The 105,452-nt window shown below is 41.3% G+C and overlaps 8 protein-coding genes across 12 annotated transcripts; 3 read left to right on the top strand and 5 right to left on the bottom strand.

Moving 5' to 3' along the window:
- Positions 1-442: 442 nt before the first annotated feature.
- On the bottom strand, positions 443-8,559 carry slc35e1 (solute carrier family 35 member E1). The gene is made up of 6 exons (XM_070961314.1): positions 8,165-8,559; positions 5,982-6,052; positions 2,951-3,088; positions 2,404-2,529; positions 2,043-2,288; positions 443-1,638 (listed from the first exon to the last, which is right to left on the bottom strand). The coding sequence occupies exons 1-6, from the start codon at positions 8,490-8,492 to the stop codon at positions 1,411-1,413; spliced, it is 1,137 nt and encodes a 378-aa protein (XP_070817415.1). The 5' UTR covers positions 8,493-8,559; the 3' UTR covers positions 443-1,410.
- Positions 8,560-9,575: 1,016 nt separating this feature from the next.
- On the bottom strand, positions 9,576-14,357 carry LOC139330677 (mediator of RNA polymerase II transcription subunit 26-like). Of its 2 annotated transcripts, none has more exons than XM_070961722.1 (3): positions 14,017-14,357; positions 12,703-12,777; positions 9,576-12,600 (listed from the first exon to the last, which is right to left on the bottom strand). In XM_070961722.1, the coding sequence occupies exons 1-3, from the start codon at positions 14,086-14,088 to the stop codon at positions 11,020-11,022; spliced, it is 1,728 nt and encodes a 575-aa protein (XP_070817823.1). In that variant the 5' UTR covers positions 14,089-14,357; the 3' UTR covers positions 9,576-11,019. The 2 variants fall into 2 exon arrangements, with proteins under 2 accessions (XP_070817823.1, XP_070817822.1); XM_070961721.1 differs by having other exon boundaries at positions 12,703-12,780; positions 14,017-14,348.
- Positions 14,358-15,686: 1,329 nt separating this feature from the next.
- Positions 15,687-18,187, bottom strand: smim7 (small integral membrane protein 7). The gene is made up of 5 exons (XM_070961147.1): positions 18,097-18,187; positions 17,825-17,866; positions 17,660-17,712; positions 17,458-17,548; positions 15,687-16,413 (listed from the first exon to the last, which is right to left on the bottom strand). Exons 1-5 carry the CDS (start codon positions 18,120-18,122, stop codon positions 16,398-16,400), a joined length of 228 nt encoding a protein of 75 aa, XP_070817248.1. The 5' UTR covers positions 18,123-18,187; the 3' UTR covers positions 15,687-16,397.
- Positions 18,188-19,365: 1,178 nt separating this feature from the next.
- Positions 19,366-28,363, top strand: tmem38a (transmembrane protein 38A). The gene is made up of 6 exons (XM_070961629.1): positions 19,366-20,178; positions 24,526-24,682; positions 25,378-25,562; positions 26,294-26,381; positions 27,264-27,381; positions 27,647-28,363. Exons 1-6 carry the CDS (start codon positions 20,055-20,057, stop codon positions 27,848-27,850), a joined length of 876 nt encoding a protein of 291 aa, XP_070817730.1. The 5' UTR covers positions 19,366-20,054; the 3' UTR covers positions 27,851-28,363.
- Positions 28,364-31,629: 3,266 nt separating this feature from the next.
- On the top strand, positions 31,630-42,525 carry comp (cartilage oligomeric matrix protein). Its single transcript, XM_070960623.1, has 19 exons — positions 31,630-31,696; positions 34,395-34,468; positions 34,561-34,612; positions 34,913-35,061; positions 35,416-35,553; positions 36,116-36,193; positions 36,888-37,040; positions 37,561-37,665; positions 37,943-38,050; positions 38,172-38,331; positions 38,600-38,718; positions 39,244-39,296; positions 39,377-39,570; positions 39,671-39,849; positions 39,953-40,001; positions 40,855-41,051; positions 41,627-41,799; positions 41,977-42,116; positions 42,421-42,525. Exons 1-19 carry the CDS (start codon positions 31,630-31,632, stop codon positions 42,477-42,479), a joined length of 2,247 nt encoding a protein of 748 aa, XP_070816724.1. The 3' UTR covers positions 42,480-42,525.
- A 7,060-nt stretch (positions 42,526-49,585) lies between these two features.
- Positions 49,586-60,622, bottom strand: crtc1b (CREB regulated transcription coactivator 1b). Of its 4 annotated transcripts, none has more exons than XM_070961693.1 (14): positions 60,457-60,622; positions 58,398-58,514; positions 57,724-57,849; positions 56,692-56,753; positions 56,401-56,495; positions 55,789-55,859; positions 55,647-55,690; positions 54,791-55,014; positions 54,548-54,699; positions 54,117-54,356; positions 53,340-53,426; positions 50,475-50,561; positions 50,204-50,378; positions 49,586-50,096 (listed from the first exon to the last, which is right to left on the bottom strand). In XM_070961693.1, exons 1-14 carry the CDS (start codon positions 60,580-60,582, stop codon positions 49,885-49,887), a joined length of 1,818 nt encoding a protein of 605 aa, XP_070817794.1. In that variant the 5' UTR covers positions 60,583-60,622; the 3' UTR covers positions 49,586-49,884. The 4 variants fall into 4 exon arrangements, with proteins under 4 accessions (XP_070817794.1, XP_070817793.1, XP_070817797.1 ...); XM_070961692.1 differs by having other exon boundaries at positions 55,789-55,874; positions 60,457-60,621; XM_070961696.1 differs by lacking the exon at positions 58,398-58,514 and having other exon boundaries at positions 55,789-55,874; positions 60,457-60,592.
- A 2,133-nt stretch (positions 60,623-62,755) lies between these two features.
- On the bottom strand, positions 62,756-68,500 carry klhl26 (kelch-like family member 26). The gene is made up of 3 exons (XM_070961724.1): positions 68,237-68,500; positions 66,234-66,416; positions 62,756-65,829 (listed from the first exon to the last, which is right to left on the bottom strand). The coding sequence occupies exons 1-3, from the start codon at positions 68,284-68,286 to the stop codon at positions 64,248-64,250; spliced, it is 1,815 nt and encodes a 604-aa protein (XP_070817825.1). The 5' UTR covers positions 68,287-68,500; the 3' UTR covers positions 62,756-64,247.
- Positions 68,501-70,505: 2,005 nt separating this feature from the next.
- il12rb1 (interleukin 12 receptor subunit beta 1) lies at positions 70,506-79,010 on the top strand. The gene is made up of 15 exons (XM_070960829.1): positions 70,506-70,593; positions 71,245-71,368; positions 71,729-71,880; positions 71,989-72,128; positions 72,223-72,256; positions 72,724-72,846; positions 73,399-73,475; positions 74,646-74,874; positions 74,989-75,135; positions 75,443-75,541; positions 76,200-76,355; positions 76,436-76,591; positions 76,745-76,814; positions 76,998-77,067; positions 78,279-79,010. The coding sequence occupies exons 1-15, from the start codon at positions 70,506-70,508 to the stop codon at positions 78,606-78,608; spliced, it is 1,995 nt and encodes a 664-aa protein (XP_070816930.1). The 3' UTR covers positions 78,609-79,010.
- The last annotated feature ends 26,442 nt before the right edge of the window (positions 79,011-105,452 follow it).

The following is a 105,452-nucleotide window of genomic DNA, read 5'->3' as shown; positions in this document are numbered from 1 at the left end:
GGGGGAACATGTCACTGGTAGAGGAAAGAATAGATTCAATTAAATACCAGCAAATTCTGCAATCGTGCTTCACGCCATCTGTACAAAAACATGAGGATGGCTTCTACAACGGGATAATGTTCCTAAACACACTCAAAATCCTCAATGGACTGCCTCAAGAGGCACAAGCTGAAGGTTTTCCAGTGGCCTTCGCAGTCCCATGACCTAAACATCAGAGAATCTGTGGGTCGACCTCAAAAGAGCAGCGCTTGAAAGACAGCCCAAGAATGTGACAGAGCTAGAAGCCTTTTGCGAGGAAGAATGGGCGAAAATGCCCAAAACAAGAACCAAAAGACTCTTTGGTGGCTACAAAATGCATTTACAAGCTTTGATACTTGCCAAAGGGGGTGTTACTCAGTACTGACTGTAATGGGGCCCTTTTCTTTCTTTCTTTTTTTTTGTTAATGTGTCTGTAAAAGATGGAAATAAAAAAGTAACATAGCATTGAAAAGACGTGCCATTTTTCACTTTATGCCGTTTTGAATTTGTGTCATCTTTTACTTACTTTGCAATTCAAAGTTAAACTTTGACCAGGTGAGCTCAAACTGTGATACTCAGAATTGTTTGCCTGAAACTATGAACCATGTGTTTGTTACCTTAGAATGAGCTCTTTACATCTACAGAGCAGCGGCCCTCTTCCATGCAGTCTGCCATGTTTCTACAGAAGCCCAGAGTGGACAAACCAAACTCTGGCCTTAGAGAGGCCTTCTGCTTTTTTTTTTTTTTTTATACATAACATGAAGGCCACTGTAAGGGAGGGGTATTCAGGTGGTTGTGATCTGCAACCTCACTGCTAGATGCCACTAAATGCTGCACACTGGACCTTTAAGGTCTTCCACTGAGCTTTCTTTGTGACAAAATATAACATGACAGACTCTTGTTTTGGTGCAAGTCACACTAAATAATTACAGCTGACAGCCCTTCCTCTGAAAGTGTACAAAACAACCCAAAATAAGTTAGGGTTGGTTGTGAAAACAAAACCCAGACGTTTCCAGACAGTAAGGCGCAAATCATTTAGCATAAAACTACTTTTACACAGCCACCTGCTGGGGCACAGAGTGTGGAAAGCTCGCCTGAATCCATCACCAAAATGTCTGAAAACAAGTGATTTAAGTTTTGTTTTCTCTCAACCAATCACATACAGTTGGTACCAAAGTAATAAATACACAACGACATACAGCAAAGCTGTCAGGAAGTGAAGTTTCGACAGGGAGGAGCGTGGGAGACGTCGCGTCACTGGCCCATCATGACCAACTCATCTCAGCACTTGCCTTCAGTCTCGAGTGTGAGGCTGTAAAGACCTACTTCTGGGAGGGCTGCTACACACAGTAACGTCTATGACAGCGACCCAGAGCGAGGACAGACTCCCCCTTACACCACATACTGGTGGTTGCTGTTGTAGTTTGTCGTGTAGGTCTGCCGGCTGTACTGGAAGTGGTCGGTCAGCACGTTGTTCCAGCTGTGCTGCTGCTCTGAGCCGTGGGAGAAAGGCACTGACCCGTTGGTCTGGATCCTCTCCAGCGCCGGGTTGTCAAAGGACATCAGGTCCTCCTTGGTGCTGGGCAGCAGCTTCTTCTCCTTGTTAGCATCGTACTTGGCCTGTTGGCAGAGGACAAGGGCAAATGGATTTTAAATGACTGGGTGTCTTGGTAGTTGGTTCTCTGGCACTGCACTGTGGCTAAACAGTTTGGGTGGGTCAAACTTCTACCCCACAGGATGAGTGTAATAAGTGTAATTTAACATTCCTATTTACAGGATGGAGTGTCACAGAAGCTGCGTTTCGGCAGAGCGCCAAGCAGTTTACTTGTCACATGTACATCGGCGCTGGTGTAGAGTGCATATGTTTTAAACTAAAGGGACAACAGAAAATACATTTTACTTTTCCCCTTAAATTTGTTTCTCTGGTTCCTTCCCACTATCTTAATTCATGCTTTGTTTCCCAGTTTCCTTCCTTTTTCCTTCTTTTGCTCCCCTCCTCCCTCACAGTGGTCGGGGTGACTCACCTTGTTGTAAAGGAAGACACCGACTATGGCCGTCATCATGCCCAGGACGTTTGTGAGGGTGACCGGATTGCGGAGCATTAGCAGTGAGATGCTAATGACCATGATCCTCTTGGTGGCGTTGGCGACGGCGTAGCTGAGCGGACTGACGAGGTTGAGGACACTGAAGGCAATGACATTCTGAGCGAAGTTGCAGAAGCCGCTGATGAGCAGGAGGACAAAGGTACCTGACGATCCTGTGACGTCCGACTGTGAGGAAAGCAGTACGGTCGCTTTACATTCAGGGACATGAAAAATGCAGATGCTGCTGAACCACCTGCCGCAGTGTTTGGTAAACTGCTAAATAGCTGTTAGAGCCACTCACCAAGTCTCCATTAACAAGAAACACAGAGAGGTCCACGAGAACCCAAGTGGGCAGCATGAAGACGACAGCATTAAAGCCCAGGGTGTTGAGCAGCCTCAAGTGGTGGATCCTTGTGTCACGCAACACCTTTCAAAAAATATATCAATTAAACATAAGTACTGTAAATAGTAGAGCCACAACTAGATAGTGATGTAGAGTCTTCAGTCTGTACCTGTTTGGACCATTTCTGTTGTCCACTACACACTTACTGAACATGAAATCAAGTCCAAAAAAGAGCCATTTTAAAGGATATCACAGAATCTGATTCTTTGGCCAGTAAAATTAGACTCTAAAGGACCTTATCAAAGCCCAAGCCCTATTTTCCAATCATCCTCAGAAGCCTATTTTTGTTCTTACACTGGGTGGACAACTCCACAAACCAGCACGTCAGGTTCAGGCATTTCACACCAAAGAACACACCAGAGAAGCAACATTCTTCAATAACCTCTTTCTACCATCCTCTCCATGCAGGGATCGTGTGACACAAACCAGCCAGAGAACAAGTTACCTTTTTGGAGAAGATGTTCTGCAGAGAGAAGCAGAGCGTGGCAGCCAGAGCGCTGATTAGTCCTGAGACATCAAAGGACAGCTCAGTCGCCGTGGCCAGCAGCACTCCACCAATGATGGGGATGAGCGATATGTACACCTACGACAAGGACCACAGAGACGGGAGGCAGAGTAAGCAGAAGACAACGCAGACAGCAGTTTAAATCCAGCACATGGAAGAATCAGAAATATAATCAGCTGCATCCGGAGTGTCTCCTCAGTCTGAAAAAGAAGATAATCTGCATATTAACTGATAATGAAGGTAACTGTAACTTGCATAAATCCCATGAATAAAAGCAAATGAGTGGCCAGTTGCCGCCTATTATTTATTTATTCGTGATATCTCAACAACAATGATTTGAAAACATGCAGTGCTGTAATGTTAACAAATCATTATCACAGTAACTTTGATAGGCTAATAGAATAATAAAGTGTGTAGTGTTATTTCAGGCTGGTATAATTCACTTTTTGCACAGAAAATGGATATTTGCATCATTCCTCTAAGCTTAAAATCCAAAGCACGGCCACATTTTAACCTTCTGAAGAAATGTGAAACCCCAGAAGAAACATTTATACAAAAACTCTGCAGGAACACTCAAATCTATCCAAACACGCGTTAAAAGGGTGAGACAACACCTGCAAACACGACTTTAGAGGCTGCAGCTGGACATACCAACCCCTCTATCCTGGACCACACACACGGGGACATCACCTCATGGGTTGAAACTACCACAACATCTACAACAAGATTTATTTGCATGTTGAAAATATTAGATATGAGATACGATCCGAGACCTGCAATTGTTATGAAACCCACTTGTGCATACACTCACTCACTCACCCAACCACACAGAGTGAGACTGAGAAAACACTGCACTGAGAACCTGTTGGCCAGTTCCACCACTTTAGTCATCAAACAATCCACATACCCACAGTTTTATTGTTTCAAGCGTGCAGATTATTCAAAGAAACATGAGCAAAGCTAATCAACAGGAACTCAGTAGTAAAAGAACAATAGAACAGGCTGTAAAAGAAAAGAAAAAACTGCTTTGGAGCTTGTTTTGGCCAGACATTGGTCCTAAGGCAGAAAACGTGGACTCCACAGACTCTACAACAAAACTGTCAAGCGTGCCTTTAAAACAGCTCTCGTAATTTACTGGTTGATGATTAAACATTCTCAACAGGATGCAATACACGGAAGCAGAGCAGCTCTGGGGAACAACTTGTTCAACACAATCAGGATGAAAAATGAAAAAAATTATCTGTTGCCAACATGCTGAACATGCTGATATATGACAGTAAGTGCCCTGTCTAGCTGTACTTTTAATACAAGTACAGTCTTGTAAAGTGGCTGCTTCAGAGAGGCCTCGTCTATTTTGGCAGAGGCCTAGATTTCTGTCCCATTTTTCAGGTGCCCCAACTTATTTGGAGAATTCATCCCGAAGGCTTTCTGCACTCCAAAGCAAAAGTTGCAGACTACACAGTTGCATTTGAGGAGGGACCAATTATGTTATATGTACTTGAAATATCTACACTCAGTGTCTACTTTGTTAGGTACACCTGTACAGTCTAATGCAATCCAGTACAACTGTTGTGCCGTAAAGTCTACTTTTATGGTGCACTGAAGCCATACTGAGTGGTGGTGTTGTCCTGAGCTGCATTACATTCAGAGGTATTTCGACCTCAGTTATAAACATACTGAATTTACACATTTCTGACGACGTCAACAAAAACTGAACAATATGAGCTAAAGATAGGCGTTAAGGCAGGGCTGTTGTATTGGACTGCATTCCATTGTATACGTGTACCTAATAAAGTGGCCAGCGCCTATTTTGTAGTCTATTTTTGTCATACTGAACAAAGCTGAGTCAAGGAGAAACATTAAACTGACTTACATTATGTTGAGTGCGTATTCAGTCTCACAGCTGTTCAAATGGGTTTCATACAACTCAAGGTCTCTCAGCAGAGGACAGCGAGGCTGCTGCTCCTCCAACAGGATTTCTACACACACAGTAACACGTCATCGACACCTACGCTCCCTGTCTCTGAATGCAGCCTGCCTGAATACTGCCGACTGTAAAGTAAACATGACAAGTTGATGTTAGAGCCAGAAGTCTCCTTCTTCACTTTGAGCAAACATTGGTTGTAAAATGTTCCACCCTCAGGACGGATATTTAAACGGCATTACAGATCGAAAGTTGTGAACTTCAATGCCCCGTAGAGGCAGATATTGAAGTTCTTTTTTTCCCCTTGAGATCTGATTTTAGAGACCTGAATTTGTTTCCATAATACAGCTGTACATTACGGTTAGTAAAGCCAAAATAATTTGACAGTTTGACAGGTGAATGCAGGAGCTGTACATGAAGAATACAGCCAGCTCAGTCATTATTAGCATAGCTGTAGTGTAGTGATATGATGTTTCCACTTGAAAAAACTTCAAATGGTGCTTAACAGAATGACTTACTGAGGTTTCGCTTTATGTGTGAAGAACTTCTGTCTAATTTAATGCTGACATAACACTTGCAATGAGATACACTTGATGATATACTTAATTACATCAAGTCAAGGCCGTCTACCCGTCTGTGCAGTCAAAATAAAACTCTGCCCCCCGGGTCTGGAAATATTCAACCACCTGTCTGAAGCCTTTCCACCACCTGCTACTTTGCAATCCAAAACACCTTGCATGAAAGATTTTCAAAGACACACATAAACACAAACCCAGTTAGCCCATTCAATATGAAAAGTAGTGGGTATATTTGGGGATGTAACAGGTCGATGTGGTCGACTGAGGGAAATAAAAAGTTTGCCTCCATAACTGCCATCCTCTCACAGATTATCTGATCAAGTTCAGCGACAAAAGGCCCCGCAGATGGCCGTAATATGAGAAGCGGTACAGGCGCAGTGCGGTGCCACATCACCACTGCCGAGCGTCAAAGAAACGGGCTGAAACAGAGTGGGCCTTGTGCTTTGTTTGCTGTGTCGAACCGACTCACCTTTGTGGTTTGCTTCTCCCTCATGATAATTCTTGACAACAGCACAACCCATATTGGCATTGTAGCTTTGACTGTGAAAGAAAAAAGACAGAAAGGGGACAATGTCAGCTGGGAAAGTAAAACAATCATTTTGTTTTCCATGACAAACATGCAACGCCATTTAACTACAGCAGACAGGAGCACAAACATGGTTAAGTTTGGGCTATTACATGAGGTGCGACACTTATTCGTAATGCCCATATCAGAGTCAGGCCCAGGCCCACGCCTCGGTCAAACACTGAACTCATGTCACTTGGATATTCACGTCTCTACCGCGCTGCATCACCAACTGACGTACTATTAGGTTTATCCTGGCGTGTCACTAACAATGACACTTTAACTCAAGAGGAGCAGCACCTGATCAGTAATTAAAGTTAATCAAATTATCAACACATATTTTCAGATGATGTTGTTGTTCGCTTTGATTTGATTGACATGGCAGGTGCGACTCGCAAACTGGCTCCAGAGACCATTGAGGATCCTTGAAATAGTTTAGAGGAGGTCAAAACAGCTGAAGAATGGTTTCTTTTGAAGTCTTAGTGTTGAAGTCAGGACAAACTATTCATAGGATTTACTGTGCACTCAGTTGCCTTTTTATGAGGTTCACTGAACTAAAACTACTGCAGTACTATGACAGGTATAATGGTTTTATATCCGAGAGCTGTTGATTCACTTTTAAGATAAGATAAGATAAGATAAGATAAGATAAGATAAGATATATCTTTATTAGTCCCACAGTGTAGAAATTTCAGGTATTACAGCAGCAAAGTGGATCGCAAAAATAGAGGGCATCAGTAAAAAGACATTAAATATCAAACAAGCAATATGAACAATATAAGCAAGGAATATAAAGATATGAACAACAGGTACTGATATTGCACATACACCTGAATGAAAGATTGACATATTGCACCTTAAATTGAGATTAAGTTGAAAGATTGACACATTGCACCTTAAGCTGAGATCCACCTGAGCAAATAAAAATATTTTTACAGTGTAAGTGAACATTTTGAAGGCTGTACAGAGTGTGTGATTCTGTTTAACTCTATTGCATTACACTGAAAAGCCTCTAATGTTTTGTGCAGCCCATTTACATCAATAAATTAAAAGTAAATTAGAAACACCTCTCACTATAATGCAATACAGGTTGACAGCACAACAAACCGCAGCCTCCAAAAACTCCAATGAACACCTCTCTAAAATATTTTAAATAAAAACAGTTTCACTGTGCAAGATAACTAGCTCTATGTGGCTGAACAAGTACTGATGGAATTTGTTCATTTAACATGGAAACTGTCACCCATGAATGGTTAGGGTTTACTGACACGGCAGCAATGACTATCAAACTGGGTGCAAAGGCCACCGGGGGTCTTTAAAGTGAAGTAGAGGAGGTCTAAACGTGAGAAGAATTGTTTCCTTTCAAGTTTACTTCTTGATTTGAGGTTAAACCTATCTAAACATGTTCAACAAAAAACGAACATTATGACCTTTATAATGTATAAAGGCTCTATCAAAAGGGCTGTTCTATCAGGCTGAGTTAGCTTTAGCATGCACTGCCCGCTTTTAGCTAAGTGTACCTACTGAAGTGGCAACTGAGTAGCTTCATATACGACAGGCAGACAGACAGTTGGCGTTACTGAACACCGCTGCAGGAAACCTAATAATATTTCACACTGGGTTCCTGTGGGGAAACTCAAAAACACGAGAAGCAGCGATGTGATCTTCGTCTGACAGTCTGAGATCAAAGTTAGAGAAGCACACTGCAATCGAGAACAGGTTCAGTAATGGACCCTCCCCCCTGACGTAGTCTATCAGCGCTAATTAAGTTGGCTAGCTAGCTAACAGCAGGCAGGTAGTTACTATTAAAGGGGATCTAAAGCTGGGAAATGTGTCGTTAGTAAGCCTACGGTAAGCTAATTCATCTCAAAAAAGCCTGTTTGTTTGCGACCTGTAGGACGTCACACTACACCGGGGCCCACAAGCTGGTTAAATGTCGCTGTCGCCGAGTTGCCGAGCGTTAGCCACGAAGCTAACATCAGCTGACGCTACGGACCATGGCAGACACATCATCAAGTTATCGTGGCTGACACGCGCCAGGTGGCCTCGCACTATTACCCAAATGAAAACAGATCTTCTGTACTCACCAGTGTGTGCATATGAAACGGGCACTTTCCATATGCTGAAATGAGCCGACACTGATGCAAAGTATTTTCCGAAAGCTAAAGGCAGGATGTACCACCGGTAGTACCTGCTAGGCAGTTCTGTTTTGGGGACTCCCCATGCCCGCAACAACGGCGGGAGGAAGACGACGATAGAAACAATATGAAAGAGAGAAACTGTGACCGGGTACGGGAATCCATTGAGGATGATTTTGTTGACGATGTTGCCCCCAGAGCTAACCGTGTACCAGCCAACACACAGTAAAAATATCCGGATCCCTTCCCTGACCGGGGGCCGGCCAGCTGCAGCCATCTTCCAGCACGGAGTGACGAGTCACTTCGCGGTGTGTGTGCGTATGTCTCTGACTGCGTCGGGGGAGAGCAGCGATGATCCACAGTGAGACTAACAGCAATGAGGGAAACGCGTGACTTCCGGCCACAGTTTTCAAAATAAGAGCCATTAAGGGACAAACCCTTAAAAAAGGAACTGGTGTGAGCGGGCAGATTTTGGAGTCTGCATCCCAAACCGTGAAATCTACCATCTTAAACAGTGATTGAAGTAAGTTAATAAAAGCGTGGGTCACCACAGCAAGAAGTGCATAAAAAGAGAAGTTGTTTTTGAGGTGTCCCATTCACGGAACATGACAATCCCTTAATATTTGGCAACCCAGCTAATAAAAACATATTGTGAAATAACTACAGTACTATAGTGAATAATTGGGAAAAGTATATATATATAATAAAGAATATAATAGTACATAAATATATAATCCAATACATTTTCAACCATATGCCTAATTTATTGCAGGTTTATGCAATTTCAGCAGTTCATTTCAAAATGTCATTTTCCCAAAGTCAAGTTTTTATTGCTCAATCAAGGCAAACAGGGCAGAGCCGGTTAAGTGATGGCTGAGTCCTCAGTGGGAATGAGTTAAAATGGACACTGAACACATCTTCATACCCATCCCCTGAGCTTGCAACATGATTCATTAAATTCTCATACTTTAAGTAGGAAAGAGTCCATGTGTTAATATCCTTTATACAATCATGTGTTCACAAAGTGGTGAACCTAGCTCAATCCTTGCTTGTGAATGACTGCGTCTTTCCAGGATGCCCCTTTCATACCCAGTCATGATACTATCACCTGTTACCAATGAACCTGATTACCTGTGGAACGTTTTCCAGTCCCCACTTTCCCAGACTTTGGTTTCCCCATCCCATCTTCTTTGATGATTAAAGTTGGTAATTATTTTCTATTGAATTACTTGATTCATCATATCAGTTCCAACTGCATTGACAGAGGAGCAATTCAGGAGTGTTCAACTTCTCATTAGCATGGGAATGTTGTTCCAAAAACTTCTGAGAGCCAGTAATAAACACTCAAAGAGAAGACAATCACAATTCCTTCAGGTTTTTTTATTAACACATATCAACATGTCCCTTAAAGGACGAAGTAGCAAATATGTTCTCTTCTGCATTCGACTGAACACAAAAGGCCAGTTTCTGTACATTCACTAAGGCTCTGTCTTTAGGGAAAACAGAGGTTTCCATAAGGCAAACAACATCTAAAGGAATGATATTAAGTACTTTATCCAGCATGTCAATTTAAATCTGAGTTCCGTCCGGCAGTACGAAGATGTAAGCTAGTCGCCTAATCTGCTCTGCCAATTCAATTCATATCTTACAACCTAAATACACAATAAAGGGAAAAGGCAAGTATAAAATAAAATTAGTTCACATTTTCAAAATGTGTCATCTTAGAGAGCTTCCTTGTGTAAGGTAGATTGGTGTATCAACAGGAAATGTTTAGAAAGTCTCTGCTGCATCGCTTTTCCAATTCTGAATAAAGAAATTGATGATTTTGTGTAGTCTGAACATGTATATAAATCTTAAAATGAATATGTCAATAAATATCATACATGGCAGCCACATTTCTTGATCAGCATGTATTGTTCCAGCCCAACAGAAGCCTTTCGTTCTCTCACCTCAAACTGCACAGTCACATCTGGCAGTTTCATGTCACTTTATTTAACAGCATTCAAGCCTCACAACACAAGAGGAATATTCAAATGTGTTCAAACTGATCTGTCCGGTGTTCCTTCTGGTAAAAGTTGTGCCGTGGTGGAGCAGCGGTTGAAAGGTGCAATGATAAAGGTTTTTCACAGCACAGTTGATTGTTGTTAATACTGGTAATAAGCTTAGATACTTGAAGACAGCATTCGTTTTAGCTCTAACGGCTATACAGGCTTGTTCAAGACGCATGAGCAAAGTGCCAACAAAAACCTCAATCTGTCGGACGTTTGCTCCACTTATATAGCTTACTACTCTCTACTGAAAAGTGATAAAGTTGATTGAGTCACAGGTCTTTTAAACATAAAATTGGACTAAACTTTAAATGGAAAAATATTACACGATGGACTTAATGTGAGTGGATGCAAGAAAATTCAGTAATGTCACATTCCACTAGGCATGTGGATAACATAAGACAAATAAAATGTAGCTGTGCAGTTTAACGTCACGTCCTCTCGCGTACAGAGAATGGCAGGTATTGGACACTCAGTCTGTAGAGTTACTGAACATCAACAACTAAATGGTCAGATGATGCATAGCCTTTTTCCTTCACGCTGTCCTCACTGTTAAAAACAAAAAACTCATAAAAACACTGATTACACCCCCTGTGCTCTACACACACCCAAACAGACAGCAAACATTGACTCCACTTTTATCAATGGTGCAAAACAGCAGCTTACTCTTAATGAAGTGCCTTCACACATGCGAAGCTGCTCCGCTGTACAATGAAGGCAGTTTACAACGAGTAATTCAGAAACCCGATCTCAGATTCAATCCAGACAGACGTACGGCAATATGTTCAACCTGCTCTCATCTCCATGCAGGTCTAAGGAGATGCACTCCGTCCAGTCAAACCAATTACCCTTTGTGTCGTAGCAACCGTTAACCCCAGACCAGTGTTGTGTGTGTAATCTGTTCAGGTCTTCACTGATGACCTCTCTGCTAATCCCCGGTAAATCTCTGGCTGGGAGTTCTGGTGCCAAAGTGTGTGTATCCTTTGCATCTTTACTATGGTGTTCCTCCTTTTTCAAGAACTCGGTCATGAAAAAGTGTGCACCGGGGGTGTGGGCGCCTGATGATGTCAGCACGTTGCTTTGCTGGCTAAGGTAGGACTGGATGATTTCGCTCCTCGACAGCTCTTTCCAGTCCGTCTGCTGGAAGGGGCTGGGAGGAACGGGTGGACTCTGCTTTGACTGTTCTGACCACTGAGATTCAGGTTTGTGGCCCAGTGTGATGCCCCCCTCCTGGCAAGACTCCTTATGAAAGGAGGATTTGATCTGTCCCGTTACTGGATCAAATACCAGTCTCCTGTCTTTTAACCTGACTGGTTTGGTGCTGTCTTCTACATCCTGTCCTTCTAGCTTGACCACATAGTCCTTCAGCTTGTATTTCTGTCCTTTCCTTTTCCCTGTATTGCTAACAGCACCATCGTCTTCCGTACTTGCCCCATCGCTACAGGTGGAGGCATAGGAGTTGTGAAGCGATGTATTGGGAGGCCTGTTTTTAGAGTCCATATCTGCAGACCATGAACCGTCAGTGTGCAAACCCTGAACACATACATTGAAAGGCTGAGGGGAAGGCCCCAGCCCAGACGTCTCCACAGACCCAGGCCACACAGTGGCGCTAGAAAGACTCTGTGCTTGTGATGCAGTTTGTTTAATACCAGTTTCCTGCTTTGGAGTGCGAGGACTGTGCACGGAACCGCGTGGGCTTCTGGGTCGATACTGCCCCCCAGAGGCAGCTTGCTCCTGTCTGGCTTGCTGCTGCAGAACTGATGCTTTGAGCAAAGAAGAAGTGCTCGGAGGCTTGCTGTATCCCGGGGCACTTGGATGAGGTTTTACAGCATTGACAGGGATTTTATTTAGCCTGTCGCTGTCCAACGGCTCAGAAATGTCCCTGTCTAAAGGCTGATGTGCACGAGTATCTGTAAAAATTTCAGAGCTACCACCAATTCTATTGGTTGGCAGCTGTTTGGAGTTTTGTATTTTATCATTAAGAGTTGTTTTGGATATCTTGGTGGGTAAGAGCTGTCCTTCCTTCTGGTCACCCTTACGTTTCCTGCTGTTCAGTTTTTCCAGCCTTGGGGAGGAGCAGTTGTTGAAGTCATTTCTGTTCTTCAACTCTGGACCTAATTTACCTGATGGTGTGGCGACAGCTGGAGCGGAGATACAGGGATGAGCCCCACCGTTGGAAGACCACGATGCACTGGTGAGCCCTTTGGACAACACCTCTCCCTTCCCTGGCTCAATAAGCTTCTGCCAGTTTCGCAGCAGCTTTTTCGCCCGTCTTGCAAGGTCCTCATTCTTGGTTTTCTTGCGGACATCATTGATGAGCTTGCCAAGACGGGTTTCCTTTAAGGAGATGAGACTGGTGTTACACAGCGGCTACGACGTGACTGGATGTAACTGCATTTTACAATAAATACACATACAGTAGGTCTGAATATAACCCACCTCCAGGGCCTCTTTGGTGATAGGATATTTCTCCAAATGGGAGATCACCTCCATAACAACCACCATGTTGCATATCTGCTGAAAAGACACAGGTTTATATGTATCACAATCCTGACATCACAACGTCAGCATTACAACAGCATGCAAGTAGTTTGTAAGTAGATGTTTGCAGGTAGACATGCCAATGTGTGATTCAGAACCTTGCAGACCCAATATACTTACATTCCACAGAGAGGGAGACAGAGAAATAAAGCCTGTTCAAGGGTCAAGGCATAATTTGAATAGACTTTCACATGTGCACCTGTAAGCCAAGACAAAATGTTCTCGTACTGGTTTCAGGCTCAATATGACAAACTGAGACTGCATGCAAATGAGCCATTTTCTCCCACAAGAAGACCAAATCAAGCCTGCATGTAAGTTTCTCCACCATTGGACATTTTAGCTACCGCTTATATTATGGTAGAAACCTCTGGTTGTGATTGTATTGCAATAAAGAGGACTGCTTTAGGACAACACTGATTTTTCTTTATCTCTCTCTACACTGATCTAATGAGGTACCCAAATTTGTGAAGACATTCTTGTGTGCTTAGTGATACATATCATGATAAAGGATAACATATCCACCATCCACAACACCAGCTGAGAGAGGTGTCTGCATGATCAAAGCTGTACAGAACAAATACATTAACTCATTAAGTTACATGCTTAAACCTTTGAACATGGCAGTCCAGTATACAGCATACTGTAATGGCCATACTTAGGTCTCAAGCTGACATCAATTAATCAAGCATATGAGACTGCCATGGTATTTTAACAATACGTTTCAATGACCAGTAATACCAGCAGGGTTTGGTATAATAATTTAATGTAGTGTCAAACTATGTGGCTATACCATGGATCATGTCAATGTTTGAATAGTGCTGCACCATACTATGCTAATCTCCCCATCTGTACAAGGGTAAAGATGTTATTTTAAACTACAATCAACCCAAGTCTGTTACTTCCTACCTTGCAGCTCAGTTAAGCAGATCTTCAGTCCTCAAGCTCTGTGCACTTCAGTCTACACACATTAGCTAACTTGGCTACATCAGCATTAGCCAGCGGCAGTCAGTTAGCCTCGATCTGGAATGCCTGCCAACACTTACTTTCTCTAACTAGTGATGTTAGCCAGTTAATTAGCAAGCAAATAACAAGTCGCCATACTTTGACTGGCCCCACTTTGTCAACCCTCTGTGAGCAGCCGGGGTCGGCTCGGCCTTGTTGTCAGCCTTTCTGCGCCCAGTCTGTCCTTTGGAAACCAGCGGATGTACTCACATTGCTCTGGCCGTCGATGGCCTGTAGCAGCCGGTCTCTCATCACCTGCGGAGTGGCTGTAGCCGCTGTCATCGCGGGTCAGGACGGACTCAGACGGCAGAATCCCCCGATGAGGCGGCGGTTAGGAGCCTGCCGACACTCACAGGCCCGACGGAAGCTCCTCTGCGGGCCGCGGCATCATGTTTTATGATGCTTTTATCTTTGTTTTCATTCGTCGCCGTCACGGTTTGATCATTCGGGACGACGAGAACGGAAAATCCTCTCCGGGAATCGGCTACCCCCCTCGGCTGGTAGCCTCCTCCTCCTCGGTCTTCTCATCAGGCTTTTTGTGAAGTACTAACGCAGGGCATGATGGGAGATTTTACGTAACCGATTGTTCACGTCCGCGAGGCTGTTCTATGAGAGATGGAGCGTGCAGTTGGACAATGGTGCGCTCTGTCACGGCAAAGGTGTTTCATATTCTTACCTATATATTCATATCCATTCTTGTGATTTGATTAGTACCGTTTAAAGCGTGAAATGCTTTCCTTCAGAGATTAAAAAAAATATTTCTGAAATGAAACTATGTTTTTTTATTTTGGACGGGCAGATAGGCTTTACTCATCGACTTTGGAAATTTATGAAGGTAATGAATTAATATTCATAGTTGGAAATATGATGCAAAGCCTTTCCTTCAAATGTTTCTATTTATATAGCTATAAATATAATCAAACCCCTTATAAATTTTATTTTTATTATAACGGAATTTCAGATTTAGAAATAAAAATTGCAAATAATAATAATAATAATAATAAACATTGAAGGAATCTGAGCACTTGCAACTATCTCACCCTCATTCAATAAAGATCTGTCAAAATCTTGTTTGTAATGTCACATCTTTACTTCGGATGACAGTACTCCCCACGTTTTTTTCCTATGTATGACCAAACGTGTCTATTCTATTTCTTAGGTGTATCTTTTCTCACATTGTCACTTGATGGCACTGTTGCCTTGTTGCTATGATGTTGGAAGAAAAACATAGACGGTACAGAGTTTAGATCAATAGAAAGCTGAGACCCTTAAAGAGTGAGAGGACACAGAAATCATCTCCAACGACCTCTGGAGCAGTGGTTCGCAGCAGGTCTTACCTTATGATCCAAGACATGATCCAGTCCACATATAGAAACTTAAGTCATACTCAGTTCATTTCCATCCGTACATGACATTTCACCTGCAGTGGATTCAAACCCATGACCTTTTTGCAGTGAAGCGACAATAACCACAAAAGCCTTCAATTTTAGGTGGCAAAATTAAAACTACAATAACAAAAGTGCAACTGGGGCTTAAAACTCAATGCAATAAGAGGCACTGCGGCAACAGCGTGCCACCAACATTTAAAGAATACTTTTAATAGCAGCTACAACCAATTCATGTCTTTTTCAGGCTACAGAAAGTTTAGAGGATAGCATGAAAAGGCTTGAACAAGAACAGGACAATAAAATAACAGCAGTGCTAAAAATGTCACAGAGGACAAAGTAATTTTGATGCCAGGCCAGCACTTTTGTATGCTGTGTTATCATTAGGAGTAAATATCATACCATCATCTCATCATGGATAATGACATTGACAAAGGATCTGTATTTCTGTTGTGCCAACAGTCACAACCATTCAAATCAATTACCAGACAGTGAATTAGAAAACTGTATTTTTATTAAGAATAAGGACACATTTACATTATAGTGCATATACATTTACTTACAGCACATGTGCCCCATAGTAAAGGAAAATTGATTTTTTATTTGTTATTTGAGAGGGGCATTAAATCTTCCAACAGTGATGTAGTGTCCTTCAGTGACAGTGATCATTTTAACTCCTGTGTTGAATTCAGCTCTGACAGCTGTGTTAGTAAAATGGATAACAGGATGTTTAAGCAAGATGGGATGTGAGGTTTTAGGTCTGACCAGAACCCTTAAATGATGAGACACAGGTAACAGGCCACAGAAAGACATTTTCTACCCTATTAGTGAGGGCTGTCTGTCATTTTTAACCCTGGTGTTTCTTTAACGAGCAAACTGACATGCTTGGGAAAAAAAGCTCATGTTCTATAAAGAAGCAAAAGGGGACAAGACAACAAATATCCAGCAAAGTCAGGGGTGTTGATGCAGTTACAGCTTAAACAAAAGGGTAAAAATGTAACAACTTCTGTAAGACAAAATAAATACAGCGATTCATGAATTCCTGTACAGCCAAAAGCAGGTTTATGGTTTGGGGTTGTAGAGAAAATGTAGCATAATTACAGTTAAAAGCACCCAGAGAACAGCAAAGTCCTATTAAGGAGAAGTTTGCAGCATCCGTCTGGTAAAATCAGCATCCTGGTGGAAGTCCAGTCTCCCAACTGTTGATCATGATCCAAACAATCTGCGAGGATTGAAGATATTCAGCCAGTTAGAAAAACAAGTTCACAGCTCATCTCTAGGACTTTTTAAAAGGTGTGGAGGCAAATGCAAGAAATCACAAACTAAAGCAGAGTTGAAGCACAAGGGTCAGGATGAGCTGAAGAAAATGGTCTTACAAACCATTAATAGATAAATAACAAAACAATGAGTAAAACTGGAACGTATTTTCACAGTTGGACTTGAAACATTTTCCTAAAAATGTTAATCATTCTGTGTGTTTCCTAACAGATTTTAAGTGTAAACAAGGGCTTGTTTTATTCCTGTGACAGAAACAGTATTTCATAAGTAAAATATATTTGTACCACAACACATTATTGCCAACAGTAAAGTAGTCAGATCAGCTTTTTGTTTACATTTGGTTTATGGCTTTTCATTTCATGTGTTGCAGTGATTTGAAAATGTGTCACCTGAAATTGTGAACACTGTGAATTATGGTTTTAAAGGGTTACATTTCTGCATTACCACAGAGTATGTTTTGGTTTAACAGTGTCAGAGAGTCAACACAGAGATTATTCTTTAAAGGATCAGGCCGGTGTTATCATGTTTTTTCCATTCTGTCAAGAAAATTCCACAAAATAACCAAAAGCATTAGTATTCCCTTCCCTACCCTGTTTGTAGCACTCAACCCCAAGCCCAGCAGTTCCCACTGAAGATGCAAAGCTTCAAAAATGATGTCAGCTAGTGTGGCTCATCAACGTGTTTTTAATAGTTTATGTACAACGATGAAAAGTGGATAAAATATATCAATCTTCAGCTTCACAAACACTACTGATTAGTAGGATAGTTCATCGTTGGCTATGTTCCTTTCATGGCATTTGTCGACAGTAAAACGTATAAAAATATTGTCAGATTTATCCTAGTAATATGTTGGGACAGAAACTGGCATAACCACATTAGCACAAAAGTATAAGTGTTTCTCCAGATGTTACAGCTTGTTCAACATCACATTCAACTTTTACTTGTCTAAAGCTACATGACCAGCATCAGCTAAAAGATAGTGACTCACAGAATCATGCAGAACATGATGAAGATGTTCCACAAAGCGATGAAGATCCGAAAATATCGCAGGCTGAGCAGAAACTCTCTAATGTTGTCACCTGAAAGACAGGCTGATTATTTATCTTTACTGAACTAGCACACACACACACACACACACACACACACACACACACACACACACACACACACACACACACACACACACACACCTGTTGTCGGTCCTCGGGACTCATCTCCAAATCCTTGGGACTCCTTCCTTTTCCTGAAAAACATCCACAATTAGCCAACTAAACGTTCATTTTGTCTTGTCGTAGCTCTGATGGGTGCTTTTACCAGTGGTGATTCATGACTTTTATCGTAACGTTAATACTCACAGCTTGAAATTCAGCACAGCCCCTGCATTCACCAGCAAGGTCCTAGAGGGGACAGACACAACTGTTTGTTGACAGGTAGCTCACAGTGTTATCTACCTGCTGAGCTAACGTTAGCTGGTGAGCTGGCACTAGCGTGGAGCTAGCTTGTTATTTAGCTTGATACACCGCTATCTAACTGACAATACAATGCACATTAATACACACAGGGAGAACATTTCGATTACATATAACTGTACCAGTAAGTGAAATGTGTCAAAAAACGAACAAGTTACCCGAATATCAACAAATCTCCGATCATTTTGGACAGATCACATCACAGAGACGCCTCACTTCCGTGTTCAGCAACGCAATCGAGAATGTGACCAATAACGCATCGGTACCGTGAGGAGTACTTGGGAATAATTCTTCCTGCCGTAGACTGTCAGGCTTTCACAGGCTGCGTAACCCCGACGTTTCCGGCAAATCAAAAGGCCACATTTGGTTTCAGCTACAGCAGAAATAGATGGTAGAGGTCGAGGTTAGAGGCACTGTTGGTGAATGAGACGGAAGATGTAAAGAAGCCAGGAAATTCTGTCTGAAAGTCTAAACTTAGGTAAAATAGATACCAGTTTTATATCGCACCTGGGTAACGTGCGCCACCTGCAGACAAGAAATGTAATAGCAGGTTCAGACCTGCAGAACGTCATTTGCTATTTGCTGTTGTTTTTAGCTGGTTTGTTACGTAGGAGTAACCGCCGTAATACTATAATGACTACTTAAAAATACTCAGACACCATTACGCCATCTAACACGAGGTGAATTTTATTTACATGGCTACTTGAACTTTTCTGTGCAAATTATGCATTATTTTAGTTTCCATTTTTGTGTTACCCTTTTTGTCAGAAAAAAGATTTTTACTAAAACAAGCATGAAATAGTTACTTCAATTCTAACTTTCTGTTATATATTAAACCATGTAATTTTGCAGCATACGTTGGCAAATGCACAGAAAGAAAACATAGAAGATACATAATATAACGTATTTACAAAAAAGTTCGAATTTCAATGCACATCCAAGATGGGAGTATTGATAAACTATATAGTCACAGAGAGCACATGGTTGCTGTTGGCATAATTGACAAAAAACATCAATTAGGTCGGACAAGACATCCCCAACCTTTTTGATACTAAAAAAAAAAAAAAAAAAAAAAAAAAAAATCAGCAGAGCTTCATTTTACCGTATTTATTTATTTCAGGCGAACATCAAACTTTAAGTATCTGAAATTCACCTCAAAACATTTTGGATAATGTCAAAAACGAGTCAAAAATGAGCCTAATAAGGACAAGACTTTCACAGATTCAGATGCAGTTAAAAACAAGTATTAATCTTAACTGCATCCTTGAATGGAGAAGCTGAAAATCAGAGTGTAAAGGACGTGAATTCAGATGGTGAAAAGGACATTATTTTCTCAGCTCCTGAAAATCTGACATTTAGGCTACGGACACACGGTTGTCAATGTTGTGGCTTTGGGGCCCCCTGGTGGTGGTGGAGGTCATTGCTCTGATTATTCTCTTCAAGAATTCAACGAAACATAATGAAATACATCAATCAAATCAATTTCAAAATACATAAACTCGGGCTGCTGTGTATTTAAGTAGGTTTGGCGTTACTGCGCCTTTAATCGCAACATCTGTGCGTCATCTGGATGAATGTAAACAGCCGCTGATATCACCACATGCTGCCCGTTGTTTGGGATTAGAGTCGGCCACTGGGCTGTGAGGCAGCCTTGGTGCAGGATCTGATCCGGATTGTGGGATATTACTTACGAAAGGGTGAATGGATCTTTGTCCGTATTAAATGTGGACACTTGTCACAGGTCTCTTGTGTTTCCAGGCTACAATCTAACCTCCGCTAGCGTTTTATGGCCCAGTAGAGCAATAATGATGACATCGATGATGAGCACAGGAGGACAGCAAGTCTTTTGTTTTTAAAATTCAAGCAGCTGACATGCAAAACCTCCTGTCGCCTGAAAAGCGGAGCAGCTGGCACGGAGCGCAGATGATGATGACGATGATGATGCTGAGGCTGTAGAGATGAGTGGTATTAATAGGAGGGCTTGAGTGTCACAGGCTTTCACTGTCGAGACCGGGGGGCTTGGTGGAGAATCGGTGGACCGGGTTGGGGGGGCTTTCTGATCCACACTGCGCAGTTGGACTAAACAAACACAAGGATTCACTGGGTAGCAGGCAACATGGAAGTGCTGGCAGCTCTTAATTTGGGCGATTTTGCCCAAATTTTCTCCAAAATGGGAATGTTTCCTGTGTTTGATGTCGCTTATTACATCGTGTCCATCCTCTACCTCAAGTATGAGCCAGGTGAGTGTGTTTGACACTTTCCGTTTGCCTGAAGTGAGCGGTGTTTTCTCACATTAAATGTGTGCTTCCATACATAATTATCTCTGAGCTGTTGTGCTTGTTATTTTGGCAGCTCCATTCTCACCATAACCTCCGCCTAAACATACGCTTATTGACAGCAACGCAAAGTAGAAATATGTTCACAATGACATGGGAATTCAATATTTAAACCCTTAAAAACCTCCCATTTCTAAGATGAAACAGACTGATAATCATCAGGAAACTGAATGTGCATCTGATCTATTCTAAAGCTGTTTTCTGTGATATAACTGCACATTGCTGTAAAGTCCCTATAGGAACTTTCTGTGGCTGTTATCTGTACAGCACCATATCCTTATAAAGCATGACCTGTTACATAAAGTGTAGCAGGGGCACTTGCAGCTCTGCTTGCGGTGAGGGAATGTCTGTTGCTGCAGCAGTCTGACCTCATTCACACTGAGAAAATCACTGGAGTAGATTAAACCCCTCAGCTTTAGGTAAAGTCTGATATTTTTCCAGGATTTAACTTCTTTGAGCAACAGAGCCTGAGGAGGATGAAACCTGAGAGAAGGTCTGTGCATACCAGCAGCTTAGGCAATAAATAGAAGATCCAGAAATAGACAGTGTCAGTGGGTCTCTGAAGCCCCTCTGCTGCACACTTAGTTATTTACACTGAATGAAATGAATCACATGAAATAAGCTGTTGAACAGTCTAGCATGAGCTTATTGTTCCAGAGGGTGTGCAGCTTTTACAGTAACTCGTTTTCCTCACCCTAAAGACGAAGTTCACTCTGGCATGAGAGTTCAGTCATTGTGATCTTGTCAGCTGAAGCTTCAGTGAAGATGGTTGGAGCCCCAAACACGTCTCAAGACCATAATTTAAAAGTTTACAGCTTTCTTTTAATGCATATCCATCCAAATCCTTCCCAAACAACTTCTTAACCATATTTTATTTCAAACAATTATGATTCTAAAATTTTTATCTTTTATTTCATTATTATCTCTCACATTTTCCCTAGTGCAAGGCACGGTGGAGCAGCAGGTAGTGTGCGTGCCTCACAGGGAGAAGGTTGCCGGTTCGATCTTCCCGTGCATGCGTGGGTTCTCTCCGAGCACTCCGGCTTCCTCCCACATGCTCATTAGGTTAATTGGTGACTCTAAAATTGCCCCTAGGTGTGAGTGTGAGAGTGAATGGTTGTTTGTCTCATGTGTTGCCCTGTGATTGACTGGCGACCGGTCCAGGGTGTACCCTGCCTCTCGCCCGTTGGCAACTGGAATTGGCTCCAAGCCCCCTGCAACCCCGAAAGGGATAGGCGGTATAGAAAATGGATGGATGGGTGGATGGATGGATTTTCCCTAGTGAAGCTCCAGTAAATCCAGGAAAACAGGAGCTACTGGTCAGATGAATAAACTTTTGGGCCCCCACATTTTAATCATTTGGCTTTTGGAAAGTTGTTTAACACTACATGAGCCACCTGGAGAAAGATAAAAGATAAATTTTATCTAGCCTTTTTCTAGCCTTTCTGCAAATCTACATCTTTGTAGCTACATTAGTTTGTTAGTTAAGGTTAGTCGTAGCTATGAGGATGAAGTCAAGATGTTTGGTGTCTTACCAAATGAAATTAAACTGAGTAGAAAACTAAGGAACCACTGATATAATCTAGTCGCCCTCAAGGGGATCAGAGTCTTTTTTACAGATTTTGGGGAGGCACTGTGAGCTGCGCAATGTCTGATAAACTGTCTCGAGTGATGTCACTTGAGTCAGTGGAATCTGAACACTACAAATTTGAAAATGGCAGAAAAAGACCTTGAGGTGTGGAGTGAGTAAGATGGAGCTTACCAGACCTCTGTAGCCTGCTCCATCTCTGCTTGAGGCTAGCAGCTTGTGGCTACGTTAGCCGCTACTATAACAAACTCAAATCATAGAATGAACATTTGGTGGTCAAGTTGCATTGTGGGTGATGTAGGCGCCATGTTTTGACAAGGAGAAAGAGTGTGTGGGAAAAAAAATGAATCAAATTAAAGCAGTAGAGTACTCTTTTTACAGTCCCAGCTGATGTAATTAGCTAACATTAAGCTTAGCTAACCCTATGCTGGCTCTCACATTCCTCAGAGTAGTTGAGGTAAAGGGCTTGCCTTGCTTTCCCTTCTGCACATTTGTTGTGTTTTGTATTAAATGAAAAGAAAAAGAGGTCAAAACACTGTTGCTTGTTTTCAACGTAAATGGTCAGTGTTCATGTGTGTCTTAGAGAAAAATCAAACCTCGGGCTAACTGCAACACGCGGCTCCCGAAGCTGACTTCATGGCTGTAACCGTATACCTTCGTCTTACTTCATGTCTACAGTCCAATGTGTCACCATTCCCTGCATGTGTTTGAGTGGAGGGTCGTAACTCTCAGTACATGTTAGAGGAGTACATGAATGAGTTTTGGGGGTCAACATGGGCGTGCCGGGAGAGACAAGTGTAGGGGGTCAAAGGTTAAGGCACGCCTGACAGTTGCAAGGCAGGAGAAGCAGTTGAGCACATTATATTTATAGGGCGACATTTCTCAGGATCAGATTGCTTTCGAACTGAGCGCCTGTCGCACCGCGACACCCTCACCCACCTGTTGTTGGAGATTTGTACAGTGAAGCAGCCGTGCTCTGTTCACATCTCCATTTACTGAGAAGATTTAATCAAACACATGGCATTCTTGAGGTACCTGCACTTCATGTAAGCATTTCCTTTTTAGGCTAAGAACTTCATACTTCTGTTCCACTTCCAAGGGAAACACTGTGATTTTTCACTGGTTATCACAAATTTTCCTCAAGATGCTTCATAGTCTATACAGTATAAACCTTCTATAGACCTTTGATTCTGATAAGGAAAAATCTGACATCCTCTCCACCATGGAGACCTGGAAAGAGGACACAGTACTCAAACACAAACACACAAAAGGCAATGCTCAAACACACCATGAGGAGAAAAGAAGCATACACACAGGGAGAGAGACAAGGACAACATTCACACAAGGAGAGAGAGAGAGAGAGAGAGAGAGAGAGAGAGAGAGAGAGAGAGAGAGAGAGAGAGAGAGAAGGTGATGCTGAATCCTGCAGGATGAAGGTCCAGATCCAAAGCATCTGGAACGAAGCACCAACAGCCAGGAGAGAGGCCCCAGGAGGGCCGACAGTCCAGTACAGAGAGTCTGAGTGAAAAGAGAGGACAAGCAGGAGAAAACAGGGACAACAGAGGGAGAAAGAGAGCTAGGCACACAGTCTGGACATCATGTGTTTGTGGGACAACAGACAAGGGCTGGAGAGATGCAGTGGTTTTCATTAAGACATGAAATACAAGTTTGAGGCTTAGCAGATTGATTGAGACTGAGACTGACCTGCCAGAAGGATAATTGTAACAGGTACAAGGCCTGAAGTTATCAAAGAACAAGAAGCCTGCGTTTGACTGGTAGAAATGTCATGGTATGATGTATACTGACATGGTGTAAATGTTTGGAATATAATCAAATCTATTGTATGGAATATAATCTAGAAATTCACATAGACACTCCAAATGTTTTCTTTATTATATATATAAAACATGTAAAAAAACCAAAACAATCATATGCAAAGCATACACTCAGTTCATGAACTATAAAGAGCTGTCTGTTCTGCTTCTTTGGTAAACTCAACTCATAAATGACTGCAGAAGTCAATATTAGGTTATGATAAAGAGGCAGATTATCAGGGCGGGAACTCAAAGGCTTAACTGGGCGTGGACAAAGATACAGCACATGGACGCACAAGGAACCCGCTGATAATGACTTTTGAAGGTCAGCACGAACAGTTTTACTCTGTAGGAACTGACAGAAAGTTTGGAAAAAAAAAAAAAAATTATTGGTGATTACCAAAAAAGAACAAAGTTACTGCAGACATTTCTGTGGAAAAGCTTCTAAAACAGGATATGGACCATTAGGATTCAGGAGGTCATTGTTTCACTGGTGAAACACAACTGATTTTTTTTAATTGATACATTTTGAAAACAGATGATTCAAATTCAAATTAAGGATAAATGCATCATTTTAAAATTAATTTGCTGCATGCATTTTTGGATTCTACCACTGGGAGTCACCAAAAGCAGAAAATGTAAAATCAGAATCATTTTCATACCCTGTTTGGTAAATAAATGTGTCTGATGATTGATTCATAAATAAAAAAGCTTTAAATTAATCAGTATCAATCAATACCTTTGCTTCTTAAAGCAGAGAAAATGTGCAAAGATAACTGGATTTTCAGTTTGTCACGTTATCTGTGTGTGCTGGGAACAGTCTCTGACAGCTCCTCCTCTGTGTTGCAGGCTCAGTGGAGGTTTCTCGCAGGAGTCCCGTGGCCTCCTGGCTCTCTGCCATGCTCTACTGCTTTAGTAGTTACATCCTGGCAGACATCATGCTTGGAAGCAGCCCCATCGACTATTTCCAATACAACAGCCACATCCTGCTGGCTTCAGCTGTCTGGTGAGAAAATCCTCAGATGGACTTCACCCTTCACCGGGAGTCTGTTTGAAGGTCATGTGGATGGGACTATTAGATCTGATTTTCTTGAATCAGGCTTTTCATCAAACTTTTACGACTGTGTATACGATCAATTTATCCCCTGCCAGACACTGTTTAGAGGTCATTTCCTTCAGAAAACAGATTTTTTTCCCCTTGCTTTTCACAGGAAAACAAACATTTCTTTAAAGGATCACTTCAACTGAAAAAATATTTTCCCCTACACATCTGCAGATAGCTTTGGTTTCATGGTTTTAAATATCATAATAGGTGCATGGAATTTGGTTTGCAGAGAAAGTGAAAATACAGTGAGAGAGAGAGAGAGAGAGAGAGAGAGAGAGATTTTTAGCACCCTTTAAACACAGAGGCATTTCTAAGTGTTTGCAGTACAGCTACATTTAAAAACACAGTAACAGGAAGAAAAATGAAATAGAATATAATAAAGTGACACTTATAGATTTTGAAAGAGAAAGACGTGTTGGGATGATCTCAGCAGTGGATTTCTCAAAACCTTGTAAAACAGAACTTATCTTTATGGCCAGAAGGCCAGTGGGAAGAGTTGTGTTTCTGTCATGTGGGTGACCATCGAAGCTGAATATTTGATTTTCACCACCTCCTTCCATGACTCTAACATCTTCTCTTTCTCTGTCAAATACAAGGTATCTCCTCTTTTACTGTCCGCTGAACCTCTTCTATAAATGTGTGGCTTTCCTGCCCGTCAAGCTGGTGTTGGTCGCCATGAAGGAAGTCGTCCGCACTCGCAAGATCGCCGCCGGTGTTCATCATGCCCACCACGCCTACCACCACGGCTTCTTCATCATGGTCATCGTTGGATACGTCAAAGGTCGGTATCTTGTGATTTCACAGCGACTTGCTTCCAGTCACCACTGACCTGAACTGATTAACTGACTAATCGTTTCAGCTTTAGAGGAAAGTGTTGGATGCAGCTTGGTGAGCCTGCAGTCTCAGCTCTCTGTGTTTGACAGCTGCATTCAGTGAACGACAGAAACATCTTCAGGGAACTGCAGCTGCTGCATTTGAACATGAATGAACAGCACGTGCATGACAGTGTGCCCACGCGCTGTTCATTCATGTTTGAGCGAGACAGTGTTCACAGTGAACAGGTTAGAGAAACCAGGTTATGTGAGAATGACCAGTCACTAGACTTACATTAGATCCATTTAAAAATGATGAAAATTTTAGGTATGAAGTTAGAGTGGCTTCAGCTTAGATAGACTTCTTGAAATAAAAGAAAAATGTCTTTGTGACCAATGTTTGAATCCAGAAGTCATGAGGTCATGTTTGATCTGTAAGTTGTCTTAAAATCGTGTTGCAGACCTAAGCCTCATAATTCATGTGCTTTGTTACTGTAAAACTGTCCAACAGCAGAGAAATGTCCAAAGAAATAGATATAAAGGATTGTCCTGATCTTGAGCCCCCCCACTGTTTCTGCTTCAGCAGTGATGCCCTGCAGGCGTCCATGCTGAAAATGAAAGAAAAGCTGAAGCCAGAGAAAAGCTGCCTCATAGACTTTTTTGTCCTCATTTTTCCCACTGTCTATTTTTATCTTCGCAGGCTCTGGAGTGGCTCTCATTTCCATTTTTGAGCAGCTGCTGCGTGGTGTGTGGAGGCCCGACAGCAACGAGATCCTCAACATGTCATTGTAAGTCTGTGCTTCCTGCTGCTGATGTGAAAATAAACTCATCTCTGCCTCCTCAAGCATGTGGGTGTTTCCAACCAAACTTCAGAGACAAAAGTAGGACTTAAAGGTCACTGTGACTAAGACTGGACATCGAAAACACAGCCGGCCTGTTTGAGAGGCACTGCAGATTTGCTGAAGTTACTGTGTAGAAAGTGTAGAATTTTGCATTTTCTCACTTTCACGCCCCCTGGTGGTAACATAAAAAACTTACTTTGGCAGACTACTGTGTTTGTCTTAAAGGTCTATTGTGTAGAATTTAGTGGCATCTAGTGGCGGGGTTACAGATCGCAGCCCAGCGTTTTACCCTCTCTCATGTTGGCCATTAAAATCACAAGAGAGAGCCGGTGTCTGGTTTGTCTGTTCTGGGCTACTGTAGAAACATGGCACTGCAACAGGTAACGAAAACACAACTATTCTTATACTCTGGTGATTATACACTAATGAAAATGTACTTATAGCTTGTAGATCCCTCTCCGTCCGACACACTGGACCTTTAAACGGAGTCACTGTCAGATGAAAATCTCTGATTCCATATAAGAAAAGTTTGTATCTTCATCTTCATAAGTGTATTTTAAACTTTCTTGAAGAGTTTTGATAAACAGGGAATTTGTTCACCTGACGGAGGAACGCTCCAGCTTGAATCCACTCATTCAGCTAAACATTCATTTTCAACGAAAATGCAAAAAGAACAATAAAATCATTGTTTCTTACACTTCATAAATCTAAAACAATGAATGCTTTTATCCCCCACTCAGCCTTTGATTCTAATTGTCATCTCGTTGTTATTTTGATCCCTGCGTTAGTCAGATGTTTTCCTGACAGTTTTGTCTTTTGTCTCTGCAGCCCGACCAAAGCCAGTCTGTACGGAGCCATCCTCTTCACCCTGCAGGAGAGCCACTGGCTGCCAGTGTCCAAGAGCACCCTCATCCTCGCCTTCACCCTCTTCATGGCCACAAGCAAGGTAAGATCAGTGCTACTGCGGGAGGTGTAGCTGACAGTGTGGCTGTTCTGTTCTGTTTCAAGCCTGAACTCTTACTTCTGTGCTGTGTTGCGTACGAGAGAATGAGATTCTTACAGAAATTAAACGCTCCACTTTTGTGTCTGGCAAAGTGTAGTTTGTGGCCGCTCCAGTAAAAGCTGTCATATGAGTTGGTAAATCAGACCATTGTTATTTAATCATCAGAAAATCAGGCTGATCTCCCCTGACTGACACCATCTTCCCTCAGGTGGTGATGACTGCCCGACACTCTCACGGCTCCCCCTTCGCCCTCATCGAGTCCTGGGTTTGCCACCTGCTGTTCGGCTCCCCTCTTGGTGGATCTGAGGAGGACCACCATCATCCTCCCACTGCTGCCCCCTCTTCACCTCTCAAAACCAAGGAGGAGCTGAGCGAAGGAGCTCGCAAGAGGAAGGCCAAGAAAGCCGAGTAGGACGCCACGCTGCTCCAGAGAAACATCTGACTCGCCCCCATCGTGGCCTCCACATGATGGGACTTCCCATTCCTTTCCAGGGAAAGGGGTAGTTTGATGTTTTACCAAATGAGACCTTTTCTGCTAGAGCAAAATGGTGCTTTCTGCATTTTACACAGCAGGAGGACTCTGTAAATACCACAGCAAATGTTTCAACCCAACCTGGACATTTTAAACCTATTTATTTGTGTGTTTGTGAGCATCTGCATCTGTGCTCAACACTGTGTGGTGATCCACGCGTAGGAGCTGCATGGGCCTCTGTTCCACATCGGCAGTTGTGTTAACGGGTGTCAGTGGTTTTCCTTAAGTCCATCAATCCTTATTTTAGTTCAGAAAGAAATGGAAAACACAAATTCATCGGACTCTCAATCAAACATTCAAATGTGAAGAAAGCAATATGTGACAGAACATTGCTGCTTTTTGCATTGAGTTCATGACTTTGATGACTTTAAATAAAATCGAGAGAAATGTTAAGTTGTGGTGGTTTTTAATTCCCTTTTCTCATTAACATTTATTTCTATGCTGACATTTCAGTAGTAATAAATGGTCATAATAGAGTTCTAGATTTATCTCCACTTCAGTTTCGGTCCAGTTCTGCATAAAGCACTGTGTATCATGGTGTTACATATTATAACAATGCATCAGCATTTTTCTGAAGTTTGATGAAGGTAAAAAACTTGATGAAGAACATGTTCTTTTTAGGTTTTCAGTGGTTTTTAGTTTTCTGCAAAGGACATTTGTGTCTTTAAGTAGCTTTAGTCTGCTGATGTGAATTGAATGTTTAATAAAATGTACATATGTTTTCTTGTTTCTTGATTTCTGAAACAAAGAACATGCAGGTCAACCTAATGCTGAAATGATTCACTTTGAAAGTTTCCAGTAGAGGTGGACAGAGTATTCAGGTCCTTTACTTCACTTAAAGTACTGCAGTAACTTTTACTTTACTGATGCGTTCAGGTGTGAGCAGCATTTCTCTTTTAGGTGGTCGGGATGGAGTTGATTTTGACTACTTTATAAAGAGCTGGGATGTTTATCTGCAATCTGATAAAGTCACTTCTGGCAGAAATTGAGCTCTATAAACCTTGTGTGGCAGTACATTATGAATATTTAATAATCATTATTTATTTTTCAATTTAAACCAACTTTCTTAGGAAAATTTAGTGAAGAGAGTCTGCATCTTGAAACAGGAATGAATAATACTGCTGCACCAGAATTATGAAAAATGTTGGCTTTAGAAAATTATTATTCTGCATTTCCAAAATATCTTTTTCATGTTGGAAAGTGTGAAGCCGCTTTCTCTGAGCTGTACTGCAGCCATCTGCCAGTGACTCCTAACGGGGTTATAAACCATCACTCTGGAGCTGAGAGCACTTTCTAACTCTTAGCAGTGTTTATGCATTGCACTTATTCTTAACTGTAAAAATTTAGTGGTAAAACTTGAGCATTTAAGAGTCCTCTAGGACTGAAACTGGTCCAGGAATCAGTCTGCAGTCAGGAGTATGTATGTCTTCATCACCCCTCTGTTATGTAACTCTGAGGCTGTTGAGAGGTGACAGGAAAGGTCTGAGGTCAACCTGAGGTCATGTCCTGAGAAACCTGGACGCCCCCACCGAGCTACAAACTGTTGTAGCACAGGCAATAAAGCAGCACTAATGAACTTTGCAGGAGGTTGTTACACTCGACCTTTAACCTTCACATTCCTCACAGCAGCAGAGAAGATCAGGGAGGTAGAAAGTCTGCTGGCTGCGTTTGTTGCTCTGCTGGGGCTCACACACGGAAACCATCCCTGAAGCTTCAGCTCAGCCGGATACAGGACGCTATCCAAATGTTTATTTTATCCTCTTTGGTGACTTTGCTTTCAATTGTCAGTATGACATAAAACTTTATTGATACTTGAGAGAAGACTGGTTAGTTTCTGCAGATGATGCATATGAGGGACAGCTAGGACTGAAATAGCTCATGATAATGAACACAGAACATAAAAACTGGGCACCCCTCATTACCCACTACTTAATCAGTGGGTGTTCGGGTGGAGATTCATGTGTGTTATGTTAGCAGCGGCTGATGTAGCCTAGACCCGCTAACCTGCACGGCACAGATGAGGAGCAGACTAAAGAGGTCTGGTAAACTCCACTCTTTCCAAATCAACAGCACAGTATTTTTTTTTTTTTTTTTCATTTTCAAACTTGTAGTTTTCAGCTCTAATCGATGTTCATCAGATTTCATGCAGCTCCCTCTGGAGCAGCAAAAAGCTCTTTACAGGCCTTTTTCTCATACGCAGTAGCACTCCACAAGACCTGCATCAGTGGAGTTCCCCTTCAACAGGCAGCAGCCTGCCAGGTGGGTCAGTCAGCTCAAACTCACTCTGTGCAGCCAAGCAGCATTCAAACTTCAAGAACTTTATTTCAAATTGTCAAGGACATCCCAAAGTTTCCAAAGATAGCAAATATGTCAGGCTGACTTTGGGGGAAATGGGTCTAGAACTACACAAAAGACAGAGAAAAGCGTGCAACTTAAAGAGCCTTGTCTTTAAATATAAGCATCATATAGTTTTGATGACAAGCTGATATAATGTGTATGCTCCTGTCAGACAGCGAAGAACAGCGTTAAAGCAATTCAAAGGTCAAAGAGGTGTAAAACTCCATGTGAAGAGATTTCAATCAATTAACCTCTCATTCCATCCTTTAATAAAATGCATTAACAATCATTTTCTGCTGCTTAAAAAAGTTCTCAGAGACGTCGTCATTTCTTCCACTTCAGAGTAAAGCATCCAGGTCTCCAGCATGACGACAGAAAGGAGCTGCTTTGTTTGTTTTTCCGGTGGAGACCCGCAGTGAGACTTCCCTGCTCCTTTGGGCAAGGCAGCGAGCAGGCAGGGACGGAGGGACGGAGAAAGAGGAGAGGTGGTGAGAGCTTATCAAGGTGATGTGGACCAAAAACCTTAAAACCTTCACTGCCAGGAATGTAACCAACATCTGTTGATCCCATTACTGACACACACATACACACACACACACACACACACACACACACACACACACACACACACACACACACACACACACACACACACACACACACACACACACACTTTGTAGAATCTAATGTAATCATCAGGGTAAACAAAGGTTTGCAGTAAAATCTGGACTGGATCTGAAGCCTGTTTTCACATTTTACATAAAAAGTAAGTTGTGCTTTTTGTGTATTTCTTCATTCTTCATTTGGATGTTAAAGGACAACTAACAGGAAAAATTGTATTTTTGTAAACCTGCTGTGGAGCTGTTTTCACTGATAATCAGGCAATGTGACTGTGTGGTTATGGGCTGACTTAAAAATAATAATTATAGTGTAATACAGAGTTTAGATATGTCCAAAAATGTTAATATAGACACAATTTTAGTTTTTAAAAGGACCAACTAACTAACATGGCAGACAAAGAAAAAAGGCCGTACACCTTCTAACCTGAACACTAACCAACAGATACATCAGCTGATACATGTATGATATGTGTAAGTTTTATGTGTTGTGCAATCAAACTCTTATTCTGACTTCTTGGACGTCTAGAAAGCGTGTTTTGCGGAGGAGTTTTAGGGGAAAGCTCGGGGATGTAAGCCAGGGAGGGGGCAGTGGAGTGGGGGGTATAAAAACCAAAGAGAAAAGGCGGCTGGAGGAGCGCTGAGTCTAAGCAGAAGGCAGAAGAGCGACAGGAGGCAAAGCTGAACGGCAGAACAGGTTCAACCATGCTGTGGTTTCTGGTGCTGAGCTGTGCGCTCTGCATGGGAGGACATGCTGCAGCAGGACAGAGAGGTGAGAAATAAAAGGTTTTGCGTTGGAGTCATTGTTTTGGGGTTTTTTTGGGCTGTGTAGGTGGAAAAAAATACAATGAAACATGATTGATGTCTCCAGAGAAATTGGATGTTTGCCAAAGAGGCACTGATTAATAAAAGTGCTGCTGGCATTTCAAACTATTAACCTGGATTTATGTGAATTATGAAGAATTCTACGAACGACTGTATATGTACTGTATTTTATGCAGTTTTATACTTCTACTGCACTGCATTTCAGAAGTAAATATTGTACTTACTCCACAACATTTGTCTGACAGCTTCAGCTACTTCTTAAAATAAATAAACTTTCTGAGCTCATGAGAAATGTACTGTTCAGAGATATGTGGTCCTCACAGCACAGCGACACGCCAAGCGTATGATGATCTTATAGAATATGATGCATTGCTGTAGATGAAACTAACCGACAGTAAATAAAGTTGTTAAAATGAGCTCAACATTGAGCATCAGCAGTAAAATCCAACATACGCATTAATGCAACAGTAATATTAATTCATAAACATCATATAAAATAATAAAACACTGACAGGAGCCATTTTACTGCATAATGAGGACTTTTACTTTTCATAATGTAAGTACATTTTGCTGATAATACTTAATTTTTGGATTTATTTTTTTAAGAAAATCTGTTTGCGTTCTGTAATTGTCCTATTTGTTTCATCGGTATCTCATGATGTAAATGAAGAATTTTCCACAAAGGAGTTTTCTGAGCAAAGGTTTCCTGAGTTCACAGCTGCACTTGCACACAATAAGGAAAAACAATCAAAGGTCTCATTTACTTGTCTATTAGCGGTGAGAATGATTTATTTCCACTATCTTTTCTCTCTGCTGTGGAATCCATTCAGTAAACAGAGTTTCTGCTAATGGGAAGACCACATTTCTTGTGCTTTACGCTCAGGAGATTTCTGCCCTTGTACGGCTCCTCTGGGGGAAGGGGTGGCGGTCGGGGGGCTGATGGGGGTCTTTGGGTCAATTAATACAAGAGGCACGGTGCCTCAGGATTTGACCCACCTGAATATCCTACAATATCCAATCCTGAATGAATCTACAGAATCTGTTATTTTATTTTCATCGCAAATGAAGTGGAAAAAATAAATCAGCTGATTTATAGTAAAAAAGCTCTAAAAACTCACTGCACATTACTGGCTCAGCACCAAAAAGCTGACAGATGCGGTTAAATACGAGCTGGTGAACACAGCCGAGCATTTAGCAGCTAAAGAGGCAGACATTTCCCTCCCTGATAAGACAATATCCAATGGCCAAATCAGGCACTGCAGGTTTAAAGTTAACTTAACTGCATTTTTGTCTTATTCTTTGGACAGAGTTTCACTAACCTGCCAACTGCCTTTTTATGCCCACAAATGCTTGTGTTGTTTGCAGTTTCTTCACGTTATCTTATTGTCTCCCACTTAATCACACATTCAAACAGCTTTATTTTCTTCTGAACTGAATTAAAGTCAGCTACTCTACAGTTCAATAAAGCGCTTTTAGTGCAAATGGAGCTTCACCAGCTGAGAATCACTCCCTCATCCCATCCTTTCTAATCATCATCATCACTTTGTGTCATTGCTGGCAGTTGCAGAGGCATTAAATGTAACATACTGCATTGTGGGATTGTTAGCAGAAAGGTGTCCTTACAACGGGTGCTACCCTTTGGTTCCACTGTGGGAATTGCAAAATTGTCTTCTCTAAGAGGAAAATCTTTTATTTGTTAGTTCAAAAGCCACAGTCTCCTTCCAAAGACAGTCTTTTTAGCATTTCTGCATGTCCTGTATTGCAGGGCAGTTATTGCTTGATAGTTGAGAGATGGACAGAGGACAATCTGCATGGTATCCCACTCAATGCTTACTGTATTACACTGTAGAAACATAAAGATGCCTGCAGAGATTAGTTCATGTAAGCTTGAAATATGTATCTCTCAGAAAATCTTGTATCATTCCATTTCTGGAAAATCCATTCTGCAGCCGCAATCAGAGCATCACTGATTCCAGTGAATGCGTGGGCAGTGGATACAGTGAGGCCTGCGGTGGCTGAGGAACGTCTGTGGTATCTGGGGTGGGGGGGTGGGGGGTCATGTTGTGCACAGTGTGTGTGTTCTACCCCCTGACTCTCTGACCCTCCTAAGTGGGCTTCTGGTCCCAGATGGTCGTCCAGCAGGAAACGGATGAGGCTGGAGAAAAGATGTGGAACTAAACTTTACATCAGTTTGTTTGGGTGTCTGCATATGTCTGCTCCATTCAGAGACAAATATTGGGGCCACTCTGATAAATTTGTACTTTTCCATCTTTGCATTTGAGTATTATTGATGCTAACACTTTTGTACTTGTACTTGGTAAAATTTGAATGCCTGACTTTTACTCACTACAGAGTAATTACTGTAAGTACTTCTGCACTGCTACTCCATTAACACATCTGAGTATTTCTGCCACTACGGGTTAATGGTAACATTACTGCCCTGTAATGAGAAACTCCAGAGGAGCTCAAGTATTAGCTTTCCTTCCTTAAGTGCCAAAAAACACAAATGTTCCGCAAATCAATAGCAAAGAAAAATAAAAGAATAACCTTCAGCATCTGAAAAATTCAAATCCAGCTCAGTAGGAAGGTAAATCAGATGCTTGCTCTTCTCTGCCTCTCTTGAAATTAATGTTTTTTCTTTTCAGATGGAGAAATTATAAGTCAGATTAAAATGACAAACCTCGCGCTGGCTGAGATCAAAGAGCTTCTGAAACAACAGGTAAAAAAATGCATGAAACATTTTGACAGGAGGCATGAAGTTAATTTTGTGTAACTAATAACATTCATCATTCGACTGCTTGTACTTTCCAGATAAAAGAGATAGTCTTCCTGAAGAACACAGTCATGGAGTGTGAAGCCTGCGGTGAGTTGACCAGCTGAACAGAAACCCGATCAGTGCTTTATTTACACGATTGTGTACCCCAAACACACAGTTGTTATTTGGTGTTTTCACATCACTTTGATTTTTCAGTTGAATTTGAAGCTTTGGTTGTTGTCCAGATGATTTAATGCTGAACTAAACTTTTGAAGGTTCAACTCACACTTTCAAGACCTGCACAGGAACCTTGATGAGGAAATAATATGGAGAAACAGTGGAACGTTCACATAAAGCATCAGTTTCAATGAGCTGTAATGCAGGATAGTTGATCTTCTCTCTCATCAGGGATGGGAGGAATGCAGCCCCGTCCCTCCTGTGTGCCCAACCCCTGCCACCCAGGAGTGAGGTGTATGGAGACACCTCAGGGTATAAAGTGTGGACCCTGTCCTGATGGCATGGAGGGAAATGGCACTCACTGCACTGACGTGGATGAGGTATGCAGTGATGTGATATGATAGCTTACAACACAAGACAATACATTGACATGATCAGCCTGAATAAGTGAAACACATGTGTGGGTGTACAGGGTCTCCTCTTTACACCTAGAATAATTTCTAAATGAGTTTAGGGAGCCTTCAGTCATGAAATGTGCTTTATGAATAAACTTGACTTTGTATCAGAACTAATTGTCATTCATGAACTCTCACATGTTGACCACGAAAATCAAAACACATGTGATTTAATTAAATGACGCACAGCAATCATCTCAGTAAACTGGTGTAACAGAAGCACATTTGGATTCTTGATGAACACCTTGATGAGTGTTTCTGTGTCTCTGCTGTTGGCAGTGCACTGTGATGCCGTGTCACATGGGTGTGCGCTGTATAAACACCTCCCCGGGTTTCCGCTGTGGTTCCTGTCCTGCTGGATACACGGGCCCCCAGGTGCAGGGTGTTGGACTCGCCTACGCCACCGCCAACAAACAGGTTAGCGTCAGTGAACACACACTGAGTAGATCCTCTTAGCTAATTTATCACAGATAATAAATGAGTGTTCTCACTTAAGTTGTACAGTGGTAGTTATGTTTATTATTAATATTTTATCACACTTTAAAATAACAATAACAACATTATCATATTAATAAAAATGAATCAAGTTCTTTTTGTCATTGATGATTAACTGATTGCCTCTAAATTTTACAACTGACTAATCTAGTCATTTGCAATTGCTTATGAAGCCATGCAATAAAAAGTACAGAGATGTTAAATTACTGAAATATTCAGCACAAAAAAATCTTTCTTTTTTGGTGAAACAGCAACATGTGTGTTTTTGCTTCTCACCTCCTACTTTCTACACCCATCAAAAACACCTCCTCACTCTGTACGCACAGTGTGTCAAACAGCGTGCACTGGTCTGTTTCAGCACCACCTGAATCCTCAGTGCTCAACTGTCTTCACTCTGCTGCACTTCATCATTTACCTCCTCCTGCTCCAGTCTCGCTGCAGAGGCCCACTGAAGTTACTGAATGCTCTTTCTGTCCCTATCAAGGTGTGCAAAGATATCAATGAGTGTGAAGGTTCCAACAATGGAGGCTGTGTGGCAAACTCCGTCTGTATGAACACCCCTGTGAGTATAAACGCTATTTAAGATCAATTCCTGTCACCTTTGTGGGAAAGCTGCTGATAATATAGTTTCCTGTAGCCCATAAAGAATGACTTTGGCACACTTGTTGACTGGGTTGCGCCAACAAAGAAGTCTAAGATTAGTTCTTATCAGAATTGAGCAAAAAAGTAAAAGTAAATCCAGGTTTAAAATTAAGCAGAGCTCTGTTGCACAATAAAAAACAAATCTCTCTTCATTAAATCCAAGTTTAGTGATATCAATTAAAATTATACAGATGTCATGTTTGACAGTCGGTCCAGTCGTCTGTTCAGCTCCATAACAGTTTCCCTGCTGAACTGGCATCTTGACTGAAATTTAGCTGCAACTGGACTGAGTCTGTCCTTTAACTTTATTCGATGGATTATTTTGCTCAATCCATCTCAAAAAAGTAGCCATTTGAAAAGTTAAACCTCATGATTTGAAAATGCAGTTAACAAAAACACAGGCTTTAACCATACAGCCGTTCAACATATATGACATGCTGCAGGGAAATCAGGTCAGTGTAACCCATGTAAAATCCAAAATGGTGCATATTTTCTCCCTCTCGCTGCTAAGTGCAGTCTTTAGAAGTTCTCTTGCAACAATACTAAAATAGGAACATGAACTGATGCTCGCCCTGATCAGTGATATGATCGGTCTGGTTCCTTTGTGTCATCAGGGCTCATTCAGGTGTGGGCCCTGTAAGACGGGCTACGTTGGAGATCAGCGACATGGCTGTAAGCCGGAGAGGGCCTGTGGGAATGGCCAACCCAACCCCTGCCACGCCAGCGCTGAGTGCATCGTCCATCGAGAGGGTGTAATTGAGTGTCAGGTGAATAACATGAACCTCCTATTTCTTGTTCTGAGCCTATATTTCTCAGAGCAAAAGTGGGCAGTTTCACTCTTTTGCAGCCTCAAGTAGGAGTGAAGGATTGACTCGTATGCAGATCTTCATTATCTACTTATTTGTATTTCAGCAGTTTTGTCTGTGTTGAGAAAGTCTCTCAACAGCGACTAATGCCAATGGAGACTGATTTGGGCTAATGGGACGTCAAGATGGTGCAGGTTTTTTACATACTGTCACATAAAATATCAGCATAACAGCTTTAGAAAAGGTTATTCTCTATCACTATCAGTGTAATCACGTTTGTGTAAAGCTTTTTAACGTATTACAAAGCCATTTAAATATTTTTGACCCAATCCTTTGAAATATATTCCTCAGTACTTTTGCCTGATGTTGTGAAATCAAAGGTCTGTTTGAGCACTTTAGGACATCTGGTACTGCATGCAGTACACAACAGGGGCAGTGGAAACAGTCTGTACAGTACATAAAACATTATCCATCCTCACAGTGTGGAGTCGGATGGGCTGGTAATGGCTACATCTGCGGGCCTGACATCGACATTGATGGTTTCCCTGATGAGAAACTGAGCTGTCCTGAGAGAAACTGTAATAAGGTGAGTCTCTTTTATATCCAGGAAGAAGTCTCTGAAAATTACTGGCACAAAAACACAAGCACAAATGATCACATAAACGACTCAGTCGTCTGCAAAAACTCAAATACTCACAGGTCTTATGTAGATATTATGTGTGATAGATACACTGTGAAGCAGTTCTTGAATTAAAGCACATTCTCTACATCATGAGAAAATGATCCATAACACTGTTCACTGTATCTTCATTTCAGTTTTCCCTCTTGCAGTCTTCTTTAATAGTGAGTGTTCTTCATTTCAGGACAATTGTCTCACTGTGCCCAACTCTGGTCAAGAAGACGCTGACGGTGATGGAAGTGGAGACGCCTGTGATGATGATGCAGATGGGGATGGGATCCTCAACACACAGGTTCATGCATAAAAGACAGTGATGGGACATGAAAAGAACTTAAAAGACATAAAATCAATGAAAAGCCTGTGTACATCTATGTTTTTCTGTTCCTCCATGAACTACAAAAATGTCTTTACAGGATAACTGTGTGTTGGTGCCAAACGTGGACCAGAGGAACATTGATGAGGACGACTTTGGAGATGCCTGTGACAACTGCCGCGCCGTCAAAAACAATGACCAAAAAGACACGGATGTGGACAAATTCGGCGATGAATGTGATGAAGACATTGATGGGGATGGTTAGAATTCAGATCGTTTTCTACACACTCACTTCAATATGGATTTCTTAATTCATTAAGCATTGGTGTTTTGAGCTATAAATAGTAAGATAATCAATTTCAAAGTGGATTAAGAGTACGTCTAAACCTGCGAGAGTTGATTAATCATTCCAACATTTGTACACACTAACATAAGAGAAGCCTGTAATGTCAATCATGTTTTTTAAGACGAGGGCAGGGGAGTGCTGCATGTTAGGAGAACATTCACTGATGCCTACATTAATCTCAGGAATCCTCAATCATCTGGATAACTGCAAAAGGGTTCCCAATGCTGACCAGAAAGATCGTGATGGGGACAAAGTGGGAGACGCCTGCGACAGCTGTCCTTACATTCCAAACCCCGACCAGGTCAGAAGGCCCTTTTCCTTCTTGTATTCATAGATAATTAGATTGTACGCTGGTTCTGCAAGTCTCCAAATCAAGAATTATAGTTGAGTTTATAAGTGAATTTATGTCTGAAACAATACACACAGGTTTAACTCTTGAGCCAATATTCATGACTTATTAAACATCAATCAAAGTTCAAGTCTGAGTTTAACAGTCAAAAACTCAACTAATCTGCGGTTTGATCAGATTTGAATGACAGTATCCTATAATACTGGAAAACAACTGATTTGTATTCATGCTTTGAAAAACTGGCATCACCTTTTCCAAATGGGCCCGACCAAAACACAGATATGGAGATTTCTGCTGATAACTTAGTTTTTCAGGACCTTTAAGGGCAAAAAGCAAAGAATTTTCACATGACACAGTTTTCATCACCGCAACCACTGGCCAATGACATCTGCACAAAAAGCCTGAAAAAAAACAACAGCAACAGAAAATGGAGTTTCTTCCTGACCTATAAACTAAAATTAAATCTACCTTTCTCAGACGGATATGGACAACGACCTGATTGGAGACCCCTGTGACACCAACAAGGACAGGTATTGTGTGACCTCACATCACATCAATTTATTCTTAGCCATCTGTGCAATGAGTGTCAGTGAAAGTCTCTCTCTTCCAGTGACGGTGACGGTCACCAAGACTCTCGGGACAACTGTCCAGCTGTCATCAACAGCTCCCAGCTGGACACGGACAAGGACGGCAAGGGAGACGAGTGTGATGATGACGATGATAATGACGGCATCCCAGACCTGCTGCCACCCGGTCCTGATAACTGCCGCCTGATCCCCAACCCTCTGCAGGAGGACTCTAATGGTGGGTAATCGCCCTGACTGACTACAGTAGAAGTGCATTCTTCTTACATCAACAACAAATAAAGAAAATGTTTTGTTCCTCCAACTCTTTATCTACTCAGGCGATGGTGTGGGTAATGTTTGTGAGAAGGATTTTGACAACGACACCATCGTCGACACCATTGACGTTTGTCCAGAAAATGCTGAGGTCACCCTCACCGACTTCAGGGAGTACCAGACTGTCGTTTTAGATCCAGAGGGAGATGCACAGATTGACCCCAACTGGGTGGTGCTGAACCAGGTTAAGTCACTTGTTTGTTTGTTTGTTTGTTTGTGTCCCACACTGCTGAACTTCATATTAGTCTAACTAAACTTCTCTTAAATCCACTGTTTTGTCTGTACAGGGAAGAGAGATTGTCCAGACTATGAACAGTGACCCTGGGCTGGCTGTTGGTAAGAGCATTAAATGTGCTAAAGGAATAGTTAAATATTTTGGGAAATTGGGGACACTTTATATTCAGGTACACATATTCGTACATGATTTCCAAAAATAATTTCACATTTTGACTCGTCAGGCAGACAGTTTTCCACTTTATCTCAGTCCATCTTTAATGAGCTTGGGACCAGAAAAGGTGGTGGAGTGTCTGGATCTGGTTTATATACAGGTTCCTCTTTGCATGGTAGAGCTTCAGCTTGCATTTGTGGCTGCAGCAATGAACTGAGTTCACAGACAGTGGTTTTGAAGGTGTTTCTGAGCCCATGCAATGACGACCACTACAGAATTGTGTCTGTTTTCAATGCAGTGCCGTCTGAGGGCCCAAACATCACGACCATTCTACTGTATACTGGTTTTCAGCCTCATCCCTTTCTTCAGACTCTCTTTTAATGACATTTTTTGTACTGTAGACAATGAAATCCCCAATTTCTTAGCAATTTTTAATGAAGAAAAATTATTCTTAGATTGTTGCACTATTTATTTTTCATTTCAGTCTGTCACAGAGTGGTGAACCCCTCACCACTTCAGAGAGACTCACCTTCTCTGGGAGGCTCTTTTTATACTGAACCACGTGACTCACCTGTTGCCAGTTAACCTAATCAACTGTGAGAGGTTCCACCAGCTGTTTGTTTTCAGCATTTCACAGCTTTTCCAGTCTTTTGTTGCCGCTGTCCCAACTTTTTTTTTAAAATGTTTTGCAAATTGTCATCAGCTCTTTTGCTGAGATGGGAAGGAGGTCCATAAATTCTTCATCATACTTGAAACAGGACTGTTGTTAAAGACACTCAGTAACAGCTGTGTCTTCGCCAGGTTACACTGCCTTCAGCGGTGTGGACTTTGAGGGGACATTTCATGTAAACACGGTAACGGATGACGACTACGCAGGATTTATATTCGGGTACCAGGACAGCTCCAGCTTCTACGTGGTGATGTGGAAGCAGGTGGAACAGATCTACTGGCAGGCAAACCCGTTCAGAGCTGTGGCAGAACCAGGCATCCAGCTGAAGGTAGTCTTCCCTTTTGTCATGGAGGAAAAAAAAATAACACTTAGGTATATTAACATTTTAGATAGTTAGCTGGGCATGTCCTCCTGTGGATAGAGACGTGCTGGTTTACTCAGCGGCACCTTCAACTATAAACATGGCTCTCACTGGATACACATCAGATGCTGTAAGACAAACCAATACCATAAGACATCATTTCTAAAGGGTTATAAGGTATAAATAATGGCTAATAAATCATTTACTAATGCTTTATAGATCAGTTGTAAGCCATTACTGAAAACAACTTTTGGGTTGCCAGGTTATGGAAAATCCTCTTTCAGCAAGACTTTGCTGGTCTTTTGAGCTATCTCTAATTCACTAAAGGTTCTCACAACTATCCATCAAATCTGCAGTTAAAGTAAGTTTAAGTTATTAGTAAGCTGTTTTAAATGGATTTCTGCCCAGAAAGTGGTCGAAAGTCCAGAGGGGTTAATGACTTAAAGAGCTAAAAACAAAAACATGCTGAATGAGTTTTTTTCACAACCTGGTAACACAGACATCAGGGATTCAGACTTCTTGCCCTCTGTGGTTTTGAAAAGGCTGTCAAGTCGAACACGGGTCCAGGTGAAAACCTGAGGAATGCCCTCTGGCACACCGGCGACACCAGTGACCAGGTCAAACTCCTATGGAAAGATGCTCGCAATGTTGGCTGGAAGGACAAGACTTCTTACCGCTGGTTCCTCCAACACCGCCCCGCTGACGGCTACATCAGGTACCAACCAAGTTAAAGGCGCACTCAGTTTGGTCCCTGTCATGTTTAGCTAAGCTTAGTAAGAAAGACCTGAAGGTGGGACAAACTATGCCATCCAGCTGCCTCCAAACAAACCTACAAATCATGGATCCATTTGCTGATGTGTGATGCTGTTACCTGCTTTCTGTTGGTGTGCAGAGTTCGTTTCTACGAGGGTCCTCAGATGGTGGCGGACACAGGCGTCATCATAGACGCCACAATGAGAGGAGGTCGACTCGGGGTCTTCTGCTTCTCCCAGGAGAACATCATCTGGGCCAACCTGCGTTATCGCTGCAACGGTGAGTCACGTTTCTGGTTTGAGAGACAGGACTCTTGCAAAAAGCACATGAACAAGCCAGATTTTAACTACACGTTAATGTGTTTTCAGCAATTTCCAACAAATGAACAATAGAACACCTCAGTTACCACATGCTGTGGTAAAAAAAATGAAAAGAGCATTCTGATCAGTTTGGATGTATAAAGTGGTTTTGTGCTTGCAGGAAATAGTCAAAAGTAAATAGAAACATAGATATGAATGCAGCTGTAAATACCAAACGCTCAAACTGTGAAGCAGGCAGTGATTTCACTTCCTGTCATCTGCAGACACTCTTCCCGAGGACTTTGACACCTACAGAGCCCAGCAGGTCCAGCTGGTGGCCTGATGACAACAACAAACAGGCCCAGGGAATCCTGGGAACATGATCCAATGCACGCCTGGGATCAGAAATCATCACTTCGCAAACATTTATTTTCCACAGAGAAAAGGATCGACTACACTTTAAACTCCTGACAGAAGAAGAAACTCCACAGCAGTAAAACCCATTTATAATAACACCAGTTGTGATTGTGATTTGTTTGATACCAAACAGAAATTTCCATCATAAATATATTTTTCTATACTGTCCACTGTTTATTTACATTTCAGTTTAGGATTTTGAAAGAAATATTGCAAAGATTTATCTGTCACTAATGAATAAATGTGGATTTTGGTAAATTATCTGCACTGACTGGATAAATTGGACTGGCTGCTAAATGTGTTGTGACCATTTACTATGGCTGCACAGTTGATTCTAGTCTTTCATCAATAATAACAGAACATTATCTTATCAGTAATGATGAAATATTTAATTTGAGCAGTAGTTTGAAATTGCAAATGTGTCAGATGAATTAAGTGCAAGGAAATAATCCTGGGACTGGGAAGCATCTTTAAATATATGGAAAAGCATTCAATAAATGAAATGTATTAATGGCGAAATCATATAATAGCTACACTGCAAGAAAGGTGAACCCTTTGATTTTAAGTAACAGACATGACTTTTTTCAAACTCAACAGTTTTTAGTGGAAATCAACATTCTGAACATTTCACAAGCATGCACATATCCAAAATAATCTTTTAGATTTTGCATTTGGAAATACAGATTACAAAATATAAACGATAGCAAAGACAATATACAACAGGATTGAAACACCATGCATGTCCACAGCAACACGCTGCGATGTTGTAAAATGACATCGGACAGTTTTTTTTTAATCAGCATATTCTGCAAATCAAGACTGTGCAGAGAAAAATCTGTCGTCCACATTCAATTTAATTGACAATTTTCTTTCATCTTATAAACAAATGGTCACATAGGGAGAATCACATGGCAACAAATAAATAGCTACAGATCTTTTACTACGACTTACAGGACAACAGTGATATAATGCTATTCTCACTATAAGCTTTAAGTGGAACTTAAACTGTTTTTCCAGAGAGAGCTGTAGAGTCATTTAGAAAATGCCGTGTTATTAAAGGGAGATTTTAGTCGAACCTAAAACACTCTGGGAACAAGCAGTAAAGACCGAGCAACTCTTTGCTTTCATACTGGGACTTACAGGTACACTGTGCAGGATTTTCCTCAAAACAATGTATGGACTCAAGCATCACTCATACCCACTACAAGTGTGTGGCGGTGCATTTATCTGCAGGGACCCTGCCCCCTGCAGTTATTTTCTTATTTTTTCCTTGTTTTGCTTCTGTGCATCAACTTCCATTCAACTGATGTGGAGCTAATAATGGCGCACAGGTGAGGTCAGGACTTTAGCGACCAGGTGCTAAACTCTAAGCAGCACATATTTAAGAAAAAGCTACAAAAATGGCAGAAAGCGCGCAGAAAAAGTGCAAATGTAGCGAGGCAAAGCGACAAAGCTCGTTCAAAAACGAGACGGAATCAGGGTTTGCTTTCATCTGCTGGCGAGCACTGACGGAGAGGATGGGGGCGACAAGGGACATGGAGTTGGCCTGTTTTCTGTTAGACAGGTAGGTGCCGGCGATTAGCTTAGCATGCTCAAGTATCATCTTTTCCATTAAAACGGATGTAACGCTCCTACAGTAGCAGTCTGCAGTGTATGAATAAGCAGCGCGCTTCAGATGGTGAGTTCGCCCAACAAACACATTTCCTGCAGAGTGTACCTTTAAGAGACACCTTTAAACAAAGGACTCCTGTTTGAGCTTCACTCGTCTGCTTTTTCAGTTAGGTACAAGATTGAGCTTCACTGCCTTCTGACACAACATGAACAGCAGCTGTGCGGACAGATAATGTGAGTAACTGGTGTCTGAGACTAAAACAAGTAGATGAAGTAAAACAAAGAGTTTACAAGACGTAGAAAATATACTTTGAGGTGATTTGTTCATCTTGTCCGTTTGGAAAATGGTGTTCGCTTTCCCTGTGTCAGTGTTTAGCATCAGACTCAGCAGATGTTTGTGAAGTTAGCACAAAGTCTACAAATGCAAATTCATGCTTTACGTGTGAGAAATGTTTTCCCACAAAGGACTGGGCACAGGTGAGTAACATCAACTCTGCTGACCAAAGTTGACTTATTTTACCCCAATAATCTTTCTACTACCTCACTTTAATCAAAGGTGTATTAGCTGCCTAAGATGAGCTCAAACCTTATCAGTGTTATTGTTGCTGTTAGGAAATCTGTCACAATTGAAAAAGGCATCGAATTCTATCATCATGTAAGTTGTTACTCGATTAATGCATTTCTAAGTAAAGCACACCAAACCAATGTGAACCACTCTCTAGTATAACAAGCAACATCTACCAAATGCTTTTTTTTTCTAATTGGCCAGCAGGTAGATGCTCTCAGCAGCTGGAAACATTTGGTAAAAGCACATTGTACCGGAGAGGAGTTGTCAGGCATGCTCTGATTTTGATGGACTTGAGAGAGACTTGTGTTGCAGCACCATACAGTACTCTGACAGTGGCAGTACGTGTAGTCAAAGTCAACCTGCAGACTGCTTCACTTAAGTATTATTGAGGTTGCAACTGACGACTAAAACTGTGACTCACTCAAACTTAATCTGAGTTTCATGTGGGGGTAAAATGACCGACAAAGAAATACATTCAGAGCGCCGTTCCTTTCCAACATGAGAGCCCAAGCTGCACTGGAGTAAGCCCTTTCTAGTTTTGCATCCCCTAAAATCTTCACAGATAAAAAAAAACAAGACAAGCCAAAATATAGTTTACAAAGGAAAATAGAGAATTCATCTTTTCTTTGACATGAAAATATCTCCGGAGTTTACATCTGGAGCGAAACAGTCAGCATTCACATCGGGCAGAACAGTCCCTGCTCAAAAGCCAGGAAGTCACAAATAAAGTGCGAAGCAACTAGTGGACTAAACATTGCACAGAAAACAGAAAGAAATAAAAATACAAAAACAAAACAGAGTTGCACTTTACCCAGTCCAAAAACCTGACATAGGCAACAGCATAAAACAATATCTGATGTCACAGCTAGATCAAACTCCTCTATATAACATGGCATAAGGATCAGCTCAACATGTCGATGACGTCATGCAGTTGACTGCGTCCACATATGCAAACAATCACTGCATGAGCCAATCTGCAAGACACAACCTGCTTCAATTTTCTCAAGAAAGCCAAAAGACAAGGGGCCAGATGGACTGCGGGTTTCTTTCTGCGCGAGTTTACTCTCGTACGCGGTGAGATGCTACAGTGGGGAGAGAGAGGGAGGGAGGGAGGGAGAGAGAGCAGAACAAGCAACAGTTTGATTCCTCAGAGGAGAAGAGTGATGACTAAAGAGCAGAGAGTGCGAGAAGCGTCTGGTCCAACTGAGACGGGACCAGAAACTCCAAACGTCACGTCATTTGGCAAAAAAACGAGGACGCTGCCACAGAAAATACATTCTCTCATCATTCGTGAAGTAGCATTATACAGAGATGGAGGTAACTAGAGTCACTTAACAGGAAACCGAGTTAACTGTTTCACAGGAGAAACCCATACATGCATCCCTTTAGACTTTGTGATAGCGTTACGTTACACAAATCAAACCTGCAGAGCTATAGAAGGCCTTCATTTAGAGGTTTTGACTGTCGGTTTGGTCATGCATTTTGTTTCAGCTATAGCGTATATGTACAAGGTCAGTGTGAAGGACTAGTATTCAGCAGGATGACAGGAAGGAAGAGACAGGAAAGCTCAAAGTCACCGGCATTACAACCGTGACGTTTGGCTCAAACACAATTTTTTTTCTTTTTCTTTTTTTGAGGAGTAAATATACATTTGTTTCAGTGACTTAAAGGAAAAATCCAACTTGGGATGAATAAAAACAGCATCTGGTAAAATGTCACTTCTAGGCCATTTTTAGTGGTTTATGTTTCCTCCTCCTATGTGTTACGTGCCCAGGACAAGCGTCCAGATGTTTCAAGCGACCACAATGAAATGTTTCATTGATCTACAACAGGTTTGGCATCAGTTCTGGGAGGATTAGGGAGAATCTTTGTAGACAACAGTCGCACAGGAAGAAAGAGGAGTTCTGGACAGTTTGAAGCAGAAGACATGGCAGGCTTTTTTACAAAAAAAAAAAAAGTTACTTCTTTTCAAAGTAAAGCTGGATTTATGCTTCTCCATTGAGATGTTCCTCTGACGTACAAATAATCTCTATTCCAGCGCACAATTTCACTCGTTGATTGTCATAGCACCACTTCAGCGCTCGACGGACGTCCCGCGCTCATTGTTTACTCAAACAGGTTGAGTTTACGTTTTTCTTCAGTTTGAAATAGAGTGATGACGTGAAGTTTTATCTTAAATGACACATTTGTCCATCTTCTGGGACTTCAGGGGCACTGTTTTACACAGGAAGAATAATGAGACAACTGTGATGTGTACTGTAAATAGTGGGCTGTCTATGCAGCAGAAAGACGCAAAAACTTTTTGAAATACACGACCAGAGAAAAGGGGGCTGTGGTATTCCCTTTTGGTGAAAAGGTAGAAAACCTACAACAGACTGCTAACTGCTCCCTCTGGTGGGTGCCGTGCTGCATGTTGGGTGGTGCTTGGTTTTGACTTGTCTGGTTAACAAGTTAACAAGTAACAGTCCACTAAAACGTGTTTCTGAGGACATCTGAGGTGAGAAATGGACAACGCGGAAACAGAATCTCGCTTCATATTTGATCTGAGTTTCGTGTGGGTAGCTGCCCCTCTCTTGATCCCACAGCTATACTGTGTCCACTGAGCCGGGTGTGCAAAAACAGTCCTATAGCCGGTAAACTGGCGTGGAGCCCAGGCAACATGGAGGGAAGCTAACCATTGGCCATTTCTTTGTTCATCTCAGTAAGTCTGACGTGCAGCTTTTTTCTGCCTTTTTTCAGCCTCCATTACGATAACATTTGAGAAGAATAAATCCAGCTTAACTCCTGCTAAACAATAAAACATCAGAGGTGGATTTTTCCTTTAAGGGTTGTTTTTTGTCTCATTTGCATAGGAATCACAGATTTGTTGAAGGCAAACAAAACATTTGATGGAGGATTACAGCAGACAATAAACACTTCAACTGAAACAAACAGTTCAACTGTAGAGGTGTGCAGTAAACCAAATGTGATTCCTTTTCGGGAGGGGGGTTGGAAAGTCTTCCCAACAGCGCTTTAGGTGAGTAAATGATTAGCATGTCTGTACATGGACATTATAATATACCAAACGTGATCCCACAGACCAACACACACCTCTCAGGGAAACTCTGACAAAAGGCCAACGCAGACTGAAGTGACTTTTAGAACGTCTTCGACACATTTTGGCAAACGAGATCGTGTCATGGGTCCGAGATGATAACATGTACATTTTCAGGCAAAACTCGTGTAAACATTTTTTTTTCAGTTTGAAATGCCGTAAACAGTTTTAGACTCCGCTACATCCCTGATCATTTTTGTTGTCTGTAACACTGAATGGAACGGGGCCGATCTCGCTGTTGCCCAAAAATTGCATACAATATATAAATACATTTTTTTTTTCAACACTTCATTCAGTTTACTAAATGGAGTAAACAGACCTTCTAGAATAAAAATATTCTTATATTCATTAACTCTGAAATTGCAAGTTTGCATCTTATGAAAACAATCATTTGGAGGCTTCAATGCTGCCAAATATCCAACAATCAACCGTGAAAATCTCCATACTTTGGATGGTACTTCTGTTGTCGATGACCTCCGTGGCAAAGGTCATTAGCGTTTTTGTTAGAGCTTCCCTGTCCAGGAGCAAAAAGCCTCCCCATAATTGCGCTCCTTCTCAAATACCTCAAACCCATCCTTCGATTTTTTTTCGTTTTGTTTTTTAGCCCCACTTTAAAAAACATCCACAATTTGGCTATAAACTGTACCGATACAAAATACAGTACATTGATTTGTCAAACCTTACACAACAGAACCACAAATATCACTGACCAAAAGTTAAGTTCCTCTCAAATACAAGAAAATGTTACAATAAGTTACGAAAATACGCGGTCACATTAGACACTTAAGTAGAACAGTAGAATACTCATGTAAGGCAAAATCAGGTGATTTCACAGTGACGACTTAAAAAGATTTAAGATTTTAGTGTTTAAAAACAGACGGCTTCCTTCACTGCAAAGAAGTTCAGTCTGGATATATATATATATATATATATATATATATATATATGTATGTATGTATATATATATATATATATATATATATGTATGTATGTATATGTATATATTGGCTTTTCACTGGCAGAAAGTTAATTTGGATGTGTTTTCTCACTTTCTAGTTTAATAGAAATACCTGATAATTTTCTCAGAAAAAGTTAATTCAAGTGGCGTAAAACCAACCCATTTCTGGAGCACGCAGCAGTGTCTGGAGCTGTGCTAAAAACTAGGATATTCTGATTTGACCGTTGGGCTGCAGCATGGCAACGTCTACCACATCCTACATCAGAGAATGGCACATCGAACACCAAAGAGCAACTATGGGGAGGTTTTGCACTCCTTCATTAACCAAGTAGCTTAACAAACACATATATAAATATGTTAGTAATCAATAAATAGACACAAATTACATCAGTGCAATTTTACACTATGCCTACAGAGAGCATTTTGGCATCAAATTTAAATTATGAAATGGAATATAAAATCTTGAACCAAATAAATAAATACAACGTATAAATACATAAAGCATCAAAACATACAGTACATGATGAAAATAACATTTAGTTGTCAAAAATAAAGCTTTGAGTGTGACATAGAAAGCCGTTACGGCATGATGGGAAAACCGATTCATCTGATTGCAGGGTCGAAGCAAACCGGCTGCGGTGCCTTTCTCCTTTTTTCCTTGTTTTTTAACCCAGCCGTTATAATGGGTACGGTTTAGCCCAATGTCCTAGCAGCTTCCTGCTATGAGAAAATACCACCAAAACAAATATTAGAGTGGATATGAAAAGAAAAAAAAAAAAAAGTCAAATGTGCGTTTTTTTTGGAATATATGTGGCATGTAATGGTACACTGTAAACACAGCAGGCTAGCGAAAGCGCTGAGCGACCAATCTCATTCAAAACGATAGCGAGGCCATTCCCCGGCAAGCCACTGGATGTCTTTTTCCCTGTTGTCTTTTGGTGGCGCATCGTTTCAAAGGGCTTCACGGAGTCGAGGGCGAGGTCGGACAGCTGGACGGCCATGCAACGAGGGAGAGGGTTCGTCCCGCCCTTTGTTTCTCTCCATTCACGAGTTAGTGTGGTTTTTTTCTTCTTGTTCTCGGCCATAGTCAGCTTCTACTGTTACAGCCTGTCCATCCTGAACGTGTCCTCGGTGGCGGGGTCTGCCAGCACCATGTCGGGGTCATTGAGCATGTGCAGTCCGTCCAGGGTGAGCGGGTCGATCTTCAGTTCGTCCAGAGGAAACTGAGAGTCTGCGTCAAAGCTCACATCACCAACACCCGCCAGAGAATTGGTCAGCTCTTTGGAGAGGCTCGGCGGAGACTCGCCCGTGACTGAGCACGCAACATCAGAGAGAGACGGCATCATTAACATTTTACACAGATTCAAAGAACTTTAAAGAAGTAATGTGCATTTTGTAACTCGCAATAGAAGTAACTACCTGTTAGGATGATGTTGGGGATGTTGCCGTGGTTGCTGTAGCCGAGTTGCTGCGAGTCCTGCAGGCTGCTCCCGGTGAGGCCCATCATGGCTGCTTGTGTGTAGTTGAGGGTGGAGCACTGGTTGTAAAGGCTGGTGGAGCTGATGGGGTTCTCGATCATGTTGAACTGCTCCAGCTGAAAAGGTACGTAAAAGTAAACAAGCGTCAAGTCAGAGACTGTCAGAGGGAAACATGTCTGTCACTGCTGTGTGCTGACTGTGCTCTGCGTCACCTGGTGAGAAAGGGCATTGGTCTGCCTCAACGCCAACTGCTGATCATAGAAGGAGTCACCGAATATGCTGCCCACCACGGGAATGTGCTGGAGGAAGAGAGGCAAGCCACAAAGTTCAGAACAAATATCAAGGAAGCAGCTACTGCTAAAAAACTGAAACAGCCAGAAGGAAAGTCATCTCGGCCCAGAAGCAGACGTTTCAGCGATGGAATGACAGACAAAACAAGCAAAACACAAAAAGTCACACAGCTGCCACACTGAGCAGTGACCGAAGCAAATGGTTTTCATGACTAGGGCGATTCAGACCAAAAGAGGAGCCTCATGAAACATTAGAGAAAGTTTTTAAATGATGAAACTGAATAATTTTAACATGACAAAAAACTGTAATGCATGGAATGGAAGCATGGACATGATATGGTTGTGTGTCCCGTGCCTGTGGACAGGAGACACAACCGTGCAGTGAAGTGTGGACCGCAGCAGCCCTGTTCACCATGACACAGAAACAAACCAACTTGTTAAAAGGGAAATTTTGGCATTCATCAACCTGAGTGTTATTCTGATATTTTGCCCCCATTACAACCATTCGTCGAGTAACTCCAGGGTGAGCTTCAACCGAATAGAAATCACACTTTTTAATTAAGTTTATTTCTTTTGAAAGTTGCAGGAGCTCACACCTGAATCAATGTGTGGGGAGTAATATGTCATTTAACAGGTAGTCCCAATTCACAAAAAGACAAAAACACTGTCCAGGTTGACAAATACCAGAACTTCGCTTCAATGAGAAAAGCACCAACACTGTGTGACTGGCATGTTTTTAGTGGTGGAGTCCCAGTCGAACCGTTTCTAACCTTTTAGTCACTGAAGCAGCAGGGGTGACTTACTCAGCGCACAAAGCCCAGCATTTAGATCGATCTAAATCAACCTGTACCTGCAAAAATCTATTTTCTCCTCTTTTTCTACCACACTACACTTCACTTTGACACATCTGGAAAGGAAGGACACCTACGCCAGGATCCTCTTCATCGACTACAGCTCAGCATTTAACACCATCGTACCACGACAGCTGGCAAAGAAACTGAGGCTGCTGGAGCTGGACAATGGCTCCTGTGACTAGGTCCTCTACGTCCTGACGCAGAGGCAGTAGCAGGTCAGGGTTGGCTGTTGTTCTCATCTAATGGTGTGTTCACACAGAAAACAAGGCAAATGTTTGTTTCTCTGTCCACGTTGACTGCTGACTGGAAGGGAAAGGTAGCTGCGAAAACAGGCTGCAATGTAATCCCTTAGGACATTTGCGCACCGTCAGTGTACATCCACTGAAAGTATTTGTTTTTGCCACTGGCAGGTTCAGACATTATGGGATGGATCCCTACAGACAGACCTTTCTGTTAAAGAGTAAGATCCTTTTTGTTTCACCAGAAATCACAGCTATGTCGCTCTTGCCAAAGCCACCAGACTCCATTTACAGAAACAGTAATTTTATCGTGATCAAACAAACTTCATTGAAATATAACACAAACAAGATAAAACTCACCATACCTGACTGGTTTGGTCTTTTTAAAGATTTCATTATATCCGACTTAAACAGGTTTTGCTGTTAAAGACGGTAATTACCGGATAATGGAAACGTTTGTATGTCTTTTTTTTTTTAACAATTCATCATTATTTTTATGCATTTATAATATTTCTTGGGAGCCATACGAGACACACACATCCCAGGTGCCTGTTAATGCTTGTTAGCTCGTGGCTAATGTCGACCTTTTGCGAGTAACGCTTCTGTGTGAACACACCATAACCCCGACAACATCATCAAGTTTGCAGATGATACAACAGTAGTGATTCTCATCAGTAATAATGATGAATCTGCATACAGGATGGAGGTGGAGCTGCTAACAGCGTGGTGTGTCTCACTTTGCCAGTTCTTACTTAAAAGGGTATTTCATGTCTAGTAAAATTATGGAACAGGTTTTATTATATTTATCTCATGCAGCGTGACATATTTTGGTGCCAATGGCTTCACATTTTCCCACTTATCTGCAGGTGGTGGTAACACACTAAGATATGCAGCAATGCACCAACAAAGGCAGTGAGGAAGCAAACTCATAGCTCTTAAGCATTGATGTAAATAATGCTTTGCCTGCCTTTCTGCCAAATGTTTCCCTTAAGATGGGGTAAGTGGAGAGTGATGTGTTTTGTTTGTGTGTATGAATAGCAGATGTAAACAGGCACAGTTAAGCTCCAGTGAGTAGCAAACAGCTCATGTCACCATGAAGTCTGACTGATGACAACTAAGTCTCAGAGTAACCCAAAATAGGAGGGAGAATGATGCTTAAGTGTGACAGTTTATAGGCAAGGGCAAATTACCAATTTGTCAAGAAGTGTGTTAGAGCAGAGCTGAAAATTCAAGCATCAAGCAGCTAAAAATGCTTCGTAATTTACCATGTCAAGTCCTGTGAAGTGGCAATTCTAAATACATTCTCTTTAATCAAGACAAACAATATTTTTGTTGGTCTATTTTTCTATTCGTGTGAGGAACAAAACGAAGGTGAACAATCTTAGACCTCATAATCAGAAAAGTACGTCAATCATGTGAGGTGCACACTGAAAAGACGTGATTTTTCCAGGCTGAAAGCTAAACAAGACCAACAACTGGTCAGGGCCTCCATCAACAAATTATCGCCATGTTGTCATGCACACGGTGAACAGTGACAGTGGTGATGAAGAAATGAGTTATGCAGCTGTTGACACCACGAGTGGTTAACTGCTGATACAGAGAATGAAAAGCAGCCTAACTCATCTACAGTTAGCTTTCCCCCAAGCACAAAGCCCTTCCCCAAACAGCAGCCAGCTTGGTGGGTGGGCCCTTACTTGAGGCGAGCCGCCGGGGGAGAAGCCTTGATTGGAGACTGGGGAGGTTGGAGACTGAGTGGCTGGTGAGCCAGTCTGATTGCGGTACTGTTGGAGGGAAGAGGGTTAGCTAGCACTAAGCTTCATGCCTATCACATACAAATCTCAAAGGACGGGATCAGAGAGGGCATCAGCCTTGGATCTGCTCATCATGGTTAACGTGTATAGGTGGGAAATATTACCAATTATCACCAGATAAATTGTGGGACAACTCTGGGGCTCATTAGCTTTTCTACACTTCTAGAAAATATGAACCTCTGGGGCTGGTCTAATTAAATGGTGAAGTAAAAGTGGTTGCAGCATAATTTTTGTCTCTTACAAGCTTACATCTGCCAATTTCTGGCTTCAACAGTGCACACAAACTCAACCAACTTCATCCAAAAATGCCTTAACCCACACAAAAGCTGGGAAAATGCAGAGTGCCAAATGGTGGGAAGAATTTGTCAGCTTTAGAAGGACCTGCAAGCATCTTCCTGATCAAAAATGTGAACATAACACAAGCAATAACTTTACTTTGAAGGAGTGAAAAGGCATAATTATCTGATAGTCAAGAGTAAAGATATTTCTCCTAATATAGTGAGTTATTCTACAAAATGCCAAGTAGCATAAAAGGTATTCTGGGCGGCTGCAGAACTTTCAGAACAACTGGTTGGCAAAACAAAAAGACAGTCGCTGTCATTTATCAAATTAGCTGTTATCTCTGCTTCTGCTTTCTGACTAGAATTCCTAGTTTCTTACCGAGCTGACGCTGATGCTGGCCGTGGTCTGGCTCTGGCTGTCTGGAGAGGGGCTGCTGGCAGTGGCTGTACCAGGGGAGGCCAGAGTTGGCAAGGTGATGAGCTGGATGCCCTGTGACAGGGCCTGCTGCTGCTTCTGGAGGTCGCTGAGCAGCTGAGCCTGGGCCTGAGCTGTCAGCTGGTTGAACAGGGGGTACTGGGCGAGCTGCTGCTCCAGGGTCATCGACTCTGTTGGCACGGCCTGAGGAAAGACGCACATGGACTCTGTTTAGACTTGTCCCAGAAAATGTGGTATATAAGAGGAATTTATTTCTGTAAAAATACCTATTTGTTGACAATCACACAGTCAGCTGTATGGGGCCAAACCACTTCCCTGAACGAGTAAAGCAAAACTTGAGGCCATAACTTGAAGTTAGTAAAGGTGAGCCTTACCTGTGTGATGTTAACAGGTGAGGAGAGGGTCGGTGAAAGCTGCTGTGGGGACTGTTGGAGATGGAGGTCAGAGGTGAGAGTGAGCGGCACCACGGGTAGTTGCCGGCGCTGTGCCGTTGCAGTCATGGTGGGCTGAGAGGAAGTGGGGATCCCTGATGAGGAAGCAAATAAGAGGTCACATGAAGGTCTCCATCATCCGTCTCTGACGCACATTCAGGTGTGCCAGAGTTTTCAAGTTATTACCATGGCTGGCAGCGCTGATGCCCAGGTGAATGAGGTTGGTGGTCAGGCTGCCCGTGCTGTTGGACGAGCTGAGGGAGGGGAAGGCCACGGTGTCCTCCGGGTCCAGCGGGGTGGATAGCGGAGGGGGGAACTGGATGTTGGTCAGATCGGGAAGTGAACCACCAGTGTTGTGTGCAGCTGGGAGCACGGATGGGTTCAGCTCCTGGTCTGGTGATGGGAATATACTACAAAACACAAATTCTGTCAGACATGAGGAAAGCTGCTCTCATATGACCAAACTGTCCAGTTCTCATATGACTTCCTGTGAGCACTAGGTTTCAACCCATCAAAACAGAAAGTAAGAGAACAGAAACTGGTTCTTAGTGGCATTATTCTATAAACAACTGAATTGATGAAGTGACTGATTTGTGAACTGAATTACAGACTGCCAAAGCATTTATTTAACCCTCATTTTTAGTGGTGCTGAAAAGGAACAATAACAGCGGACATGAATGCAACACACAGGTCAGATTGTGCGATCTGTCTTCTTTCCTTTCCGATTACAGGTGAATCATCATCATGTTTATATACAACATAAAGGTGTCTAGAGCCTGTATAACAGGCCTTTACGGTTTTTACTGGGATCTTCATCAATCGTGGTATTACAACCATAATGACCAGTTCCTGTAGGACTAGAGGCAACACGTTTTAGTGCCTTTAGAGCACCTTTCCAGTGTACCTAAACCAACTGTCTTGCATCAGTTCACTTAATATATGACTTACTTGTGCAACTGACAGGCTGCTATACTCCAGCAGTGTTTCACGGGAAAGAATATTAAAAATAACAATAATAAAACAATATACTTGACCCACTCACTTGATTCCTGGGACATCACATGTGTTGGGGTTTGATGAATCATCCTAAGTAGAAAACAGAACCGTGAGCCACAAATCTGAAGTGGTTTACATGTATCATAACAAGTGTACAAGTGCAGCCCTTCCCTTTTCCCCATCAATACCTTCTTGTCATCCCACAACTGTTCCTGCACATCCTTGTCTGCATTTGACTCTGAATTCTCCGTTCCAGGCACTGTTAGCAGCAGTACTAATTAGTGAAACAGCAAGACACAGTTGCTTGCTATGGCAAAATACATAACAATTCAAATCAGTGCAAGAAATGAGTCATCAATATCCCAGACAGCCAAGCAGGATATAGTGCTGTGCACTAGATTTCCTGAGAGTCTAAAAATAGCAAGGTGACCAGCAGACAGACTGACTGAGTAGATGCCAGCCAATCTTGGCATCATTATATCAGCCTCACACATAAAAAGACATAATCCATGGATAATCAGTGAATTATTGATTGTCCTCTCCAGATCATCCTGAGTCAGCTCCATTCTCAGAGGTTACTTCTCCACAGACGGCTAAATGCCGTACCAGCATGCTAAAGCAGTTCTTTGACAAAGATCAGTGTCCATTTACTCGATAAACACTTTATTAAAAGTCTACATCTACTTCTTGTGACATCAACAAACCCCTTTATGTCATTCAAGATTTGCCACCTGCATTAGAACATCGCACATTAATACATAAAGGCGGCTCTGAGTCTTTGTAACTGGATCTTCCATTACCTCGTTTAGGCTGCAGCTCCTGTGATCCCCCTGCAAACACCTCCTGGGGCTTTGGATTCATGGCGCTCTGGTGTAAGGCAGAGTCTGAATTTGTCCTGTATGTGTCAGAAACATGAGATGTCAGCAAAATCATGGCCAAATCCCTGATGCTGGCAGAGATCCAATTCTACAGCATCATATCCACCAAGAGTCACATTCTGTTAAAGCCCCATATGCAGCCTTCTTTATACTGGTTGAGTTTGGCAATTTTGTACCAACACGGATGCACAGGATGAAGGGGAGGTGACTTACCTTCTCCAGCTGGTGTCTGGTGGTGGGGAGAGGTAAACTGAGCTGTAAGGACAGCTGTCAATGTGAATTAAGTTAAGGCTAATGAAGCAGAGGGGATGAAAAATGGATCTCAGCTAATCCATAGTTTCATGCCTGTCGGGTGATTCAACCGAAGAGACCTGATAAAAAATAAATGACCACACACAAGTGTTATTGGGATCCAATTACTTTCAATGGCTTCAGTCAGCATCTTGTTATCTAATGGTGAAATATACTTCTAAGAATAATGTCAACAGGAGTGCTAACAATACACTGTATTGATCTGTATAATTCAATATCAGGCTCTCAATAAATGTAGTGATACAAACGATTCACATCACCCTTTGTTCAAAATCTGCTGAACAATGCAGAGCCTTCTCCTCTTTCTGTCACATCATCTGATGCTTTTTGCTGTATATGAATTAGGCAAATCTACACTGGTTCCCTCTGAGGTCACAAATGTTCATTCTTTGTCTTATTCATTCTTTAAAACCCCGTGGACATGACTTGTTTTCAAATCAAGGGAGTATTTACGTAATATGCTACAACCCCAATTTACAGACTATGTTTTGACAGGTGAAAATGGAAATTTCTCCTGGAAAGCTTTGGCAGTTTGTTGGTTATTGGCTGTTATCTAAACATGCTATATCTAGTATCATTGCATGGCTGATGTCAGCGAAAAGCCATAGCCATAGCTGGAGAAGCCCGTATAACTAATATAAAAGTAAAATCCCAAAGTATGAATTAAAGCTCAAATTTGTCTTCAAACTATAAAAAGCTGTACAGCTGTATTTCAGTCTGTGAGCGTTTGGGGATTCCCGTAAATTAGAGCAAAGAGGAGCAATAAATCAAACGAAAACTGTGTGTGTCTCTAATCATGCTAACTTAATGACAACAACAGATTAAGGTGCAAGTCTTAGAGCAATGTTCAAACAGCCTCTGAGGCCTCAAAACAATAATGAATGCAGTCAGAACATCCTCAACATTTCCTGCTTCAGACACAAAAAAGGATATCTGCCGCCCATGTTTGTCCACTGACAGCGGCCGGCGGTGAGGAGACGTGATGCGGTTACGGTCACGGTAAACACGCTCAACCAGCCCGTGGTGCCTGGTTGTCCGGCTGGTATCCAGCACCGAGTTCTAGAGTGAACATACCAGGTGAATGAGGCCAGCAAAACAACTCACTTCCACTACAAAACTGTGCTTCTGGATAATGTTTTAGGATTAATGGTGCAAATGTGTTCATTTCAAAATGAGTCAAGCCATGGGCCCCCCATACTGATGCTTGAGTTGGCAAATGTATTTCAAGATGGAAAGCCATGACAAGCAATGATATACTTTAAAATTTTGGAAACAAATTACACTGCAGGGTAGAGCTGGCATACCTTGTATTACACACGTCTGCCTTCCTTTTGCTCCTGACCCATGACAAAACCTGGTAAGACCATGTGGCTCTGACCGGGTCGGTCATATCTAAACATTTTACTGCCTTCATAACCCGAACTAAGCCTGCAGACTTTCTAAAAATAATATATCTTCTTGAAATCATCTGTTTTGAGCCAATCTTTCACCAACATCACAGGTAACTGCAACCTTTGTATGTCCAATATCATCACCAACAGCTAAGAAAGGTACACCTGACGAAAACAAACCATTGATTTACCAGCCGAGAGAGGCTAAGGGCTCACCTGAAAAGGCAGGTCAATGTTGCCATTTCCAATCTGATTGACATTGGGCAGTGAGCCTCCATAGTACTGTCCACGATTCTGCCCTAGTTGCAAATACTGGGTCTTCTGTAACTGCAACTGTGCAAAGTAAAATTGCATGAAAGCATGAGTGCATGACCGATCTGGTTCACAAAAAAAGTGATGCTAAAAGTGAACGATGCCTGCCAGTCCACAGTGGTGACATGAAAGATGGATGAATCCGTTAATTGACAGATGAAACATGATGACACAGGCAGATTGGCTGCTTCATGAACAATTACAAGGCAGACAACATCTTTCATAGCCAAGAGGAATCACATCAGCTGATGTGAATGACACCTGACTGACAGCTGGTGTAATTACAGTCTACCCATGTAACACACCTGGTGATTACATTAGCCACGTGTCTTCATACGAAACCAGTCACAAAAGCAATGCGTGTTATTACAGAAACACAATGATGGAAGTCCTCTTTGACAAAAAATGAACTGAAGATTGATGATGATCTGATGAGTGATGACTGGATGGCAACAGATAGAAATCTGGCAGAGACCACAAAACTGACCGATTAATTACTTTTCCCTGCAGTGAATGACAGTACAGCTCAGGTTTACACTGATGCAGCATGTGGTAAGTGGGCATCATTTCCAGCAATAGGGCCAACAATTAGCCCGAACATTTACTGGCAACAAAATGTTATTATTTTTGTTTTGGTTTGAAGAGCTGAAACAATGTGTCGATCAATTGATTCCTTGATCACCAGAAAATTAATTGGCAACATTTTTGATTGCCGGAAGTCATTTTCAAGTAAAAACTCCTAACACTCCTCTAAGATTTGCGGCTTCACTTTGTTTTATGATCGTTAACTTGATGTATTGTTATTGAAAAGAGCAGTAATAATTGTAGTAGTATTTTCTTAACATTACTTCAGAGTAACTATAATAGTTGTTTAGTCTAGAACGAAACATGAATTTAACCATTTCATCATCATAATGAAACATATTGATCATAATGACTCATAATGACCCCCTTAAATTTCTTGTTTTGTTTATCCAATAATCGCAAAGCCAAAAATGCTCATTTTAAAAAACACACAACAGAGAAATGCAGCAAATCCCTGACACGAATCTCAAAATGTTCCACACTTAAACATAATACATGACTTCAGCGACTAATTTACTAAATCATTCATTGGTTTCTTTTAAGAGACTAATCAACTAAATGATTAAACATTTCAGCTCTGAATTACTGATTGAAATAATAATCGGCAGCGTAGTCGATGATGAAAACAATCATCAGCTTCTTGCTACTTGTTTAAAGAGTCCATTTAACATTGTTGCGAGAGAAGTTGTCAAACTTAGCCTGACGTACGCTGACAAATTAAAATGTTTGAGATGGATCTAGAAAAACCAAGGAACGTGGGCTGTTTTGAGCTGAATTTACTGTCCAAAAGCCCGGTGATTGCTTATTGTTTAAAAAAAAAAAGAAAAGAAAAGAAAAAAAAAACCAGCCAATATGCTGCCGAGCTAACGTAAGGGGTAACGGTAACAGTGGGTTGGTAACAGGGGCAAAGCAACCGGGAAGGCTGGTTAACATCTGACGGACTAATTAGCAAATGCTAACTTAGCCCTCTCAGAGACATTGACGGTACTCCACTTTAGTTTCGAGCAGCACTTTCCTACCATGTTGTTATCCAGCGATTTACATGTCAGATAATTAGTTTGCTCGTGAAATGACAGCAGTGGCTGCTTTAACCAGCCACAGACAGAGCACAGGTGCACATTATTCACAGCTCCTGCAGCCTAGCTAAGATAGTGAACGCAGCACGGTAGTAGCTTGTTGTGTCTGAGTAACGCTAGCATGTTTTTTTAACAGGCAAAGTGAAAATATAATTTGGTTTTGTTGAACTGATGCAGCTGAGGATGTTAATAATAACTTTAGCTATTTAGCATCCCAACGTTCAGATTTGTATCCGCAGCGTTCGTTAGCTGCCAAACAGCGATGCAACAACATGTAAACAGCCTGGGTGCGGAAGTCTTACCCGTGCAGCTCTGGTGATGTTCAGGTCTTTCATCACTTCTTCAAACGCCGCAGTCTCCTCCGCCTGTTTCTGATTATGCAAAGCGATTTTTTCGCTAAATTTGCGAGGATTGTTAGAGGACGCCATCTTTCCCTCTTCTTCTCAATGAAATGTTACGTTACACACTACGCTCGGGCCTTGTGGTGTCGTCATCACGCAGAGTCAACGTCACGAAAGTGGTGCGTCGATGATGTTGCCTTTTGGCAGTAACGTTGGCTTTGAGGCAGGTTGAGTTTCATACAAAATAAGGTTATAATTTTTTTAAATTATATTTTTCATATTTTCATAGTAAATCTTTACTTTTCTCTTTATGTTTCTTGGCATTTGTAGAACTTACTTTTTATTTATTGATTTTTATTTGTTTCTCTTCCTGTGTTTCTAGCTAGGTACCAAAATACCAAGGGAAATTCCTTGAAAGCCTACGAGGCAATTAACCTGATTCGGACTGATAAGATTTTTATTTACAATTAGTGACATGTATTTTATAGTGTAAAATATTGTACATATAGATGAAAATAAAGTATAAATGCATGATAAAATGAAATAGAAAAAACTCCCATTATATTTGAAAGTTCTTCTTATTCACACTAAAATCACCTCATCTAGGTTGTAGTATAAAAGCTTAATTCTTTGACTGTTTCCAAACAGCAACATTGGGCTTTGTTGCTATTGCAAAGTGTTTCAAAATTCATGTAACACTGATCAAGAGAAAGTAATGATCTGAAAAATACCACATGCTCATTCATACTTAATATTGCCTTTTGAAAAGCACCAAATTGCCACTGGATGCACTGATCAAATTCCTCGAGCACATGTTTTATTTAACGGACAGAAGCTCGTGGAGCTGTAGAGTCTGCCGTGTCCTGGTGGTTTGTGCACACACCAGATAAGTTCAGTTCTGACCGGCAACCTCTTTCTTTCCTTTCTCCTTGTTTCCTGCCTGTCTCTAACACTGTCAATACCTGACAGAGGCAACTGCTAACTAAACAAATAACTGCAAATTCATTCAATCTCACTGGTGATATAGTGTAGGTGTAACATGGTGATAATGGCAAAGGAAAGGCAATTGTATTACAGTGCAAGGCAGTGCTTCAGTCGGCTTCTTGCATTTTTTTTCTCAGTCGCTTTGGTTCATTTCTCAGATCAGAATTGAAATTTTCAAAACTACTTGTTCAATGTTCACATCATTGGTACATCCATGCAAATGATTATGTACAATCCTCTGCTGTTTCCTACATTATCAATTGCTTATGTCATGTTGATCAAAATGTATTATAACGGGTCTCTGTTGAATAGTCTCACCCCCCACAACATTTAGGCATTAGTTCTTGGCAGAAGTCTTTACATGCAAAATGGTTGAATAAGTTGTCATAATATGTCAAGCATATTTCTATACATTTCCATTAGACTTTTTTTTTCTAAATCTGTCCTGAATTGGTAAATTGCTCCCAGGTGAATCTTGACTTTCTCTAATGAAGGGAAATTTGTGAAATGTCAGGGGGTATAGGAAGACTGCACTGTAATTCCTACAGCACTGCATGTACAGTTTTCCCTCAGGAGATTGTCCTATGTTCACATTTCTACTTTTATTTTTTTCTTTGTGCTATGCAGCGCTGTCTTTTCCTTTCTGTATCGCAGTGACATGGTCTGTCAACAAATTACAGTACGAACAGTAAGAGCGTAAATGTGAATCTTGTCCAGTCTCTTGCAATCAATCTCCCACATATGCTAAGGTGTAACTCACAATTTACAATAGTTGTCATCAAAACTTTAGCAACAGTTTACATCAGAATCAGTTCTCAGATCAGTATATATATATATTATATATAAACTGTCCTGAAAAAAAAAAAAAAAAAATACACACACACACTCTTCTCTTCTAATTGCACTACATGTTAAATCTCTTCTAAGGAACACCTTCTAATTCAGAACATCCCTCCACTGTTATATTGACGACTAAGCAAATTTGTCTTATTCGTACACACTGACACAAGGACTTGTCATTCTGATGCCACTGACATGTTCATTGACACAGATATTTACTTTTGAAAGATGAACTAAGGATTTTGAGCAAGTAACTGCCCTTTGCAGGTAATCCATGGCGTTCTGCTATTTGTACGAATTGTTTTGAGAAATGAACTTACTGTTTCGCAAATGTCGAGGATGATTCGAGACATGTACCAAAGCAACTGAGAAAAACTGTAAGGAAATACATCATCTTGTCAAAATAAAAAATTAAAAACACCTGACAAGTTTTTTTAAAACATGATACACCTTTAATAAAGGATGCACATAAAGCTACACAAATGTCTACATTCCCCTTTGACTACAGCAGTTTACTTTATATTGCACTTTAACGAGATTATTGTGTGCTTTTACTGTTACAGGTAAAAGAATACAAACACACACTAAGGCAAACAGACAGTTTTAACATGGACACTGCTCACCATCAGGTACTCATCGTGGTCACATTTAAAAGGACAAAAACAAGAACTCTGAGCTCGCTCCTTCCTTATACACACATGAAGTGCATCGATAACTTCAGCAGCAGAATCAGACGTCTGATAACTTGTGCTTTGCAAAGTGCAGGAATACAGTCGAAATGAAAACATGAGCCGGTATCAAACACGGCAACTGGACAGTCTGAATAGTTTTTTTTTTTTTTTTGGGGGGGGGGGGGGGGAATTTGATTAGGATATTAAATTTAAATTAATATCACTTTTCAGATTTAATAAATATCACTTGCATCCCCTTACTGTGTTTGGCAAGGGACAAGAGCATGTGTGGTACACAGGATGTAGTTTGACATAAAGAGCAGCACACACTGACATTCCAACACACACACAAAGGATTTCTGTAGCTGCCATTAGAGACATACACTGGTTTGTTATGTTGACTCAGAGAACTCAGAGAAGTGTGTCAGTGGGGGTTTCAGCTCAGGAAACAGAAGGGCAGCAGCAATAAAAAGAAAATAATAAATAAATAAACATGAACACCCACATGGAATAACTGATTCCACTACTCGCGTTCATCTGTGCAGTCATCGCTGCGCATTGATATGTGGTTTGTTGATTAGTAAGTTTGAGGAGATGCACAGCAGTGATATTTTCAGTTATCTTGGTTTCAATAATAAAATGTTACCACATGAAAAGAAACAAACAATAAAACATTCACAACTGTACAATCAGAACGTCTAACATTACGAAAGGTTGAGTCAAACGAACACAAAATGAGACTTCCAGAGACTATTTGTGCTGTCTATAACTTAAGCCCTTGAACACTTTCAACTGAATTATGATTATTGTTCAAATGAGAAGTGTTGGAAATGTAGCTGTTCAGGAGAAGACTGTATATTTCACAGATCGTTTGGAGATAATATACCAATCAATTCATCATAAAATTCAAACAGGAACTTATTCAAACGTCAAAATGTGTTGGTCAAATACTGACAAATGGTCATTCAAAAGCTTGTATCAGTATCAATAAAGTGTCTCAACATTAAGATCCTTCAGACTTTGCAAAGAAAAGAAATTTCAAGTCAAAAACTGCCCATTAATGAAGGTGTGCCTGTCAATTAGACATATCTTACCCAAAATATATACGGTTTAGTTGCTTTTCATCTCATTCCCTCAAAACAGACACAGACAGACACACACACAGAGTAGCTTACATAACGTTCACACCTTGTGTTGACGCAGTGGTCGGCAGAAAGAGCACATGGAATAAAATCTTCACAGTCACAGGTCAGATGGTTAGCGTTGTGTGGTGTTCTGTGGAATTATAATCGGTGTACAAGCGATGCCAGCGAAGGATTCTGGGAAGTGCAAATCCCTCTCCCACTCATCTGTCTCTGTGTTGTACACCTGCACAATGCTCGTGACATTGTTCAGGTGCCAGTTGTAGCCCCCGACAATGTAGATCTTCCTGTCCAGTAAACAGCAGCCTGCCTCAGACTGCCCTGCTCTCATGGGACTGACGGTGGTCCACTGGTCGTTCTCTGGAATGTAATACTCAACCGCCAGCACGTCGAAACAACGGTCCACGTGATCCATGCGACCGCCCAGAGCATAAACTCGGTCCCTGGTGCTGATCATGGCATGCAACACTCTGGGTTCATTCATGGGAGCTCTGAAGTCCCATTGGTCTGACGCTGGGTCGTAGCAGTGGAGAGTTTTCTTGTCATCCAACGAGACGCCATAACCCCCTGAGATATACAGCTTCTCTCCACAGGGAGTCCCCGCGTGACCCCAAATCCTGCGTTTTAGCGGTTCCACATAAGTCCACTCGTTCTTCTTTGGGCAGTAACACTCTACAGATGACAGACTGCCAGATCGATTACGCCCTCCAGTGGCATATAGCTGTCCATGCAGTACGTTGAGCTGAAACTGGATACGAGCCTCCTGCATGGGTTGGATGCGCAGCCACTGGCTCAGATGCGGGTCGTAGCGATAGCAGCTGTCTACTGCCCCCTCGCCGCTGCGGTACTGCAAGTGCTGTCCACCAACAACATACACAAAATTATCAAGTACGGCCACACAAGCGTGGCTGCACCCCGCCTCCATCTCTGTCAGCTCTTTGAACTGGCGGGAGGCAATGTCAGGGAGATGGTACACCTTGGTGCTCACCGTGCGGTCGTTGTCAGTGTAGGGCGTCCCGCCAAAGGTGATGAGTGACATGACGTCGGAACGTATGGCCGTCCGCGAAGACTGCATCTCATGCTGTCGGAAGGGAAGAATCTGGTAGTTGAAGGCCTCGAGGAGGTACTGGCGGCACAGCACGTCTTCTACCATGATGTCCACTGTCTGAACGCTGTCCACCAGCTCTGAGGAGCGCATGAGTGGGAAGCGCACATGGCACAGGACACTGCTCGCTTTAGCCCGGCGAGACTCGTCGTACTGCAGCCACCTGATGGCAGCGTGGAAGAGGTCAATCTCGTTACAGTTCTTCAGTTTGTTGCTCTGCAGGAAGAAGATGAGGCGCTCCATGGGGATGTGCAGAAAGTCCTCCTCCTCTGCAATTTGGAGGAAGTGACGGAAGGTGAAGGCATCCACCGACTCTTTGAGGGAAGACAGGCTGAAGGTGGTGGCCATCTGGCCGATGTGCAGGCAGGTCTCTACGCTCATCGCTGACTTGAGGAACTCCTCGCAGAGCTCCACAACTGGAACCATCTGGAGAAACACAGCTGCCCCAAGGACATCCTGAATACAGTCCAAATCTAAAGTGACCTCTGCACTGTAGGCAAAGTCAATGATATGTTTCAGGCCGCGGGCAGACAAGCCCTTAAGCTCAATGGTATCTTGATTTGACTCCCTCATGCCACCGGTAAACATTGCTCTGTAACACAAGAACAAGCCAGTAAATTACAAAAACTAAAAAAAAAAAACCCCTATAATTTAATGAGAAAAGTGTGGAAATTTTTATTTCACCCATTTGTACATCATTTAATTTATGTTTGATAATTTATGACATTAAAACTTTCCATTCGGCAACACATTTTTATACAGAGCACACACTCTGTAAATATACATTCAATAAAGTATAATAGCTTAGAACAAAGAAAAAATGAAAGAAAACAAGTGTGTGCATCATTTTGCATGCATCATTTTGCATCTCATTGATCCCTCCTTTACCTTCCTCTCCCAACTGAACTGCAGCTCTAACAGTGAAAAGTGCTCGGGTTGAGAGCATCGGCTAAGTGCTTCCAATTTAAAATGTAAATGTACAGTGAAACGACTGACCTGAAGTAATCACTACAGGCGGCCAGCACAGCTCTGTGGACCTGGAAGCGCTCCTCATTGATGGCCAGCACTACGTCAAGTAGTTGGCCCTGAGCTCGCAAGACCGACAGGCCCTGGAGGAGGGTGGTGCTGTGGGTTGGGGCTGAGAATGTGCAGCGCAGGGTACTATTCTTGTTAGCCATACTGGAAAGAAAAAGAAAGGCCTTGTGACAAACTGTGAATCAAGAGAGTATTGTTTTTTTGTCCAATAAAATTCTCTTATTTTTTTTCCAGAGTTAAAATTCCCCAATGAATTTGAAGACTGTTTTTTTTTTTTAATATAATACATATAATGTATATCGCTAGACACTGTAATATTCTGACCAAGCAAGCTGAAAAGCTCAAGGATATTAAAATGTGATATCAGGTTTGGTATTTACTGAGGGTGTAACACACAGCAAGACTGTGTTGGAAATTTGATCTGCTACATTGAGGGGAGAGGGTGAGAAGAAAATAATAAAAGATAAAAACGTTACCAAGACTTAAGGTAGGAACTTAACCTGATAGTACTGAGGTCTTCCTGATGTCACTTTCCATGACCAGGCAGAGATTAGATCATGAAATACATCATTAAATTAATGGACGAAAGCACTGAAGCATTTTCCAACACACTCATAATTCTTCCTGTTCAACTCTGCGGTCATTAAAGATGCTTTCCGTACGTGCTGTATGTGTAACGTATGTGCTGATCTTGTATATCTAGCCACTGAGGCCATCTACGTCAGATGTTTCTTTCTCCTCACCTTAATTGTTCATTTTATTGCAACATGAGCAAAAAGTGTTTTTCTCATTAAAATCAAAATGGGACTTAAACACTAAATTTTGGAAAAGAAAACACTTGAGGGTGATTTTTAAGAAGCTGATTGAAATCTGCATGTATGTTATCCAATCAGTGTCAAAAATAATGTCTGCAGTGAATCAGAAAAAATAACTCCTGTCTTGTAATTGCATAAGGTAACGGCCTGCAGATAAAACGATATCTTAGTGATTATCGTGTTTCCGAAAGTGGTTATTATATCTTAGGAGTAGATATTTGCATGTTGAAAACAGCAGGTGTTCCTGAAGGGAGCGAGTTCTGGTCCCTGTGCTGCAGAGTGAGCCTCTTACAGTACAGGAGTGTTGCATTATGGGCTGTTTGTAGCCTTACGGTTGCTAAGCTAGTGAGTTTCTTCAGCCTTATAAAAAAAGGCTTTTATGAAGGCGAGATTAACCTACATGTGATTACAGCTGAGACATGTCTACTGTGGAAAGAACAGTTTCATGCTCTGCATTTATGTTAAAAATGACTTATCAGCTCATGTAATGTTGATTTGTCCACTCTCAAATATCGGTATTGGTACCAGCCTGAAAAACCCAGTATCGGTCGGCTATATGTCAGTCAAGGTGCGGCATCTGATTTCATTCAAAATATGGCAGAAGTGGGGAAAAAAGCACTCTGGCCGACCATTTCACTTTACTGTGTTTGTTCACAATGTGCAGCTTTGCTTTTCGTAGTTGTCTGCAGCTAACTTTGAGTGTGTTTTGCTGGTTTACTGCTGCAGTTAAAGCGAGCTAATCATAGCAGTGACATTATTAACGAGGGCTGCGTTAATGCATCAACACTGTCAAAAAGTACTGAAAGTACAGCCATTCAAATGAGACAAATGCTTTACCAAATATTTAACATCCGTGTTAAAGTTCACTTCCTACAACAGTAGACAAAGTTAGGCGAGCTTACTCCTCTGTGCGGACAATACTGACATCCTCACTTTATTTACACGGCTGAATCATCGATATAAACCACCGGCAGTGTGGAAGCCTGGAGGCCCGCGCAGCTCCTCGGTGTTTCTTGAAATTAAGCCGCGACGTTGGGACGCTCCAGCTCGCTCGAACCGGGCTGCAGTCCCGGAGCCGGGGAGGTGTCCTACAAGCTAACACCACTCCAGCACCGTGGCCACACCGCATCCTCACCCAGCCCCACTCACCTGCTCTGTGGATGTTTCGAAGCGAAATCCCCGCCATCCGACTCCGCCATCTTCTAGCACAGAGCAACACGCATATGGCATCTTCATGAATGTTAGCAGGATATCAACGGCACGAAGGGCCTGTTCATGTTAAAAGACGACGGAAATAGCCTGTCATTCAGGCACAGACAGCCGACAGCCGTCTGTCTGAAGTCCGCTGTTAGAGACGATGATGACCTCTGGCTGTTTCCTCCACCTCCTCCCTCTGCATTGACACCTTCTGTCCACTTGGGGGCGCCACTGTTACATGTCTACAGGTGGACTGGTTTCTATGGGCCTACAGACGTTGAACGGTGGGTCCCCAACCACAGCACACCACTGTAAGTAAAAGTACTACATCCTACCTCTTCCTGGAGTAATAGTACGTCTTATCAAAAAATGTTTCCAAAATAAAAAAAATTATGTTTTTGAAAAATCGCCCACAATAGATTTAAATAAATTATATGTATGATTGAAATTAGTGTTTTATTATTACATATTATTGGAGTATCATTAATGTTACATTAATGTGTAGCATTTTACTGTTGTAGAGGAATCAGAGGGACCTGCTGCTGCTTGAACTGATCAAGTCAGGGGTGCTGCGTGCAGAGCAGTTCCTGCAGGAGATCTTGGAGGCGGCGGCTTACGTTGCTGCAGGCATGCCTCAGAAATGACTCTGCCTCGCTGAGCTCTGTGCTGCACAAGGGAAACGTCTCCACGGTAGAGCTCCACAATAACATCAAGACAAATGTGCCTCTTGGACCAGCTGGCTTGCCACTGGCTCACACTCACCTGCACACCTGCAGCACAGGACAACACAGTGAGGCATATATGCTGCTGGATATTCAAAGGTTTTTGTCAATGATCTGCCATAAATGTAAGATACTTCTCTTCCTCTCCACTGCTCCTCTTCTCCATGTGATCAGTGATTTGGAATGAAACTTGTAGAAAGGGGAAATGGGAAAAGAATGAGGATGTAGAACAGGGGAGGAGCTGTGGGCGTTCCAGGAGCACGACATGAGCTGGAAGTGTGTTTGTTATTAGCTATTACAGTTTCAAGTAGTTTTATGTCCTCTTGCCAGCTTATGACAGATTACAAACATTCACATGCACAGTCGCGCCAAATTTGAGATTGTCTGAAATCAATTTCAGCATGTAAACCTGGATCATACGTGCTGTCCTAAACTTCTCCTTAATCCTGTCTGTGTGTTTGTCAGTCTAGAAATTAAACAAACTGATATTTACTCAAAATAAATATATATAAAAAAAAAATCACTATGTATGCGACCAAAGACAGATGTGTGTCAACCATGTCTGTTACACATCATGACGGTTATGATAGCAATATAGTTGTACCGCTGAACATTTCACAACTTGGATTTAAAATCCCTTTTGGTTAATGGTACATTGTTACTGACTGACTTGTGTTTTTTTTTTCTTTTTAAGGCTTTGGAAAAGAGGAGGAGGAGGACTTCTACTGAATACAAATGACATAAATCAACATATAGAACTGCATCAGGAACACTGCTGCATCTTATCAAGATATATGTTTGATATGAACTCTACATCAAATGAGACTAATTAAACGGCTACGATCCTGCAAAACACATTGAGAATCAACATTTGACTCTGTAACTGTGCAACATGACAGTGCACAAAGCAAGGTCCATAAAGACAAGGATGAGAGAGTTTGGTGTGGATGAATTTGACTGGCCTGCACAGAGTCCTGACCTCAACCCAACAGAACACCTTTGGGATGAAGTAGAGCGGAGACTGAGAGCCAGGCCTTCTTGTCCAACATCAGTGTGTGACCTCACAAATGCGCTTCTGGAAGAATGGTCAAAAATTCCCATAAACACACTCTTAAACCTTGTGGAAAACCTTCCCAGAAGAGTTGAAGCTGTTATAGCTGCAAAAGGTGGACCGAAGTCAAATTAAACCCTATGGATTAAGAATGGGATGTCACATTAAGTTCATATGTGAGTCAAGACAGGTGAGCCAATACTTTTGTCAATATAGTGTGTATACTGCTTTCTTCTTATTCCCCTCCTGCACCAAACCTCTTGGCTGACCCCCCTCTTTTACCGTGACGGTGAACACAAACACTGACGTAGGAGTCTGTGCTCTGTCTGCTGTAGTTTGCAAAATTTCCTTCAGTTTCTCTTTGACAAGCAGCCTGAAGAGAACAAAAACAGTTAAAGGGAAATGAACTTAAAAAAAAAAACAGACTTCAAAGCGTGGTGCTTTCAGGATGGCTGTTGTGTCTGTCTGCCGATGTGTCAAGTGTAACCTCACCCCGCCCCTGACACTTCTGCTGCAGGTCATGAAACCTGAGGCAAGTGAAACTTCTCTGACATTTACGAGAAAGACAACTGAGTTACATGATGGTAGGTAGATTACATGGACTCTCACATGCTGAAGAATGATCCTTCCACACTTTCCACTGCACCTCATGGAAACTTGGCCTTCACCGCATCGATATATTGTTGTGCTTGTGCTCCTTACAACAATCAGCAGAGGTAAATCAACCTGTTTTTACTTCACTTAAGTGACCTCATGGTGGCTTTTGCTTTATTCCTGCTTCTGTCTGATCACATCAAGACACGGTGAAGAATCTTCATCAGACATGTGAAAGTGAGAATTCCTTGGCAGTATAAGTCAAACATCCACTACAAGACACTGGTTAGCTTATCAGCATTATGTGGTTTCCGCTAGCAGTTGGTATCCGCTCTGCGCTGCTTTGTGCAGCCCTGTTGAAACGCCAGCCTTCATAGTTTTCTCAGCACGGTGGGGCCGAGGGGTTTGGTGACAAGTTTTATATGCTGTTTTAAAAATGAATCTATTAAGTCGTTTTGCTGTATTTGATTTGTTGCTAAAGCTCTGTTCTTTCAATTATTATTATTATTATTATTTTAATTTCTGGAACAACTCAGTAAACGAAATGTTAAAATCAATATGTTTTGATCATTTTGAAATGTGCTTCTTCTCAGGGTTGACATGTGAGGCTCCTTCCAGTCCTCAGTGCTTCAGAAGAAGAGCGGACGAGTCTGTTTACCTGTGTGAATGGAGCATGAACACGACTGAGAGCGATGTGATGTTTGACCTTTACTTTAAGTGAGTATTGTTCAGTGTTTGAGCTTTCAAATCTGCTCAACCAAGAACTTTCTTTTATTTTTTTGCTTTTCTCTCAGTATGGTATGACTCTGCATTGCTGAGACTTTGACACAGTCTGCGAGTATGTGTGGAACAAGATGATTTTACGGGAAAACATTTTGTGAAATGAAATTAGTTATATGAGATTGATACAACTCGCATGTCTCGATCAGGCAATCTTAAAGCAACCTAATCAACCAATGTGGAAATCTGCATGCAAAGAGGCTAACATGTGCCTTCAGTCAAGTGTTGAGAGCATGTGAGATGTTCTCAGTTTCTGCTGTTTTCACTGCACTTAAAGCTCTACATATTCGTCTGTAGTAAAACAAAATTTGGGAGCATTAAGAAGACCTGGTCTCTGTTCAACGAGGAACAGCTTATCAGATATCGTCCAGTTGACATTTGGGTGGAAGCTCACGCAGGAAACTCCAGCTGCACGTCAACCAGGAGGTCTGTTGTGCTTGGGCAGACAGGTAACGCACACTCATTTCACCCAACAAGCAAACAAGTTAACGATGACAGTGACAGCTGGTTTAACGAATGTAAAAACATACTCAAAATGCTTTGCTTTTGCTCAACAGTTAAGTATGAAGCACCACAAAATATTTCCATGTCCTGGTTGAAAAACAACCTGACGTTGAGCTGGAAAGCAGCAGAGAAACATCCAGCTTCGGCCGAGGTCCGCCTCCGACGACATGAACGCCCCACAGAATCATGGAATGTGAGGCAGAGCTTGTTACCAATGTTAATGCACCTGAAGCTGTTTTCCTTCTGTAATGACCATATTTGACCTTTTATCTGTATTACTGTTACAGAGAACAAGACATACTGCCAACGAGACCTTTATGTGTGAGTAGCCTTGTGTTTTCTGTCTTTGGAATTCAAGTCTTTTGAATGAAAAGTTCACTCAGTTTCATTTTCTGTTTGTCGTATTTCTTTTGTGCTACTTGTTTATGCCAACCATGTTCCAAAGAGCACAATAAAGCAGCTGGTTGGTATAATCTTTTGTAAATGTTACAACAAAATATAGCATTTGCTGGGGACTGTTTTCAGTGGTGGCTGGTGAATATTAATGGCAGCAGGACAGTGAACGTCTCAAAATGAGCTTTTGATTTGAGTGCTCCAGTTTATGGTCATGATGGAAAAGTGTGGCTCACTGGTTTTAAGAGCCACACAAGAGCTGAATTCAGTGTTAGCGTTGGTGTTGACAATAGGAAAAACGTGATTTTTAAATAGCCATAGTAAATAGCCATCATAATCAACTATGAAATGTCAAATTTCTTAAATGTCTCTCTTTCGTCCTTGAATCTGAACAGACCAGGTGATTGTTGAGAATCTGTTGAAGGACACAGCTTACCAGGTTCAAATCAGACATCGGTCCAATCAGGTCCTGAACCCACTGTGGAGCGACTGGTCTCCAGTTGTGATTGTTCCTGCAGGTGAAGTCATAGATTTCATGGTGTGTTGGCAAACACTTTGGACTTTAAAAATCCATTGTTCTGACTGAAACAATTTGTGTCCAAATCTTAATATAATCAGGCACAGAAATGTAAATGTTTAGTTGTTTTAAAGCTGCTCTAGGCCTAACGTAAAAGTCCCATTCATTTACAAACCTGAAGAGTCAGTGCTGCATAGAAGAGTACCAAATCCCCACTGACTGATATCTGTACCCAATTCAACCCCCTCTAAACTGTGGTTTCAGGTATGATTAATGACCTGAAATGATTTGTGCACACTGTGTACCATAATCCCAAACTCAAATATGAAATGTAGCACCGTACACTATCATCATTATTAATATTCGTTGGGTTTTAATTCTGAAAAATGTTTCCAGGCTTTTGGAGATTGTAAACTGTGAACATATGCAGCTTTACTAAAGATCTATTTCACATTTGTTTTGTTGTAAAAGTGAAACAAAGAGTCTTAAACTAGGTTGAAAATAACATAGTCAACAATAGTCTTCTTGCTAATATCTTGTGTTTTTACTGCAGAGCTGGAGCAAAACCCTCATGTCACCATGACAGAAACACTTGTAAATAGAACTCGAAAGGTGACGCTAACGTGGAAGGTAAGTGAAGAGAAAACAGCACCAAAACGGTCACACTTGCAGTGTGCAGTTGTTACTTTTCACCAACACATACTGACTTTGTCCCATATTGTGCAATAATGTACTATGCTGAACACAAATGATACAGAAATGAGTGTGAGAGTGTTTTATGTTCACAATGTGCCCAATGAAACTTTTTATACAACAGACAAAAATATGATAATTATATAAGAAATACATCACAAAATCTGATGGAACTGGACCTTTAATGTCCACTTTGCACTACAACACACAAATTTTAGCTACAGGTTTGTTGAACAGGCACATCATAGATAAAGACAATATTTGAAAAGTTCAAGAAAGTATGAAAAAAAAGATAATCCAACAATCTGACACATATTAATATGTAATGTTTTTAAACTGAACGTCATGACCAGATGATCAGTGATTTATGATCTGCTTTGAACAGAGAGGAGTAAAAGGTTTGAGGCGTGTGATTCTGTTTTCATCTATTATTTTCACCTACTTATTATGATCAGTTGTTCTAGATAAAATCATATAAATGCCTTCTTTTCCAAACACTGTAGTCGTATGTGACAGTTTATCACAGCAGAAATAATTACCACTATTTGTACAGGGCTGCTGTTAGTACATGGACTGCTACTTCTACAAATAACAATAAGGAGGATAATTAAATAGATGAAAATCTTCAAAATCAGGCAGCCTCACCACTGTTACACACCACGTTTTTAACAATTTGTTTAATCTTAAATTGCAATCATAAAATCTGTATTACAGCAAGCATATCGCTAAAACCTGCAGGTGGAGTTTGAGTAACATGTAATACTGTATGTAATACTGTATTTTCTATTATTTTTAAGTATGCCCAATTATGCAACTAGCTTGAAAATAATGCACTTTGATTCAAGATAACTGTATGTGAAATGTTGAATTGCACTGGAAGCAGCATGCACACCTTTTCAGCTTCTCCAAATTTAACAGAAAATCTAAAGCATTTAAAAGCATTTTTACCTGCACATTGATCAACGCCAATAGCTCAAGTGACTTTGACATGTTAGTGTTTCCGTCTTTGACTTTCCTTTTCGTTGATTTACCTACATTGCCCCCGGGCTCGTTCAGTTGGTTCAGATTGCTGTGTTTGTCTGAACTGAGCTCTCCTCTGCTCCTCAGCCGATGCCTCATGCAGCAGCAGTCACAGAGGTGATGTACAGCCTGAGGGACACACAGTCTTCTCTTGGATGTCCCTGTCAGAGCAGGACACATCACGTCAAATCACATAAACACACTACCTATGTCTCGTACTCTGCTGTCAACATCTCTGTTATTGCCATAAACGCAGCAGGACCTTCTCCTCCAGCAATCATACCAGTCCCGGCCCAACCTGCTGCAGATTTAGAAAGTATGTGTGTGTGTGTGTGTGTGTGTGTGTGTGTGTGCTTCAGTGTGTTGCATATCATGTATAATCATCCTTAAACAGACCTTACAAGCTGCTGTTTCTTTTCTCCTCCGACAGTTTGTACCACAACGTTACTGGATGGAAAATTAAATAAGATGACTTGCCTTGAGTTGTACGAGCTTCAAGATGAAGATTTGAGGCCAAAAAATGTCATCACTTTGACAGCGAGGAAGAAAAAAGCAGAAAGGGAGCAAATAAGAAAGAGTAAGTTGTACTGAAAGTGCTTTTAACCACACAGCTTCATCTCTTCTGCTCTACAGAGGGAACATATAGTGTTAATATAGCACCAAATTTAACTGATGGTGCAAAACATTATTTTCACTCTCATTCATTCACCAGCATTGCAACAACAACGAAATGGGTCACATTATAGGTCAAATGCAGTGGAAATTCAACCAAACACATCCGTTAGTCTCCAGCATCAGTTGTTTGAACTGACTCATATTCAACCTGTTTTCTGTGTACGGCAAAAGTATAAACCAGTTTGGTTCTCTTTCTGTTTCTGTTGCAGCCGTCAAGGATTATGTTCGCTACCTTTACTTTGAACACAGATGTGATGGTAGGAAACCGCAGACCGTTAAAATGTGCCTCTTTTATCAAAAAGAGGGTGGTAAGTGTCTTTAAATTGGAATTCAGTACACTGAGACACACAGCGTCACATTCAACTTAGGCTGCTAGCAGAACGTGCTGCCAAGTGAAGCACCAAAGGACATTATTTATGTCATACATATGGAAGACGTAACTTATGATCGAGGTTTGATTTGTTCGTTTTCAGCACAGAAATCAAGCAGATATTTCTTGACCCATCCAACCACCTGAACCGCCTCCCTCAGTGGTCCTTGTGGCTCCAAATAATGTCATATTATTCCTTCCTTTACTCTCAACAGAGAAGAGTCATACTTACCAGAGCTGCTGCAGAGCTTTGACACTCAGCTTGAACGTGAACATTATGTCATCATTAGGCAAAAACTACAGCAATAATCTCAATAATGTATATATTTTTTTGGAGTGTGTGCATGTAGAAGATGCCCCTTTTTACTGCAGAAACCCCCCTTTCCTTTTCCAATTCTGTGACATAATTCAGGTTTTGACCGATAAGGAGCTCCTCCTGTTAGCTGTGCTAGCTGTGTAGCTCCGTGGGTGGCTGGTCTGTCGCTCCACCACTTTGGTCCAGATTGAACTCAACAACTGTCACATAGATTGCCCTGAAATGTTGTGCAGACGTTCATGGACAAAATGTTCATGTACATTTTTCATTTTTTCTTCAGTTCCACGCAGAGCACCTCAGGACTTCAGCTCTTTTAGTGAAACACACAATTCTGTTCACCTGTCTTGGAAAGCGATTCCCCCTGCAGACCAGCAAGGTTTCCTCAGTCACTACAGCCTCTGCAGCGTGAAAATCAGCTCGCAGGATGAGCCCAAAGGTGTGAAGTCACTTTTTCACTCGTTTGTAGCTTTTTGCAAAATCCAACCAAGAACATATTTCCTCATCTCATTTCCTCAGAGTGCCGGAACATTTCAGCCTCACTGGTGAAACACCTTCTGGGAAACTTGAATCCAGGAACGAAATACAACATCAGCTTGGCTGGAGTGACACGAGTGGGAGAAGGACCTAAAGCCACAGTGCCGATCCACACGCCGCCGGAGACGCATGTGAACGGTATCAGACGCACAGAATCAAGTGTCATCTTGAAACAGCTGTTTGTAAAGTTAAATACCAGTCAGCAGAGCAGTTTTTCCACACGTACTATAAGCAGGTGCTAACAAATTTCACCCTGTCCCCGTTTTTTTTTTTTTTTTTACCTGAAATTAGTGCTATGGAGTTTCAGCTTGCTGCTTTTGTTCTTTTTCATCACAACATCGTGCACCTGTATCCTGAAGAGGTAGGTACATTTTGAAATAAATGTATTTTTAGAAACTCAACAAAATACAGTATGCACGAGGAGTACAAGCTCTGTCCCATCTGAATCACAGTGACACTAATGACAGTGCGTGCAATCTTTCAATCAGCTGTTCGTCTTGGATGGCTCTTTTTTTTTTTTAACAGTTTCTGTTCTAACACTTAGAATCAAAAACAAGATCTTCCCTCCTGTGCCGACACCTGTTATTCCAGATTTCACCTGTAATGGGAGTCAGGTAAGAGGCTTTACCAGCGTCAGCCTTTAAAGACGCGTGGCTTCTTTTTGTAGCTCTTTCTGAAACCCTTAGTCATTTATACAGTGTGGAAAATCACTGTTAAGTCTCAAATGCTAATGACTTCACTCTTTTCACACTGTTGTGCACCGCAAAACGTTTTTGTCCACAGCGGTGGGAATTTTTTTTCGACTTCAACCACAGCTTGTTAGTTAGTTCGAGCACAAAACAGTGTAGAGAGCATAAAAAAAGTTTTTGAAAAAGTAGGTAAAATATAAAACTTCAAGTGGAATCTAATAATGAAACAGCACTATCTTAGCTTTAAGATTTTACTTACAGCGAGAATAAAGAGTTAGTACAAGAAATACTGAAACATGCCACATTTCATCATATTGAACACCTGCAGGAGTACATGCATGCAAACAATAGTGTTAATAGGGATTAAAACTATTGTTCGCTCAGTAAAATTAGCAATTTCTAACAATCCATTCTAGATTATTATCTAATCTATCTATGTCGTATAGAAATCATATTTTATTCCAAATTCAATCAGGTGGCTCAACATTATGATATCCAGTCCAGAGACCACACGAGGTTGACAGTCTTGTTAATTTGAGAAAATTGTCCAAATATCTCACAGTGATTATAGAAATGATTTGTTCACGTTTGAAGGATAGTTTACCTTTAACGGCAGAAAAATGGTAGAAATATGAGAAACGATCAGCAGCATCCTGAGTTTCGTGGTGGCAATGAGGAAGCAGTTGCATGTGTGTGTTTTTATGTGTGAGTTTGTGTCAGGTGTGTGGAGGAATTAAAAGACAGACAAAGGGAGGCAGCTTGGAAGGAAAGTAGATGAAACTGAGGAAAGTCCCAATTGAGTCCGTTGAAAGATTATGTGGGAGAACCACAAACCTTTAATCTGACCAAAAGCAGAACACAGTAAAGAGTGTATACAGTAAATGTTGTGATGCAAATAGTGAACCATTATGTGAAAAACATGTAACTACCTCTTTGGTTGTCACATGGCTGCGTAAATAAGTAAATGTAAAAAAGTCTTAAGAGGGTGGTCGCAGCATGGTGTGGGCGCTTGAGTCGCCTCTCAAGGTCCACATCAACTGCCAGTCTCTTGCAGAGGTCGCTGTTCCTGCAGTTAGGAGGTCCTAAAGTTTGAAATCATGAATCTGACATCCCTCTGCTTATCTGACTTACAACAGAAGATGCTGGAGAGAAAGGAGGAGGTGCATGAGCTGACGCTGCACCAGCTACATCCAGAGGGCAAGCATGTCCCCAAGGACGCAGAGGAGACTACCATCCTCAGAGGAGAGTGGCATGATGGCACCGACGAGGATGTGGAGAATGAGAGGGGTGATTCAAGGATGTCAGGAGGAACCAGCGATGAGAGTTTGAGTCCCGGCTCTACAGAACAGGCGCTGAGGAGCTCCAGGGAAGGAGAAGTGACAGATCTGGAGCAGGTGGACAATGAGATTGCAATGCTGATATACAGGAATGGTTTGGTTTTTGATGTCAAGACAGACTCGACTTAAAATGGACTTAATTTATGGTTTTACTGCACAAAATTGCACAAACATACCAAGGGTTGACATGTTTGTTGACTTAAAGTTAGGACCAGACGAATACCTTTCCTGTTCTAGTTTTGTCTTTTTGAACATGTTGTCTTTTTCTAATGCCGGACGACAAAGAGTCTTTGAAATCATCTTTTAATGAGAAAAATATTTGTTTCATTTTCCTGCTGAATTTTGCCAGTGACATTTTTTACATGCACATGAAAGCAGGAGGATTAACCGCTGGCAGTCAAAGCACATTGTCAATAAACTGATTATAGCAAATCCTGGTCAAGGCTTTCATGAGTTTTGCTAGTTTTAGGTGCTTCCACACAAAGAAACTCTGATCACAGACAAAGTTAGAGACTTTTCATCTCGTGCCATCATCAGTTCAAACTTTCTTTTTGCGCGCTGCTTTGCATGCTAGCAAGCTAACACTCTAAGAGGAAATACTAAATTTAATAACAAGTGCTACACGATTGGAATAAATAAAAAGAGGGAATATCTTTCACTCATGACCTGAAAAGTGTCATGGTAGGTCTTCTTATTTGAAAATTATTTGAGTCACTTTTTTGTAATTTTTTTTTTATTATTTAAACATCACTAATTATTATTACATATCTTTATGTTCTAAAGATCAGATGGGGTTCAGCTTTATTAGTCTTAATAGATAGATTTTCTCTACAATAAGAAATACAGCCTCACAGACTGAAATACAACAAAATACAGTAAAATGATATAAATAATATAATACATATAAAATGGAACTATAAAGTGTTAACCTAAGATAAGAGATGTCCAAATAAAAATAAAATACCAGCTTTTCTATAAAGAGTCTGGCCCATGGTTTGGCCACAACCAAAGCAATAACCATCGCAGTGTATTTGATGGCTGAGTAGCACAACGTGAGGCTGTCAAGAGAAGAACATCTGACAGGAAGTGGTCAGACACAAAAAAAGGCCTTAAAAAAAGGTAGTGCATGCAAGGTGAAGGCCTCCATTACTCATAGCCAAAGAGGCTTCTGCGGAGTTTCGATCTACCTGGTTCAAACTAGAGCATGCTGCATCGATGACAGACTTGCAGCACTTTCCCACCAAATTGCACGCTGATTTCTCAACAGAAAAAATGACTTTGACCCTAACCCCAGATTCCAGGAACAACACACTGTTCGCTTCTCTTCTTGAAGAGAATGAAACCAGCAAGGACGTCAGTCTATTGTTTTAGATATGACACTTTCACTACATCGAGATTATAATCATTGGTCGTGACCACAGACAGCAGCCTTACACCTGATAAGGTGGTGCGAAAAATACTATGAACAGATACCACAGTGTTTTTTCTGTCTGTCTGTCGACGTAATATACTGTATGTATGTTAAAGACAGTGTGACCATTTATTTAGAGGATATATATAGACTTGAGTTTCCAGACTTTATCAACATTTAGTCGTATATCAATATTTAACTGTTAAACCTATATGGGAGATTTTAATTAGTGGTAGAATGTAAGTTAGTACATGTACTAAAGTACTGTACTTTACAAATTCGAGGGACTTGTATTTTACTTGAGTAATTCCATTTTATGCAACTTACTTCTAAGATAAATCATCGCAAGATGGTAAATATCAGTTTTTGGTTCATTTACTGTTTTATAATCCTCCTTTTCTCATTTCTCATTGTGCAATGACAACCTTCTCTGAAAGATCAAATGAAGCGTAGAGTTGATGTGTACTTTTTTTTTTGGCTATAGCTCTTTGACAGCGGCGGGCGCTGTCCTGGTCACTAGCCATGAACTCAGGCTAAAGTTTCATCAGATTCATTGTCTTCATGAATGTAGATTGACAATTCTAAAGTCCCACAGTCAGAATAACTACATATTAAAACTTTTATCTGGGTAAAAGATTAAAAACATTGTCGAACTTCTGAGCATTAAATTCTGCAATAACTGAAGAAATGGAAACAAAAGCCACTGTTGGCGACAGTGGACCGATGATTATTATTTTTCCCCTGTCAGTATTTCATTTCAGGATATTTTCAGTTCATTTGGTTTGAGGAGTTCGAGGTACGATTTTCCGTAATCAGCACAGAAAAAGAAGAAATGACATGTTGTCATATACTGTATGACTCAAAGCAAATGATGTCTGTCTTTATGCTATTAGCTGTCCAGAGGAATGGGATTCAGTCCTATCAGTAGATATACGGTAGTTTTATTAATAAAATTAGGACTTTTATTTCATTAGGACTTTATTTTAATATTTTAATAATAATTTGTCACACAAGAAGATAAGAAGCACTTTATACTTTTACATGTAAACAAGTCAAAATGACACAGTGTCTGTCCCCCTCCTTATCTGGTTTTCTCCATGAATACACTGCCATCCTTCAATGGTTTGCTCTAAGTTACATGTTGTATCACAGGTTGTCCAGCAGAGAGCAGGAAAGATGCTGATTTATTTATTTATTTATTTATTTGTTTATTTATAATTATTTGAGGGTATCTGAGCCAGAATCATCCAACGATAGCTTTTGGTTTTAAAAAACTGACTCATCATACTCAAAAAGAGCACCATCATTTTGGACTGTAAATCAGTGTTTTGCATATTTTTGATGAACATTAAAAAAGTTGAACACTTGGAAGCATTTTGAAATTTCTGATGTCTTAATGCACAAGCCTGCATCTGATGGTAATAGTGATATTGATGTAGATCTTTTCTTCTTTTCTTAGTTTCTGATGTGTATGTGTCCATTTTATCTATAAAATACATGTACGACCTTGATTCCAAAAAAGTTGGGATGCCGTGTAAAACGTGAATTAAAAACAGAACGCAGTCATTTGCAAACAAACTGATTTATTCGTGAAACTTCACAAATCCTATAGTGGCTCATGAGTGAAATTCTGCTAATCAACAGCCACCATTGTTGATGAACATGAATCGTTGTGCTCCATCATGAGTGAGCAGCAATAGGAAACAAAAGAGCGGCTTTCTAGCTATTTCACCGACTTCCTTCCTCACTGTGTGGTATCATCTGGTGTTTTCTGTGTTTCCAGGAAGACAAAGCGACTAGAGGGAGTAAAGAGGATATGATGCTGTTGACAGGTGACCAAATGAAACACACTTTACCTTCTGTAAAACTGTTTTTTTCTGGGTTTGAACCGTGTTGGAAACATTTGGGATAATGTAAATACACACCTCAACAACATAACATCAGTGTAGTCCTTTTTAGACAGGAACGTGAGTCTTCTGACATTTATCTCCCCTTTGTCTTCTCTCTTAAGTGGATGACTCTTTATTGTCCCATAGAGTCCTACTCATCCCTGAGGAGCAGTGGCATAGAAGAGACAGTTGGATCCTCAGCAGGACAGGCAAAATGGCAACAACACAGGCCAACAACCAGTCGGTCACAATGCAGTGAGAGGGAGTTTGCAGAGCAGCACACAGGGTCCAGCCTTGGTGAGATGCAGGAGGATCCCAGCCAGGAATCACCTCACAGAGTCCAGAACCTCAGAACTTCAACCCATACACTCGATGTAGCATCTCAGAGAAGGAAGATCAGATGGCCCTCAGCCAATAAACACAGCGAGTGGACGCGGAGGACGTCTGTAACATCACACAGACTGCGGCCAAGAGCAACGCAGACAACCGCCTCCACAGTATGAACCACCATCGTCCTCAGCTATGCTGTTGAGTGGTTTGGCCATGCAAAGATGATCAAATCTGGAGCCTCCAACGTTGAGAACCATAGGGCCATGCAGATACAACAACTGAGGCATGAGCCTCGAATGCTAAGAAAGCAGCACAAGAGCACGAAGGAGGAGCAGAGACAACTGCTCGCTTGGGTTAAGGTTAGGGTGAGTCTCCAGGAAGTAAATGTAAGTCAGTGTAATGTACCCAAGAGTGATGGAAACCTGTGTGTGTGTGTGTGTGTGTGTGTGTGTGTGTGTGTGTGTAGTCACACAGTCCCTGCAATCTCCACTCACTGACACCTGCTCCCAGCACCAATCAGCCACCACCAGCCTCTGTCAGACTGACGGCAATGTTGCTGTTCAAAGCTGACCAAGTTGCTCCTTTACTTGAGAGATTTTCCATTTCCACAGGCACTACTGTCATTTTGACTGGCTTGCATTTAAAGTGTTTTTATTGATATGTTTTTAAATGTTGACTCATAATATGTGTATTTAGGAATTTTGAGTTCAAGTTTCAAAAATAACTTAAATACCATAACATTGAAGTTTTTACTGACGGTGGAGTTTGTACATGTTCATTGAACTTTTGCTATCTTTATTCTTAATAATTTATTTTGATGGTAATGAAAAGTCAGAATGAAGTCTACTTAGGTGTCACTGTTGGATGTGGACTGCTGTTGCATCTCCTTTTTCTTCTCCAGACCAAGAAAAAGGCAAAGCACACAGCCTCTTCTTTGTCTTGACATCCTTCTCCTCACAGACTTCATCCCTTTTTTTTTTTCAAATCAAGTAGGTTGCAGACAAAATAATTAAGTCTTACTATATCAACAAATTATTGTTGAGAAAAATAGGAACATGTTTTGTATAATTCTGCCTCACTGTGGGAAAAAAATAAGATCATGCCAAAGGTGATCTCCATTCTAAGACACCACATGAAAACTTGTCCCTCCTTTGAAATATTAGTAGTGGCCTTATACTTTCAGAGACAGGAGAGTGCCATGCTGCCACCCTCAGGGTTAATAAGAAATTTAGGGTTTCCCATCTGTACTGTGACTCATGGCCACCAGAGGGCAGTGTCAGCTGGAGTTAGGGCCAATGAGCAAAGCGTCTCATGAATTTTTGAGTTGAGCATCATCATCAGAGATCATCAAGTTACAAAATGACATTAAAAATCCATCCATTATCTATACCGCCCACCCCTTTCGGGGTTGCGGGGGGCTGGAGCCTATCCCAGCTACAATGGGCGAGAGGCGGGGTACACCCTGAACCGGTCGCCAGCCGATTGCAGGGCCACATACAAGGACAAACAAACATTCACACTCACACTCACACCTACGGACAATTTAGAGTCATCAATCAACCTAATGAGCATGTTTTTGGTCTGTGGGAGGAAGCCGGAGTACCCGGAGAGAAGCCACACATGCACGGGAAGAACATGCAAACTTCACACAGAAAGGCCCCGTCTGACCCGGGGATCGAACCGGCAACCTTCTTGCTGTGAGGCACGCGCACTACCTGCTGCGCCACCATGCAGCCCGACATTAAAAATGTGCAAGAAATTACTGCCATGGATTTATGTTTACTGCTTGCAAAAAGAGTCATAGCACTCTCATGGAAGAGTACCAGTAAACCAAAATTCATTAACTGGATTAAGGAAATGTCCACAACTTTACCTATGGAGAAGATTACTTACATTATAAAGGGGAAACTATCACTATTTCAAAACATTTGGGGTCCTTTTATGGAATATATGGAGAGTGTGGATTTAAGGGGTATGGGGAGTGGGGCGGATGAGGCGTAGTTACCAGTGATCCTCTGCAGTGTCCTAAAACAATTTCTTTTCTTTTAATATTTGATTTTTTAAATCTGTGTGAATTGTGAATTTGAGTTTGTATTTCTGAACCATGCACAATTGTGAAATAATTTGGGCTAACCCTTGATAAAATGGAGAAACCTTGTTTTGGGTTTGTTTTTTGTTTTCCTTGTTTGTTTGTTTTTTCTTTTTCTCTTTCCTTTTTTCATAAACTTTGTACTTTCAGCTAAGTGTTGCTCTATGTTAACTCGTAGATATCTGACTTGTAAGGAAAGATGATTTGAATGCTGGACAATAATTTAGCTGCTCTTGATGTTTCCTTTGATGTGAGAGCACTCTTATTTTTGTATACTATTGGAAGCATTTTGAAAACCCAATAAAGATAATGTTGGAAAAAAAAAAAAGTGCAAGAATGCTCTTTTGTTTTCCGGTTCTTCTCATATTGATAAAATAACTAAGCAAAAGTTTACATTGAACAATTCAATACGAATATTAAATCATATAAGAACTGCCTGCCAAATTTGTAATGTATTTATCTGTGCGCCCATATGCCAAAATCGTTCCTTTAAACCCTGACAATTAGATGCAGTGTTTCCTATCTGGAGAGAGAGGGGTATCAGAACATTTCTAGACCTTTACATTAATGGCCAATTTGCTTCCTTTAGGCAATTGAGAACTAAATTCAACCTTCCAAATTCACATTTTTTTCGGTACCTGCAGGTCAGGCACTATGTTAAGGAAAAACTCACACAGTTTGAGTCCTCACCCACCATTCATCCTTTTCTAGAGAATTTCCAGCTTCCTCCTGACTCCAGGCAGCTAATATCTAATTTGTGAATTGTTTTACTACTTCATTTTCTTCAGATCATATTAGGGAAGCCTGGGCACGTGATTTGAACTCAGAGATATCAATAGAGTTCTGGGAAGAGGCAATGTCTCGGGTCCATTGCTGCTCTATTAATTCTCGGTACAGGTTGATTCAATACAAGGTAATGCATAGACTTCATTATTCAAAAACAAAAGTGAACCGCATCTTTCCATCAGTGTCTCCTGAGTGTGACAAGTGTTTCTCCACGGAAGGCTCATTGGCACATCTTTTCTGGTTCTGCCCCACTCTACACAACTTTTGGACTGCAATCTTCGAATGGCTTTCAAAAGCTTATTCCAGGGACATTCAACCAAACCATGACCTGGCTATCTTCGGCTGCTCTACAAGGACTTTTGAGTTGTCGTGCAACATACAGACTGTCCTACATCTATCAATGGTGGTCGCTAAGAAACTTATTCTCCTGACCTGGAAGTCTACCAACTCACCCTGCTTTACACATTGGCTCAGAGAGATGTTGTCTGTTATTCAGATGGAAAGACTACGTCTGGATAAGACTGACACACAGAACAGGCTATTTTTTAGAGTTTGGGGACCCTTTCTGGCTCAGTGCAACATAACTCCTCATCCACAGAGACCCTGACTTTCTTGGGCAATTGAACAAGCATAGTATTTTTTCTTCTCTATTTTATATTTAGTCTCAAATTATTAATATTGTTGGCATTTTTCATGCGAGGCTATTTTTCTTTAGAATCATCTGGCAGCCTTATTGTTCTGTTTTGTGTCGTGTTGTGTTTTGTACTTTGTCTTGCTTAACTGTCATCAAATTGAAAAGTGAAAATAAAATATTTTTAAAAAAAAATGTGCAAGAAAGTAGTTCCAGTTTTTGAGTCCTGGCTTGAAACTCGCATGATATTTACTGCAAATCTACTAAAAATGTTGTGTTTGGGTTGCTTTTGTTCCACATCAGAAAAGGAAGAAGAAGAAGAAGAAGAAGAAGAAGAAGAAGACATCCTTTATTAGTCACAAACAACACAACATGCAGAGTTGGGGGGGGAAACTGCACACGCCATGCTTATGTGAAATTCTTCTCCGCTTTTGACCCATCCTTGGTCAGTCCTTCCTCCGTGGCAGACCTGGAGCGGTGGGCCGCCAGCCGACCAGCGCCCGGGGACCAGTTCCTTTATCGTCACCATTGGTCAGGTTGTGATCTTCTTGCATGTTTTTAGTGTTTTTTTATGGAGGATACCCCAGCTGAACACAGGGAGAACATGCAAACTCCACACAGAGAAGCCCCTTATCCAGAGCAGCAGGCACCGAAGGCATGGGAGGTTTGGGATGTTTCTGGACTTCTGGACAGTGGGTGTGTAGCCCAAAGTCGATAAACGTGTGCAGGTGAGGTTTTATAAGCAGACAGACAATTAGACGCATTAAATTCACAATAAAAGCTGCAGGCTTCTGTAGGGAGTTATTAACAGAACCAGAGAGAGGAAAAGGGAAGGGAGGGAAAGACAGATGTAGAGAGCAGCAGCAGTATCACATTAACTCGTGTCATGGTGGCTGTCCTGCACAATGAAGGAGTCAGCCTCTGGCTGGAAGGTAACTGGTTCGACTGCTTGAGATTGGGGTAAGAAAAGGTTACAGAGTGACTTTCAGACTGAAGATAGATAAGACAAGACTTTATTGATCCCACACCAGGGAAATTTAGTCATTACAGCCAGCAAGTATTACAAAGAGCAAGCACAGTGGCATAAAGAGGTCAAAATAAGAATATACAAGTATACAAGGTCCAGAGTAGAAAAAAAAACAACTATGTATATGAACATTTGTACAGATTATATAAAAAAATAGTCAATGCCAAAGAATCCTACTGCCATAAAAAGTACTGTTGTTATGTGAGTACACACACTGAGACCAGATGAAGGTGAACTCACAGGGACGGCTGAGAGAATACAGAACTAAGGCAGGTAAATTCAACAGAAGGTTTATTAATAAAAGGTGTCCACAAAAACGGGTAAACGAAAAGCGAGAGCACAATAACACTCTGCAACGTCCAACTAAAGGTGTCCTCCAAAATGGGAAAAACTAAAGGCGAGAGCAAACAACCACTCTGCACAGATCAACTAAGGGTGTCCACAAAAACGGGAAAAAACTAAAGGCGAGAGCAAAAAACACTCTGCTGGAAGCTCCAACTCCTCTCACGACCGAGGCTAGGCTGGGCTGAGGGCTTATCCACAGGGCAAAGGCTCCTGGAAGAGGGCAGACAAAAACACAGGTCAGAATGGACCGGACGCACACAGAAGAAAAGTCTACTGACAGAGGAAAGACAGACTACCACGGAGGTAAGCAGACGATCTGACGAGTACTGGAGGGAAAAGCCTGGGTTAAATGCAGCTGCTGATGAGCTGATGATCTGCAGGTGTGAGAGGAGGCAGGCAGGTGGAGCTTGACTGGCAGATGCAGCCTTACTGCATGGTCCTGGACAGACAGGGGGAGACAAACAGACAAAACACACTGGGGAAAACAGGGGAAAATGAAACAAATGGGAGAGACACACTGCCAGGTCCTAACAACTGTTGCAAGTCGAAAGAAATATAGAACTTAGAAATTGCACCAGGTGAAATGGATAAATATGAGCATATATTAGCATTGATAGTAGTAGTGCAAAACAAACGTGGGTTTATGATGTAGAACTGAGAGAGAAGCATAATTTTTGTTTTCTCTTCATTTCTATTTTAAAAAATCTTAGCTGTGGGCAGCAATTCAGAGAGTTAACTCCTCTGCAAAAATCTAAATATGAAATGGGAGGGTATATGTAATCTGTGAGACAGGACTCAGTGTGTTTTAACTGTGCTTTGAAAACACTTTATGAACATGGCTGTCCTTTGTTTGCATGGTAATGAACATCACATCAAACACATCTGGCTATTAGCTGTGAAGGAACATTATGCCTCACGGAATGTGATGGCTACTTCAGCCTCAGTGTACACTCACTGACAGCATATGCAATCCGACGTTATTAGTAATAAAACGTCATCACTTAAGAAGGAACTATTGAGTCATCATAAAGAGGAGGATGTACACTGTTCGCACTGCACGCCAGGCATTTTGATTCTCTCGAGCATGCTGGTACTTTGCTACTCTGAAGCATGTTGTGACTGATTATTGGAGTTGTTTCCACAGCAGACATGTTGACTTGTCAAACACAGGTGGAACTCATAACATTGTTAATCCAGGAAATACTAATTAAAATAACATATATTTTAAAGTGTGTCTGAAAACACAGATGCAGGGTTTGCATGTAAGGATGCAAGGCATCATTCCAACCGCTGAAACTACAGCGATCAGTCACTACTACTATTCATTCGCTTTCGTATGTCAGGTGTGCATGTGAGCTGTCTCTGAAGGTGAAATGAGATTTGGGGACAACAAGGGGAAAATCGTAGCAAATGATGTGAAATTTCTTCCCTGACTTCTGAAACCTTCCATTTTTAGCTTCAGAGCAGAGCTTGTTGCTCTTCCTGCTGGTGTCAAGTGGAAAACAGCATCTATGTCGACTTCACACCTTCAGCTCATCAGCACTGCAGAGCTGATTATCATCACACAAACAGTTATTATGTTTTTTCCGCAAAACTGCTCAAAAGCTTTGAACGTATGTCGTTGGTTTAAACCGTTCACCTAATGATGTACTGTGAATATATCAGCAAATGGCAGCTAATAAACACACATACAACAATCTATTCATCTTTTCTGTAAGGGACCACATTCATGTTACCATTTCATGCATTTCATGTAGGCTAATTCTGGTCCAGCAGAGTTACCTTAAAGCTCATTTTGCAGTTGAAACACAGTGACAGAGCAGCACTAAACAAACTAAACTAACAGGACACAAATTTCCACACACAGCACATCACACATTGTGTCTGCAGCAAAGATAAAAATGTTAGTGGTTGAAAGATGACTACAGGTATAAACTGATTATTAAATGCATAAAAGATTTTCATTTTTGTTACACATGTGTTTATTTTTATATAGTTGCTTATTCCAGTGTAATATTGGTTGCTGCCAAAGCTTCAGGCCTCTGAAACTAGTAAAACAACTGGAGCCCTCTTTATCTGACCTTTGCTTGTCATTGTCAACATCCATCATTTAAATGCTGCTGTCAGAAGATGCAACTGCTCGTAGCGGAGTGATGGAAAGTGAGGTTTGTTTATGAGAAACCTCGGTACGGTAGAGGTGGGTGTTATTTTGTGCAAAGTGCACAGACATTATTTGCTTGCAGGTAGCAGCAAAAGATGCACACACACACACACACACACACACACACACACACACACACACACACACACACACACACACACACACACACACACACACACACACACACACACACAACGCAAACGCTAACACAAACGAAACAATAAAAACTATGAAGTCCAGCTTTACCGTGAAGAAGTGTGAGTCAGCAACTGTTGCTGAATAAACTGATGAAGACGGCTGACTGTGTGCTGCTCTGGAGGCCCCAGAGTTGGTTGCTGAGAAGAGGATGTGGCACAAACTGCTCTACATAATGGACACTTCACATCCCCTTTATGACCTACTAATCAGACAGCAGAGTGTTTTCAGTTGGTGGCATCTTCAGCTGTCGTCAGGACCGCTACAGAAAGTCATTCCTACCCACTGCAACAATGCTGCACAATGTCGAGGAGAGGAGAGTCATCATCTAAGGGACTTTGGGTGTTCAACTTTAATTTGCACTGTCAGAGCCCTATCGTATCTTAATTCTTATCTGCTTTTAGATGACATTTAAATTATATATACTATACATATATATTGGTGATACTGCTGTTTCTGTGTTCAGGGCCATCATCAGGCAAAAATATGATGGCTCATACCGACCCTTTGGATCCTCCCAGTCTCTGTGCATTGTGTATGTACTGTGTTGCTGTCAAGTACCCTTCGGGCACTGAGCACACATCAGACTGCCCTTTGTACTCCAGCCTTGTTACACTTTGCTTTGAGCCCATGAATCCCAGCAGTATTTCCTTAGTTCCCCAGTTTGTTGTGTGTCATTAAGTCCATATTATGTTGCAATCTGACTGAAAGAAATTGTTGAGGAATATGCATGAGGTAAACATAACTTCAGCTGAAATCAAAAGTAATCACTTCAGCTAATACTATAGAGTAGTTGTGCATGTTCCCCAACAGCTTTCTAACTAACCTGGTCTGGGACCCTGCTTTGCCCAGTTGGTGATCCACCATGTTCTGTGATTACGTAAAATGTTCTACTCGCATGACTTTTTGTTTCCACTGTCAAATGACTAAAGGAACTGTCAAAGTGAAGGAAACTGATGAATTTTCTGGGGTTTACCCTCTTCTACATGCCTGGGCTGTGAGAGAAATGGCTGGCCTTTATTTAGTCGTCTCTCTTGCTTTTCCTTACAGTATGTGGGCTGCTGATCCAGTTTTATCACGAAATGAAACTGTCTTTACAACTCTTCAAGCTATTACAGACAAGGTAGAGGCTTTGTTTAATGTGAATTAATCATAATCACTTCTCGATTGGTCCCAGCAGGGTTGCACCTTGTGTTAACTTGACATCTGTGCTAATAGAGTGGCTGATTTGAAGGCACCCTACTGCGTGAATCTATTGTGACAAGCCCAGGTATAAGATACAATATTAGGGAATGTTGACCTCCTCTGTCTTTCAATAATTGTAAGGTTTTCATACTTAATCCAAGCTTTTTCCCTGCCAAATGAAATTTGACAAGTGTCTTTCAATCTCTTTTGCTATCCTCTTAGGAATATCAACAAGTAACATCTGCATAGGGGCGGCACAGTGGGGCAGCAGGCAGTGCGCATGCCTAACAGCGAGAAGGTCGATCCCCGGGTCAGGCAGGGCCTTTCTGTGTGAAGTTTGCATGTTCTTCCCGTGCATTCGTGGGTTCCCTCCGGGCACTCCAGCTTCCTCCCACAGACCAAAAACATGCTCGTTAGGTTAACTGTTGACTCTAAAATTGTCCTTAGGTGTGAATGTGAGCGTGAATGGTTGTCTGTCTATATATGTTGCCCTGCGATCGGCTGGCGACCAGTTCAGGCTGTACCCCACCTCTCGCCCGTTGACAGCTGGAATAGGCTCCAGCCCCCCCGCAACCCCGAAAAAGGATAGTTGGGTATAGACAATAGAACATCTGCATAAGAAGGAGCAGCACAGTCATTTATCTTAAATGTATTCTACCAATCCATGAAATCAGTAAATCCCTACATCTGGCAAGACTGCTCCTGATGCTTTTATGTACTCTGCAAAAATGTAGTCTCAATAACTTCCTAACATTTGGGGTTATGGTAATCCCAAAGTACTAAATCCTGAGTTAGACCAGGAAAACAGAAAATCAGACAGGTTTGCTATATTCTTAACATATGGAATTGGCATAGCCATTCATCAGAGTTAATCTCATATCCCAACATGGACCCAAAGGTTTGAAAAAACTGACATTAAGGCTGGTATGGATTCCTTCAGGATGGTGATAAACAGCAAAACATCATCAACATATAAGGTAATCTTATCTGATACCCTGCTATACTGTTGTGACTTCTAATGGCTTTGTGTGTGTTACTTACATGAGACTCATAGATCAAACACTGATGAACAAAAGACATTATTCTCACACAAGACATAAAGTTTATTGCAGTATTTTGACATTAATTTCAAAGTAATATATGCATTCAAGAAACAGGCCAGTAGTATGTGAAACGATAACACGTGGCAGGGAAAGAGCCCTGATAGGTTGGGAGATTTCAAAACTGATTTTTAAGGTTTTCAGAGCAGAGAAGAAACATAGATTCAGTGTATAGATCTGTGCCATTGTGGGCACCAACTGAAAAAAAAACACACGTCATCATTTGCTATCATGGCTTGTTATTATCCTTCCTGGGTAGTAACCAATATCAAGACTGAATAACAAGCCAGTTTGTCTGCCGCTGATATGTTGGTGAGTTTAACTCTATGTAATACATGAATAACACACATTGAAAATATCAATATGCGGGACTGAGAACATCAATCAATACTTTGTCTGACAAATCTATCAAAACATCAGTAAGCACCTACCAGAAGAGAACTTCAGAGGTCTTGCAGGGGAAAATGGCAGTGAGATAGTGTCAGATTGTGACTGTTTGTGTAAAACTGGTGCATCAGTGTCAAAGTATCAGGATACAGTAAATGGAAAGTCACGCCTGCGATCTATGAATATACAGTACAGTTGAGCTGGTAACGGATGTCTATAAATATGAATTCACCATTTCCTGAGACTGTCATCTCACTAATGATTCTAAGTTTTGTTTACTTTGACATAGGAAAGGCAATGAGTCAAAACTGTAATAAACGTAATGATGAAAAACAGATGAAAATGACTGAACTTGAAACTCAATGGGAGCATGTAAAGCCATCACACCTACTTGCTGAAGATAAAAATATTAATTAAAAAGGCTTTAAGGACAAAGCTTTTCTAATTATTAACAAATGAAATACCAGAACATTCAGAGTTAATCTGTCTCCCAGCACTTTTTCTTTCAAGACTTCCCTAGCTTGTCTGTTGCACTCAGCCCCGAGCAGCTGGACACTGTGGATTATAGTGAATGTTACTCAAACAGGAGTAAATTGTGCATTTTGGGGGGAACCACTTTTAGTTGTGCATTTTATGCTCCGGTAAAATTTACAACAGCAGGATGGTGAATGTGCAACTCAAATTAAACTGCAGAACCCATGTTCATCATAATGATGTTCTCCAGTGCAACAGTGTGGCTCACTGATGTGCAGTGGAGGTCTATGGACACAGAGGAATAAGATATGCCACTTTGGATACACAGGAATCGCTTGTTAGTCGGATAGATTTGTTATTGGTTTTAGTCTTTTTATGGCAGTTGTTAACGCCAAGAGAAGTACATAATTTCACCAGGCTTTTCTTTAAATTTCTGAAAGAAATAAACAGAAAACAAAAACCAAAACAAGTCAAAAAGTTCTTACTGAAACGTCATGTCAACATTTCAAACCTTGAGACCACTGACAACAAAGTGACACCTACTGTACATACTTGCAGCCCATGCAGAACAGTGATTCTCCTTCACACTTGTGTTCATTATTGCAAGGAGCCCTCAGGCTGGAAGGATTCAGTATTGTTTTATAAAAGATGTTCATCACACTTACTAGATCTGTATTTTTAGATTATATCAGTCATCTGGCATACCTTTACTCAAAGAAAGAAAGATCCGCTGCTCTACATTCAGCTGTGCGTCACTCTTATCTTTTGTGGGAGATGACAGCCTGCATGGGACTGACAGCAGCATACTCTGTATCACTTGGGTTAACCTGCAAATCTTCCAGAGGTCTCTTTGGAAAGTCCAGGACGCTGTAGATCAGTGAGGGTGCAGGTACATCCTCAGACGTCTCAGCTCTTTCCTGCAAAGACGGTCAGAGTCAGGCTGAAGAATTTCTGTAGATGTTTTTAACATTTGCTTAGACATTTATATCTTTAAAGATGGGAAAGGGTATTCTTACTTTGACTGTGGGATTAGAGCTTTGTTGTTGTTGTTGTGGTGCCTGTTGTTGTTGTTCATCTGCATAAGAAGCAAAGCGGGTGAAATATTGCATCAGTCATAATAAATAAAACAAATAATCATCTTAACTAGTCCATCCACACGTGAATTTTAATTTTTACCACTGATCAACATTGTTGCTTTGTTATAAGGTCTGAAAATTTAAAGTTAGTTGAAGGGAAAGACAATCAATTTTGCAATAATTCCTGGATTCAATGTGTGTTTGCCGGGTTTGGTATCAACATGCATCTATAAAGATCTTTGCGAAAACCTCTGCTGGGCAACCATATCTGTCAAGGCATATTGCTGGAGACACTGCAAAGAAGTACTGGCCACACAGATTCTGTAGTTTGTCCAGCATATACTGCAAATAGTACCAGCATGTAATTTCCATAAAACCACAAATTATTGTTTTTATATTACAAAACAAAGTGTTACAGAGTGGTAATGGTAGTAGATTTTTCTATTTTGGACACAGCCAGGCTAGCTGTTTCCACATCATTCCTGTCTTTATGTTAGGCTAAGCTAATTGTCTCCTGACTCCAAGTCTAAATAAGAAAATCACTAACACTAGTAAAGGTATTCATGCATTAACCAGTGCTCATGTTAATGGATTATTTGCTCTTCTTTCCCTACAAGAGGAGGAGGGATCCTATCCAAAATGCAGGATGTGGGTACACGATATTCTCCTTGGGAGACCTGACCATGGAGAGTTTTATTACTTTGTCTCAGAGCTCCATCTGGATAGCGCCTGTTTCAAAGGCTATTGTCTCTTTACAGTTGAGCAGTTTAACTGGCTTGTGGAGCTTGTGAAACCGATGATTTATAAGCAAACAGAGGCGGGGACTTTTCCACACAAGGTAAATTAGTTGTTCCTCCATCTTGCCCAGATTCAGAAACACCGTGGTCTACCACTCAGATGTTAGTCCCTCCTTTCCAGCAATTTCATTGGCTGTTGATCACAGAGTGACAGTTGACATGCGGTGCGCTGTGCCAAATGTAGCCATAATCTCAACTTGGTGCACACTGTCGTGTTTTGGTGTCTCAGGGTGTGTCAGAGTGCGTCAGAGTGCTGCTTGGTAGAGAGGTACGCCTGATGCTTCCAAACCACTGAAAACCATTAAAAAAGATGCAGAGCCTCCTCCCACAGTAACTGGGCTGTATCTGATCACAGCCTCATACAGGTTTATTAAATAAAGCAGTCGAGTATCAGGGCAGTTTGTGAAATAGTAACGAAAATTAATCTATTAGATTTGTGTACATGGACACAAATGTACCATGTTTTTCGTGACCCTCAGCAGGACTTTCAAACTATTAAGGATGAATGTACTATAAAGAGCAAGAAAGTCCATGTATGGAGGTGGCCTTCATGAGCTGGTGCATATGAGGTAAACAGCAGAGCAAAGAACTCTTCTGCAGAAGAGTACATTTTATGTGCACCATCTGTCACTTTGCTGAGTTGTTCATAGACCTGTTTGAGGAGTGTTGTCTGTAGACAATGGCTGGACCAGGTTAGCATGACATGATACAGCAGTGCACAGTCAGCAAAAGCCTGCATTTTTGTACGCATACGGGAAATCATCAAGTGTGGTATCTGAGGTCACAGGGGATGTCAAAATATTTCAAAGAGGCAACGTTCCTACTCAAAGTAGGCCAGAAAATTTGTCTCTGAAGTGAAAGTGCCTTGGTGATAGTGAACAAATAATGCGCTTTTTTCCTCCCACCCCTCCGTGATAGTAGGCTCACACATTTGCATGCATGGAAGGAGGACTTCTTTTAAAAAGCTGTGAGTCATCACATGTATCAAAAGGATGTGAAACTGCAGTCTAGTTTGCATTTTTTGAGCATCTAACCACACAACTGCAAATTTTTCCACACAATAACACTTACTCTTCACACCCTCACTTTGTTAGCTTGAAAAATATGTAAAAAAAAACAAAAAAAAAAAAACACACACAAAAAAAAAAAAAATGGGAAAAAAATCTACTGAGTGTAGCCCAAAACAGATAATATTAGACTGGTCTGTCACTGGGTTTAAATTAATCCCAGTGATAATTTATATCCGATATTGGATTAAAGTTCATTGGTCTATCTGGTCAAACATTATTATGTATTTAGATTTCAAAAATTCAGCAGAGTACAGAAATAAACTTAAATTCTTATTTTAGCTATATCACAAGCAACCAGGGGTGAGTGGTACTCAATACTTTGACACAACACAATATCCCCAAGAACCGTGATTTATCAGTTGTGGCAGAGTATATTTGAGTCCTTACCTTTGGTTCTCACAAGACACCAGATCAAACATGTAAGAAACACAGTCAACAGCACTGCAGGTGAAACCACAAGGACAGTGACGATGGAACTTCCATTGTTGTCATTTCGTGGGACGGTACTCTGCATGGGAGGAACTGTAGGAGTCAAAAGGAATTTATGAAAATACACACTCAGTGTCGCCATTGTTACCGTTGTAACCATTGTTACAAGACACAGAATTTCTTTATATCTCAAAGTTTGTCTCAAAGTAGACAGTGAAGTCAAGACACAGACACCTTTGACTGACCACCTTAGCAGCAGGCATATGAGTCCATAGCCAGCACAGACACTAACTCACAGCTGAGTGCCATAAAGACAACTTTAACTTTGGCTGTAACTAATTTTTATTCTATAGTATTCTTATTGTCAACAATTTCCATCAATAGACAAAGAATAACAATGCATTCATCCATCTCTCATTACTGTCTGACTTCCCTCGGGACGCCCATTCCCTTGCCCTGAAGATGCAAATCCCCTAAAATAGTCACAGAAATACTTGCTGGCATCAGCTGAGTACCATAGTATGACTCCATGCATGACGACGTCGGTTTGTTAGTTGGTCAGTCCACCACTTTTGCCCGATAGAAGTATCTCAACAACTGTCGGATGCATTGCCATGAAATTTGGCAGAAGAATCTATGGTGCCAAGAGGACAAATCCATCCGACTGGTGACCCCCTGACTTTTAGTGTTGCACTGCAATGAGGTTGACACTTGTGGTTTTGAGTAAAATGTCAAAAACCAACAATCTAAAAACAAAAAAATCCCCACAGCCCCAGTTGTACTTTGTATTTAGTACTAAGCAGCAAATATAGCTTGTCAGGTATTTCATTTGTTGCAACAAACTGAACAGGTTGTCCATTAATCACAGGTTTGGTGGTTTGATCTCCAGCTTATCCTGAGTGTCTGTGCAAGGCAGCTCTATCAGTGTGTGAGTGTGTGTGAATAGGTGAATGAGAGCTAATGTTAACCACTTTGCCCTGCTGAGGTAGAAAACCACTGTAAGTGCAGTCCATTTATAACATCATGATATATATTAATATAGCAATATAATATTACATATGCCATGATAGAATGAAGCAATATCACCTACAGGAAATACTTGTAATCAGGCTCAATACGTTGATGGTTCTGGTCTTTTTGTTGGATTTGTTGACAATAAGAGAAAAAAAAGAGACTACTACCCATTTCATCCTTTAAAAGATATTGAGCGTGGTCTGGTAATTCATAGTAAATTCATAGTAAATATTTACTTTGATAATGAGGCAAAAAATGGGACAAACAAAAAAAAAAACAGGGTTTTTTTTCTGTTTACATATGAAGTGAAGGAGGTGGGCAATGGGTAACTGTGTGACCTGCAGCAAATGAGTACATGTCAGCTCAGTTTAACTAGTATAAATCCATCCATTATAATAAAAACTGGATGTCTTTACAGTATCAAAAGGTTAGTGTTCTTATGATGCACACTTCAAAGTGTCTTCCTTTAGTATTGATCTGTACTGATGTCATTTCCTCGAAGTATAGCCAAGCAAGGAGTACCTGTGCTGCTCCTGTCCTCCTCCTCCTCCTCTCGAACAATCAGCTGCACCTTGTTGCTTTCTTGGGGGGGGCCTGGGTCTATGAACAAAGTGGCCCAGTAACTTCCACTGTCATTTAGTGTGAGATTTTTAATGTGCCAAAATACAGAACTATTTGTGGGGTAAATGTCAAAAATGCCTCTTTCTCTGCCGTGCGTATACTCAGCGATCTTTTTCTTGTCTGTTATATAAACTCCGAAGTGACTGGTTTTCGTCAGGCTGACGTTAAATGTGAATTGAAGGCTGATGTTGGTGCCGACAATCCCAGTGACCTCCGCTTGGCTGGGGACTGTATGGAGACAAAACAAGAGATGTGTATGAGTGAGAGAATGTAAAAGCATCATCTAGAAATTACAAAACAGAGCTAACCCCCCCCCCAAAAAAAAAACCAAAAACAAGCTAAACTGCAGTGAACGCACACTAATGTTATTTCTATGAGAGTTAGCTTCTGAGATAGCCACTAGCCTACTAGCTTCCTAAAACTAAAATTATATTTGTGGTTTCAAGCTGTTATCTGGAGTTGAAAATATGAAGTCTCATCAAGATCTTGGTAAATCAGATTGCTATTGTATCTAAATGAGGAAGTGGGTAAATTCATAATGGAGATGAAAAACCTCACTAAACTCCCACTAAAGCTGACATAACATTAGCTAAGTGGTGTAACTGCCATTTCAGCTTTTGACTTTAGTAGAATTAATGTGATTTGATGAGATTAAACCACCTTTAAATGCCATATTAAATGTAATAATCATAATAATGAATATAAGTGACATATTCAGTGTAAATATTAACAGTGGCCCAGATGCACAGACACCTACTGTAGTCAAACAGACATACCTATGAGATGTGAACAGTAAGTGATCAAATTAAGGTTTGTTTTCTTAAACGTAACAATGTAATCTACCTAAAGCAGTCATTCCACCGCATGTGAGGACATATGTCATGGATGTCAGTATGTGCTGTTAAAATGTTTTTTTTGTTATTACATCTACAAAGCAAAGTCCTCTGAATAAAACTGTTAGGATGAATCCTGTATGTGCTTAAGCTGCGTTAAAGTACCACTCTCACTCACCATTTACACTGTCCTGTCTAAGTTAAGGCTATAATTTAAGCTTCCGGACTTTTCGCAGTGTTTAAAACAACTGAAAAAATCAATCAAAATGTTTTTTTGTATTATCTGATTTCACATCTCAGTGAGCTTTAATGTAAATGTTTAATAAAATTTCACAAAATGATAAAGTCGCTTCAATGCAATTATCTCAAACACAAGCATCCAGTTTTAGGAGGAAGATGCTACACATTAGTGTACTGGACCTGTATTAAGCTCATTTCCACCATGTTAATTTCCTTTCACAGAGGCAAACCAATAACAGACACCAAAGTCAAACTGAGACCACATCACCTCAGATAAGACTGACTGTGTGGAACTCCTCAATACCATTCAGTACAGATAATTCATTAATTGCATTGGGAAGATTGAGATATCATTAGTGGCATAATAACAAGAACAGACAATATTGTTCCAACAGAACAACGAAGAAATACAAAAACAAGTTCAAGAAAACAGTAAAAATAAACACCAGCTGGTGAAAACCAACAAAACCTCAGGTGTCAGAGAGAAAAAAATAAACAAGAGAAGACATCTTACCATTGAATACCATGTGAGCTGCGACGATCAACAGTAACTCGAGAGGCTTTGTGACGATGTTGGCAACCATGATAGAAGAAATGTGTTGCTTGCAGGCCTGGCGAGCCGGCCCTTGAGTCCTCGAATTTTCTGATTTTTATGAGTCGCCTCTGTAAGCTGAATGCTCTGGTTTGATATTTCTACTGAAGTAGCAGTTCGTGTGCCTGAGAAGAGGAAACTGCAGACAGGAACTCATAAAAACACCGATTTATCTGCTTACAGCATCACAAGCACCTCCTGTAACGGAAGACTTCAAAGAGATTCATGGACATGTGGTTCAGACTGAGTAACTCAGCTGAAGAGGCTGTCACTCACATGATGTGTGTAAAGAGCAGATGGTTTCCCTCCTATTTTACCTCGTATTTGTTTGTTAGGAAAGCGAGAGTTTCCTTCTTTCACCAACAGACTGTAGTTGACCTGTACAGTAAATGATTCTACCTTATTTTTTCTTTGAGGTTTGTTTCACATAAATTATGAACAAAAACACCTACTTTTCCACATATGCTTAGACATGTAAATAGTTCCGGTTCACCATGCCTTCGGTGCCTGCTGCTTGAGGAAAGGGGCTTTCTGTGTGGAGTTTGCATGTTCTCCCCATGTTCACCCAGGGTATCCTCCTTAAATAACCCCCACTAAAAACATGCAAGAAGATCACCACCTGACCACCACCTGGGTCCGCTGTCGGCTAGATAGATAGATAGATAGATAGATAGATAGATAGATAGATAGATAGATAGATAGATAGATAGATAGATAGATAGATAGATAGATAGATAGATAGATTGTGTGTGGTGAAAGACAGATTTGTTGGGTGGGATGTTTGGTTTCAGTGGTTGATGGAGTTGGTCATTTCTTTGCAGCTCCTGTTCTCAGCCCTCCCACGATATCACCACATCAAACTGTCTGACTTTGTGCAGAGGAAGACCCCAGATCTTAAACCACTAAAACTGACGCCTCAGCATCTGTTAATCACAGTCATGCTGGCAGGCTTCAGCTCCTGGGAAAAATCTCTTAACAGCTGAATGTGTTTCAGCTGATTATTTTGTAAATCAGGACCCCTGTGGCTTACATAACCAGTTGTTGGTTTTTCAGGAACAAGGACAGGAAATATTCTTCTTCTTTAGACTCTTAATTTTACAAGTGATACAAAAACATTTTGAACTTTATGTGCCAGCATAGCTTCGCTTTTATCTCTTCTGCAGACTTTCCATACAGCTTGAGATAACTGGTGGGTTTCCATACACACTACTGGCAGGGTAAAACCTTATCTGCTTATCTGAGATTCTTGCCAGATGAGTTGGAGGTGCAGAAAGTCTTTGTCTAAGCAGTTGACTGTGACTGCTCTGTTCAACCATAACCACTTTGCAATATTAAAAACTGGTTTGAAACATAAATGCACAGTCCATGCACAAAATTGCTTTGCTGTGTAGAACAAGAAGTTAGTTGTTGGTAATAACCTCTGTGACAAAGATGGCTGCATTTCCTGTTTCTTCTTCATAATACAAGCAGTGGTCTACCAGTGGAGAGCTTTTCAGTTAAAGCAGCATCAGCAGGAAAACTGGTTCATGTCAGTAGTTGCTTAACATGTGTGTTTTTTTTCTGTGAGAGTGCAGGAAAATGCAGCCAAACCTACGGTGTGCTAAACCATATTCATGAAACAGCAGCATTGTTTGTCACACTGCGGTGAGGTCGTCCTGTCTTGGGTTATTGTCTTGTCATTTCCTGTTTTATTTTGAAAGTCTAACTCTCCTCTCGTTTCAGATCACTTGCCCTTCCTCTTGTGTCACCTGTTCGTCATCCCTGATTCCTGATTGTGTCCACCTGTTCCCCATTACCCTCATGTGTGTAAATAGTCTGCGTCTCCCTTTGTCCTGTGCCGAAGTGTTTCGTCTTATGTCCGATCACTAAAGCCTGCATCATAGCTCACAGCCACAGTCTGTACTTGTAAGTCTTGTTTCCTCGTCAGAGTGATTTTTTGTTGTAACTTCTGTAGTTTAGTTTAGCATTTATAGTCTTTTGAGTAATTTGCTTTCTTGGTTTGCCTCCCTTTGGAGTGATTTTTAGTTCATATAGTTCAGAGTTGTAGTGAGTCTAGCCTCCATCTTTTAGGAGAGTTTTTTGTTTCTGTCCTGTTCTTTCTGTTTCTTTGTTAGCTCTTTCTCCATTCGGAGAGACTTTAGTTTAAAGTTTTGTAGCCTTTTGATTTTCCTCTCTGTGAGTGATTTTGATTTTGATAATTTTTATAGATCCGTGTTTGAGATATTTTCCTCCTTTGGAGTGTTTTTTGTTTTCACTAGAGTAGTCGAGTATTCTCATAGTTCAGGTTTCATAGCCCCTTTGTTTGCTCTGCATTGAGGTTGTCTTGACTCAAAAGTCTGCTCACTGTCATTCTCTGCTCCTGAGTCCTGTTTTGAGTTCGGGCGTGACATTGTTCTCCTTATATGCAGCTCTCAGCTGTGCAGCACCTGAATTGAAACCCAGTTTTCCATACAGTAGGAGGACGCTGCTCATAGGAAAGAGCTTCTTCTCACTTTGAAGTTGCCTGTTTGTCTCAGTTTAGAGGTAGATTCCCACATTGTGTGCACCACATCTCTTGTTCTTCCCACTTTGTTCACATGCTATTGTCCCCAGTCTCTCAAGTCCGTTTTGAGGGATGTACCAACAGATAAGACTCATCCAAAAGCTCCATTGAACTGTCTTATTTGCTACAATAGAGTCCGTGACCCTTTTTGAATCTGGATTTAATCATTTAAAATGCCTGCATTTTAAATGATAATTAATGATAATGAGTAAAACAGATGCTCCTCTGAAGGTATAAACAATCACTGCCTTACAGTGACTCAAATGGAGGTCAAAGTGTAGTTTAACTGTGTTTAACCGTCATTCAGGGCCAATATGTCCAATCAGGGTGTTCAAGAGCAGCTGATCTTTGTCTGGGATACCAAATCCTGAACACTAGATACTGATGGGATTATTCTGCTGTCATTATTGTCTTTTAGCGCCATCTTGTGGACTTACCAGTATGATGCAAATCACTTGCAAAGTCTTCTGACACGTGACTGACAAACATACACGCTCACACTCACTTGCTTCCCCTGTGATGTTATTTGCACCACATCTCTTAGACCATGTTATGTGCTGCTGTCACTTGGCTGTTAAATAAGGTGCCTGTGCGAGTCCTTTACATCAGCTGTTCATCTTGCCGTGGTATTCTGATCCTCATCTCATCCATTTGCCTCCATGATTTATTCCTTTTCAAATAAAGTCAAAACATAGAACTCACTCTGCGGCATATTTGCAGCAAATACACAACAGACAAGGTTTCAGTGGTTTGTAATAGAGTCAGTGAAGAAATAAATTGAGCCCTCAGGTTATGTGCCTACAGCGCCTCCATCTGAAGGCTGGAGCCGTTATTCTGTCATCAAGGGAAGCATATTCAGTTCACTGTGTGTGTATATATATATATATATATATAACATAGATGAGACGTTAACTCACATGGGGGTGCTGCTTTCCAAAATGGAGGCATCAGCTGTATGGCAGTAAAGGAGGGCATTAACAGATAAACCTGCATATGGATGCTACCAAGCAGTGTAAACAGTATGCTCTCAGGCGCATGTGACAGGGTAGATTGTGGAAGAAAAAGACACCACACTTATTTTTGGATGACAAGGTTGCCATGTTTTGTACATGTGTGTTGTTCCAATTAGATCTATCTGGTTGATGATGTGCTGTTTTGATGCTTTGTTTAGCATAAACTATTTGCATGCTGTTAATCTGCTTAGGTTTGCATTAAGCATCTGATGTGTCTATCACTGGCAATGAGGACATGCCTTCAATGATTCTTCAAGATTTAATTAAAGGTTGAATCAATGCATGAATGGTTTATCAGTCACAGCATTAATCTCCAGTTACACAGTCTGCTGTTTTCCTCTCTTTTCCTGCAGCAGCACCGACGGAAACAACACCTCACCTCACGTTTCTCAGGTGCTGGTGCACAGTGATTCCTGCCTGTGTCCTCTTGCTTATTATTGAAGCCTTCAGTATCTGTGGGTGAGATGTGGGATGTGTGTAAGCCTCAATATGCAATCTGTGGTTTCCTAGAAAACACTATTCTGAGTTTCTGTGGAAAGATGTTTGAAAGAGGAACTCACCAAAACATTTTTTGTGCCGTACACATAATCACATATAGATTCTTTTATGATGTTAATGTTAGGACCCGGCAGTGTGTCTCTCCCTTGTGTTTCCTTTTCCCTTTTCCCAGTGTGTTTTTGTCTGTCTGTCTTCCCCTGCCTGTGCAGCTAGGTGTGTCCTTCACCTGGCCAGCTCCGCCTATCTGTGCACACCGGCTGTTCATCAGGCTCATCAGACACAGTATATAAGGAGAGAGCTCTCTCCTACCTGTTGCCGGATTCTTCCAGTCTCCTTCCTCCTGAGATCCTTCAAGGCCTGTTTGTAATCCTTTCTCGTAAGTACTTTCTTCTCTAGCTATCGTGAGCGTGCTAATGAGTTTGCTCTCCACCTTTAATGGTGCGTTTCTTTTGTTCCAGTTGCCTGTCTGCCACTTCCACATGTGCCTTGCCTCAGATCCGACATTTGGAGCTCCCTTAGTTATTTCCACTCTGTTAGAGTGCGCTTTTCGTTTGTTGTTTGTTCCACTCCTTTTAAGTGCACTTTTTGTTGTTAATAAATTTGTGTTATTTTTACCTGCCTTCTCTCTGGTCTGCATCTTTGGGTCCTGTTCTGAAAACCTTGATGAAAACCGTAAAAGTTAATACAGCTGAATACACAAAGCAGTGTAGTATTTAAAAATTGCTCTTTTGCTCATCTATAATGTCGATTAATACCATGCAATCGTCACAAATTTTAATCTATAGGGTGTGGACACATGTTCCGTTGCTTTTCATGACACTCAATCGACTTTCAAACTGATGTAATTCAGGTGAGACTGTCTGTGGCGCCTGCACCACATCCACTGTCATTCTCATCGTGCAGTGAAGTCAGGAATAATAAATATGCAATGTCTGGCTAGACTTCCAAAATAAACCTTGCTGAGACACATTTCAGTTGATGACACAGTTTGGTGAAATGCAGGGAAAGATTATGGTTTGGGTTAAAATTACTTCCTTAAAATGAGCAACACTGACTTTTGGTTTTACATGAAGACAGACAGGTCCCAGTCTTAAGTTCATGTACACAAATCTTTGGATTCAATTTCGTGGCTATCTCACAAACTGCCCTGATAATGGGCTGCAACACCCAGCGCTCTCTCACAGGGCCTTGGCTAGCAATGCTCCACCAGACTCCCCGTCTTTCCAGCACAAATACAGAATCTGACAGTAGCTTTTCATGACTGGTTCACTCCAGCTCTACATGGCTGTGCATGCCACACTGAGCGGCGGTCAGACAGTGTCCCCTAAAGGCCGTCATCACACACTATGTAACTATGAAGGCTCTTGCAGTCTTTGCTCCCTCATTTCTCTGGTGCCTTTTATAAAAACTGGGAGGGAGGGCTCAGGATTGGAGCAGAATTTGAAGGTGTAATAACATGTCTTTGCAGAATCATATTTTAATGTACAAAGTATGTATGTATGATGTAACACACAGACAATTTTGCTACTTATATTGTATCAGAAATATGTGATACATATAGTACTAACTTGCACTTTGCAGTCATTTACTGTGTTCTCTTCAGTTTCTACTGAAGTGGAACACCATTTTCTCTGTATTTTTACATGGGTGGTTCAGCAGAGAAGCCAAAATAAAACATGATGTAATGGTAAAAACAGTCCAGTTCACTGGAGGCGGATTAAAGCATGTTCAACCCAAAATCTGACTTGGCTGCCATTTGCTGAGGGACATTTGTTGAAACAACGTTGAGCTAAGCCTCATCTCACACAGCAGAGATGGAAGGAAGCACAAAGGCTGATGGGAAGGGAAGAGTAGGAAAGCCCTTATCGCCATGGTAACTGAGAAAGTGACTCTCCTATGAAATGCTGCTCTGGCAAAACAATTACCATGGATTCAGGGATGGAAACTCCCCTCCTCACCAACACCACCACCACCACCACTAAACACCACCCGCTACCCACCGCCTGCCACCTAACAGCATGCACATACAAACACATAGACTTAGTGATCCAGCTACATTGCACTTCAGACAGATGCCATTTCATGTTGGTCGTCTTCTCTCAAGAGGAAGGAAAAACTAGCTGCCTGGTGATTTCAACAAGCAGGTGCAATATTCATCTTGTGAAGAAATCAGTTTTGTGTCATATGCTGTTGAGGATAGGTATGTCATCACTGTCAGTTTCCTTCAAAACAAGGCAT

This window comes from Chaetodon trifascialis, chromosome 4, assembly GCF_039877785.1.
Source record: "Chaetodon trifascialis isolate fChaTrf1 chromosome 4, fChaTrf1.hap1, whole genome shotgun sequence".
Taxonomy (NCBI): domain Eukaryota; kingdom Metazoa; phylum Chordata; class Actinopteri; order Chaetodontiformes; family Chaetodontidae; genus Chaetodon; species Chaetodon trifascialis.
The sequence above is the reverse complement of the archived record's forward strand: the minus strand, read 5'-3'. Positions and strand labels throughout refer to the sequence as shown.

Coding starts and splice junctions, on each gene's coding strand:
- slc35e1 (XM_070961314.1), bottom strand. CDS start 8,492: ATGGCTGCAGCTGGCCGGCCCCCGGTCAGGGAAGGGATCCGGATATTT. Junction 3,089..5,981: donor GGGAGAAGCAAACCACAAAG/GTGAGTCGGTTC, acceptor TCCTTGTCGTAG/GTGTACATATCGCTCATCCC. Junction 2,530..2,950: donor AGAACATCTTCTCCAAAAAG/GTAACTTGTTCT, acceptor ATTTTTTGAAAG/GTGTTGCGTGACACAAGGAT.
- LOC139330677 (XM_070961721.1), bottom strand. CDS start 14,088: ATGACAGCGGCTACAGCCACTCCGCAGGTGATGAGAGACCGGCTGCTA. Junction 12,781..14,016: donor CCATCGACGGCCAGAGCAAT/GTGAGTACATCC, acceptor GTGTCTTTTCAG/CAGATATGCAACATGGTGGT. Junction 12,601..12,702: donor TCACCAAAGAGGCCCTGGAG/GTGGGTTATATT, acceptor ATCTCCTTAAAG/GAAACCCGTCTTGGCAAGCT.
- smim7 (XM_070961147.1), bottom strand. CDS start 18,122: ATGATCGGAGATTTGTTGATATTCGG. Junction 17,867..18,096: donor GGAGATTTGTTGATATTCGG/GTAACTTGTTCG, acceptor TGTCCCCTCTAG/GACCTTGCTGGTGAATGCAG. Junction 17,549..17,659: donor GTCCCGAGGACCGACAACAG/GTGTGTGTGTGT, acceptor CCTGTCTTTCAG/GTGACAACATTAGAGAGTTT.
- tmem38a (XM_070961629.1), top strand. CDS start 20,055: ATGGAAGTGCTGGCAGCTCTTAATTTGGGCGATTTTGCCCAAATTTTC. Junction 24,683..25,377: donor CTGCTGGCTTCAGCTGTCTG/GTGAGAAAATCC, acceptor GTCAAATACAAG/GTATCTCCTCTTTTACTGTC. Junction 27,382..27,646: donor TCTTCATGGCCACAAGCAAG/GTAAGATCAGTG, acceptor ATCTTCCCTCAG/GTGGTGATGACTGCCCGACA.
- comp (XM_070960623.1), top strand. CDS start 31,630: ATGCTGTGGTTTCTGGTGCTGAGCTGTGCGCTCTGCATGGGAGGACAT. Junction 35,062..35,415: donor ACTGCACTGACGTGGATGAG/GTATGCAGTGAT, acceptor TGCTGTTGGCAG/TGCACTGTGATGCCGTGTCA. Junction 42,117..42,420: donor CCTGCGTTATCGCTGCAACG/GTGAGTCACGTT, acceptor TGTCATCTGCAG/ACACTCTTCCCGAGGACTTT.
- crtc1b (XM_070961692.1), bottom strand. CDS start 60,582: ATGGCGTCCTCTAACAATCCTCGCAAATTTAGCGAAAAAATCGCTTTG. Junction 55,015..55,646: donor TGTGATGTCCCAGGAATCAA/GTGAGTGGGTCA, acceptor TGTGTTTTGTAG/TATATTCCCATCACCAGACC. Junction 50,379..50,474: donor CCAATGCCCTTTCTCACCAG/GTGACGCAGAGC, acceptor GTACCTTTTCAG/CTGGAGCAGTTCAACATGAT.
- klhl26 (XM_070961724.1), bottom strand. CDS start 68,286: ATGGCGGAGTCGGATGGCGGGGATTTCGCTTCGAAACATCCACAGAGC. Junction 66,417..68,236: donor TCGAAACATCCACAGAGCAG/GTGAGTGGGGCT, acceptor TTTTCTTTCCAG/TATGGCTAACAAGAATAGTA. Junction 65,830..66,233: donor GCCTGTAGTGATTACTTCAG/GTCAGTCGTTTC, acceptor CTTGTGTTACAG/AGCAATGTTTACCGGTGGCA.
- il12rb1 (XM_070960829.1), top strand. CDS start 70,506: ATGGCTGTTGTGTCTGTCTGCCGATGTGTCAAGTGTAACCTCACCCCG. Junction 71,881..71,988: donor TGTTGTGCTTGGGCAGACAG/GTAACGCACACT, acceptor TTTGCTCAACAG/TTAAGTATGAAGCACCACAA. Junction 76,356..76,435: donor CTCGCAGGATGAGCCCAAAG/GTGTGAAGTCAC, acceptor TCATTTCCTCAG/AGTGCCGGAACATTTCAGCC.